The sequence below is a fragment of the Nicotiana tabacum genome, chromosome 12, assembly GCF_000715075.1.
Source record: "Nicotiana tabacum cultivar K326 chromosome 12, ASM71507v2, whole genome shotgun sequence".
In the NCBI taxonomy this organism is placed as follows: domain Eukaryota; kingdom Viridiplantae; phylum Streptophyta; class Magnoliopsida; order Solanales; family Solanaceae; genus Nicotiana; species Nicotiana tabacum.
The window spans coordinates 76270025-76414203 of NC_134091.1; the positions used below are offsets into that span (position 1 = coordinate 76270025).

A 144179-nucleotide genomic window follows, 5' to 3' on the forward strand; every position below is an offset into this window, starting at 1 on the left:
GCTATGGGAGCCTGGAGGACTAGTGAGGACGCGAGGGCTATGTGGACAACGACAATGAACTGTATAAGGGAGGTGGCGAGAGAGGTGTTAGGGGTCTCGAAGGGTTACTCTAGCGGGCACAAAGGTGACTGGTGGTGGAATGATATGGTCCAAGGTAAAGTGGAAGCGAAGAACGCGACGTACCTGAAGTTAGTAGGGAGTACAGGCGAGAAGGAGAGGAGAGTGAACAGGGACAGGTATAAGATAGCTAGGAAGGAGGCGAAGTTGGCAGTCACGGAGGGTAAGACTGCAGCATTTGGTCATCTATACGAGAAAATAGGGAACAAAGGCGGGGATAAGAAGTTATTCCGGCTGGCCAAGACGAGAGAGAGGAAGGCTCGGGATCTGGACCAAGTGAGGTGCATCAAAGACGAAGATGGTAGAGTTTTGATGGGAAAGGCTCAAATCAAGCAGAGATGGAAGACCTACTTTCATAAATTTCTAAATGAAGAGGGAGACAGGGATATTGTGCTAGGTGAATTGGAGCATTTCGAGGATCACCGAGACTTTAGGTATTGTAGGTGCATTAAGGTTGAGGAGGTCGTGAGGGCTATGCGTAAGATGAGTAGGGGCAGAGCAACCGGGCCATACGAAATTCTAGTAAAATTCCGGAGGTATATGGATAGAGCAGGCTTGGAGTGCCTGACTGGGCTATTTAATGTTAAAATGAAGAGGATGCCGAATGAGTGGAGGTGGAGTACGGTGGTACCGTTGTACAAGAACAAAGGTGATATCCAGAGTTGCAACAACTATAGGGGTATCAAGTTACTAAGTCATACTATGAAAGTGAAGGAGAGGGTGGTGGAAGTAAGGGTGAGGAGGACAGTGTCTATATCCGACAATCAGTTCGGGTGCATGCCGGGTCGTTCGACTACGAAAGTGATCCACCTTATTAGGAAGTTGGTGGAACAGCACAAGGATAGGAAGCAGGATCTGCACATGGTGTTTATTGACCTGGAGAAAGCGTATGACAAGGTCCCTAGGGAGGTTCTTTGGAGATGATTGGAGGCCAAAGGTGTGCAGGTTGCTTACACTAGAGCGATTAAGGACATGTATAATGGCGCTAAGACTCGGGTTAGGACTGTGTGAGGCGATTCGGAGCACTTTTTGGTTGTTATGGGATTACACCAAGGATCTGCGCTCAGCCCGTTCTTATTTGCTCTGGTGATAGACGCACTGACACACCATATTCAAGGGGAGGTCCCATGATGTATGTTGTTCGCTGATGATATTATTCTTATTGATGAGATGCGAGGCAGCATTAACGAGAGGCTGGAGGTTTGGAGACAAGCCCTTGAGTCTAAGGGTTTCAAGTTGAGTAAGACTAAGACAGAATACCTGAAGCAGAAGTTCAACGCTGAGTCGAGGGAAGCAGGCTTAGACGTGAGGCTTGGATCACAGGTCATCCCCAAGAGATGCAGTTTCAAGTACCTTGGGTCGGTTATCTAGGGGGATAGGGAGATCGACAAGGATGTCACACACTATATAGGGGTAGGATAAATGAAATAGAGGTTAACATCTGGAGCCCTGTGTGACAAGATAGTACCACCGATACTCAAAAGTAAGTTTTATAGAGTGGTGGTTAGACCGGCTATGTTTTATAGGGTAGAGTGTTGGCCAGTTAAGAACTCACATATCCAGAAGATAAAAGTAGCAGAAATGAGGATATTGAGGTGGATGTGCAGGCACACTAGGATGGATAAGATTAGGAATGAAGATATTCGGGAGAATGTGGGTATGGCTCCTATGGATGACAAGATGCGGAAAGCGAGGCTTAGATGGTTCGAACACGTGCAAAAGAGAAGCCCAAATGCCCCGGTCAGGAGGTGTGAGCAGTTGGCTTTGGCGGGTTCGAGAAGAGGGAGAGGGCAGCCTAAGAAGTATTGGAGAGGGATGATCAGGTAGTACATGGCGTGACTTTAGATTTTTGAGAACATGGCCCTTGATAAGAAGGTGTGGAGATTGAGAATTGGGGTGGTAGGTTAGGAGGTAGCTGAGCATTTTTCTATTTCGTAACGGGTGTGAGGCTAGTCCGATTAGGTATTGTCTTAGGCTGCTAGCGAGTATTATTGTGTTCACACTATCCTTCCGTTTTTCGTAGTACCAGATTATTTTTTCATCTATTTTCTAGTTCTTATGATGTTGCTATTATTCTTATGGTTTCTATTGATGGTACTAATATATTTTTTCTTTTCGTCTTCTTGAGCCGAGTATCTATCGAAAACAGCCTCTCTACTCTTCGGAGTAGGGGTAAGGTCTGCGTACAGACCACCCTCTCCAGACTCCACTTATGGGAATTCACTGGGTGATTGTTGTTGTTATATATATATATATATATATATATATATATATATATATATATATATATATATATATATACTAAGTTCACATCCTTTGCCATAAATAATCAAGTATATCATTGAAAAACAAATGCACCAAAAGGAACGCCAAACCAAACAAAACTAAAAGATTTCAGCATTAAGAAATTACTATTATATAGAAGTGGGAGTGAAATGGGACGAACACGGGTAAAGTGGTAATTATGAATGTTCGTCATGTGCATTTTTTTTATTTCACTCTTCAATATCAGCCATTTCATTCTCCTCATTTTCCTGACACGTGTTGGTCTTTATTTTTTTATCTCCCACTTCCATTTTTTGACTTCAATATCAGCCATCTCGCTGATTTCCTTCTTCTTCAATGCTCTCTTCTTCTTCTTCTTCTTCTCTGGTTTTTCCCTCTTCTTAATTTTGTTGTTCTTTTCATTTTGGTTCTTGAAAAACTATGAGCTTTGTTTCACGATTCTTTTTCTATATGTATTCTTGGTCCGTCTGATGTTACAGATTTCTGAAGTATTTCATGTGAGTAATTTCTTTTACTTTATGAAAAATTGATATTTTAACCTAAGATTTTAAATTCGAGTTTTACGAATTCAATGTGACCAAGCAATTGAAAGACACGTTGGGGTTTTTGGAGTGCAGGAGGAATAAACGGGTGAAGGTTGCAAGGAAGCTGCTTCATAGTGATCTATGGGCGGCTTATATTGATAGGTAATGAATGAATATTTCTTCCTGAGAAAACTAATAGGAACTTTTTATGGGCTCTTTTAATTTTTTATATCAATTATCATGATTTTTGTTAATTGGTAATAAGTGGATTGTAATTACGAGTTTCAGATACATTGGTATTTCATTTATAAGGAAATGGTTTCAGGATGATAACCTCCTAAACATGCTTCATATAACTTTTTTTTGAATGTTAGTTTGGTTTCTACTTTCATCCTGTCTGGTTCGTATCTTGCGTACTTATGAATATTTTTTTTGATTTATCACTGGTTTGCATTTACAGTATCTAAGATTCCATAGATATTGTCAGTTCAATTCTTCTCCCCTTTCTTCTACTGTTCTTAACTTTATTGTTTCTTTGTTCGCATTTCTCCCTCTATTTGGCATAAAGCTTTCTTTAAATGTGTGAGTTTTATTTGGTCAATGTTTAAACATAGATCTACACTGATACTCAGGCCAACTAAATTCTTCAAAAAATTAAAAAGAAAACAAAATATGTAAGATAAACAGGGTAAATTGTCCTTACAGAACTAAAAAGACCTACATTTTTAGTTTTAGTTGTTAATTCCCTCGACTGGCAAACTGCGGCCTCTTCAGTTATAATAACATGAAAGGACATAAGGGTGTTGTTGCTATCTCTAAACTTGTGAAGCACTCTTCAATGTTAGAGGATTTCAGGTGTTCATCTACAATGATTGGATCTGATGAAGATAAGGGTGTTGTATACTCTATTTCTCATTTGAAGTATGCACCAACTTAAAGGAGCTTGATTGGCATGACAAGATGTTTATTGAGGAAGCATAAATTGTGTTGAGCAAAGTCATATCAACTCTATTTTTCAAACTTAACTGAAATCCAGCCGAGTCACCTGAATTTGGGAGGATAAGGACTCCACCTTAATAAATTTGTTTCATCCCTGAAGTTCTAGAAGACATCACCATCAAACCTGCTCTTGCTTTGGCCACCTGTATAACTGCAAAATAATTTCTTACCAAGTTGAACTTTGCAAAGAATGAATTGAAAGATGAGGGTGCTGTCTTAATTGCAAAGGCATTAAAAGATTTAAGATTTCCTCGGATAGGGCAGAAATGAAAAGTTAATTGCTAGACTTTCCAGATTAATGACATTGTGTGTTCCTACTTCCTTTTTCTACCATTTTTGAGCATAAAAAAATTATAGGAACATGTTTGTGATCCTCTTTAGATTACAGTCATATTCTGAAATATAAATTCACTAGAATAGGAGAACCATCTTAACTGATTAAACTTTTGTTAAGAATGTGTTGGTTCCCCAAGTACACGTAAGTATACGTGGCCGTCAAGTAATAAAGTGACTCGAAAGTCGGATGTCGAATCCAGAGAGACTTAGATTAACCGTTAACTAAGCAACCTAAATTAATTTACTGTCCAAGATGATCTAAAGTTTAACTTTTCTATTACAACTACTATTGCAAAATTTAAACACGTAACCCAAGGGAGATATAGATTCCAGGGTTGTGGTCGGTTTATCAATCCTATTGAGTTCGTAATTACACCTGTTAATCCAAATTATCTATGATTGCTAGTTGACCGGATCGTTTATATAAATATTTTGTTCCCACAATACTATCTGTCTATACATAATATATCAACCCTATATTCCTATGGTCTTGAATCTATCATGAATGAATATAATACGGTATTCAACTAAGCAAGACTGTTAGGTATTCCTATCCTAACCACGAAATCTTTCTCCGAGCTACGGGTTTAGAAACAAGCTCTCTCCAATTTTACTCTAATCTAAGCACGGCTTTCCCAAGCATAGCATAGATAGTAAATAGAACTCAACTGCTGGCCAAACAATTAAGAAATTATGCACAGAATTAGAGAAACAACCAAAGATGATAAATCGAATTAACGGCAATATAATTAATAAACTTCAATATTCATGACAACTACAACCCTAGAACGTGAAGTTTATCTCTACATAGACATTGTAGCAAAACAATAAATCATCAAAAAAAAGTAAAGATTACTAAGTTTGATGGAAGAAAGATGGAATTTGATGAATTCTGGCCTCCACGGCGGCTCCGTGCTCTCCCTTTGTCTAAAGTCTGTCCAAAATTGTCCTCTCCCTTAAACAATGGTGTTTAATGACTATTTATATATGTAGGGAAAAAACTTAGACGAAATAAGCAAGTCCAAAACCAAAAAGGAGACAAAATAGGCTTGAGACCCGGACCACGCGTCGCCACGCAAAACGCGCGACGGACCTCGCGTCAAACTGCGCCTAGCGATCTCAAACGCGCGGAATTTCTCTCGCGTCGCCTGTCACTGTTTCATTTTCAATTTTGATGCCAAACTTTTTCCTAACTTTCTCGTTTCTTTTCTTTGCTTTTCAACTCTTAGTTCTCTTCTTTTTTTTTTTATTATCACCCCATCATTATGTCTTCAATCATCAAATCATGACATCATAATATTTCCCATCATCAAATAATCACGAGCCATTCTTGTAGTGCATAAAATACACATAAATTTTTTAGTTCGCTCCCAATTTCATCTTCAAAGTACCTACACATAAAATACATTCAATTAAGCATAAATATAGTATAATTTAGCATTAAAGCACCTAAATGTAACGTAAGTAATGCACTAAAAATATATAATTATAGCCAAACATCACTATCTCACACTTAAACGTTGCTCGTCCTCGAGTCAACCAACAATTCACACTATCCTTGAGCACTTTGTTTTTACACAATTGAGGCACACTACACCAATGACATGGTTTATAACAACAATTAAACTTTAGCATGTGCAATCACATACACTTCCCTTTTCTTATGCCATACTTCACTAATATTCACAACAAAGACAACATGCTCCTAACAGTCCTACCCTCAAAAACCAACTCAATGTCACAATGCACTCATGGCTTGAACACCCAACAATACCATAGAGAGAAGTTTAATAACCTTACCTATCCCTTATGAAACCATGTGCCCTTACAACAAGAACAAGAGAGTAAGTTGAATCCATACATTCAAATCAAATGCTCAAATATATTTTAAGGACTCATATATATCAAAGAAAATCTCTCTCTCTCACAAAAGAAGTCACATGCATGCAATTGACACCATAGGCTTGCCCTTAATGTAAATCTCTACTAATGTAGGTTCACTCAGTCTAAAATCAATTAGGACTTTTTTATGGTTGTAATGTGGGCTAAGGGACGGGAAGAATATATTTAGGAATAGTGGCTAACCCTCCTAGGCACTTTAACACATCACATAATCAACTGTAAGCGCAAATTCTTCAATCGCAATTTTAATTTCACAACTAAAATCATCCCTAACAACGTTACCTCTTTCTTTAAGCACTACTTTAATTCATTCCCACTAGGAAGAACAAAATATCAGTTTATTCATCTAATTTTTTTTTTCTTTCTCTTTTGCAATTTCTACTAGTGGTGTATTCTTTTACAAAACAAGTGCACCTTTCACTGGTTCCACTCAAAAGTCACCCCATACTTAGTCCCTTCTTACTCCTTTTAGCACTCATCTCACAATTAAAGTGTTTTAAGAGGTAAAAGGATCAAAACAATGTCAATTTAGAATAAAAGAGGTTTAGGCTTGTAATGTGGGAGCCAAATAAAAGTCTATAAGCTCAAAATGGTTAACTAGGGATATATTTTATTTGTGATAAGTATTAAACTAAAAAAAAATAAAGATAGCCTAAAATCATTTTTCAAACCGAGTATCACCTAAAATTTCGCTTCGACTCACATACCGGGCAAGTTCTAGACACAATTACAATACATAGACTACACAAAAATCTCACCACACATGGCACATGACTCACTAAGGACGGTTTCATTCCGACTCTCAAACTAATGCAAGTATTCACGGAGCCACGAGATGTTAAGCATTAAGCATAAAGTGAACATAAGTCAAGAAAATAAGACATAGGCGTCACAAAACATGCTATCCATATAACCAAGGCATCATAAGCACTTTTAGCACATAGGGAAGATACTACGCATGCCAAAGCCTAAATATGCTACTATCAACCAAGTCAAGGGCGCCTAGGAATCTCATCTTTCTTCCTCCATTTATTCCTTAATTTCTAATCTGCTCTAAAAAATAAAAAAAAATAAAAGGAAAAAATACTACCCGGTTCAAACTACATCCCATGGAAAAGAATCGAGGCACAAAGAAAAACTACAGGGGATTATTACTACCTAAAGAAAGCTAAAAGACATATTTTTGGATTTTTGTTTAGACTTTAATCCCTCAAGAAAACTGTCTAGGAGATCCATCGTCGGGAAAAGTCCAGTTTTTCTACCTTTTCGATTTTGTTTTTCCACATTTAAAAAAAATAAATTAAGCTACTAAAATACTACACAACTACGAAAACAAAAATACGAAGCTAAAATCAAAATAAGAAGTTAACATTTTCTAACATACTACTACATATTTTGAGGAATTCTCCCACCTCACACTTAAAGGAGTGCAGTGTACCCAATGCACAAATAAAGCAAAACAATAACGAGGGAGGACAAGAAACTCCCTGAAAGGCCAAAGGCTGAAGTAATAGCGGCTCACGGGTACTCAGACTTCCCCCAGACATGGTCCTTTGTGTGGTCACCCCACACTTTGTTCTCACCATCTAGCTCACTTTTGCACTCTTCCAATGGCTTTTCCTCCTATGCTTATAATCCTACAAAACAAAAACAGACACTACAACAATAATAAGATAAAAATAAAAATAAAAAAAAGCAGTAAAACTGGGTTGCCTCCCAACAAGCGCCCGATTTAACGTCGCGGCACGACTTGTAGCACTTTTTGTCTCCACCTTGAACTTATGAATTGTACCCCTAACAAGGCATCTAGTCTGTGGCTATGCTCCTTCGGTGGGGCTACAAAGTAAACCAGGCCAAGCAATAAAATTTTTGCTCTACACCTCTTGACCTTTAGATGAGGAATGTAATTTTTGCTTTTTGACACAACACATTCAAGAACATAGGCACCCCGTTCCTCGTCCATTGGCTCCTCCAAATGCTCAGATGACTCGATTTCCATGTCATCATCCAAACACAATGTTGAAAAATATATGGAATGAGGACCAATACGCCCCAACTCTAGAATTGTATTACTCTTTATATTCTCATATGTACACACATTGGAGTCTTCAAATATAATATTATCTACTTCCTCACATGACTCTAGAACACTCATCTCAGCATTGGCATCCTCAAGAAAAATATGGTCTAATGCTTGGTATTCTCGTTTTAGCTCCTCAATTTGGTCTAGAAGATTTTTTTCAGTTTCACACAACTCATCATTAAATTGTTGGGCGTTGAACGCATCAACCTTTGCACTCAAATCTGCATCCAAGTTGTGCAAAGCCAAGCCAAACTTGTCAAATTTTTGTGCAAGATCAACTCTCTCCTTCGACTAGTCATTCACCAACTTTGTTAGAAGATAACGTCGTTCCTCATATTTCCTTAATCGTGAATATTCGTTCCAATACCAAGCTTTACTCCCATATTCAAATTCAGACCTTCCAGAGTTCAGGTCATGACAAGCCCCAAAAGACGGGCCATAAAAATCTTCCGTCAACCAAGCGTCTTCATCAATAACCTTACCTCCGGATATTTCATCCCCAGATATCATGTTGAGAGAACAATGAACACACTAAGAGAAAGATCAAACTGTTATAAAAATAAAAAAATTTACAAAAAGAAAAAAATAAACAAAACCTATAAATATAAAAGTAAAAGTCTAATCTAGAAAAATAACTAAATAAGAAAATTAAAAACTTGAACAAAAATCAATTAAAAGTTTAACTTAGATAAACAATCAATAACTAAGTCCCCGGCAACGGCGCCAAAAACTTGTTGGTTCCCCAAGTACACGCAAGTATACGTGGCCGTCAAGTAATAAAGTGACTCGAAAGTCGGATGTCAAACCCAGAGAGGCTTAGATTAACCGTTAACTAAGCAATATAAAATCAATTTACTGCCCAAGATGATCTAAAGTTTAACTTTTCTATTACAACTACTATTGCAAAATTTAAACATGTAACCAAGGGAGATATAGATTCCAGGGTTGTGGTCGGTTTATCAATCCTATTGAATTCGTAATTATACCTGTTAATCCAAATTATCTATCATTGCTAATTGACCGGATCGTTTATATAAATAGCATGTTCCCACAATGCTATCCGTCTATCCATAATATATCAACCCTGTATTCCTATGGTCTTGAATCTATCATGAATGAATATAATATAGTATTCAACTAAGCAAGACTCTTAGGTATATTCTTATCCTAACCACGAAATCTTTCCTCGAGCCACGGGTTCAGAAACAAGCTCTCTCCAATTCTACTCTAATCTAAGTACGGATTTCCCAAGCATAGCATAGATAGTAAATAGAACTCAATTGCTGGTCAAACAATTAAGAAATTATGCACAGAATTAGAGAAACAACCAAAGATGATAAATCGAATTAACGGCAATATAATTAATAAACTTCAATATTCATGACAACCACAACCCTAAAACGTAAAGTTTAGCTCCACATAGACATAGTAGCAAAACAACAAATCATCAAGAAAAAGTAAAGATTACTAAGTTTGATGGAAAAAAGATGGAATCTAATGAATTCCGGCCTTCACGGCGTCTCCGTGCTCTCCCTTCGTCTAAAGTCTGTCCAAAATCGGTTTCTCCCTTAAAAAATGGTGTTTAATGACTATTTATATGTGTAGGGAAAAAACTTAGACGAAATAAGCAAGTCCAAAACCAAAAAGGAGACAAAATAGACTTGAGACCCGGACCACGTGTCGCCACGCAAAACGTGCGACGAACCTCGCGTCAAACAGCGCTAGCGATCTCAAACGCGCGGAATTTCTCTCGAGTCGCCTGCTGTTGTTTCGTTTTCAATTTTGCTGCCAAACGTTTGCCTAACTTTCTCGTTTCTTTTAGGCTTTTCAACTCTTAGTTCTCTTTTTTTTTTTTTAATTATCACCCCATCATTATGTCTTCAATCATCAAATCATGACATCATAATATTTTCCATCATCAAATAATCACGAGCCATTCTTGTAGTGCATAAAATACACATAAATTTTTTAGTTCGCTCCCAATTTCATCTCCAAAGTACCTACACATAAAATACACTCAATTAAGCACAAATATATTATAATTTAGTATTAAAGCACCTAAATGTAAGGTAAGTAATGCACTAAAAATATATAATTATAGCCAAACGTCATAATGCAAGATAGAAAACACCTCTAATATCCTTCAGTTGCCTAGAGTTTCAAGCTTCGTAGCATTCTTATTCATAAGTTCTCAGGAATATGTAACACTCAATGCATTATTTGTTTATGCCCTTGAACTCTTTTCTTCTTTCTAATTTTCTTTTGTATTGGAAAGCAGGTGCAACTTGAACAATTTTGTGTCTCTGGGAGTAAAATAAGGGAGCTTGCTATGCCATGATCCACGAGTATGTCAATCATCGTGCTTACATAACTTTTAAAATTACAAAATCTCCTTTTCTCTCTCTTTCGCTATTCTGCTATTTCCTTTATGCTTTGCTACTTCAACAGTTGAATGAGAAGTTCAGGATGTCATCTTTCTTTAGGTGAGTGGTTCAATTCTTCTGGGCTTCTCTGGATCTATATGTTTGAATTTTCTTCTCTTTTTATCTTTATATTTCGTTCATGAATTCTGTTTTTGTTTTCTTCTGAGTTTACTTTATGCTTGCTACAATCTTCTAGCATCTACTGTGTTTGTGAAGTCAGGTAAATTTTCTTCCATGTTTCTTTATTTCTTGCGTTGTGTTCCCACTTCTGGCTTTCACTTTTAGATTTCTATGAACTTTTTGTCTATTTTTTGTTTGATGTTGGTTTCTCTGTTCTTTTAAATAATTTCTTGCAAGATTTTCTACATGCATGTCTGGTATTTTATTTGATTTTTATATGCATGTTTGGAAAGAAATACCTAGGTGCATGTCCTTAATTTCTGATTTTGGTTTTGTTCTGAGTTTAGCTGTATTAATGGGGGTTTTGGTGTAAAAATTTGTTATTTAAACGCGAAGATTGTGTCCTTTATCTACTGGTTATTCACTCTTTTTGAGTTTCTCCACTTTTCTTCTATTTGTATATGGTGTGAGATTTTTGATTGCAAAGTTACTTGTGCAAGCTGCGTTTTTCTAAATAAAAGCTGCTAAGATAAAACTTTCTTTAACTGGGGTAGTGGCGGTTTTTCACGTTACAGCCAACGTCACATTCATCGGTGAGTATTTTGATTCAAAATTCACTTATGTTTGTTTCGTGATACATTGAAGTGCTTGAATTAACCCTATACATTTTATATGTGGATGTTCGTTTTCCTGGTCCTATTCTTTTTGTCATTCTGAAAGAAAACTGTGTTAGAGTTGTTAACCAATTCCTATTGACTTCTGATTTAAAATAGAAGCTTCTGACTTTATAGCTGAATATAGTCTATAGTAGATTTCTTTAACTGGTTTCTATATTCTAAACCATATACATTATACCTTATATATGTCTCCTCAAGTTCCTATATTTTACTCTCCAGTACTTTGCATCAGTATTAAAGTAATTAAGTTACCTAATGCTTCTCTAGATACTGACTTAACATACTACTAAGTATAAAAATGACAACAGAGAACTGAAAGGAAAAAAAGACTAAGCTACCTGTTAAAAGTCCGAAAATTAGCGGAGAAGCAATGTTGGTGAAGGAACATATGCATGTGATGCATCCTTGAAAGGAGTTGTGACTCCCCAAACCTGAAAAGGCGTGACCGGCACCCGATGCCATACTCGGTCCGAGTGTACCACTCTGTAACTGTGAACTCTGGAGGGGTAACCCTCAACTTAGTCCGATGAGACCATATTCTGAATCATCTGAAAATATCGTCTCTCATTTGAAGGGTAAACATACCCAAAAGCTCATATATGTATATATAAATAACTGTGCAGGCTGACGAGGCCGCCATGAACATCTACTGATATACAAATTATACAGGATTCGTCTACAAGCCTCTAAAGATAGCTGAACTGTATCATGGTCGAGACAGGGCCTCGACCTACCCATCAAACCTGTATATATAAAATGGACTCCAAGGTCTAGACCTGGTAACTCCGAGGAAGTGCAGTTTACCAACCGAGCTGATGTTTGACTCTATCTACTATGAAGGTCTATCCAGCTGTCTATCAGGACCTGCAGGCATGAAATGCAGCATCCCCAGCAAAAAGGGACGTCAGTACGAAATAATGTACCGAGTATGTAAGGCAACAGAATAACCGAAAGCTGAAACTGAACTGATAATATAATAACTGAAAGTAACTGGGAGTCAAAGATGATCTAAAGATATGCTTACCTGTTGATACTGACTCAACTCTCTCAATATAGTAAGTAAAAATAGTTGTCCGGCCCTATAAGGCTCGGTACATATAACTGCTCTGCCGTAGTAGGCTCGACGCTCGGCCATACTAGGCTCTGTATTTCGGCCATTCTGGGCTCGCTCATAGGCGCTCGGCCACAGTAGACTCGGTATATAACTTACCATCTGATCAGAGGTTGCCCAATAGGGGCCTGCCCACCGATTATAGCTCGATGGTAGTGAAAATACTGTAATATTACCCAATAGGGGCCTGCCCACCGATTATAGCTCGATGGTGGTAAAAATATTGTAATACTATATATATATATATATATATATATATATATATATATATATATATATATATATATATATATATATATATATAGACCCTCTGCTCTCTTGACTGAATAAAGACAAAACTAAACTGAATATGAAGTCCTGATAAGGGAGAATATGATAACTTATGAGACTAGGATAATGTACATAAATTCAGGAATATGAACTTCTCTTTATGTCTCGTTATCAAACACATGTAGTTACTGGATCATGCCAAAATGAAGGAAAATACTTAGCCTTAACATACCTTATCATAATCTATTTAATAACCACGTTAAACTCATCTCGTTGCACCTTAATCTACAACAACGATAACAATACTATCATCAAGTTATGGAAGGTACAACTATCGCACAACAAACAACAAGCTTATTTTATAATAAAACGGGCAGCATCTCCCCTATAATCTTTACTTCCTCCCAATTCGACATAACACCAACAACAACAAGAACACAATAATAACAACATGTATACATTATTTTCCAACCTTATATACATCACAAAATATCACAAGACAGCCCACACATCCCAATCAGTTTATACACAAAACGTAACCCTAGTAGTGTCAAACAACTCGAAAATGTAACGACGAACGACCAGCCAACCACCCTGCCATTATGTGGTGTTTCTCCACACCTTTTCTCCTCCCAAACTCCATAAAAACAGTAGCAAAAGAGACAACATAATAGCAACACGAAACAGCCCCCAAAACAGTCCCACAAGTTCAGCAACTCAAAACTGATTTTTCAGCTTACTAAAACACATTTCGACTTGTCTTTTATTTCAAATTGAGCAACACAACCAATAATACATAATTAAGCCTCTTATACTATAAACCAGCCATGAATTCAACTTAAAAATAAGTTCACAACCAGCCAACAGTGATGCAACAACAAACAGCATACTACTCTATCGAAACTCGCTAGGTCTAGTCTTTACGATCGAGTTACAACTCGTACAAGCATAGATAATGGAAGGAAAAGCATAAATTTACCTTGGACTGAGTAGAACTCACGAAACCTAGTCCTTATTCATCAAAAACCAGTCCCCCAACGCAGCTACAAGAAGGAGAAAGAGAAACTAGCAAGGTGTACGGGGTTTTCGCCACTAGAATCACATTGTATCACCCGAAATTACCTAGGGTTTGTGTGGGATTTTTGGGGAGGAGTTGCAAGGGTTCAATCTGATTTTGTTGGTCTGAGAAATGAGTGAAAGGAATGAGTTAATAAGTCCTTAAAAGTCCCCTCTTGGCCGACTTTAGGAGTTTTAATTGAGGCCTCTCATTTTGGCAAGTAGGTGATGCACCTACTTGTCACCTACCAGTCTGCGCACTCTCGCAAAAATACGAATATCTCTCTACTACAATATTGTATTAATGAACAGTTTAATCCGTTAGAAACTAGACTCATAGATCTTCAATTAGATAGGTAGATCATCCCGTAATTCCAAGTGCATTGGGATAAACGCTCAGCTACATTTGACCTAATTTTCAGCATATTTATGAATGTAACTTCTAATGATCTTTGCCAACTTTTGTTCCACAACTCGCTTGACTTCAAAACATAATACGCGACTATCATAAGACTAAAATAACTCATAATATAATATCCTTATCATTTTGAGTACCCTAGTGTCACCCCATAAGTACATGTTATAACATTCCCAACTTATCAACTTTCGACGAAACTTATTTTCTTCAATTCGTTTAGCTTCTAAGTCTTCCAACCCTCTTGGTACATGCAGTTCATGATCTTAAATATTTATAACCTCCAAGTTAACATGATTAACTTACTTTATGTACTTTCAAAGATGATCTCATTTCTGAGCTTATATCAATTGACTTACGACGTACTCTCACGTACTGTAATGACCTGACCGGTCGTTTTGAGCTTTAGCGCTTTGTTCGCCGGTTTGAGGCCTTGAGTAGCTTCACATCAGATATTATGACTTGTACGTGTGGTCGGAATTAAATTTTGTGAAGTTCGGAGTTGATTCGGATGGAAGATTCTAAATTCGGAAGCTTTAAGTTGAAAGAGTTGACTATGGTTTGACTTTTGAGTAAACGATCTCGGAATCGGGATTTAAAGGTTCCAATAGGTTCGTATGATAATTTCGGACTTGGGCGTATGTTCGGGTTGAGTATCGGGTCGCTCGGGAGCATTTCGACGCTTATTATGGAAAGTTGGCATTTTGAAGGTTTTAGAATTTTTTAAATTTGGTTTGAGGTGGACTTTGGTGTTATAGATGTCCGTTTGGGGTTCCGAGCCTTGGAATAGGTTCGTATCATGATTTATGACTTGTGCGTAAAGTTTGGCGTCATTTCGGAATGTTTAAGTATGAATTAGGCGCGTTCGTCAAAGTTTGAAAGTTTAAAAGTTTAAAGAAAGATTTTGATCGTCGATTCATAGTTTTGATGTAGTTTGGTGTGATTTGAGGCCTCAAGCAGGTTTGTATCAAGTATTGGGACTTGTTGGTGTGATTGGACGGGGCCTCGGGTGTGTTTCGGAGGGTCTACGAGTCATTTCGCCATGTTGAGCTGCTATTTTCTGAGGTCTGGTGTGCCTTTCTTCGCGTTTGCAAGGAAAGGGTTGCATTCGCGAAGAGGAAAATGGGAGAAAAGAGTCTGTGAATCGCGTTCGCAGAGGCAGATTTGCGTTCGCGAAGAAGAAATTTCTGCTGCACAGGGCTTATGTTGGAAGCTTATATTTTGCAATCTGTAAGGAATTTGGAGATGATACAAAAATGAAAGTTGTAGACCTTGGTGTCTAGTTTTTAGAATGTCAAACCATTTGGAATTTGGAGTTTTGTACAAAAGGTTATGACTATTATACTCGAGGCTGTCTGGAGGAGTTGGGCAGCTTGCTCTTCGCGATCGCGATTGGTTTTCCGCGATCGCGAAGGGCAATTTTGAGCTGAGAAAAGTTGTGCTTTGCGCTCGCAAAGAATTTTTCGCGATCGCAAAGGGTTAATACCTGGGCATAAGCTATATTTCAGAGGTTTGACTCATTGTCACCTCATTCCTTCCATGAGAACCGACTTTGGGGCGATTTTGGAGTGCCATTTTCATCATCAAATTTTAGGTAAGTGATTTCTACACCTTGTGAGTTAAATACATGGTTTATATGTGGGTTAAAATATGAATATTTATGGAAATTGTGGGATTTTAAGAGAAAAACCTAGAATTTAATATTTTTGGATTTTTACCACGAAATTGAACATGGAATTGGAAATAAATCATATATTTGAGTTCGTAGTGTTATGGAATCCGGGCACGTGGGTCTGAGGGTTGACTTTATTGACTTTTTGAGCGGAGTTGAGAATTGTTATGAATTGATTTATTATGAGTATTAGAGTATATTTTTATTGGTTTGCACATTGTTTGACTAGTTTTGGAGCAACGGGCATCGATTTGGGGTGTTAGAGTGGCGTTGAAGCCGGTTATGGAACTTCAGAGCGAGATAAGTCTCATGTCTAACTCTGTGAGGGGGAAACTACCCCTTGGTGATGTATTTGATATGTGCTACTTGTTGCAAGGGCTACGTACGCACGAGGTGACGAGAGTCCGTACGTAGCTAGATTCATGTTATGTCCGGGTAGACTTAGGTTCCCGCCATACTATAACTGTACTATTTGAGCTGCCCATTGCCTATTAAATTCGTTTATTTTACGTTACAACTTGAGACTAGACTTGCGTAGAGTGATAGACTTGCTATTGTAGAGATTTGACGGGTTGCATGATTAGCTGCAGAATAATTATACTCCTCTTACGAATTTCTCCCGTGCTATGCGTTTTCCTCGAAAGGTTTTCCTTAAAATCTATAACTCACATGTTTATTCGTGAGTGGGGTCAAGGACCCGTTAAAGTTTCTTATTCTAATGGGATTGGGCCGTTCGCCTCGGCAGCATAATAGATACATTTATGATTTGTGTCGTTCGACCCTCGGCAGTGCGCACATTATGATGGGATCGGGCCATTCAGCTCCCCAAGATTATGTATCACACTCTCATGGGAGTGGGCCGTTCGCCTCGGCAATATAATAGATGTATTCATGGTTCGTGTCGTTCGACCCTCGGTAGTGCACATATTATGATGGGATCAGGTCGTATGCCTCGGCATTTTTATAAAATACTCTTATGGAATCGTGCGTAAATATTTGACAAAAAGCCAGTGTATCTGTGAGTTTTTCCTGATTTGAACTGTGACGACCTATCTGGTGAGGCCCATTATATATATACTCCGGTTGAGGAGGTAACTGCTAATTGAGAGCTCAAGTTTATTGTTGAGAGGAGGATTGTACCACGTATTATACTTGTTATTCCGTGTATTTACTCTGCCTCACATCTGTTTACTTCTATTGTATTTGTCTTATTGGGCCACTAGTAAGTGTCGATGTCGACCCCTCTTCACTACTTCTCTGGGGTTAGTCTAGATACTTACTGGGTACGCGTTGATTTACGTACTCATGCTACACTTGCTGCACTTATTGTGCAGGTAATATATATTTCTGGTGGTCCTCTGGGCGCAGAGGCACAACATTTGCGGGGACTTTACGGTGAGCTGCATTCCATGTTACGATCCGCAGCATACAGAGTCTCCATCAAAGTTATTTATATTCTCCTGTCTAACTTGTATTCCAGATAGATGTTGTATTTTATTATATTTCCTAGTTAATGCTCATGCACGGGTTTTGGGGGTTCCTACAAGTTGTTTATTATTGTTGTTCGTGTAAATATTATCATTTATCCTGTAAATTCTATTTTATACTATTTAATTAATGAAAATTATGATTTCAAAGTAATAAAATGAGTAAACAAGTCGATCAATCACCGTTGGCTTGCCTGACGGCGGTGTTAGGCGCCATTGCGACCTATAGTAGATTTTGGGTCGTGACAACTTAGTATTAGAGTGTTAGGTTCACTTGCGTCTCACGAGTCATGGGCAAGTCTAGTAGAGTCTTGCGGATCGGTACGGAGATGCCTGTACTTAACTTCGAGAGGCTACAGAGCCATTAGGAGCACTTCCTTTCTTGATTCCTCATCGTGCGATTTGATTCCTTTGAGGCTTATGCTTTTATTTCCTTCCTACTCAATCTTGTGCGACATGAAACGCTTGTTATCAATGGGACATCGAGGAGTTGTAGTGGTACTGCAGACGTGGTACAGGATGTTTTTTTTCCTGCGTATTCGGGCAGGCTATCATCATCGCCTTGTGGAAGGATGTTCTGTCATTCAGCTCAGTATCTGTATTTCCTATGGTTTTGAGGCTATGCACAGATTGCTATGATGTTCATGCATTGTTATCGCACAGTGTTGGTGTTATGGTAGGGTGCTTGTTTATGTGTCGAGGCAGTGAATGACTTGAAAGGAGGATTTCTCATTGCATGATTTAGAGATTCGGTATTTAGTTCCAGCGGAGGAAAGGCAATTGGACTATAGATGTCCAGACTTTGGTTGATGGAGTAATGAGACTTGATATTTTCGAGCACGGTGGAATTCTCATTCGTGATGTGGTGTCATCGTCCTTGTTGAATGCATTAAGGTTCGTCGGTGTTATGGTCTTCTTGATTTGCCTTCGGGGCAGGGTGTTATGAAATGGTGCCTTAGAAGCGGTTGTCAAAGATGGTGGTGTGTAGCGGTTTCAGAACTGAATCGGTGTTTCTAATGTTGATGGCTCGAGAAAGATGATCTGTGACGAGGTTTAGAGTTGGTAGCAATATATTAGTTCGGGTGCTACAAAGATGGATTTCGATTTGAGGTGGTATTGGGGCAGTGAAGGACAAGGAAGGAATGGTGGGAGGTGTCTCACAGTGATTGAATTGCTAGCAGGTCAAGTACACACAACAGAGGTCGAGAAGTTGCTTAAGGAGATGGGTTAACCGAAGTGGGAGTGACAGAGTAGCGTGTAGATTCTGTGGTGGGATAGCCACGTATCTTGAGAAAGTTTAGGGCGATTTGCGGAATCGTGATGGAAGGTGATTTGGTCTACGAATTTTATTTAGGATGGTGGCTAATGTACCGAGGGAGATGGAATATGGCAAAGAGGAGTTTGCTTGAAATGAAGAGGGGTGTGAAGACTTGATTATCGTTTTTGGATGCAACATGACTCCGGGTTTTAAATGTATTGTCAGATTTTCAGTTGATGTCGATGGGGAGTGAAAAGACTTCTACAACTGGTGGACGAGCATAGGCTCAGGAGGGTTTACTCGATTCGTGGTAGTTGTACCCAATGCAGCGCCGTTGGAAGATGTCGGTATGGAATTTCCACAGGTGGGTTATCTCCTGTGAACAGATTGGCGGTTGCGTGAGGTTGATGAACTTTCTACGAAGAATTCTACTTACTACTCGGCAGGAGGTCGAGTACGCGATTATGGCTGATAATTCAGAATGTTCATGAAAAGTTTAATAAGAATCTACAAGATATTTGGCGGGTTGACGGTGCGAGATCATGGTAATTGAGAAGGAGAAATCCTTGCGGGTTCTAGGTTTATATAATTGTAGCTTAAAGCTAAGTGGGGGAGCCCCACCATCTATGAATGGATCACGTGGTTGTCTGCTTGTGCGGTTTTTGGTTATCGGTGTATTGGTGGGTTATTATGACTAAGGAAAGAAAACATCATGGGTAATTCGAGCAAGGGATTTGAGGAAATGTACACTATATTATGCCTTATCGATTCATCTACAGGTTTTGGGAAGACTTAGAGTTTATGCTTCTTGTGGATGTCATGTACAAGGAAAAGAATTCAGTTGGCTGCTTCTTTGAGAGGGTGTTCATGTGCTAGTAGAGCGTTGAAGTTTGGTTATATTCGGAATCAGGTCAGAGTTGTAATACCCCGGAAAATTTTGAAGTACTTAAGTGGTAAGCCCGGTAAATTTTGCAAAGAAAATAATGTTTCATGGAGAAGCCGCGGCTCGGACTTTTTGGGTTGAACAATGCACTGAAAAGTAAAGAAAAATTTTCGGCGGAAAAGTGCATTTATGCGGTCCATTATGCGACCGCAGAATCACTCTGCGGACCGCATAATGGCCGCAAAGTGAGGCAGTTAATTGGGCCAATTGGAAGCAATTATGCGATCGACTATGCGACCGCATAACAGTTATGCGGACCGCATAGTGACCGCATACACGGACAGTTCTTTTGGCTATTTTGTAACCAACTATGCGACCGATATGCGGTCCGCACATCGGTTATGCGATCGCATACCTTGTTCTGGAGCTTCATTTTTGGGTTTTTAAAACTCGACCCTATTTCGTTAAATACACTCTTTGGGTCATTTTTGAGCTATTATCTGACATTTTAGAGTGAGAGAAGGTGCCCTAGAGTGAGAAGGTGTTCTCCAATATTTGTCCTTCAATTCTTGCCCAAGTTTTGGAAGATTAAAAAGGGAAACTCACTAGGTCTTCATCCTAGAGGTAAGGTTCTACACCCTAACCCTCAATTTCGAATTTTGTGTAGAAATGGATAATAAGCAAGATAATTTCTGGGCAAGAGGATTGGTTATTTTACATGCATGTATTATCAAAGGATGTAGGAAGATTGTTGAGCTAAAAATGATAAATGATTAGGTTGCGGGATGATAGAATCCTCCATAAAAAGGGCCTTGAAACCTTAATGCACACCTAGTGTTTGATAAAATGCTCAAATGAGCTAGAACCATAATCATCTTCCTAATTGTGGTTCAATTTGTTATATTTCTAAAATAAATTGAAGTTGCTAAGAATTCCGGAACGTTTTAGAGTTTAAGGAAGCTCAATTGAGGTATGTTGGCTAAACTCCTTGTAAGTTCCGAGATGTTGATTATAAATCGAGTATTCCGATAAGTTTTGTGATGAAGATATATGTTCAATTCGTATTTCAAATGCTCTTATCATATTGCATTATAAATTGAGGATGTGTCCCAAACTATGGATTACGTATCCACATGTTATAATTTCTAGTCGTAATTTATGTGAAAGGTATTATGCCAAGTTGCGTGAGAGATTGCGATTGTGATACACCTCCACCCGCATACATTGGGGTGAGGCGGCATGACCGCTTTGTGTGGGGATTATGGTATAGAGATTGTTATTGTGACACACATCCACCCGCATATATATTGGGGTGAGGCGACATGACCGCTTTGTGTAGGGATCATGATATTGTGGGACTGCACCTCCACCTGCTAACATTGGGGTGAGGCGGTACGACCGCTTTGTGTATGGTTTTGGTATTGTTGTGGCACCACCACCCGCATATATTGGGGTGAGGCGGCATAGCCGCTTTGTGTTGGTATTGGTATCGTTGATGCATTTTCACACGCATACATTGGAGTGAGGCAGCATAGTCGCTTTGTGCAGGGCCGCTTGATTATAGTTGTGGTATTGTACGTAAACCTCCACCTGCATACATCGGGTGAGGCGGCGGGGCCGCTTTGTGTGAAGATGGTTATAGAGGATCTCATCTTAAATCCTATAAATGTTGTTGATAGCTTTTAATAAGCTTGCTATGGTTGAGACGGTTATCTATATTATTCTATTGCCGCACTGGTTCATCATAATTATCTTGTATTTCTAAATTCTTAAATTGGTGTTTAGTTTTCATACTAGTACTATTCGACGGTACTAACGTCCCTTTTGCCGGGGGCGCTGCATCTTTAAATGGATGCAGGTGGTTCCACAGCAGGAGACATTGATCGGTGATAGCAGTACACCTTCTTCCCAGCTGACTTGGTGAGCCCTACTTCATCCCGGGGTCATGTATCTTTTGTTCTTTATGTATTATTATGGTTGAGGTATAGCTGGGGCCTTGTTGCCGGCATTATCATTGTACTCTTCTTTATCTATAGAGGCTCCGTAGACATAGTGTGGGTTGTGTATTGGTACTGGAAAAGACAAACTATGCTATGTTGTGGTTGTATTACTTGTCCATTTGAGACTTTAAAGATGGTGAAACTTATGGTAAGAAATTGGTAATTGCAGACACGACCACTTTATTGTTTAATTAAGGAAAACATATATTCTCTTTATTCATGAATGAGTTTTGGGTAGAAGAAATCTAACAGGCTTGCTCGATCGGGTTCACTCGGTTGAGCGCCGGTCGCGCTCCACGGTTTTGGGGCATGACAAACTTGGTATCAGAGCCTAAGGTTTTAAAGTGTCCTAGGATGTCTCGGAGCCGTGTCTAGTAGAGTCCTTATTATCGGTGTGTTGTCGACCACATTTATAATTAGGATGCTACATGGGCATTTAGGAATAATACCATTCTTTCATGTTCTTGATCATGCGATAAAGCTGGTTGTAAGATTGTTCCTCCTTTAACTCCTGCGTTGCTCTAATTTTCAGTACATGGCACCTAAGAAGAAGGCAAGAACTGGCCAAAGAGCCAATGTCACCCCAGGAGTGACAGTTAATCCTATAATTGATGATGCGGGTGAGCACCCGAGGAGTGAGAATATTCCTCCAGCTACTACACTGCCTGACTCTACTACTACTGATCAGGCCGCACCTGTCCCTACCCCTACAGAAGGTGCAACGGTTCCTCCAACTGATATTCCAGTTCCACCTCCAGCTCCAACTTCCAATTCTGGTGTGTCTGATATTGATATTAGGGGAGACATACAAATGTTGACACAGATAGTGGCTTCTCAGGCCCAGAGATCGAGTGTTGGGCCTACTTCTTCCAGTCATCCAGGGGAATCTACTAGTTCCAGGGTGAACAAGTTTCTTCAGTTAGATCCTCCAGTGTTTACGGGTACTGATCCCGAGGAGGACCCCCAGGACTTCATTGATGAGATGTACAAAACTCTTCGAGTTATGCATGCTACAGAGATGGAGGGAGTAGAGTTGGCCTCCTACCGCCTGAAAGGGGTGGCCTATTCTTGGTTTGAGTTGTGGGAGGAATCCTGTGAGGAGAGAAGCCCTCCGGCAAGTTGGGGTGAGTGCACAGATGCCTTTATGGATCATTTCTTGCCTGCCGAAACTAAGGCAGCTCATGCCGCTGAGTTTGAAAGCCTGAAGCAGGGTAGTATGAATGTGTGGGAGTACCATATGGAGTTTGCGCGCCTGTCCAAGTATGCTATTCACATGTTGCCTACTATGGAGGCTAGAGTGCGCCGGTTTGTACAGGGCCTTAGCCCCTTGGTTATCAATGAGGCCTCTATAGCTTCCTTGAATTCCGATATGAACTATGGTAAGATGGTGGCATTTGTTCAAGCCACAGAGACCCGCAAATTGAAGAACATAATGGAGCGTCAGAGTAGCAGCAAGGCCCGGTCCGCGAGCAACTTTGGTGGTTCTTCCGGTGGTAGTGGTAGTAGGTCGGCATTCAGGGGAGCGTCATCAGGACCATCTGAATCATTCGCCCAGTCTTCGATGGGTGCACAATCATCTGGACACAGTCAGGGCAACAGGGGACCCCACCAGCAGGGTCGGCCCGACAGAAGGTTTCAGCAGCGAAGGCTTCCATGTCCTAAGTGTGGGAGGATACACTTTGGGTCCTGTTCACGGACCTACCAGTATGCTATGGGTGTGGTTTGCTGGGTCACATTCAGAGAGATTGTCACTCGTCCCGCCGAAATATGGGCAGAGGCGCGGCACAGCCAGCTAATTCTGCAGCTACTACATCCACAGCACCTCCAGCTCGAGGCACCCCAGCACCCGCAGGGCGTGGTGCAGCTAGAGGTGGTGCATAAAATTCGGGAGGACCCAGCAGATTTTATGCTATGCGGAGACGTCGGGAATCAGAGGCTTCTCCAGATATTGTCACAGGTATATTGACTGTCCAATCTCATGATGTATATGCTCTTATTGATCCCGGTTCCCCTTTGTCATATGTCACTTCTTATGTTATGGAATTTGGGATAGAACCAGAACAACTTTATGAGCCGTTCTCTGTATCTACTCCGGTTGGTGAGTCTATTTTGGCCGCGCAGGTTTATAGGGATTGTGTTGTCACATTGCGTGGTCGAGACACCGTGGCCGATCTTATTGAATTGAGAATGGTCGATTTTGATGTGATAATGGGGATGGATTGGCTTTATTCTTGTTTTTCCAAGCTTGATTGCCGAACCAGGATTGTTAGGTTCGAATTTCCAAATGAGCCAGTTATTGAGTGGAAGGGTGATGATGTAGTGCCAAAGGGTAGGTTTATTTCCTACCTTAAGGCCACAAAGATGATAAACAAGGGATGTATTTACCATTTGGTCCGGGTTACGGACACCGATGCTGAGGCACCTACACTTGAGTCTGTGCCTGTTGTGAATGAATTTTCAGGAGTCTTTCCGGATGAACTCCCTGGGATCCCACCAGACAGGGAGATTGACTTTGGGATTGATGTGATGCCAGACACACATCCTATATCCATTCCACCCTACAAAATGGCACCGGCAGAATTAAAGGAGCTAAAGGAACAATTGAGAGATTTGTTAGAAAAGGATTTTATCCCGCTGAGTGTGTCGCCTTGGGACGCACCGGTCCTTTTTGTAAGAAAGAAAGATGGGTCACTGAGAATGTGTATTGACTATCGGCAATTTAATAAGGTCACAATCAAGAATAAGTACCCACTGCCAAGGATAGATGACTTGTTTGATCAATTGCAAGGTGCCAGGTACTTCTCCAAGATTAATTTAAGATCCGGGTATCACCAATTGAAGATCAGGGAGTGGGATATTCTGAAAATAGCTTTTAGAACCCGGTATGGGCATTTTGAATTTCTGGTGATGTCTTTTGGGCTAACAAATGCCCCAGCAGCCTTCATGGATCTTATGAATCGCGTTTTCAAGCCATTCCTTGATTCTTTTATGATAGTGTTTATTGACGATATTCTTGTATATTCACGAAATCGAGAGGACCATGTCGGTCACCTCAGGGCAGTGTTGCAGACTCTGTATCAACACTAGTTGTATGTGAAATTTTCGAAATATAAATTTTGGCTCGAGTCTGTCACATTCTTGGGTCATGTTGTCTCTAATGAGGGGATTAAGGTTGATCCTCAGAAAATTACGGTTGTGAAGAATTGGCTGAGGCCTACAACTCCAACAGAGATTCGCAGTTTCTTAGGCTTAGCTGGATATTACAGAAAGTTTGTGGAGGGGTTTTCTACTCTTGCCTCTCCATTGACTAAATTGACATAGAAGGCAATTAAGTTCCAATGGTCAGATGCTTGTGAAAAGAGTTTCCAGGAATTGAAAGCAAGACTGACTACAGCGCCGGTGTTGACTCTACCAGAGGGTATGGATGGATTTGTGGTATATTGTGATGCTTCAAGAATCGGGCTTGGGTATGTATTAATGCAACATGGGAAGGTGATAGCTTATGCTTCTAGGCAACTAAAGAATCATGAAAAGAACTATCCAACACATGATTTAGAACTTGCGGCAGTGGTATTTGCATTAAGAATTTGGCGTCATTATTTATATGGGGTCCATGTTGATATATTCACATACCATAAGAGCCTTCAATATATTTTCAAGCAGAAGGTATTGAATCTGAGACAGAGAAGATGGCTTGAGTTTCTCAAGGACTACGACATCGATATTCTATATCATCCAGGAAAGGCCAATGTTGTGGCTCATGCTCTTAGCCGGAAATCTATGGGTAGTTTGACTCACTTGGAGGCATATCAGAGGCCATTATCCAAGGAAGTTCACCGATTGGCTAGTTTGGGAGTTCATCTTACGGACTCTAGTGAAGGAGGGGTAATTGTGCATAATAGGGCTGAATCATCGCTTGTTGTGGAAGTTAAAGAGAAGCAATACAACGATCCATTGTTGGTGCAATTGAAAGAGGGGATTCATAAACATAAGACCATGGCCTTTTCTCTTGGCATGGATGATGGTACACTAAGGTACCAAGGGCGACTATGTGTTCCAAATGTGGATGGTCTCCGTGAAAGAATTTTGACTGAAGCTCACACTTCTAGGTATTCTGTGCACCCAGGTTCTACAAAAATGTATCATGGTCTTAAGGAAGTCTATTGGTGGAATGATATGAAGAGGAATGTGGCGGACTTTGTAGCAAGATGTCCGAACTGTCAGCAAGCGAAGGCAGAACACCAAAGGCCTGGTGGGTTGGCACAGAACATAGAAATTCTAATGTGGAAATGGGAAATGATTAATATGGACTTTGTGGTAGGATTACCGTGCACTCCGCGCAAGTTTGACTCAATTTGGGTGATTGTGGATCGACTCACGAAATCAGCACACTTTTTGCCGGTTAAGTCTACTGACACAGTGGAGCAGTATGCTCAGTTGTATATCAAAGAAATAGTCAGGTTGCATGGCACCCCAGTTTTCATCATTTCTGATCGGGGGGAACAATTCACTGCTAATATTTGGAAGAAATTTCAGCAAGGTTTGGGTACTCAAGTGAATCTTAGTATAACTTTTCACCCGCTGACTGACGGGCAGGCAGAGCGGACTATTCAGACGCTTGAGGATATGTTGCGCGCTTGTGTTATAGACTTCAAAGGTAGCTGGTATGATCATTTACCACTCATAGAATTTGCATATAACAATAGTTATCATGCTAGCATTCAAATGGCACCGTTCGAGGCTTTATATGGTAGGAGATGTAGATCTCCCATTGGGTAGTTCGAAATTGGGGAAGCAGAGTTGATAGGGCCAGACCTCGTGCATTAGGCTATGGAAAAAGTTAAAATCATTAAGGAGCGGTTGAAGACTGCTCAGAGTCGTTAGAAATCCTATTCGGATGTTCGTCGTAGAGATTTGGAATTCAAAGAAGATGATTGGGTATTTTTGAAAGTTTCCCCCATGAAGGGTGTAATGCGATTTGGTAAGAAAGGGAAATTGAGTCCGAGGTATGTCGGACCGTACAAAATCATTCAGAGGATCGGTGAGGTAGCATACAAGCTTGAGTTACCACCTGAGATATCATTAGTACACCCGGTGTTTTATGTGTCTATGTTAAAGAAAGTAGTTGGAGACCCGACAGTCATTGTTCCGGTTGAGACTATTGAGGTAAATGAAGAATTGACTTATGAAGAGATTCCAGTTTCTATTATTAATCGGCAAGTCCGAAAGTTGAGAAACAAAGAAATTGCATCCGTGAAAGTGCTATGGCTAAACCAACAGGTTGAAGAGGCTACTTGGGAGGCCGAAGAAGAAATGAAGAAAAAGTATCCTTATTTATTTGAATAACCATGTAATTATGAGTTGTGCCTTATGAAAATGCTAAGGGATATTCCTATGAAATATGTATGACTTGTACATTTGGTGTTAAGGGTGTTCCGTTCTGGTAATATAATTTCTTGTGAGGTCACAGTTGGTGTTATTTTGTATTATGTTACGTTGTTGGATTATGTATATGCTGTTAGGATGTGTTTCTGGGGCTCTCTGACAGGTGGATATGCCTAATTACAAGGAAAACTCTGGCGAAACTTTTGGAAATTTAGGGAGAGTCAAATTTGGGGCTGTTAGTTTGTGGTATAAAACAAACTAAGTTGCAAAAGATGCTAATGACGGATTTTTACCCTCATTCGAGGACGAATGATCCTAAGCGTGGGAGAATGTAACACCCCGGAAAATTTCGAAGTACTTAAGTGGTAAGCCCGGTAAATTTTGCAAAGAAAATAATATTTGATGGAGAAGCCGTGGCTCGGACTTTTTGGGTTGAACAATGCACCGGAAAGTAAAGAAACATTTTTGGCAGAAAAGTGCATTTCTGCGGTCCATTATGCGACCGCAGAATCACTCTGCGGACCGCATAATGGCCGCAGAGTGAGGCATTAATTGGGCCAATTGGAAGCAATTATGCGGTCGACTATGCGACCGCATAACAGTTATGCGGACCGCATAGTGACTGCATACACAGACAGTTCTTTTGGCTATTTTGTAACCAACTATGCGACTGATATGCGGTCCGCACATCGGTTATGCGATCGCATACCTTGTTCCGGAACTCCATTTTTAGGTTTTTAAAACCCGACCCTATTTCATTAAATACACTCTTTGGGTCATTTTTGAGCTATTATCTAACATTTTAGAGTGAGAGAGGGTGCCCTAGAGTGAGAAGGTGTTCTCCAATATTTGTCCTTCAATTCTTGCCCAAGTTGTGGAAGATTAAGAAGGGAAACTCACTAGGTCTTCATCCTAGAGGTAAGGTTCTACACCCTAACCCTTAATTTCGAATTTTGTGTAGAAATGGATAATAAGCAAGATAATTTCTGGGCAAGAGGATTGGTTATTTTACATGCATGTGTTATCAAAGGATGTAGGAAGATTGTTGAGCTAAAAATGGTAAACGATTGGGTTGTGGGATGATGGAATCCTCCATAAAAAGGGCCTTAAAACCTTAATGCACACCTAGTGTTTGATAAAATGCTCAAATGAGCTAGAACTATAATCATCTTTCTAATTGTGGTTTAATTTGTTATATTTCTAAAATAGATTGAAGTTGCTAAGAATTTCGGAACGTTTTAGAGTTTAAGGAAGCTCAATTGAGGTATGTTGGTAAACTCTTCTTTAAGAATTAGAATTCTCATTATCCTTGTAAGTTCCGAGATGTTGATAATAAATCGAGTATTCCGATAAGTTTTGTGATGAAGATATATGTTCAATTCGTATTTCAAATGCTCTTATCATATTGCATTATAAATTGAGGATGTGTCCCAAACTATGAATTACGTATCCACATGTTATAATTTCTAGTCGTGATTTATGTGAAAATTATTATGCCAAGTTGTGTAGAGATTGCGATTGTGATACACCTCCACCCGCATACATTGTGGTGAGGCGGCATGACCACTTTGTGTGGGGATTATGGTATAGAGATTATGATTGTGACACACCTCCACCCGCATATATATTGGGGTGAGGCGGCATGACCGCTTTGTGTAGGGATTATGATATTGTGGGACTGCACCTCCACCCGCTTACATTGGGGTGAGGCGGTACGACCGCTTTGTGTATGGTTTTGGTATTGTTGTGGCACCACCACCCGCATACATTGGGGTGAGGCGGCATAGCCGCTTTGTGTTGGTATTGGTATCGTTGATGCATTTCCACCCGCATACATTGGGGTGAGGCGGCATAGCCACTTTGTGTAGGTTCTTGGTACTGTGGTTATACATCCACCCGCATACATTGAGGTGAGACGGCAGGGCCGCTTGATTAGAGTTGTGGTATTGTACGTACACCTCCACCTGCATACATCGGGTAAGGCGGCGGGGCCGCTTTGTGTGAAGATGGTTATAGAGAATCTCATCTTAAATCCTATAAATGTTGTTGATAGCTTTTAATAAGCTTGCTATGGTTGAGACGGTTATCTATATTATTCTATTGCTACACTGGTTCATCATAATTATCTTGTATTACTAAATTCTTAAATTGGTGTTTAGTTTTCATACTAGTACTATTTGACGGTACTAACGTCCCTTTTGCCGGGGGCGCTGCATCTTTAAATGGATGCAGGTGGTTCCACAGCAGGAGACATTGATTAGTGATAGAAGTACACCTTCTTCTCAACTGACTTGGTGAGCCCCACTTCATCCCGGGGTCATGTATCTTTTGTTCTTTATGTATTATGGTTGAGGTATAGCCAGGGCCTTGTTGCCGGCATTATCATTGTACTCTTCTTTATCTATAGAGGCTCCGTAGATATAGTGTGGGTTGTGTATTGGTACTGGAAAAGATAAACTATGCTATGTTGTGGTTGTATTACTTATCCATTTGAGACTTTAAAGATGGTGAAACTTATGGTAAGAAATTGGTAATTGCAGACACAACCACTTTATTGTTTAATTAAGGAAAATATATATTCTCTTTATTCATGAATGAGTTTGGGTAGAAGAAATCTAACAGGCTTGCTCGGTCGGGTTCACTCGGTTGAGCGCCGGTCGTGCTCCACGATTTTGGGGCGTGACAAGAGTGGGTGACTCTCAACAACGGTCCTAGTGGGTTCAACAATTTAAGTGCAGTGCCTAAGGATTTCGGGTCCGTTGTGTGGTTAAGGATCGAGTTTTCACAGTGGATTACAAACGGGACTTGGAATTTTCTATGTTGTCATCGGGTATGCGGTGCAGTATTTGAGGAAAGGAAGAAATAGCTTCGGATTCGCGGAAGGTCTTGCAGAATGGGTGTATCAATTGGAGATGCTATTGTGCGCATAAGGAGAGTATGAGATGGTTCATGAGTATTGAAACGATGTGGTCTCGTGATGCGGGTCACTCGAGATGAGTGTGGATTTGGTTCGTTACATTTTCGAATGGAGCTATTAATATTTCTAAGGCAAGTCGAGAGTAAATTGGAAGAAGTTGGGTCGGTTAGTAATGGCTGAATCAGTATGATTGTGGCAAAGATCAGTTCCTTCAGCGTGTGAAGTTATACATGTGGTTTGTGGTTGTACGCGCGGGCTTGACAACCACCACAACTTGATTGATTTGGGAGGTATTTGATTCAAATGGCCTTGTGGTGTAAATGGATTTCGTATGAGTCATGGCGGTTTAGATCGTGACTTGAGTTTTGTATTTTCTGCGATTTGGGAATTCAGTTGCGTGTTGCATTAGCTCTTCTGAAATGAGCTAAGTGAAAGGTTTCTAGCCAATGAAGTATTTATTCTACAGGTAGTTCAGGGGTTATGATGAATTCATATATTCTCGCGTAGCGGCATGATAGGTGCAGTGAGCGACATGGAAATTTGAAAGTTGAGGATCAAGGTTGCAGTTCGGTGTTGACAAGAATGTCACGAGCTCAGATGAGCAGGGGAGAATTCAGATGTTCAGAGTAAGCTGGCATTTTCTTTAGTGTCACCTGAGAACGTCGTTCTGTGTAAGAGGCTTGTTGTATTGATTTGCGGATTCTTGATTTGCTTTACAGAATTAGAGCGGTTGGTGGTATGGATGTGCAAACTTTGCTACCTGGTGCGAAAGGTCGTGGGAGAGTATCCCACAGGGAAATCTATATAAGTGTGACATGTTAGTCACTTGATTGTAAAAGATTGAAACCAAGCATGGAGATTATGGTACTATCGTTAATGTGAGAGTTTATGCCTGGAAAGCGATCTATTCCTCTGGTTTTCAACTGTAGGAGTTGTTCCGGATTGAGACGGCTTGATTATTCGCGCATGTGTTGAGGTACCATGTAGCTTATGGTGTTATATGAGCAGGATGGCTCTCGAGATGCAGGTCATTTATCGCACCTTAGTTGTGCTTTGGTTTGTGGCGTGTTGCGCTATCCGTCTCCCCAGAGTTGTATTTTTGCACTTGGCGTGCTTGTGGACGATATTCGGTATTCCGTAGGTATAAGAATTATGTCTTGATGGGTATGTCCTTATTTATTGTTATGTGTGGATCGGGTGGCACGCCGCCACGAGTACGTTGTTTGGATCGGGTTGCACGCCGTAACGGTATCATGTTTGGATCGGGTTGCACGCCGCAACGGTATCATGTGTGGATCGGGTTGCACGCCACAACAGTGAGATGTTGAGTACGGTCCCCTATACTTATTTTGTGTATGTGTTTCTCATTCTCTGAGAAAGGTTCATAGCATATCTTCGGCCATTTTATTCGTTACGCGGGCCGGGTAGTTCTTTTTCCAGAGTTCGTTTTTCCTTATGTATCACATTCGAGTTTGTAGGTTGTTGGCGCTTTGGTGGCGTCATATGAGATTCTAGACGGTGTTTGAGGTGGCTTATTGATCAAGCAGCTTGTACTGGGTGAGACGAGATTATTGGACCTGGGATCAGTGCTATCGGAGTTATGTAGGGTATATAAAAGAGCAAATATCGCTATTAAGCTCAGAATGAGGTAATGGTTCTTGTCAGGAGGAGAGACCCCATGATTTATTGTTTTGACAGGTGGTTATGAGTTTCTACACATCTCTTTCGTCGTGGCAGTATTGCAAGAGTTGGAACAGGGCTTACATGTGTTATGAGGCGTATTGCGGGCATCAGATTCGTGAAATTGCGGCTATTGTTGTCGGAGGATGTTATTATGAGCATACGAATTATGCGGTGCATGGTGTGATTTCAGCAAAAGTGCATGATCATATTTTGGTACAATGTGTAGTGATTGATGCGGTGTTCGTATGTTAGAATCGAGTCTCATGGAGAATTCTGGATGTTGGAATTTGGTTCTTAGGCATGTTAGCCAAGGTTATAAGGAGGATCTTCATTCTGGCTCGAGCTAATGTGCTCGCATGGGTTGTGATGGAACGGGTAGGTGCACGAGGTGTTAAACAGTGATTTTGGACAACTCCGGAACAGTTCTTGGCACGTTCGAGGACGGACATATGTTTAAGTGGTGGAGAATGTAACGACCCGACCGGTAGTTTTGAGCTCTAGCGCATCGTTCGGCAGTTTGAGGCCTGGAGTAGCTTCACTTCAGGTATTATGACTTGTACGTGTGATCAGAATTGAATGTCGGAAAGTTCGGAGTTGATTCGGATGAAAAATTCTAAATTCGGAAGCTTTAAGTTGGAAGAGTTGACTAAGGTTTGTCTTTTGAGTAAACGACCTCGGAATCGGGATTTGAAGGTTCCAATAGGTTCGTATGATGATTTTGGATTTGGGCGTATGTTCGGATTGAGTATCGGGTCGCCCGGGAGCATTTCGGTGCTTATTATAGAAAGTTGGCATTTTGAAAGTTTTAGAATTTTCTAAGTTTGGTTTGAGGTGGACTTTGGTGTTATCGATGTCCGTTTGGGGTTCCGAGCCTTGGAATAGGTTCGTATCGTGATATATGACTTGTGCGTAAAGTTTAGCATCGTTTCGGAATGTTTAAGTATGAATCGAACGCGTTCGTCGAAGTTTGAAAGTTTAAAGAAAGATTTTGATCGTCGATTCATAGTTTTGATGTTGTTTGGTGTGATTTGAGGCCTCGAGCAGGTTTGTGTCATGTATTGAGACTTGTTGGTGTGATTGGACGCGGCCTCGGGTGTGTTTCGGAGGGTCTACGGGTCATTTCGCTATGTTGAGTTGTTGTTTTTTGAGGTCTCGTGCGCCCTTGTTCGCGTTCTCAAGGAAAGGGTCGCATTCGCGTAGAGGAAAATGGGAGAAAAGAGTCTGTGAATCGCGTTCGCGGAGGCAGATTCGCGTTCGTGAAGAAGAAATTTCTGCTGCACAAGGCTGATTTTGGAAGCTTATATCTTGTAATTTATAAGGAATTTGGAGATGCTACAAAAATGAAAGTTGTAGCTCTTGGTGTCTAGTTTATAAAAAGTAAAACCATTTGGCATATAGAGTTTTGTAAAAAAAAGAAGTTATGGCCATTATACTAGAGGCTGTCTGGAGGAGTTGTGCAGCTTGCTCTTCGCGATCGCGATTGAGTTCATAGTATTATGAGTAAAGTTTATCTTCAAATAATTTCGGAATCCGGGCACGTGGGCCCGAGGGTTGACTTTATTGACTTTTCGAGCGGAGTTGAGAATTGTTATGAATTGATTTATTATGAGTATTAGAGTATATTTTTATTGGTTTGCACATTGTTTGACTAGTTTTGGAGTGACGAGCATCGGTTTGAGGTGTTAGAGTGGCGTTGGAGCCGGTTATGGAACTTCAGAGCGAGGTAAGTCTCCTGTCTAACTCTGTGAGGGGGAAACTACCCCTAGGTGATGTATTTGATATGAGCCACTTGTTGCGGGGGCTACATATGCACGAGGTGATGAGAGTCCGTACGTAGCTAGATTCATGTTATGACCGGGTAGACTTAGGTTCCGATATCCGCACTCTCGACCTCAAATAACCCGAGTTCGGTCACCAAGGAAGAAACCAAATAGCAATCACAGACACCAGCCCCGACCGAACCAGAAAAGCAGGGGACGGGCGAGGATGACGACTACGGAGTTCCCAGGTCTTCCATAGCCCCTGACGATTCCGATGCCACCATGTCAACGGTCGAGGAGCTGGAGCAAGTCATATTGATCGAGCACCTGCCCGATCGGAAGGCATACCTGGGCACGAGGTTAAGTCCCGAGCTCAGGAAAAAACTCATTGAATTCCTTATAGCTAACATAAATTGTTTCGCTTGGTCCCATCTTGATATGACAGGGATCCCGCCAGAAATAACTACTCACAAGCTGAGCTTGGATCCGAAGTTTCACCCGGTTAAACAGAAAAGGAGGCCTCAGTCCGAAGTCAAGCAAGCATTCATCAAAGACGAGGTATCTAAACTCCTTAAAATAGGTTCCATTCGGGAAGTTAAGTACCCAGACTGGTTAGCAAACGTAGTAGTGGTCCCGAAAAAGGGAAATAAATTAAGAATGTGTGTAGACTATAACGACATAAACAAGGCATGACCTAAGGACTCTTTTCCTCTACCCAACATCGATCGCATGATCGATGCGACGGCCGGCCATGAGATCCTCAGCTTTCTCGATGCATATTCCGGGTACAACCAAATTCGGATGGACCTAGGCGATCAGGAAAAAAGTTCCTTCATCACTAAATACGGCACCTATTGTTATAATGTAATGTTGTTCGGATTAAAGCACGCCGGTGCCACTTACCAAAGCCTAGTAAACCGGATGTTAGAAGAACAAATAGGAAAATCGATAGAGGTTTACATTGAATAAATGTTAGTAAAGTCTATGCGAGCAGAGGACCATTTGGTACATTTACAGGAAACCTTCAACATACTAAAGATATACAATATGAAGCTGAGCCCGGAGAAATGTGCATTCGGGGTCGGATCCGGAAAGTTCCTCAAATTTATGGTGTCCAATCGGGGAATCGAGATCAATCCGGACAAGATCAAGGACATAGAAGACATCACCGTCGTGGACAATGTCAAGGTCGTTCAAAAGCTAACCGGGCGCATAGCCGCCTTGGGCTGGTTCATTTTAAGGTCTTCCGATAAGATCCACTGGTTCTTCTCGTTATTAAAGAGGAAGAAGAATAACTTCTCATGGACCCCGGAGTGCCAACAAGCTTTGGAAAAACTCAAGCGGTACCTTTCGAGCTCACCTTTGCTTCATACTCCGAAGGCAGACGAGCACCGTACCTATACTTAGCGGTATCCGAGATAGCGGTAAGTGGAGTCCTAGTTCGAGAAGAGGAAGGTACGCAATTTCCTATCTATTATGTTAGCTCCCTCTAGGCGAGGCCGAAACTAGGTATCCTCACCTGGAGAAATTTGCGCTCGCTTTGCTAAGTGCCTCCCGGAAGTTAAAGCTGTATTTTAAATGCCATCCCATATGTGTCATAACTAGTTACCCGTTAAGAAACATAACACATAAACTCGAGCTCTTGGTACGATTGGCCAAATGGGCCGTGAAAATTAGCGGGTACGATATCAAATATTGACCCCGAACCGCCATCAAATCCCAAATTTTGGCAGACTTCGTGGCTGACTTCATGCCGGCCTAATACCCAAAGTCGAAAGGGAATTGTTGTTGAACTCGGGGACTTCCTCGGGGATCTGGACCCTCTTTACGGATGGTGCCTCGAACACAAAAGGGTCCAGGCTTGGCATCGTGTTGAAGCCACCCACGGGTAACGTAGTTAGACAATCTATTAGAACTGTGAAATTGACTAACAATGAGGCCAAGTATGAGGCCATGATTGCAGGTCTCGAATTGGCAAAAGCCTGGGGGCCGAAGTGATCGAAGCTAAATGTGACTCCTTCCTTGCAGTGAATTAAGTCAATGAAATGTTAGAAGTAAAAGAGGAACGAATGCGAAGATACCTGGATAAACTACAGGTAACGCTACATCGATTCAAGGAACGGACCCTGCAACATATACCTCGGGATCAAAACAGCGAAGCCGATGCTCTAGCTAACTTGGGGTCGTCCGTTGATTACGATGAATTCAATTCAGGAACGGTCGTACAACTCATGAAATCGGTAGTGGAAGAAGGCCACACCGAGATAAACTCGACAAGCTTAACCTGGGACTGGAGAAACAAGTATATAGATTACCTGAAGACCGGGAAGCTACCCTCGGATCCTAAATAATCAAAGGCTTTGCGCACGAAGGCGGCCAGGTTCATCCTGTCCGAAGATAACACCCTATTCAGAAGAACATTTGATGGCCCACTTGCCATATGTCTGGGGCTGGGAAACACCGAATACGTTTTGAGGGAAGTTTATGAAGGCACATGTGGAAACCACTCAGGGGCCGAATCGTTGGTTCGTAAAATAATCAGAGTCGACTATTACTGGATCGATATGGAGAAAGATGCTAAGGAGTTCGTACGGAAATGCGGCGACTGTTAGAGGCATGCACCGATGATCCACCAGCCCGGGGAGCTGCTGCATTTGGTCTTGTTACCTTGGCCATTCATGAAATGGGAAATGGACATCGCCGGCCCCCTACCATGGGCACCCGGTAAAGCTCAATTTATATTATTTATGACTGACTATTTTTCTAAATGCGTTGAAGCTCAGGCATTTGATAAAGTCAGGGAGAAGGAAGTTATTGATTTTATTTGGGACCACATAATATGTCAGTTCGAAATGCAGGCCGAGATCGTATGTGACAACGGAAAGCAGTTCATCGGCAGTAAGGTGAGCAAATTTTTCGAGGATCATAAGATCAAAAGGATCCTATAGACACCCTATCACCCTAGCGGGAACGGGCAAGCAGAGTCTACAAACAAGACCATACTCCAAAACCTTAAGAAGAAACTGACTGATGCCAAAGGAAAATGGAAGGAAATTTTGCCCAAAGTCCTGTAGGCATACCGTACGACCTCAAAATCTAGTACCAGGGCCACCCTATTCTCGTTGTCTACGGCGCCGAAGTGCTAATATCGATTGATGTAGGAGAACCGAGTTTCAGGTTCCGATATGCTACTGAAGAGTCAAACGGTGAGGCCATGAGCACGAGCCTGGAACTATTGGACGAGAGGCATGAAGCCTCCCTCGTCCGATTGGTCGTCCAAAAATAATGGATCGAAAGGTACTAAAATCGGAGAGCCAACCTCCGACACTTCAATATCGGGGACTTGGTGTTAAGAAAGGTGACACTAAACACTCAGAACCCCAACGAAGGGAAGCTGGGACCGAATTGGGAAGGTCCATATCGAATTATCGAGATTACCGATAAAGGTTCATACAAACTCGAAGCAGGGAACGATGAACATTTACCAAATAACTGGAACGTAACCCACTTAAAACGATACTAATGCTGAGGTACAACCCTATTCATTCTTTTCTTTACATATATTGCGAATTGGACTAAAACTTGCAGGAAACAGCCAAAGAATGATGCAGTTGTTAGGCCTGAAAGTATGCGTTGCACTCTTTCTCCCTTGAACCGGTTTTATCCCAAATGGGTTATCCGGTAAGGTTTTTAATGAGGCAACAGTGGATCATGCTAACTTAGAATCAAAGAACGATTATGAATCGGAATCGATGGTCGCATCAACAGTATCCGAACCCTCTCGACGATCGACCTCGAATACTGGGGGCTATTACCCTCGGGTAATAATTCTAGCAAGGAAGGAAACTTTGTGCTTGAACAGTCTGGGCTCGGTGGATAGGATTTATTGTAAGGGCCAAACGGTCAAAGTGAACTGTGCCCGCGTAGACCACCCAGGCCATAACACGAAGCTTGTACATACAATCTTGTATATTGCGCACAAGAATGAAAGAAAGTTTCTACCTTGCAGACACATATTTTGCCCCTTAAGACTATTATATTTTTCTTTAAGGATATCGAGCCCAAGGGTCGCCTCTATCCGGATCCAAGAGATCACCCCCACTCGGGGACTGTCGTCCAAGACAAGTTCTGACGGCTTGGGTATCGAAGCCCAAAGTTACAAAGCCTATTAGGCAGTTCCTGAGCTCAAAAGGCTACGGCCACCCTAGAAACGGCTCGGAGACATACGAAGCCCGTAATCGAAACATAAAGGCCTTCAAAAATTCCAAACCAGTTCAAAGGCTACCCTCGGCAAAACTATAATCTAAAAACATCTAAACAAGCACTTTGGGGAAAGTTTCCGTTCATACCGAGCCCCCCACAAGATTCAAAAAAAATTACATCGAGAACGAGTCTTGTTCGAACCTCCGAACAAGACCTTATTTCTACGTTTTATTCCATGCCAAGGCATTTGAAAACTTTGCATTCATAAAGGGGAAGCCAAAAGAAACGAACTCAAAAATCGCCAAACGGAAAAAAGCCTTATATACATTGCAATAAAAGTCTTTTACAAAGTCCAACGATAACGGCCTCAACAAAATGAACAAAATACAAAAACAAAGAAAAATCCCTAAGGCACCTAAGCCTGATCTTCACCAGAACCCGCCTCGTCACCGGAGCCGTCGGGGTCTTCTCCATCCTCGGGTTCGTCGGAGCCCTCAGAGCCTTCTTCACCCTCGGGGTCAGCCAGCTTCTTGGCCTTGGCCTCGAGCCTTTTTGCATCTTCGATCTCGACCGACAGGTCGAAACCCCGAGTAGGGAAATCCTCGAGAGCCTCCCTTCGGGACAACCACTTCACGTACTCGACAGTAACTTTCAGGTAGTCCTGGGCTGCCTCAGCATCAGCCCAGTACTGGGCCACCATCTCTGCAGCATCGGCCCTTGTTATTTCCGATGCACACTTTGTTGTTTCGAGCTCCTTGCCGAGCGCATCCCGTTCAGCAATGGCCGAGCCCAGTTGAGACTGTAGGTCTTCGATTCGTTGAGCCCGTGCTTTGGCCTTCTCTCTCGCCACTCGGAGTAGGACCTCCACTGATGCCAGCTGCTCCCGGGCAGTCTCTTTCTCCGAAGCCAATCGGTCCATTTTTCCTTTCCACCCTTCAGCCATGGCTTGACCTCATCCATCTCGGCTAGGAGTTAGTCGATCCTGTCAACCTTCTGTTGGACCTGTGGGGTTTGGCCGTTAGTCGCCATGTCTAACTCATCATCACTAACTTTAAAAATATTTACCTGTTCCACCAGGTCGGCATGCTCCTTCTGAACCGCATCCAACTCAGCCCGAAGACTCTTGGCTTCTTCTTCAGATTGCTCGCTGAGAAGCTTATACATGTCCCTCTTTTCAGCAAGCTCCTTGACCTCAGCCTCGAGCTGGTTAACCTCAGCCCGGTATCGGAGGAAACTTTCATGATGAAGTACCGAGGCCTACAAAAATATAAAGGAAAAAAGAAAAGGCATGAGAGATATCAAAAACTAAATCCGAAGATGAAAGAGTGTAATGCCGCCTTACCCGGTTCAGTGCCTGTTGTGCTTCGTTAAACAAGCACGGCATATCCACCTCGTTCATTTTTACCTGTTCTTCTTCAGTTACCAGGCACCAGAGGTAGCTTGCTATTCCAACGGGGGCGGAAAGAACCCGAGCATCCTCCGGGACGATGATGATTATTGACCTCTTTTGGCCGGGATCCATGCTCGGGGCGGGGAACCGGTTGATTAATTTTGGGCTCAAGTTCAGCCCGCCGACCTCCAAAGATGGTTCTTTCCTCGGCACCTCCAAATCACCAAACCCGAAGAAGTATTCCAGGGCGGTTGAGTCTACACCTTCAAAAAAGGAACGGAGGGGATCATACACACCATGAGCCCCTTCGTTGGACCGCTCCTTTGTCGTTCGAGCCTCTTTGAGCATAGACTCGGTATAAGAAGAAAACCCTGAAATGTCTGTTACAACGAGTGTCTTCTTCGGGGCATGGCCGGCATCCCGGGAAGTCTCGGCTCCGGTCTCCTCATCGACTTCCCTAATCTGAGGGAGATCAGTCTCATGAATCTCTCGTTCAGCAACCACCCACCCTTCGGGGGAGATCTTTCTACGGGCCACGAGAATATCATCTTCCTCGGGCTCATCCCTGAGCCGATAAAGCAAGTCTGAGTCAGGTGCTCGAGAGCCAGAACTCTCCTTTGTCTTGCGGGCCAATCTTCTCCTTGGTTTCTTCTTCTCTAAGCTCGGGGAACTCGGAGCCTTTCTTTTTTTCTTCTCTCCTGCAGCAGCCCGGGGCTGTCCCGGGGTGGAGGGATCAACGGACAAGTCCTCATCCCCTACTGAAGGCCTAAGCTCTATGGTCTTAGACAAGCCTGCGAAAAGAACAGAAAGGAAACGAGAATGTGATGCTAAAAGGGGAGCCTAATGTTACTTATTCGGAAAAGAGGTCTTACCGTGAGAACGAGCCTCCCAACGGCCCTTCGAGAGCTCGCGCCATGAGCGCTCAAAATAAGGCATCTGCGAGCAAATGCCCTCGATCCACTCCTTAAGCCGAGGAATGGCGTTTGGGACTCGAGCAAGGGCTGCACCACAGCAAATACCGATGAGAAAAAAGGAGATAAAACATAAAATCGACATTTAAAAGAAGGTTATGCTTACGTGATACATTCCACTTCTCGGGGAATGGCCTGAACTCGGTAGGGATCAAGTCTGCGGTCCTCACCTGGATAAAGCGTCCCTGTCAGCCCCGATCCTGGTCCTTGTCGATGCTTGAAAATGGGGCTTTGCTGGCCTGATGTACGATCTTTATCAGTCCCCCCCCCCCCGGAAGATTCGGGGACTGTACATGCGGAGTAGATGGTCGATGGTGAACAAGCAAGAGTCGATTTTGTTCACAAAGAATCGGAGGAGGATTATGATCCTCCACAGTGATGGGTGGATCTGACCGAGGCATACTTCATACCTCCTACAGAAGTCCAGAATAACCGGGTCCACCGGGCCCAGTGTGAAGGGGTAAGTGTAAACACTAAGATACCCCTCCACACGGGTAGTAATGTTGACATCGGGCCCGGGGATTACTATGTCCTTATCCGCGAACCGTAATCCTTACGAACCGCAGGAAGGACGACCTCGGTGATGGAGCAAATGTACCTAGATACCGCTTCGCATCGGCCTTGCACCGATGAGGGTTTTTCGACCTTAAAGTCGTCCGCGATCGAACACCGCCCGGGGACGAACATTTTCAAGGGAGGCTTGGCTGCCGGTTCATCGGTAGCCACGCCCGGAGCGGACCTCTCAAGGTCAACCACATCAGAAGTCGTCTCGTCTACTTTGATGGTCGGCCGTGAAGAAGAAGTAACAACTTTTTGGGGAACAGTCATAGAAGTCTTCGCCATTGTTATCTAGAAAAATGTTAGGAGAAGTGAGAAGGAAGATTGGGAGATGAAGGATAAAAGCTTGCCGAGAAAATCAAATGTGCTGGTTTGGGTAAAAGATAAATGAAAACTTGTGATTTGCTGAAAACTCTTGAAGAATGAAGGTAAAATGTTGGGGTATGAAAAAAGGCGGTAATATCCTGAAGGTAGAAGCTTGGTCAAAAGTAAAACATGAATGAAGGAGGGGGGGTATTTATAGAGGTTTCGTGCCTTTTCGTGTCCAGGGACGGTCTGCCGATGGCCAACACGCATTTGAGGTCATTAGAAGAGACGTTTCAGATTCTTTGTCATTTTTGTCACGGCGTATTGAAGAAGGAATCGAGGTGCTCGTACCATTTTTCGTTGTTTCCATAAACTCACTCTTCGAGAAACGAGGGGACTATCTATATACGGGTGAAACCGAGTCCGTGGGACGCCTCGATTTCCGATAAAGTGAACAGAGCAAGAAACGTAAAGGCAAGGGACCGAAATCGAGGCAAGAAGCCCTTTGGTCCGGGATCCGGGCACCCTCGGAAGTATCAGGGCCATGACCCCCAGGTCCGGTTCGAACCCCAAAAGCCTCGGAGAGCATTACCAGACAATCGAGCACGACCAACAAAAGGTCGTGATATCCGCGACCGGCCGGATATCACGGCGTGAATCTCGGCACATATCGGCAGAGAACCGGTGATTAGTTAAATGAAAATTTTTTACCTTTTATGGAATTCTACTTAGGGTAAAACTTCCCTACTATATAAAGGGAGTGTGATTATTCATTAAGAATATTATAACACGCATATCAAGGCAATATACTCTTATTTTCTCTGTCATTCAAAGTTCTTATTCTTGTTTATTATTGCTTCGTTATTGTGAGTCCGGGATCGAGGGCAGTCATCTCATTAAGGCTCTTACTAAGTCCGGGATCACCTCTCTTGATCGGTTTGATAATTTATCATGTCCTTTATCTGTTTAATCTAACGCAATTTATCGTTTGTATTGAATTAATCCACGTATTCTTAAAACCCCTTACAAATATAATTGTTATCCGTTTTTTAGGGTAAACAATGATTTCCTGCAATTTTGTAGCTTACATGGCTTAATGATTTCTTGCAAAACTCTGTTCACAGTATAATCTTACCATGTTGGGCCCGTGCATAGTACGGGCATTCCTTGCTAGTACAAGATAAAAACAAAGCAAAACCAAACCATGTTAGGAGAATTATTTTTGGTTGGTAAATAAAAATTAAAGACGTAATTGAGATGCATCAAAAGATAGCAAGAAGAGAAGTTTTACTCATGCTTATAGCCAACTACAAATTACTATACATATATGACAAAAGATATGTAAATCAAATACTAGGTTTATTTATGTATATGTGGCTTTAGATGATTTGAAAATGTCTACGGCAAATAGGCACGGTATATAACCATTTATATGGGAAGGGGGTATTACTTCATTCGTATAAGGATTCCAAGCAAATTTGAATTAGGATGAGGTTTTTGATGTGACAATTTACCCAAGAGGCGATTCTCGTTTCAAAATATATTTTAATTTTTAGAAGATATAAAAGTTGGTTAATATTTCGGGGTCGTACAATATTTAGTCTAAAATATTCGTACTTTTATAATAATTTATTATTATATTATCTATATTTATATTAAAAGCACGAAAGCCCTTAGCGAAATGTCGTTCGCCTTTTTTTACCTTTTAAACGTAGATTTTAAATTAGACAAAATTATAATTTAATTATTTTCTTAATATTTAGCACTTTAAAATCAACTAAAAAATTTTATTATTAGAGTTTTCCTTATTTGAACAGTGTAAAAGCTTTTAATATTTATGAATTTAAAATAGAGTAAATTTCTTATTTATAAAAATTCTTTCCTTAGAAATATCCTATGTAGTTACCTAACTTTGACTTTGTTAAATTTCCTTACCTAAATAAATAAACGAAATTTTGGTCTAAGGGTAAAAGAATCTTTCGGTTACAATTTGTTTCCAACATGAATGACGTGAGGTTGGCACTATTTAAGAAGGAAAAAAATTGTATTAATATCCTTTTCAAAATAAAAGAGAGTTAGTCTATCGTGGGTCTCATTAGTAGAAGCCGAGCAAAATTAAGTCTTCTTTTCGAATTCATTGAGGTTGTTTTGTATTTGTTGATGATTGAATGAATGCTCTTGGTTACACTAAAAAAGTTAATTTGTCCTGAAGTTTGCACTATAAATTGAAGAACTTCAGACTAATTTGTAAGTTTGTACTATAAAGTAAGGAGAAACTGAAGTTTGCCCTTGCACTATGAACTGAAGTTCCTGAAGTTTGCACTACAAATTGAAGAATTTCAGACTAATTTGTCTAAAGTTTACACTATAAAGTGAGGGGAAACTGAAATTTGCCCTTGCACTATGAACTGAAGTTCCTGAAGTTTGCACAACAAATTGAAGAACTTCAGACTAATTTGTCTGAAGTTTGCACTATGAAGTGAGGGAAAACTGAATTTTGCCCTTTGCACTATGAACTGAAGTTCCTGAAGTTTGCACTACAAATTGAAGAACTTCAGACTAATTTGTCTGAAGTTTGCACTATGAAGTGAGGGAAAACTGAATTTTACCCTTTGCACTATGAACTGAAGTTCCTGAAGTTTGCACTACAAATTGAAATACTTCAGACTAATTTGTCTGAAGTTTGCACTATGAAGTGAGGGGAAACTGAAGTTTTCCCTTGCACTATGAACTGAAGTTTGCGTGATTACCTTTGCAAGTCAGGCCAAACTTCTGGCAAAAATATCTGAAGTTTTGCTTTGATAAGGCTACACTTCAGGCAAAAAATTTTGAAGTTCAAACTTCAGACATAAATTTTTACTACTTCAGGCCCGTATGCCTAAAGTTACCGAAAAGTAGGTACGCTTGCAATTTTTTTTGCAAAGCGGGTATATGTTAAAATGTGACCCAAAAACTAGATATAGATGCAAATCCCCCAACATTGTGAAAGTAAAACCTAACTAAATGGAGAGGGTGGCAAAAGTGGCCCAAAGCCATTCAACTCGCCCAACCCGCTCAGATTTTAATGGGTTGGCCATGAGCTACTTTAATGATGGGTTAAGTTTGGGCACAACCCAACTTAACCTATTTATTTTTAGTAGTGGTGTGTATGGATTTTCCTAGAAAATGAGTGATTTTATCACTTATTTTCCATGTTTGGTTGGTGAGTGAAACGTTTTTCAAAAAATATTTTTTAGTATTTAGTTAGAGTCGAAAATATGTTTTTAGAAAATATGTTTTTATGCTACTCTCCTCAACCCCCTCCACCCAAATCCCCATGTTTCCTAGCCTCCCCCCCCTCCCCCCCCCCCCACCCCACCCACAAAAAAATTACTAAATCATCGCAAATTTCTGTACATGATTAGACCTTATAAACAAAGATTTTGTACATGATTAGAATATAAGATGCCCTATCTATACAAGTAACTCAAAAGTGGAGCTCTATACCGCTCCATCTGCAAGAATTTCTTTTCTGACACGAAATAAATCGGGGCTTTAATATGGTATCCAAAGTAAAGCTCCTTGGCAACTGGGAGAATAATTCAAATATCTCTCAAATAGAGACCCTTCAAAACTGCATCAATTATCCTCTAGCAAAGGATATCATACCAGGCAACTGAATAACACCAATGAAGTACACGGTAGGAAGGTAGGTAATTTGCAGCAATAATGTATTCAGGGACGGAACATTCTCATAACCTTAGAGACTTGAAGCCGACAGAACGGACACCTGGAAACTGCAGACGAGCATCTACGACAAAGCACATGACCACAAGGGACTAAAGTAACGTCAACTTCAGTGTTGAGACAGATCCGGCACAACCATGCTGCTTTAGCTGTGTCAGCTTCTTTCGTAGCCATGTCAAACTTTTCCTGCAAATTCACAAGGTTCACCAAGTTCATATTCTAAATTTTGACTGTCTACCCGACACACAACAATATTTGTAAACTTTGAGAGGCCGATTCATGATAATATGGTAGTCATTCATAGGGACCAAGAAAATGACATTATGTTTCTAGAAAAGCAACCACTAAAAAAGAGGTGGGGGTATTAGCATTATATTTGTTATGAAAATAATTATATTATGGATGTTCATTTATTACTCCGCTATAGATAATCTTCCTGAAGAAGATTATCCATTTAGTACTCTGTTGAAGTTTATCTACAAGCAGCTGATGCAGGCAGGTTGCCAGCAGCTCAATGAAATGATTTGCAGCAGCTTCTTATTAAAGAGGCAGGTTGCAAACAGCTCATGCAGACAGCTTACAAGCAGCTAAAGAAAAGCCTTACAACTGCTTCCTGAAAAGCCTCGCAGCTGCTTCCTTTCTTCTATAAATAGAGCAGTTTTCAGTTCATTGTGTACATAAGTTTGAAGTTTGAATAATATATCAGTTTCTCTCTATACTTGTCTTTACTTTACAGTTTTTATTTTATAACACGTTATCAGCACGAGACTCTGCCATCTCGAGAAAATACTTTGAAAGTATCAGAGGTACGAACTTTCTTTTTCTAAATAATGTCAAATCTTTCTAAACTTGAGTTTGTAACCCTAGATATATCGGGCAAAAGCTACATGTCTTGGGTGCTTGATGCTGAAATTCATCTTGATGCGATGGGTCTAGCAAACACCATCAAAGATAAAAATCAGGCATCAAACCAAGACCGTGCCAAAGCAATGATATTCCTACGTCATCACCTTGATGAGGGCCTGAAAATGGAATATCTTACTGTTAAAGATCCAGTCATACTGTGTAATAATTTGAAAGATAGATATGACCACCTGAAGATGGTCGTTCTTCCACAGGCACGTTATGATTGGACTCATCTAAGTCTACAAGATTTTAAATCTATCAGTGAGTATAATTCTGCTATGTTCAGAATTATTTCCCAATTGAAACTATGTGATGATAATATTACTGATCATGATATGTTGGAGAAAACTTTCACCACTTTTCATGCCTCGAATATGCTCTTGCAGCAGCAATATCGAGAGATGGGATTTAAAAAGTATTCTAAACTTATATCACATTTTCTTGTAGCCGAGCCACATAATGGGCTATTAATGAAAAACCATGAAGCCGACCTACTGGTTCTTGTCCATTCCCTGAAGTGAATGGGACGAACTTCCACCAAGCTAAGCGTGGAAGAGGACGTGGCCCCAGTCGTGGTCATGGCCGTGGTCGGGGAGGAAACTCTAATCGTGGTAATAACAATGCACCAAAGAACCCTCCTCACCACCAGCAGTGAAAAAAGAAGGAACAAAAGCATGAAGCGGTGCAAGAAGCAAAGCCAGAAAATGCATGCTATAGATGTGGAGGAAAAGGAAGGAACAAAAGCATGACGCGGTGCAAGAAGCAAAGCCAGAAAATGCATGCTATAGATGTGGAGGAAAAGGGCACTGGTCACGTATATGTCGTACGCCAAAGCACCTGGTTGAGCTGTATCAAGCCTCCCCGAAGAAGACAGAGAAAAATGTTGAAGCAAATTTTATTTCTGAAGATAATTTAGACTTCATGCATTTGGATGTAGCTGATTATTTTGCACTCCCAGAAGGAGAAACAAGTCATGTGATCGGTAGTGAATCTGTAGAAATGTAAATATTTTAATTTTTGTTGTTTGTAGTAGATAGTATGGTTATGTAATTGTTGTACATAAATAAAAGTTATGCTTTGATAATAATGTTTACTATCATATTTATTTTGTTTATGTCATTTTGAAGAATATGGATAATCCTCAAATTATGTTTGGATCAAAAACCAATCATGAAGATATTTGTGTAATTGATAGTGGAACAACTCATGCCATATTCAAAGATCAGAAATACTTTTCTTATTTGCATAAGGAAAAAGAAAATGTTTCTACAATTTCTGGTAATATAAGTTTGATTGAAGGCTCCGGAAGAACTATTGTATTTCTGTCTAAGGGAACAAAACTTATTATAGACAATGCATTATTCTCCTCCAAGTCCCGAAGAAACTTGTTGAGTTTTATAGATATCCGCCGAAATGGGTATCATGTTGAGACAATAGATGAAATGAACGTGGAATATCTTTGTATTACAAAGAATATTTCTGGCCAGAAATGCATTGTAGAAAAGTTACCAACTTTATCTTCTGGCTTATACTATTCAAAGATTAGTACAGTTGAAGCACACTCTATCGTAAACCAGAAGTTTACTGATTCAAATACTTTTGTGCTTTGGCATGGCCGTTTGGGCCATCCTGGATCAATAATGATGAGACGAATTACTGAAAATTCGAGTGGTCATCCATTAAAGAACCTGAAGATTCTTACAAATGATGAATTTTCTTGTGATGCTTGTTATCAAGGCAAAATGATCACTAGACCATCACCAATGAAGGTTGGCATTGAGTCCCCTACCTTTTTAGAACGTATACATGGGGATATATATGGACCTATTCACCCACCAAGTGGGCTGTTTAGATATTTTATGGTCCTAATAGATGCATCTTCAAGATGGTCTCATGTTTGCCTACTATCATCTCGCAACCTGGCGTTTGCAAAGTTATTAGCCCAAATAATTCGATTAAGGGCACAATTTCCAGATTATCCTATAAAGGCTATTCGCCTTGATAATGCTGGAGAATTCTCATCTCAAGCTTTTGATAATTCCTGTCTATCAGTTGGAATAAAAGTTGAACATCCTGTAGCTTATGTTCATACTCAAAATGGCCTTGAAGAGTCATTTAATAAACGGCTGCAATTGATAGCAAGACCGCTACTTATGAAAATAAAATTGCCCACTACTGTTTGGGGTCATGCTATCTTGCACGCAGCATCACTTATCCGTCTCAGACCAACACATTATAATAAATATTCTCCGTCACAATTAGTTTTTGGTCATGAACCAAATATTGCCCATCTACAAATTTTTGGATGTGCTGTATATGTGCCAGTAGCACCACCACAGCGCAGTAAGATGGGCTCCCAAAGAAGGTTAGGAATATATATTGGGTTTGAATCACCCTCTATTATTCGCTATCTTGAACCATTGACGGGAGATTTATTTACTGCTCGATTTGCAGATTGTCGATTTGATGAAACAAATTTCCCACAATTAGGGGGAGAGAAAAAGGAAATCAAAAGAGAAATTGTGTGGAAAGTTTCATCATTATCTCATTTTGATCCACGTACCCCTATATGTAATCAGGAGGTCCAGAAGATCATCCATTTACAAAATATAGCAAATCAAATGCCAGACGCGTTTACTGATTTGAAAAGGATAACTAAGTCACATATCCCTGCAGAGAATGTGCCTATACGAATTGATGTCCCAGCAGGACCATCTACTAGCATAAGAACTAGTGAACCTAAAGCACGCCTGAAGCGTGGTAGGCCTTTGGGTTCTAAGGATCGAAATCCTAGAAAAAGAAAATCGACAAATGATCAAAATGATATTATGAAGGGATCTCCTGAATAGACCCAAGATCTGATTAGTTCTGAGATTCCTGAAGAAATCAATGAACCCGAGACTCAAGTGAGTGAGGAACTTTTAATAAGTTCTACTGGTGATGGGATTAATTTAAATCGATCTGAAATAGTGGTGGATAATATTTTTGCATATAATGTTGCACTTAACATTATGCAAGATAGTGAGGATTGTGAACCCCGATCTGTCGAAGAATGTCAACAAAGATCTAATTGACCAAAATGGCAAGGGGCAATTCAATCAGAATTGAACGCACTTGCTAAAAGAGAGGTCTTTGGACCAGTAGTCCAAACACCTGCTGGTGTAAAACCAGTTGGTCATAAATGGGTTTTTGTGCGAAAAAGGAATGACCAAAATGAAGTTGAAAGATACAAGGCTCGCCTTGTCGCACAAGGATTCTCACAACGACCTGGAGTCGATTATGAAGAAACATATTCACCAGTTATGGATGCCATAACATTTCGATATCTCATCAGTTTAGCTTTACGTGAAAGACTTGAAATACATATGATGGATGTGGTTACAGCTTATCTGTACGGGTCACTTGATAATGAGATTTACATGAAAATCCCTGAAGTATTTAAAATGCCTGAAGCATATTCGAAATCTCGGGAAATGTATTCAATCAGATTACAAAGATCTTTGTACGGTTTAAAGCAATCTGGGCGCATGTGGTATAATCGCCTTAGTGAATATTTACTGAAAGAGGGTTACATAAATGATGTTATTTGTCCATGTATTTTCATAAAGAAAATGACATCAGAATTTGTTATACTTGCTGTTTATGTTGATGACATAAATCTTGTTGGAACTCCAGAAGAGCTCCAAAAGACAATTGAATATCTTAAGAAAGAATTTGAGATGAAAGATCTTGGAAAAACAAAACTTTATCTTGGATTGTAAATTGAACATTTAACAAACGGGATCTTTATGCATCAATCTGCCTATACAGAAAGGGTCTTAAAATGCTTTTACATGGACAAAGCGCACTCATTGAGTACACCAATAGTTGTTCGATCACTTGAAGTGAATAAGGACCCGTTCCGACCTCCAGAAGAGGATGAGGAACTCCTTGGTCCTGAAACACCCTATCTCAGTGCAATTGGTGCACTTATGTATCTTGCTAATGCTACAAGGCCTGACATAGCATTTTCTGTTAATTTACTAGCAAGATATAGCTCTTCTCCTACTCGGAGACATTGGAATGGGATTAAGCATATTTTGCGATATTTAAAGGGAACTCTTGATATGGGTTTGTTTTATGCTAACAAAGGTAGTGCAGATCTTGTTGGTTATGCAGATGCAGGTTATTTATCTGATCCCCATAAAGCTCGATCTCAAACCGGGTACGTGTTTACATGTGGAGGTACTGTCATATCATGGCGCTGCACAAAGCAGTCAATTGTTGCTACTTCTTCAAATCACGCTGAGATAATAGCTATTCATGAAGCAAGTAGGGAATGCGTATGGTTGAGATCAGTGATTCATTTTATTCAAGAAAAATGTGATTTGGAGTGTAATAAAAGATCCACAATTTTATACGAAGACAATGCTGCATGCATAGCCCAATTGAAGGGAGGATTTATAAAAGGAGATAGAACGAAGCACATTTCACCAAAATTATTCTACACACATGATCTTCAGAAAAATGGTGACATTGATGTGCAACAAATCCGTTCAAGTGAGAATCCGGCAGATTTGTTCACAAGTCTTTGCCAACTTCAACTTTTGAAAAGATGGTATACAAGATTGGAATGCAGAGACTCAAATATTTGAAACAAGATTTTCATCAGGGGGAGTGAAATACGTACTGTACTCTTTTTTCCCTACTAAAGTTTCTTCCCATGGGATAGATTTTTAATGAGGCAGCTAGAAATGCGTATTACTAAATATGTGTACTCTTTTTCCTTCACTAGGTTTTTTCCCACAGGGTTTTTCCTAGTAAGGTTTTAACGAGGCACAATACCTTTTAATGAACATCCAAGGGGGAGTGTTATGAAAATAATTATATTGTGGATGTTCATTTATTACTCCGCTATAGATAATCTTCCTGAAGAAAATTATCTATTTAGTACTCTGTTAAAGTTTATCTACAAGCAGCTGATGCAGGCAGGTTGCAAGCAGCTCAATGAAATGATTTGCAGCAGCTTCTTATTAAAGAGGCAGGTTGCAAGCAGCTCATGCAGACAGCTTACAAGCAGCTAAAGAAAAGCCTTGTAGCTGCTTCCTGAAAAGCCTCGCAGCTGCTTCCTTTCTTCTATAAATAGAGGAGTTTTCAGTTCATTGTGTACATAAGTTTGAAGTTTGAATAATATATCAGTTTCTCTCTATACTTGTCTTTACTTTACAGTTTTTATTTTATAACAATATTGACATAGTTCATTTCTACTTCACTGTTGAATTGTCTTTAGCATCCCATGAGTTCATAAGGCAATTAGCAGCAGATTTTAGCAGAGAAACTTGATAAACTTTTAATCAAATACTGTTTCGTGGAACCTCAATTGCAACCAACAAATTTGTATGAAAAATTCTCATAAAAAAGGAGAAGAAACTCGATACTCATTCCAAACAGTGTGTTGGATTAAAGAAAGGAGAAGAAAGAAAAGAAGCCTGTGTAGGAGAAAAGAACAGAGAGGAGAGGGAATGATAAAGAGCATTAGGTTTTTTCAGTCGCTTGCTATAGAAAAAACAAAGTACACAGTTAATTTAAAACCCTTCATATATATCTATTTTTGTCGGGCATGGTCAATGTTGGCAGCTAAAAGTTACTTCCCATTCTGTTTCTAGCCAAAAGATAAAAATAAATATAAAATAGAATCAAAGACAGAAAGGCTGAGCTTTTCAATGCTAAAGCTGAATATCCATTCATGGCAGTTGTGAACTCATAAGGACCGAACATATGCTGGAAAAATTGAAGTCACCACTCAAATTTAACTTATTTGTGATAATCAAGTTGTGCTCCATATCGTTTCAAATTTAGTATTCCATGAGGACTAACAACATAGAAATTTATTGTCACTTTGACAGAAAAGTCACTCTCAGAAGTTACTGTCACGAGATCTGTAAAGTTCAATGATCAGCTTGCAGACATATTTACCAAATATCTCGCACGTTCTCAAGTTAGTTATGTACGTAGGAAGTTCAGCACATACGATGTGTATGCACAGCCTTGAGGAAGAGTGTTAGATAGGTTAGTGTAGCACTGTACATATTAGTGTCCCACATTGGACAAGTGTAAAGCACTCATTGGAAAACATATATATATATAATTAGATAGAAGCATGAGGTGTAAAAGCCACGCATTCCTATAAATTCTCTCGACTACTATTTCTCACGCTAATTATCCTTTCATAAAGAAAGATGATAAAAATACTTCAAACTATTTTTACAAAGTAATATCTGAAAATTTCATGCAGGACAAAAACCTTAATATTCCCAAAAAATAGCCTCTCAACTGTATGGGTATTAATGATACAAGACAAAATCAGCCCATACATGGGGAGAAAAGTTATTCGTGAAGTCATTCTATCAGCACCCTTGATGCAGTATATTCACGCTATAGTGCTTTGATCAAAGTTGCCTCCTATGCTCTTTGTTTCGTTGTCAGATAAGGGAATAGTTCAGTATTGTCCCTTAATTGGTGACAGGCAATGTTACTTGATTCTTTGCTTTGCATTTTCTTTTGGACCACAAAGTAGAATCCTAAATTCCTTAAGTTAGGGTTTGAAAGATCTTTGTTTGCTGTAAACGAAGGTTTAACTCTCCTCATCACTAAAATTCAGCATTTTCCTTTTAACTTTTTTTTGGGTGATAAGCAGGTATCTATTTCGAATTTGTAGACTCTTGAGGTTGAGGAAAATATGCAAGCTAAGGACACGTGTGCATCAATGCACCAAGAAGAATTGGGGGAGGGGCAGCATGATCGTGTAAGTAGTAGGAAAAAATGCTGTGAGAACCAGAAATGGCAGATGTGCACTAAACAAGGAGAGATACATCAAATTATACATAGTTCACATTAGATACCTGCTCGAGCAAGAGTGCTGCTTGGGACTCCTTGAATTGCTCTTGCAATGTGATTGTTGTTTCTAGTAATGATTGCTTCTCCACATCCATACTGATTCCTGCTGCGGAAAGCATCTCCTGAACTGCCTGGACCAATTCTGCAGCAGACACTCGCCCATGCTGGAGTGCTTGAAGCTGCTGCCGCTGGTTCCCCTATGAGAAGCATCACTTAACTCTATAAGTAACAAAATTTCAGATCAATTTCGCAAAAAATATAGACCTTGAGCAAACTATTTGTTAGAATCCCAGTCGGTTAACTGTATGGACTATTTTCTCCTTATATGGCCTTTTTTTTTTTAAATTATTCTCCTTATATGGCTTTTGGACAATTTTCAGCACTTGAGCTAACTTATAGGTGAATTAGGTCTCATTTTTTCTCAACATGGCATCAAGGCACATGTTATGCTACTCCACGCTTCAGATGTCCACCCCTGGGCATATGAGGGTTGTTATAATCCTACACCAATTAAGCGCATGGGCCGTGTCAAAGACATAATTAAGTAAATAAAAGTGTGTTCTCTCTGACAACTTAATCTTTTAGATGAGATAGTCACACACTTCAACATGGTATCAGAGCAAGCAGAGGTCCTGGGTTGGAGTCTCACCGCCACTCAATATCAAAAAGAATTTCCACATGCTTAGCTCATCAAAAAGAATCACGTTTGCACGTGAGGGGGCGTGTTGAAGACATAATTAAGTAAATAAAAGTGTGTTCTCTCTAACAACTTAAGCTTTTAGATGAGATGGTCACACTTCAATAGGCCGTAATCTCCTTTTTATCGTTTTGGACGATCCTCACCACTTGAGCAAGCTTTTAGGGTAAGTTAGATCTAGGATCCACATTTCTTAACAATATTAAAAAATAAAAAAAAGAAAAGTGGTAAAAACACCAACCATTGAAGCTTTACTTGTTCTATTGGAAAATGAGAAAGAATTCCTCTAAAAAGCACAACGGATTTTAAAGGACGCATAATTCGACATATTTTGAGTCTTATTTTTCTAAAAGCAACAAAGATACCTATTGACGCTGAACTGTGGATCAAGGAGCTCTGTCAGAAGGATCCCTAAAAGACATATTCACACACCATGCTAAAGAAGTGGTTTTTACTAGGGTTCATATTACCCGTTGGTTTGCTCGAGTTGTTCATATTTATGAATTCCAACACTGTAAAGGGAAACAACGAAAAAAAGAAGACCAGCTGCCCTGGAATAACATCCAAGCAAGCTCTTTATTTTATCTTACTCTAAGAGGCTTACATATACTGCTAAGTTATTTGGTCTCCATGACCCAGGAAGGTGAAATTTCTTCACTTGGATCAAATCTAGGAATCAACCATAGATGTTAGCCATTGCTCATTCATCGAAAGATAACAGCCATGCAGTTGGATTTTTTTCGTGATTTTTTAGCGCTAACCGGACAGCACCTAGACTGTTGTAAATCACACTCTTCAATGCTCGAAGGGGATAGGACGGAAGAAAGTAAGGCCCAGAAGAACAGACTTGGAATGTAATCCTACAGGCAGTTATAAGAAAATGAAAGCGGAGGCATATGATGGAATAAAGAAACAGTTTGATCATTTTTGGCCGTCGCACATTTTCCATATATTTCTGGAGTACACAAAAGATAACTACATGTATAGATGGTTGGTTGGAGGTTGTGATAACAATGGTGGTCTTTAAAAACCAATTACAATTGCATTTCATTAAATATTACTGCAGTGAATCTGGAATTGCCAAAACACAATAGAATTATTAGGAAAGAAAGTTACTAGAATTTTCCAAACTCTACTACTATAAGCAAAAGACAGAATTGAGCTCATGTTTTTGCTCAAATCACTAAAAAATGAACTGCTGCTATAAAATATAAACCATTGGATTCTAAATCAGAAATTTAGCAAGGGTATGTACCTCAGAAGGTCTTGATTTAACTCTTCCAGCAACACCTTCACTCCTGGTACTATCCATTGTAACAGAATCCTCCAAGAAATCAGCTGAGTAATCCTCACCAGAGACTGTGACACTTTTGAACGAGAAGACATGAGAAGACAGAAGCTCAACCAAGCCCAGTGATGTTTCTACCTTGAATCTGTAGAGTGCTTGGCCTGCTGACGGTCTCACATTCTCTATAACCTTACCATACCTCAACTTTTCTCCATTCTGCTGCCGCCAAGCTACTATTTCTCCAGCATAAAAAGGTCTTAATGGGTGAAATTGAACTTGTAAAGCATCTTGGGGTAATAGTTCCCTGCCAAGAAGACCATCTTTTTCACTTTTGCTTCCATTAGCTTGCATCTGAGAACAAAGTTTCAAGATATCGACAAGGGCAGTCTCAGAGCCCTCAGGACAGAGGAATAGAGAGCCCATTGGTAATGAGATGGGGAAGTCCAAAACCCTGCTTACAGCAATTGCTATTACATCAGCAATAGAGACATAGTCTGGTGGTTCGGCAATCAGCACAGAAGTTTTACACTGTTCAACAAAGTAAAGGGCCCGGTTACGTGATGTATCCTTCCACTCCGGGAACAACGATTCCTGTCTAACTTGAGTTATATCCAAAGATTTTGGAAGGAGCACAAAGCGTGTATATAGACATTGAACAAATTTCAATTTCTCCGCAACCAATTTCAATGAACTTCTCATGAGCTCAAAGGTAGCCTGATCAATGCTAGGAATGTTGCTTGCCGTGCTACTGACCACAGTCCACATTGCAGCTTGAAAGGATCTGCTCAACAACTTGTGCCTTATAGCCTCTACTGGAACTGATCCAATACATTCCAAAGTTTGCAAAGGTTCTTCACAATATATTTCCTGGAAATAGCCCATTAACATCATATAAGAGACATTAATCATGCGGGAATACAGGAAGAACTTGTTAGTGTAGATTTAATCATTCAAGGAAGAAATGGGGGTGAAAAAATTCAAGTACATATAGCAAACATGAATTCTTCAGTGCACGAACATGACCAGAATCTTATGTAGAGTAGAAATTTATATAAGTAACCAGATACTTTTGGGTACCTCTATAACCACATCCGAAAGCTTTTTGATTCCAAAGGCAATGCATAACTTTCCAGGGAGATCTTGGTGGACAAACCTCAGCTTGGAAATATCAATATACTTGATGTAGCTAGAACCATAAGAATCTATGTATACACATGACCTAGCATGTACAAGTCTGCAATCATTATCAGGGACAACTGCTTCAGAACACCAAGTGCTCATGTCAGAAGTGTTTGCTTGATCACAGATGAAATGCACAATTTCCATCACAGCACGGAATTCATTTGGATTTAAACGCTGATATCCACATGCTTTTTGAAGATTCAAAAGCAGGGTCTTTGCGGAAGATATAGAAAGATTGTCCTGGAGGCCCAAGTCTTTAAGGATATTCACATAAGGCAGGTAGAGTGAAGGGAGTTCAAAAGCAAATGGGGAAAGATTAATTGTCAGACGTGTGAAAAGGCAGCTTGCTGTCACCAAACGTGTACCATTTGCGGCAGGCATGAAGGCCACTAGACGCAATGCCTCCTTGTCTGGCAAGGAAAAGAAAAGATGCAGAACAAAATTTCATCAGCTGACAAACAGAACCAGAAATGCGCACAACACAGCTTATCTACTTCAAATCAATATAAAGCAAATGAAGTCAGTCTTTCAGGAGAAAAAGAAAGCAAAAATTCCAAACTGAAATGGTCAGCTATCCTTACTACTCATGCCACCAGCACTTTTACAATGGGAAAGCGAACCATGCCGCCTAAGCCAACTCCACCACTCCTATGGTTCATGTGATAGTTTTAATGACGAATATATTACTCATAAACATGGTTCAAACTTGTCTAGTAATGCACTGATTGACATCAATATTCATTGCTGCCATATCAAATTGCCAATATGTTTCCAGGTGTGCCTTTTTTTAATTGACATGTTTACGACACATTTGGGGAAAAGTTTCACTTTGAGAATGCAAAAGGCAATGACATTTAGCACATTATGCTAAGTGAAGAAACCACAGAATTACCTAATCATAAGATCCTTGACTCCTTCCCCAGACACTCTCTACACAGCCAATACTAATTAATACTTTCAAAGTTACTTGAAATAAGCACCTTGAGGTGAGACAACGCATGCACCTCAATGCACCAGGGGCCTTGATTGTCCCAAAACACTTGTTGGTCATAATGGGAAGCAGATCACCATAAAGCACTTTGAAAAAAGGTTGATTCATTTTACATCTTACGCATATGTCCATCAAATTGATTTGAACTATATAAGATTCTGAAAGTTAGTAGAAGAAGAAGATAATGGAAGAAGCAGCCCATGAAACAAGAGAGGCAAAACACGACATGGTTCTGCACCATATGGCTATATCCATAAGAGTCTCAAAATATGCTTTAATTTGGGATAGGAGGCAACTCACTTTCTTCTTTGCTCTATTTGGTTAAATGATTTTTTGATTCTCATAACGAGCTTGTGAATTCAAATCTGTTACTTATAGTACGTCATTTCTGCCTTTCTAAATTATAGTATGGCTCTAAATACATTCAATTGGGAAATAATTTATACACATTTAGCGTATTTTGTTGTCCAATAAATTGAGTAAACTTTATGCCGAGAATTAAAACACAATAATTAAGTATTACCATCCCCACTTGCTAGTGCTGGACTCGAATCCAACTACCATTACATGAGTACCAGACATGAACATGACAATAAACACGTGGTTCATGTGCTACGCACAGAATTCGTATTATATTCCAGATTATTCTGTCGTCCACGCTTCAACAAACTAGGAAATTCAATAAAACCAAAGTAAGATCAATTTATTTCAAGTCCAATTTATTACTCTGTATAACCAGATTGCATCTGCTAAACAGTACAGTCAAATGAGCCAATGCTTTCTCTGCTTCTTGAACATAGTAACTAGAAATGAGCAATCAGTACACATGTTCCAGTCATTAATTTCTGGAGACTTATATGTTGATTTAAGCTCGCTGTGCACATACGTACTGCGGAGCACCTTTTATTCCTCATTATGATAGCAAGATATTGATCTACTTCCATGACAGCTTAATGACAACTTTTACAACCCACTGAAAAACTTCAAAAATGCAACTTGATGCTTGGATCATCACCAAACGCCAAATTAATCATACTACGCAATGAAACAATGTAGCAGTGATTGAGCCAATAAAAGCAGAGGAATTGCTAATCACACAAACGAGTTCCCAAGCCTCCAGCCATACTTTTCCAATAAGTTAGTGATAAACAATTGTAAAGCAGGGATGGTATAATGATTAGAAAGGAATCAACACATAAGTCACCAATGCAATCATTGCTACAAAGTTTGACAATACAACTAAATGTGATATAAGGGTTTAACCCAACATATAAAGTACCTTCATAGTTGGAATTGTAAGTCAGCGTTCTAAATAAAGGGAATAAAATCAGCAGGGAAGAGGATTGCTTTATCAACTTGCTATACCAATGAAATGGTTTGAAGTAAATTGCTTCATCACCTTTTTGTTTATACTTGTTAGATAGTTATGTAATTAATATATAATTAGTCCTAGTCCCACATGGAATAGGAATAGAATATGTATTGTGTATAGTTATAAATAGGGCTCATTGTATTATAATTAATTTACATGGTATCAGAACATGAGTGAGACACATCTGGGAAAGAAAACCCAGCCAAACAGTCGCCGTGCTTCAATTTCCGGCGACATTAAAGCACTTTGGTAAAAGATCGATGCTCAATTATGTAGCATCTTGTGGCGATCTCTTGATCCCAAGCTGATGCCTTTGTTTCGTCCATTCCATACATGTTATTTAGTTTGGGAAAAGGCTCGCACTTTATGCACTAATGACATATCTCGTTTCTATGATGTGATATCGCGAATGACAAACTTGAAGAAATAGTAATCGGATATGTCTACTTACTTGAGACTGTTGATTGACTTAATTATTAGGAAAGATTTGATTCTGATTGAGAAAGATTTGATTTTGATTGAGATTTGATTTTATTCTGATTGATTGTAATTGATTGTAAATTGATTGTAATTTATTTTTCTTCCTAAAATAGTCATAGGACTTGGTGTATAAATACCTTTGCAAGGATGTAAGAAATACACTGAAATACAAGAAGCCTTTTCTTCTTCTCAAAATCTATATGGTATCAGCTATTGCTGCCTTTTTTAGGTGAATTATCTCCCTCGTAGCACTAGGGCTCCGTTTTTATCAAAGAGGTCGAGTTTTCTCTCTCTTGGTAGCTGTCCACAACACAAACCTTTTCTGGTTCCGTCGAGACAGATTTGGTTTCCGGCGAGGTAGATTATTTTTGAGCAACTTTCTTCAGATTTCCTTCTGATTGGGCAAAAAATATGGAGACATTCAAGGAGACGGTTTCTGGAGAAATCTTGTCTTCGGATGAAATTCAGCTTCTTTGTCGCCTCCTAGCCAAACTTGACTCCGCTAATGTTGCCACATCCAATTATGTGTAATCAGTTACTGCCTTTGCCGCTCACCTTAATTCTTGGATTATTGATTCTGGTGCAAATAGACACATGACAGACTCTTTTAAAGGCATTCAAAACTATTCTCCGTGTCTCAAAGGAAATAATGTTAAAATAATCAATGGCTCTTTAACACATATCTGGAACAGGTTCTATCGTTTGTACTCCTAATATTAAACTATCATTTGTGCTCCATGTCCCTGAGTTTCCTGTCAATCTTTTATCTGTTAGTGCCATCACCAAAGCTCTAAACTATAAAATCGAGTTTTTTCCCGATCATTATTTTTTTCAGGATCTTCAAACAGGGAAAAGGATTAGCAGTGGTAGATCGCATGATGGCTTATATATATTAGATGGAATTCAAAACTCTGGTCACGCCTTTTTTAGGAAAGTAAGGATGTCAACCAAGAAATAATACAGCGCATAAACGATTAGGACACCCATCATTCTTTATTTTGAAGAGGTATATCCCAATTTGTTTTCAAGGACTCAATTTGAATCTTTGTTCTGTGATGCTTGTGAATATGCCAAGCATACTAGAAACTCTTATCATGTGAGTGATAATAGAAGCACAACTCCGTTTATGACTATTCATTCTGATGTATGGGGTCCTACACAAACTGTTTCTTTGTCTAGTAGTCGATGATTTGTTACTTTCATTGATTGCTGCACTAGGATGACTTGGGTATATTCGTTAAAAGCCAAAAGTGAAGTTTTATCTTGTTTTCAGTCATTTCATAAGATGATTTGTACTCAGTTTGATGCCAAAACAAAAATCTTGAAAACTGACAATGGCAGCGAAGACATGGATAAAAGATTTGGTGCTTATTTGGAGTCCAATGAGATAGTACATCAGATTAGTTGTCCTTACACTAGTGCACAAAATGGGGTCGCTGAAAGAAAAAAATGGCATTTGTTAGAAGTAGCATGATCTCTTATGTTCACTATGCATCTACCAAAACCTCATCGGGGGAATGCTATTCTAGCGGCTGCCTATCTTACCAACAGAATGCCACTTAAACCCCTCAATTTTCAAAGTTCTCTGGAAGCTTTAAAGGGTAAGAATGAATATATTGTTCCTCCAAAGGTGGTTGGGTGTATGGGAAACTTGATCCTAGAGCTATAAAGTGTGTTTTCATTGGGCATTCTCCGACACAGAAAGGTTACAAATGTTATCATCCTCCCTCCAGGAGATCTTTTGTTAGCATGAATGTTACTTTTCGAGAATCTGAGCCCTATTTTAGTATTACCTCATCACCTCTCAGGGGGAGAGCAGTAAGGAGGAAGATGTGATTCTACCCAGTTCCATTACTGGACCTCTTGATGACATTGTCACTAGGGGAAAGTGAAATTGGAGAAAGAATTCAGAGGGAGACTATTGGGCGTTTGGATAGGCCTGATCTGAAAACTTACTCAAGGAAAAATAGAGCAGAAAAAGTCATCATGCAATCTACCGAAGCTGAACTTCTTCTACTAGTAAGTTATCTACATTTCTTAATGAGTTAGATGAATCTATTGCTCACAGAAAAAGGAGTCAGATCTTGCACCACCAAACACCATTTATCTAATTTTATCTCCTATAATCTTTGTCTCCCTCCTATAGAGCATTTGCCTTGTTATTTCTTATGTGTCTGGAGGGTAGTTTTTGCAGATCCTAAATGGAAGCACGCTATGATTGAAGAAATGAAGGCCTTGTCAAAAAATGAGATTTGGAAACTTGTCACTTCACCATCAAACAAGAAGTTGGTTGGCTGCAAATGGGTTTTCACTGTGAAGCACAAAGCTGATGGTTCGATTGAAAGATTCAAAGCAAGATTGGTGGCTAAGGGATTCACTCAGACTTATGGAGTGGATTATCAAGAGACATTTACCCCTGTTGCTAAAATGAACACTATTAGAATTCTTTTGTTTTGTGCAGCTAATCTTGATTGGGATCTTGATGTGAAGAATGTATTTCTTCATGGAAACTTAGAAGAAGAGGTGTATATGGAGATTCCTTCTGGATTTGATAATGCACAAAGTCAAGGAAAGGTATGCAGATTGAAGAAAGCCTTGTACGGACTGAAGCAATCCCCCGCTTGGTTTGACAGATTCTGTAAAGCAATGATATCCTTTGGTTACCAACAAAGCAATGCTGATCACACCCTCTTCATAAGATATCATACAGATAAACTAACTCTTCTCATAATTTATGCTGATGACATAGTAATGACAGGAGATGACAAAGAGGAGATGGTCCGATTGAAGAAGTTGTTGGCACATGAATTTGAGATCAAGGATCTAGGAAAATTGCAGTACTTCTTGGGAATTGAAGTTGCTAGATCAAAAAGAGGAATCTTTATTTCTCAGAGGAAGTATATTCTGGATCTCTTAAAAGAAACTGGTATGACAGGTTGCTGACCCGCAGAATCACCCGTTGAAAGCAATCACAAGTTACAAAGCGGAGTTGGGGAGTCAGTTGATAAGGAGAGATATCAGAGGTTGGTTGGAAGACTCATTTATCTCTCTCACACTAGAGCAGACATAGCCTATTCAGTTAGCCTGGTGAGTCAGTTCATGCATGATCCCCGAGATCCTCATATGCAAGCTGTCTTTCACATTTTGCCGTATCTGAAGTCTGCTCCCGGGAAAGGTCTACTTTTCTCAAACATGACCACCTCCAAATAGAAACCTTTACAGACGCGGATTGGGCTGGATCTCTGTATGACATAAGATCTACATCTGGTTACTACACGCTCGTAGGAGGAAACTTGGTTAATTGGAGAAGCAACAAGCAAAGTATAGTTATTAGATCAAGTGCAGAGGCAGAATATAAAGCTATGGCCCAGGGTGTTTGCAAATTGCTTTGGCTACAAAAGCTACAAGAGGAATTGAGACTGTCTGAAAAAGGAAAACTTTCCTTGTACTGTGACAATAAGGCTGCCATCAGTATAGCACATAATCCAGTACAACATGACCGAACAAAGTATGTGAAAATTGATCAACACTTCATCAAAGAAAAAATTACAACTGGTGTCATGAGTTTGTTTCATGTGCCATCGAAAAAACAGTTAGCTGATGTGTTTACCAAGGTCTCAACAAACGGACTTTTCATACACTAATTTGCAAGTTGGGCATGTGCGACATCTTTGCACTAACTTGAGGGAGAGTGTTGATTAACTTAATTATTAGGAAAGATTTTATTCTGATTGAGAAATATTTGATTTTGATTGAGATTTGATCTTATTTTGATTGATTGTAATTTATTTTTCTTCCTAAAATAGTCATAGGACTTAGTGTTTACCTTTGTTTAGGGATGTAAGAAATATACAGAAATACAAGAAGCCTTTTCTTCTTCTCAAAAATCTACAGGGACAAGTACAGGCAGTCATGGAGGAATTTGAGAAGTTGATGCTAGTTTCTGCTAGTATTGAAAAGCAACAAGAGCAACGACAGAAGATGTTTCTACTTCTTACACTCGCTGGACTTCCTAATGACTTTGATTCAGTATGTGATCAGATTTTGGCTAGTCTAACTGTCCCTACAGTTGATGAATTATTCTCTCAATTACCTCGCCTTGCTGCAGCACCCGGTCACCCAGTGATGAGATCACAGACAGTTGACTCCTCTGTTCTCGCATCCCAGACAGTAGAAAATTTGGCATCTCAAACTACGGAGAATAGACGAGGAGGAGGTCGTTTTGGAAGAGATCTCGACCAAAGTGTTCTTATTGTATTAAACTTGGACACACTCGTAAAGTGTGATATTCTTTATATGATCGACCACCCAGAAATGCTTATGTTGCTCAGACCGAGACCATAGGTAACCAGAGATTTTCTTTATCTGAAGGCTATATGAGTTCCTTCAATATCGAGCAAGTAAGCAGACATCTTTACAAGTAGCCTCGGTTGCTCATACTAATACTTTTGTTGCTGGTAATTCTTTTGCTTGTGTTTCCCAGTCTAGTACTCTTGGACCGTGGGCCATGGACTCAAGCGCTTCTAATCATACCTCTGGTAATAAATCACTTTTATCGAATATTATATACTCACAGTCTCTTCCCACTATTACTTTAGCCAATAGGTTCAAACTAAAGAAAAAGGAGTTGGACAAGCTAATCCCCTATCTTTATGTCCCTAGCTGTTCTTTTAGTCGTGCATCTGTTAGTCGTTTGACTAGTGCCCTCCATTGCAATATGTATGATTCTTTTATTACGTAGAACTGCAGTACGGGACAGACGATTGACACAGGGCGTGAATCACAATGCCTTTACTGCCTTAATTCACTCAATCTCTCCACAGCATATCCAATTACAGATCCTCCAAACCTAATTCACAAACTTTTAGGATATTCGAGTTTATCAAATATTCAGAAGATGGTGCCTAGTTTGTCTAGTTTGTCTACATTAGATTGTGAGTTGTGTCAGCTTGGGGAACATACCCGAACCACCTTTCCGCTTGCAGAGTTTGTTTTCTCTTTAGTTCATTCTGATATATGGGGTCCTAGTAGAGTTAGTTCAACCTTAGGATTTCGTTATTTGTTAGTTTCATTGATAATTATTCAAGATATGCTTGGCTTTTCTTAATGAAAGATCGTTCTGAGTTGTTTTTTGTACTCCAGAGTTTTTGTGCTGAAATAAAAAATCAATTTGGTGTTTCTATTCACACTCTTCACAGTGATAATGCCTTAGAGTATTTATCCTCTCTATTTCAACAGTTTATGACTTCTCAAGGAACTAGTCATCAGACACCTTGTCCTTATACCACTCAGCAGAATGGGGTTGCCGAGAGAAAGAATAAGCATCTCGTTGAGACTGCTCGCACACTTCTCATAGAGTCTCATGTTCCGTTGCGTTTTTGGGGCGATACAGTTCTCACAGCTTGTTATTTGATTAATCGAATACCTTCATCTCCCATCTAGAACCAGATTTTGCATTCAGTATTGGTTCCCCAGTCACCCTTATACTCTCCTCCCTCGTGTTTTTGGGAGCACATGTTTCGTTCATAACTTAGCCCCTGGAAAAAATAAGTTAGCTCCTCGTCCTCTCAAGTGTGTCTTCCTTCGTTATTCTCGTGTTCAAAAGGGATATCGTTGCTACTCACCTGATTTTCGTAGGTACCTTATGTGAGCTGATGTCACACTTTTTGAGTCTAGACCTTACTTTACCTCTTCTGACCATCTTGATATATCTGAGGTCTTACTATACCGACTTTTGAGGAAATTACTATAGCTCCACCTACACTCCCAGCCACAGAAGTCCTACACATACCAACCATTGAGGAATCTAGTGTTGCTCCTCCTAGATCCGAGCCATAGGAACACCACTCTTGAATTATCGTTGTCGTCCGCGCCCAGCATCAAGCCCGGTTGATTCACGTCCTGCACTTGACCCTGCTCCTACTGCGGACTTGTCTCATCCTAGTCCACCGATTGCACTTCGGAAAGTATATTGTCCACACTTGATCCTAATCCCCATTATGTCGGTTTAAGTTATCATCGTCTGTCATCACCCCATTATGCGTTTGTATCATCTTTGTCCTCTATTTCTATCCCTAAGTCTACAGGTAAGCATTGTCTCATCCAGGATGGCAACATGCTAGATATCTGCTTTACATACGAGTGGTACTTGGGAGCTTGTTTCTCTTCCTTCAGGTAAATCTACTATTTACAACGGAAGCTCAGGTATTGTGATCTTACAATGGAAGTACACCTTAGACATTCTTGAGGAGACAGGAATAACAAGTTATAGACCTGCTAACACTCCTATGGATCCAAATTCTAAACTTTTGTCGGGACACAGGGAGTCGCTTAGTGATCCTGCAACATATATGCGGTTGGTTCGTAAATTAAATTACCTCACAATGACTAGACCTGACACTTCCTTTCATGTGAGCGTTGTGAGTCAGTTTATGGATTCTCCCAGTGATAGTCATTGGGATGCAGTTGTCCGTATTCTTCGATATACAAAATCAGCTCCGGGCAAAGGATTATTGTTTGAGGATCAAGACCATGAGCAGATCGCTGGATACGCAGATGCTGATTGGGCAGGATCACCTTCTGATAGACGTTCTACGTCTGGATATTGTGTTTTAGTAGGAGGTAATTTGATATCTTGGAAGAGCAAGAAACAGAATGTGGTTGCTCGGTCTAGTGCAGAAGCAGAATATCGAGCAATGACTATGGCAACATATGAGCTAGTTTGGATCAAACAATTGCTCAAGGAGTTGATATTTGATGAAATCAGCAAAATGGAACTTGTGTGTGATAATCAAGTTGCCCTTCATATTGCATCAAATCCGGTGTTCCATGAGAGAACTAAACATATTGAGATTGACTTTCACTTTGTTAGATAAAAGATACACTCATAAGATATTGCTACAAAGTTTGTGAAGTCGAATGATCAGCTTGCAGATATTTTCATCAAGTCCCTCACTGATCCTCGTATTAGTTACACATGTAACAAGCTCGGTACATATAATTTGTATGCACCGTCTTGAGGGGGAATGTTAGATAGTTATGTAATTAATATGTAATTAGTCCTAGTCCTACATGAAATAGGAATAGGATATGTATTGTGTATAGTTATAAATAGGGCTCATAGTATTATAATTAATTGATAAATGATATATTCTTTCATGTGCTAATTCTCACAATACTAGTTTGTTGCTAGAAGTCCCTAGAGTTGAAACCAAAGGACTTTGAACAGAAGTTGACTGACCTGATTTCTCCCAACAAAAACATGTGATAACCTGAATAGAGATAAGTAAAAAGCATGTACCTGCAGAAGAGAGAGAACTCCAGACTCTGTCCAGGTACTTTAATACATCAAAGGAAGCTTCATCAATTGTCTTTAGGCCTGTAGTAGCTGGCCAATGAGCAAGCGTGTCTTCACCATTATTTCTTCCAATAACCTACAGTAACGGTTTTTCTACCTAGTTAAATGACTTAATAATGTGGAACCATTGAATATAACTAAAACTGAAATAACCACCATACCTGGAGGTGCCTCAAAACTGTAGGATAGGCTGGAGGACTTCTCAAATTGAGAGCCCCCCAAGAGTATTCTGGTGGGACAATACTCTGCCTAGAAAGCATGGGAGCACAACTCCAAGCAAGTTGCCAGTCCTTTAATATAATAGCTTCAGAGTATGAGCACAGCACTCGCTTTCCGCTTCTCTTACCGCCCATATTTGGGAAGCCTTTCTCAGCAGGAACACATGCAATCTTCCCAAAAATATTGCAAAAGTGGTTACTATAAAGGACAGCGAAGTTTGATATTATAGCTTTCACAAGGCTTTCAGCCAACAACCAGATTTCAAATGATACTCCATCCTGTGGGCTGAATAAATCTTTCTCAAGATCATCAGTAATCCCTGCAGGTGGCATGAAGTCTCTTCCAAGTGACTCAACTCTCTTGGCACATTCAAGGATAACATCAGATTCAGCTGAAGTGCGAAGACCCACCTTCTTCAAAATACGTAGCCATCCTTCAGAAATAAACCTTTCTCCAGGAAATTTTATTCTCATGCCTGAGAACACTGATGCTAATAAAGCATCACTGGGATCAAACAGATCGTTTGGTTTAAAGAGTTCTGCAGATATTTCATCAGCGCTTCTAACAAATTTGGTCTCCTTAAGTACTTCAATAATTGATGAGTCTTCTTGTAGGTCCTGCCAATTTGAGTATAGGTATATTAAAATATCTTCCTGTACAGACTGAGGCTTTCCATGGAATCCAGGCAATCCAAATTTGACAAAAATCTGTTGATCATGCAACTCCGGGACCCCAAGGGCTCGAAAAAGAGGTTTCACATTAGAATTAGTGGAGACAGATAGACAGCGTTCATCAAATGGCTTAAGAAAGGTATTAGAAGGAATCATACAAAGGTCATGACTCTGCAATCTCGTATATGTTCCCACAACTGTCTTGTATATAGGCAAATCACGCAGTACTTCAAGCTCTTCCCTTCCATAGCCAGAGCTATTGGCAGAAAAATCAGAAGCAAATAGGGCAAAAAGCTCATCACGTTCGGAATCTGGAAAGGAAGTGAGTTCCGGAAAGTAGCCAGCATTTTTAGCTGCGACAAGCTTGGATGCTATAACTTGACCTAACGAGTGCTCCTCGCTGGGTAAACATTTGCAAGGACCAGCACAATCCAAGAAAGAGGTATCAAACATGGGTATATTGCACTGGTTCAGCAGCGACATCAACCAAGGGTATTTTCTCTCTGCAACTTTAAATGATAAGCTGTAGGATTGAATCTCTTCAGATTCCAAAGATAATCCAAACAGATCAGCTTCTCTGCTTCCCCTATCATCAATGGGTAGAATAAAAACAAGTTTTCGCTCCTTCACACGGCATAGGACTGGACGACCAAGAAAAGCAGGAATAAGAGGCCAATCAGCAAAAAGTGCCAGGTCACCTGAACAGTTATCGACCATCTTCCAGAAAAGTCTAATCCAATTGGGAGAAGGACCACATTCACTTGCAGAAGTAGCATTGTTCTCCCATGAGAACCAGGGTGCCATATTTGAGTCCACCACATGATTTACCCAGTTTTCATGGAAGAGAAACCTCATATGATTTGCCAGCAAAATAAGGGAGAAATTTTGCAGCTTTAATAATGACTGAATCGTGCTGTTAGAGAAAATGTTCACCAATATTGATCTCTCCAGTATTTTAGGATGAATAAATTTAGCAGCAAAGGAAATCATTAGTGATTGTTGGTCTTTGTTTCCAACCCAAAGTTCAGTAGCACCCAACCTAGCAAGATGATTTGTTCCTGTTGGACAGGGTAACCCTCTGAGTTCACCAGCTACAGCTAGTAGCTTCTGATCAATTCTATTTCTGATACTATCTCCGATGGTTCCCGAAATAATATTCCTTTGAGATAAAGCACCTCCTCCACGACCAATATCTTCAACAACAACCCGGCCTAGATCAAATAAGGCCTTCCCTAAACTTGTCATCATCTCAATGGCGTCTCCTCCTGAACTGCTTGAAGGTTGCAGAGTGTTGTGACTTCTAAGAGAACTGGAGCTTGATTCGGAGAAAGAATTAGTCTGACCTTCAGTAATTTCCTTAACAGAACCTAAGTTGCTAATGTCTCTGGATGAATCAGGCCCACTTGGTTCACAGGTCTCTAGAAGCTGGATAATATCTGATAAGCAGTACTCAAGTACATCTACATAAGTCTCAACTGATCCGAGAACAATAGATGTTGAAGAAGCCCGAAGAAGGGCTCGGACCATTTTAGGTTTGATTTCCCTGACAGTAACCCCTAAGGCTTGTATTTCACTCACCAACTCCCATGGTACAGAGAAAACTGGATAATGTTCTTTCACGAACGCACAAACTGTAGCTGGAAGCAAGCAACCCTCCACTCCACTTCCAGGCTGAGAAAGAAACATACCCTCCTCAGCCTTCACTAGATTTCCTGAATACAACTTCCAAACAGGAAGATCGATAAGACGAGCATAGAACGGCTGAATAACTTGCTGAGTTATACATTCCCAATCTGATTTGCAAACCTTCACTGACGTGGAATCATTTCCAATTTGCTCTTGTTCAATCGGCAAATTTCTAGTTGACCTGGGCCAAAATGAATAGATCTGATCACCATAAGCGTTCAGAGTCAAACTGACAGCTCTGGCCAGACTAGGCTCCAGAAGAGATGTTGATGGTTCCCTCCTCAACTTTTGCATTTCCAATACCAGCTTCAAATAAGAATCACAAACACAACACATTAGTTCTCGATTCCAAGCTTCAATCAATTGATTTCCAGCATCAAACCGCGACCCTGCCAAATCCTCCATTTCTTGGTCCTTGAAAAGAAAGCGTCCCTGATTATGACATACTAGGAAATATCCAAGTATAGTGACTGGTATGTTTATAGCACTTGACAGTGGAAGTGGGGACATGATAGAGCTTGAAGAACAAGTATTGCTAGGCTGGCCATTTTGCGATATCAGTGCTGCGACACCACCAACAGGTGTAAGGTCGTATGCCATGTACCGCCTGCAAAACTGCTAGTAAGCGACCTGATGCCCCAAAAATGACAGATTGATGGAGAACATGCTAATAAGGGAATTGTTACAGTAAAATATCAAAGGATATTATATGGTTTGGGGGGTGGAGGGAGAATGGGTGGATTCAAGCGTGAATTACAAGCCTAAAAAAGTGCATTGTATTCTTTTTTCCACGAGGCATTCAAATTTCTAAGGATAATCAAACAGTCCTCAACTGTTCTACACAATAGGCCATCTGTTCACGCAGACATACTAGAATGATTTTCAATTACACATATTTTAAGAAAAAAGCTAGGATTAGATCTGTCTATGAGCTTACTTGATTAGCTGAACAACTACGATATTCTTCAAGGAGATGAATAACCATCTGTCTAGTATTAAAAATCAGCTAAAAGGATGCCACGCCTACCGGAAATGATATCGGAGGATTGTACTTTTACGTAGTTCTAACTGGATATTATATTTGAAAATGAAAGCTGTTAGATAGTTTATGTATATATTAGTATAGTTGGTCCTACATTGGAATAGGAATAGCATGGATTTGTAGAGTGTAGATAAATACGCTCCTTGTATTATAGTAAATGAAGCATATCAATAATATATATTTTCCCGTACTATTTCTCATTATTTCTCACATGGTATCAGAGATTTTAGGGAGAAGATTATCGATGCGCATCATTCCAGCGACATTCGGGAAGAAAGAACTCACTGCCGAGCAATTTTCCAGCGATTATACCACTGTTCGAGGATTCGCTGTTTCCTAGGGGTGCTGCGCATACACCAGTACCACAAATAGGATCGGAATCTTTGTGCGACCAAAACCCAATAAAAATCGTTGTCATCGGACCTCCCACGCGACCGCACACAGCGACCAGAAGGAGTTATTTTCTAGCGAGATCCAGTCATGCGCCAGCGCATGAAGACTCACTCCGACAGATTCCAGCGAGTAGTTTTCTTCTACGGTAATCGCCTATTCATTCCGAGCACCCATCCAGATTCCACTATTCCGATGATTTTTTCTAGATTGCAGCGAACTTTTTCAGATTCTGACAACTATTTTAAGAATTTTTCAAATTCAGACTTGTCTTTCAGGTTCTTAGGGTCGTCCAGCCAGTTCAAAATCAATCATCCAACTTTCTTTATATATTATGACCATCAAACTAGGGTTCCAGTTAATTTTTCCAGCGAATTCTCATCTTCAGCGCTTGAAGAATATTTTCTGGCAATATACAGAGTGTTTCCGGTGTTTTTTCACCTTTTGCAGCATTTATCTAGAGTTGTACCAGTATTGTTCACCCATTGTTTGTTTTCGGCAAGTTTTCCGGTGAAGTTGGTATAATTACCTGAGGTTATTTGAATTTTGACTGCAACAAATGGCAACGAATATTTTGAATCATTGGATGGTTTCTCTACCAAATTATATTGAGTTCCTTCAGTATAAAACACGTAAACAGATATCTTCCGTTGATTGATTGAGAGCAACTTGTTTGGTCTTGCGGTGCACTCATTCCCGTTACGAGGATGAAATGACGCCCCAGCTTGACTCGAGACCAAGACTCCTTACAACTCGTACCAATAGCGACACTGAGCAGCCGGAGATTGATTGAAAAGGCAGGCCCAGCTTAATTGTAGGAGTAATATTAATTGATTAGAAATTTCCTATCTTAATTGTAGGAGTAGATTGATTCTAAAATATTTTCTTTTATTATAATTGATTGTAATTGATGTGTAATTGATTGTCTTTCCTTATTTTGTCTGAGGACTCATTATATAAGTACCCATTCTCATGGGAGGTAAAAATCATCAAGAAATACAAAGAAGCCTTTTCTTCTTCTTGAAATCTTCATGGTATCAGAACCATTGCTGCCTTTTGAGGTGAATTTTCTTCCTCTGCAGCACTAGGGTTCCATATATATATCAAGTAGTCGAGTTTTTCCTCCCTCCTTCCTCGTCACTGCCATAACAGTGATTGTTCGCAAAACCTACAAACTGCTAGATTTTTTCGGCCACTTTCTAAAGCAATTTTTTCATTGGAGTTTGTCCAGTTATTCCAAGCTTGGTTGGAAGACTCATTTATCTCTCTCACACTAGACCAAACATAGCCTATTCAATTAGCCTCTTCAGCCAGTTCATGCATGATCTCAGAGATCCTCTTATGCTGTCTTTCACATTTTATGGTATCTGAAGTCTGCTCCAGGAAAATGTCTATTTTTCTCCAAACATTGTCACCTCTAAATAGAAGTCTTTAAAGACGCGGATTGGGCTGGGTCTCGAGATAACAGAAAATTTACATCCGGTTACTGTACACTCATAGGAAGAAACCTGTTACTTGGAGAAGCAAAACGCTAAGTGTAGTTGCTAGATCAAGTGCGGAGGCAGAATATAGAGTTATGGCTCAGGTGTCTATGAACTTTTGGGGTTACAAAAGCTAAAAGAGGAATTGAGATTGTTCGAAAACAGGAAACTTTCTTTGTATTGTGATAATAAGGCCGCAATTAGTATAACTCATAATCCATTCCAGCATGACTGAACAAAGCACGTTGAGATTGATCGACACTTCATCAAAGAAAAAGTTACGCGTGGCATCTTAAGTTTGTTCCATGTGTCATCAGAAAAGTAGCTAGTTGTTTGTTTACCAGTTTATCCAAACTTTAGAAAATGGTATCCGAATTGTCACACTTGTCCACTCTAGAGTGTGAGTCATGTCAGCTCGATAAGCATACTCGCTTCCATTTCCCTCGACGTCCTGATAATCAAGCAGAGTCACCTTTCACTTTAGTCAACTCCGATGTTTGGGGTCCTAGTCGGGTCACTTCTACCTTGGGATTCCACTACTTTGTCAGTTTCATTAATGATTATTCCAAGTGCACTTGGATGTTCTTGATGAAAAATCAATCTGAGTTGTTTTCTATTTTTCAGAACTTCCACGCTGAAATCCAAAATCAATTTGGGGTTTGGGTTTTCTATCTGCACAGTTCATAGTGATAATGCCCCAGGGTATTGTCTTTCCTATTTTAGTAGTTTATGAACTCTCATGGGATCATTCATCAAGCATCTTGTCCATACATATCTCAACAAAATAAGGTGGCTGAAAGAAAGAATAGACATCTCATTGAGACTTCTTGTACTTTTCTCGTACAATCTCATATTCCATTGCGTTATTAGGAGGGATGCAGTTCTTGTATCCCCGCTCACCTTTGTTCTCTTCCACCTCGTATCTTTGGGAGCACGTGTTTTATTCATAACCTTACTCCAAGAAAAGATAAGTTAGCTCCTCGTGCTCCTAAGTTTGTATTTCTAGGTTACTCGAGAATGCAAAAGGGATATCGATGCTATTCATCTAACCTCCAACAGTGCCTTATGTCTGCTAACCTCCAACAGTGCCTTATGTCTGCTGATGTTACCTTCTTTGAAACCTAACCATACTTAACAGATCCAGGTAATCACTTAGATATTTCTGAGGTGTTACCAGTACCATCTTTTGGAGATTCAATCATTATCTCCCCTTCATCTTTCTCCACAGCTCCAGCTCCACCACCTACAGCTTCAGTTCCATCACTTATAGCTCCAATTCCAGCTCCACCACCTACAGCTCTAGTCCTATCACTTATAGCTCTATTTCCATCAATTACAGGTCTAGTTCAACCTTCTACAACTCCACCACTCCTGACTTATCATCACCGTCAGCGTCCAACACCAGGTCCAGATGATCACGTCCTTTATCCTTCACCTAATGCGGACTTGTCTCCTTCTAGTTTATTTATCGCACTTCGAAAAGGTATTAGATCCACTCTTAATCCAATCCCATTTATATTAGTTTGAGTTATCATCGTTTATCATCACTTCGTTATGCCTTTGTGTCATATGTGTCCTCTATTTCTATCCATAAGTCCAAAAGGTTAAGCGTTATCTCATCATAGATGGCGACAGGCTATGATCGAAGAGATATCTGCTTTACATGCTAGTGGTACATGGGAGCTCGTTTCTTTACCTCCAGGTAAATCTATTATTGGTTGTTAGTGGGTGTATACAATCAAAGCTGGTCCAAATGGTCAAATTGATTGCCTTAAAGCCCGCCTTGTTGCCAAATGTTATACTTAGATATTTGGGTTTGATTATAGTGATATTTTCTTTCACATGGCTAAAATAACATATGTCTGCCTTTTTATATCCATGGTTGTTGTTCGCTATTGGCCTCTTTTTTAGTTGGACATTAAGCATGTTTTTTTCCACGGTGACCTTGAGGATGAAGTTTATATAGATCAACCGCCTGGTTTTATTGCTCAGGGGAAGTCTACTGGCATTGTATGTCAGTTGCGCCAGTCACTCTATGGTCTAAAACAATCTCCTCGAGCATGGTTTGGTAAGTTTAGCACAGTTGTTCAGGAGTTTGGCATGAATGATAGTGAAGCTAATCATTTTGTGATTTATCCGTATTCTGCTCAAAATTTGTGTATTTATTTGGTGGTTTATGTTGACGAAATAGTTATTACCAGAAATAATCAGGATGGTATCACTAGTTCGAAGCATCTCCTTCAACACTTCCAAACTAAGGATCTGGACAGATAGAAGTATTTTCTAGGTATTGAGGTCACTTAGTCTAGCTCAGGTATTGTTATTTCAGAGCGGAAGTATGCCTTAGACATTCTTGAGGAGACAGAAATGACGGATCATAGACCCATTGACACTCTTATGGATCTGAATGTTAAACTTCTGTAAGGACGGGGGAGGCTCTTAGCGATCCTACAAGATATAGGCGGCGACTCGTTGGTAAGTTGAATTAACTCACCGTGACTAGACCTGACATTTTCTTTCCTGTGAGCGTTGTAAGTCAGTTTATGAATTTTCCCTGTGATAATCATTGGGATGCAGTTGTCCAAATTCTTCGATAATAAAATCAATCCCAGACAAAGGACTATTGTTCGAGGATCGAGGTCATGAGCAGATCGTGTGATACACGGATGCTGATTTCGCAGGATCACTTTTTTATAGACGGTCTATGCCCGGATATTACTGGGTGAACTCTCCGGGAGTCGTTGCGGCTTTGGGTATTGTAGGCGGATTAGAGTGGAGGAGGTTGAGAGGGCTGTGTAAGATGAGCAGGGACAAAGCGACCAGGCCGGATAAAATTCCGGTGGAGTTTTGGAAGAGTGCGGGTAAGGTGGGCTTGGAGTGGCTCACTAGGCTATTTAATGTCATTTTTAGAACAAAGAAGATGCCCGAGGAGTGGAGGTGGAGCACGATGGTTCCTTTACACAAGAACAAGGGTGATATCCAAAATTGCAATAACTATCGGCGTATCAAGCTGCTTAGCCATACTATGAAAGTCTGGGAGAGGGTGGTGGAGCTAAGGGTGAGGAGGAGTATGTCTATTTCCGAGAATCAATTCGGGTTTATGTCGGGGCGCTCGACTACAGAGGTCATTCACCTTGTTAGGAGTTTGATGGAGCAGTATAGGGAGAGGAAGATGGACGTGCATATGGTGTTCATCGACTTAGAAAAGGCGTACGATAAAGTCCCGAGGGAGGTTTTGTAGAGATGTTTGGAGGCTAGAGGTGTACATGTTGCCTACATTAGGGTGATTAAGGACATGTATGATGGAGCAAAAACCCGAGTGAGGAATGGTGGGAGGGGACTCGGACCATTTTCCGGTCATGATGGGGTTGCACCAGGGGTCGACACTCAGCCTTTTTTTGTTTGCCCTGGCGATGGACGTTCTGACGCACCACATCTAAGGGGAGGTGTCGTGGTGCATATTATTTGCAGATGATATTGTATTGATTGATGAGACGCGAGGCGGTGTGAACGCGAGGTTAGAGGCATGGAGGCAGACCCTGGAGTCTAAAGGTTTCAAGCTGAGCAAGACCAAGACAGAATACTTGAAGTGTAAGTTCAGTGGTGAGACTCAGAGAGGGGAATGGGAGATGAGGCTAGACTCGCAAGTCATCCCTACGAGAGGAAGTTTTAAATACCTTGGGTCTATTAATCAGGGGGATGGGGATAGGGGTGTTCAAAACCGAACCGAAACTGAAAACCGAAAACCGAACCGTAAAAGTGGCTTGATGGCTTATTGGTAACGGGTTATCGATTTAACGAATGGGGAACGGATTAAAATTTTATTATTAACGGCTTATCGGTTTGGGGGCGGATTATTCAATTTTCTTATCGGATAAACCGTTATATATATATATATATATAATAAAAAAAATTATCCATATGTGTATTAAATAATAAAAATCCCTTCGGCATTTGCACTTACCCGGTACTAGACCAGTAATCAGTATTACACTTACTCTATTAGAATATAGAAACCCTAACATCTAAAATTCCTAATTTCCCTCAGATCTCATAAGCAACAACAACCCACTGCCCAGCCCTCTCGAGTCTCGCCTCTCCCTCTCGCGGTCTCGCGTCGCTTCTCATAATCTCAACACAATTCTCAGAACCAGATCTCAGAACCCCAGTTACGGGCTTACGGCCATAGCCAGAGCAGCAGATGGTAAATTTCTTTCTTCTCCTTTTCGAATCTTTACTTGATGGTCGAATCTTTAATTCTGCTATTGATAAAATAGACCAAATCTATGTCAAAAATGTGGGGAAAGGCACTGTTAAGTTCTGCTGAATATGTCTTCTTACAGTGTTTTTGACAAGGCAAAGGCACTGTTAAGTGTCTTACATAATTGTCTTTTTCTTAAGATTCTAACATAATCGTGGGATAGCATTTCTGACACTGGTGTTCTTGGTTCATCTATAAGTCCTTCTAGTTAATCTTGGTTTCTGTAAATTCGATTTAGCAATAATGAAAGATACTCTGCTGGTCATTAGCATATTGTTGACTTAAGGCAAAATACCAATAGCCTCAGAGAGTTTCTTCTTTATTATTTCCTCCACTAGTTGCATAATTATAATGAGGAATTCTTTACTGCACTGTAATCATTAGTCCTTCTAGCAGCAGGAAATGGAAATATGTAGGTCTAGGTTTGGTGTCTTGGAAGAGCAAAAAATAGAATGTGGTTGCTCGCTCTAGTGCAGAAGCAGAATATCGAGCAATGGCTATAGCAACATGTGAGCTAGTTTGGACAAAACAGTTACTCAAGGAATTGAAATTTGGTGAAATCAATCAGATGGAACTGGTGTGTGATAATCAAGCAAATCATGTGTTAGATTGTCACTATGTCAGAGAAAATATACTCTCCGGAGATATTGTTAATAAGTTTGTGAAATTCAAATGATCAGAATGCAGATATTTTCACCAAGTCTCTTACTGGTCCTCGTATTAGTTACATTTGTAACAAGCTCGGCACATACATATGAGATGGCTTAAAGGGGGTTGTTAGATAGTTTATGTATATATTAGTACGCTGAGTCCCACATTGGAATAGGAATAGTATGGATTTGTAGAGTGTACATATAAATAGGCTCCTTGTATTATAGTAAATGAAGCATATCAATAATATATATTTTCCCGTACTATTTCTCACAAAGCCCAAAAATAATAATAAAAAGAAACTACTGTTAGAGACAGACAATCACACAGTTAAACACATTACATTCTAGTTTGTCCAAACCTCCCTCATTGCCAGTCCCAAACAATGTCTTATTCCCTTAAAGCCCTACCATATTGGATTTTTTATATATAAGTCTAATTCCCTTCAAGCCATACCCTATTGTATTTTTTATAAATACACTTCTGATGCTAACTTATACCTTTTTACTTTTTCCAAAAAAACAGTACTACTTTCTATGACCACCAGGTGTGTCAAAAGAGGACCATTCACCTTGGGGTGTAGGGAAAATAAAATTGCTCACTGTACATAGTTCAATTCATCTAGCAATATACCTGTCAAGTGCCATGTTTCTTGTTTGTCCTGAACCCAGACTAAGCACAACAAGCCAACGGTCAACTACTTTAGTTCCTTGTTTCCAAAAATTCACATCTATGACTTGTAGCTTGATTGCAGAATTTGAGCTACTGAATAGACTAGATAGCTGGAACTTTTTCCACTTCTTCTCCGAGAAAGGGTTTCGACTAACTGAATACAACGGATCAATGTCAACAGAATAATCCAAGGATGGTTGAGGGCTTCCTTGCTCCCATATTGACAATGAAACCTGAAAAATATTGTTTCATGAAAAGAACAATGTTATGGAGATCAGATCAACAAAGAAATATGCAACAGCAATTCCAAATTGACAATGAAATCTGAAAATGTTGTTTCACATACTGAACAAAGTTATGGAGATGAGATCAACAAAGGATATGTGAAAATTAATTCAAAATATTAAGCAAAAGCTTGTGCGAAATAAATCAAAGGATAATTAGCCATCCTTAAGGATAAGTAGAATTAAAACGTATCCACTCAATTTTAGCCAGCCTAAAAAGAATGAAGTTTATGGGAGATTGGCCAGGACCATGGAGTTTAAATGTAAACAATTAAGAGATCTAGGCTCAATTTTTCAGGAGAATGACACAATAGACGAAGATCTATCATGTGGAATTGAATAAGAAAGCTGAAATAGAGGAGTGCTACTGTAGCAGTATGCAATAGGGCCCTACCTAGCAAGATGAAAGGAAAGATATACAGGAAAATGGTGAGACCAGCAAATTTTTAATGGGAATGAAAATTGGGTCTTTAAGGCTCAGCATATCCACAAGATGAATGTTGTAAAAATGCGGATTTAGATGGATGCGAACTCATACAAGATAACACAAGATTAGAAATGATAGAAGGTTGCCCGAGACAATATTATCATGCCTATGTAGACCTCCAAATACATTAGTCTGTAGTTGTAATACCATGAAAACTTATTGTGTTAACAAAGATAAATCTAAGACCACATGACGAAGTTTTCTCAAAAGACCTACAGCTTTTAGATTCCATGTGGATTTTGACGAAGGACATAGCACAATGGAAGCAATATCCATATAGACAATGCCTAACAAGTTGAAATTAAGGTTTAGTTGTCATTTAAATACTTACATTGGGCAGTGTTTGACATGAGTTTTTTTAGTTTAGTTAGAGATTCTATGTCAGTATATGGTTAAATGCGAAATTTAGAAAATCCCTAGTTTTGCGTAACCTTTAATTTGTCCTAAAAACAAGTTAATTTGTTCAGGAAATAAATGGTCCCAAATGGACAGAATAGGTATGAGAATTCACATAAACCCAACTAGTTTGAAATTGAGGCATAATTATAGTAGTTGTTTTTGGAGAATTGGTTTTAAAATGCACAAACATTTATTTACAGTTATTTACTTTTAGCCATGATAAATAACTCATCACGCAAGATGATCTATAACTGGGTACTTCATAAAAAAATCTATATTTGGGTAACCCCTCTACCTTAACAGGTAAAAGATAATAAACTAAGGTACCACTTAAAAAAGTTATAGGTATTAACACATCCAACTTGAAAATAGAGAAGCATTACCTGCAAAACTGACTTCAAAAACAAGATCGTTGCAGAAGCATTATTTAAGAATTTATCAAGTATCATTGAAATCTTCTTCAGGCCAAATTCAACTCCATCTTTCATGAACTCTGGTGAAAAAGGCATGCGTATGACAGTAGAATTGGACAATGACCATGGTACATTTTGATCAATCAACAAGGGACTGAATTGATCACGGAATCGCTCTGTCAAATTTGTCCCTGCACCAAGCCAAGAAAATAATCCTGTTCATCAATGCCTAACAATGTTGGATGTAATACTTGAAACCCTCAGAAAGTCTTATAGAGCACATGTTAAACAGAGATGAGCTTGGTTGATCGAGCTGAACCATAAGTTCTGGACAGTGAAAGGAAATACGAAAACACAATTTCTGAATATTTAGCTAGGAACACATCAGCAGCTATACCCCGTTTGGACAATATTTGGTTGAAATTAAAACAACTGAGCATTTGAACTTGAAGTTGGAAAAAAGTATTTGGAAGCTAGTTTGTGTTTTGGATATGAATTTCGCTTGGAGAAAAAGTTGGAGTAGACTGTTAATCATTTCACTTGAAATACTCCTCAAACAAGTTTATCAACTTCAAATTCTCTATTTCAAGTTGAAGTTGAAAAGATGGACAAAATAATAAAATAACATTGATTCAATATTTGCATATAATATTTGGTTTGAAGTTCCAAAAAAGGTCTGTGTAGATGGGATTTGGAGACATCTCCCAACACAATTCACTTTATTGATTCCAGGGTAATGAACACGTTTTAGATCAGTTATGATTTTTGTTCTCTGGTCTGACCTCATAACATGTTGATACCAATCCCAAACGTGATTTTACCCATTGCATTAATTTATTATTCTTTAGTTACATGTAATCAATTTTACCATCCATATTAACACACATAAAGCCCACGGAGAAGGGTGTGGAGCCTCGCTTTACATGCTGCTCCCCCTGCCAGTGTGTTGGCGTCGATGAAGGTTTAAAGCCTCTTTCCTTCAACACCGAAAAGCTAGTAATTTTATGTGTCTTCTTGAGCGAGTGAAGTGCTTCACGGATGTGGAGCACGAACGCATAAAACTTTTTGCTTTTCCTTTCCCTCCCTCGCTTACAGTTACTTCCAATTCCAACCAATTTCTAGTTAATGCACCAATAAGAACCCGACAATCCCCCGTATGGAGCCACCGTCGTTTCGTCTGGCATGTACTCTCTAGTCACCACTCCTCCGAGTACGACAAAGTGAAAGGAGACAAGACTCACCTCTGGTAGGGTGAAGAAGCTTCAGCTTCGGTAGATTGCATGATGGCTTCTTCTGTTCTATTTCGAGTTGTAAGGAGTCTTGGTCTCGAGTCAAGCTGGGAAAGAGACGGATTTCGAATTAGAGTAAGGGCACGCTAAGACATTCCTTTTCGTGCTTTCGATCTGCTTACTTTGCTCCCGAGTAAAATCAGGCCTATCCAAACGCCCAATAGTCCCCCTCTAGTTCTTTCTCCAATTTCACTTTCCATTGTGACAATATCATCAAGAGGGCCAACAATAGAATTAGGTGAAATCACTTCTTCCTCCTTATTGCTCTCCCCCTAAAGAGGTGATGAGGTAATACTGAAATATGGCTTAGATTCTCGAAAGGTAACATCCATGCTAACAAAAGATCTCCTAGAGGGAGGATGATAACATTTGTATCCTTTCTGTGTCGGAGAATACCCAATGATAACACACTTTATAGCTCTAGGATCAAGTTTTCCATAATTCCTAGTGTGGACAAAGCAAACACACCCAAACACCTTTGGAGGAACAGTATATTCATTCTTACCCTTTAAAGCTTCTAAAGGACTTTGAAAATTGAGGGTTTTAAGTAGCATTTTGTTGATAAGATAGGCAGCCACTAGAATAGCATCACCCTAGTAAGGTTTTGGTAGATGCGTGGTGATCATAAGAGATCTTGCTACTTCTAACAAATGCCTATTTTTTCTTTCAACGACCCTATTTTCTGCACCTCAAACCAGTAAAATCGCCCATTGAAAGTAATCACAAGTTACAAACAGGAGTTGGATAGCCAGTTGATAAGGAGATATCAAAGGTTGGTTGGAAGACTCATTTATCTCTCCCACACTAGAGCAGACATAGCCTATTCAGTCAGCTTGGTGAGTAAGTTCATGCATGATCCCCGAGATCCTCATATGCAAGTTGTCTTTCACATTTTGCGGTATCTGAAGTCTCCTTCTAGGCAAAGGTCTGGTTTTCTCCTAACATGGTCACCTTCAGGAAGAAGCCTATACATATGCGGATTAGGCTGGATCTTTAGATGATAAAAGATCTACATCCGGTTACTGTACACTCGTAGGAGGGAATTTGGTCACTTGAAAAAGCAAGAAGTAAAGTGTAGTTGCTAGATCTAGTGAGGAAGCAGAATATAGAGCTATGGCTCAGGGTGTCTGTGAACTTCTTTAGTTACTAAAATTACTAGAGGAATTGAGACTGTCTCAAGAGCAGAAATTTTTCTTATATTGTGACAACAAGGCTGCCATCAGCATAGCTCATAATCCGGTCCAGCATGACCGAACAAAGCATGTTGAAATTGATCGACACTTCATCAAAGAAAAAGTTACGAGTGGTGGCTTGAGCTTGTTTCATGTGTCATCAGAAAAGCAGCTAGCTGATATGTTTACCAAGGGTCTCAACAAACGGACTTTTCATACACTAGTTTGCAAGTTGGCCATGTGTGACATCTTTGCACCAACTTGGGGGGAGTGTTGATTGGCTTACTTATTAGGAAAGATTTAATTCTGAGTGAGATTTGATATTATTCTGACTGATTGTAATTGATTGTAATTTATTTCCCTTCCTAAAATAGTCATAGGACCTAGTGTATAAATATCTTTGCTTAGGGATGTAAGAAATATACAGAACTACAAGAAGCTTTTTCTTCTTCTCAAAATCTACACTTTTATTTGTTAGTGCCATCACCAAAGCTCTAAACTGTAAAATCGAGTTCTTCCCTGATCATTGTATTTTTCAAGATCTTCAAATGGGGAAAAGGATTGGCTATGGTAGATTGCGTGATGATTTGTATATATTAGATAGAAATCAAAACTCTGGTCAAGCCTCTTTTGGGAAAAGTAAGGATGTCAAGCAAGAAATAATATAGCGGCGTAGACGGTTAGGACGTCCATCATTCTTTATTCTGAAGAAGTTATATCTCGATTTGTTTTCAATGACTCAATTTGAATCTTTATTCTGTGATATGTGTGAATATGCCAAGCACACTAGAAACTCTTATCCTGTGAGTGATAATATAAGCACAACTCCGTTTATAACTATTCATTCTGATGTATGGTGTCCTACCAAAACTTTTTCTTCGTCTGGTAGTCGATGGTTTGTTACTTTCATTGATTGATGCACTAGGATGACTTGAGTATATTTGTTAAAAGCCAAAAGTGAAGTTTTCTCTTGTTTTCAATCATTTCATAAAATGATCTGTACTCATTGGATGCCAAAATAAAAATTTTGAGAACTGACAATGTGGATAAAAGATTTGGTGCTTATTTGGAGTCCAATAGAATAGTCCATCAGACTAGTTGTCCTTACACTAGCGCACAAAATGGGGTTGCTAAAAGAAAAAAAAGGCATTTGTTAGAAGTGGCAAGATCTCTTATGTTCACCATGCACCTACCAAAACCTTACTGGGGGAGTGCTATTTAGTGGCTGCCTATCTTATCAACAAAATGCCACTTAAAACCCTCAATTTTCAAAGTCCTCTAGAAGCTTTAAAGGGTAGGAATAAATATATAATATTCCTCCAAAGGTGTTTGGGTGTGTTTGCTTTGTCCACACTAGGAATTCTGGAAACTTAATCCTAGAGCTATAAAGTTGTTTTCATTGGGTATTCTCCGATACAGAAAGGTTACAAATGTTATCATCCTCCCTCTAGGAGATCTTTTGTTAGCATGGATGGTACCTTTCGAGAATCTGAGCCCTATTTCAGTATTATCTCATCACGTCTTCAGGGGGAGAGCAGTAAGGAGGAAGAGATGATTCTACCTAGTTCCATTGCTGGACCTCTTGATATCATTGTCACAAGGGAAAGTAAAATTGGAGAAAGAATTAAGAAGGCGACTATTGGACGTTTGGATAGACCTGATTTGAAAGCTTACTCAAAGAGAAATAGAGCAGAAGAAGCCATCATGCAATCTAGCGAAGCTGAACCTTCTTCTATTGGAGAGTTATCTACATTTCCTAATGAGTTAGATGTGCCTATTGCTCATAGAAAAGGAGTCAGATCTTGCACCACCAAACACCCTTTATCTAATTTTTTCTCCTATAATTCATTCTCTCCCTCTTATAGAGCCTTTGCCTTGTCTATTTCTTCTATATCTATTCCCCAAAATTGGAGGGAAGCTTTTGCAGATTCTAAATGGAAGTAAGTTATGATTGAAGAAATGAAGGCCTTGTCAAAAAATGAGACTTGGGAACTTGTCACGTGACCACCAGACAAGAAGTTGGTTGGCTGCAAATGGGTCTTCACTGTGAAGCACGAAGCTGATAGCTCGATTGAAAGATTCAAAGCAAGATTGGTGGCTAAGAGATTTACTCAGACTTATGGAGTGGATTAGAAAGAGACATTTGCTCTTGTGTCTAAGATGAACACTATTAGAATTCTTTTCTCTTGTGCAGCTAATTTTGATTGGGACTTGCAACAGTTTAATGTGAAGAATGCATTTCTTCACAGAGACTTAGAAGAAGAGGTGTATATGGTAATTCCTCCTGGATTTGATACTGCACAAAGTCAAGGAAAGGTATGCAGATTAAAGAAAGCCTTGTAAGGACTAAAGCAATCCCCTAGAGCTTGGTTTGACAGATTCTACAAAACAATGATCTCCTTCGGTTACCAACAAAGCAATGTTGATCACACCCTCTTCATAAGACATCAAACGGGTAAACTCAATCTTCTCATAGTTTATGTTGATGACATAGTAATGATAGGTAATGACAAAGAGGAGATGGCCCGATTGAAGAAGTTGTTAGCACATGAATTTGAGATCAAGGATCTAGAAAAGTTGCAGTACTTCTTGGGAATTGAGGTTGCTAGATCAAAAAGAGGAATCTTTATTTCTCAAATGAAGTATATTCTGGATCTCTTGAAGAAAACGAGTATGACATGTTGCATACCCGCAGAATCTCCCATTGAAAACAATCACAATTACAAAGCAGAGTTGGAGAGTCAGTTGATAAGGAGAGATATCAGAGGTTGGTTGGAAGACTCATTTGGTTGGAAGACTCATTTATCTCTCCCACACTAGACCAGACATACCCTATTCAATTAGCCTGGTGAGTCAGTTTATGCATGATCCCCGCATCCTCATATGCAAGTTGTCTTTCACATTTTGCGGTATCTGAAGTCTGCTCCAAGGAAAGGTCTACTTTTCTCCAAACATATGATCACCTCCAAATAGAAGCTTTTACAAATGCGGATTGGGCTGGATCTCTGGATGACAGAAGATCTACATCCGGTTACTGTACGCTCGTAGGAGGAAACTTGGTTACTTGGAGAAGCAAGAAGCAAAATGTAGTAGCTAGATAAGTGCGGAGGCAGAATATAGAGTTATGGCCCAGGGTGTTTGCTAACTGCTTTGGCTACAAAAGCTACTAGACGAATTGAGACTATCTGAAAAATGAAAACTTTCCTTGTACTGTGACAATAAAGCTTCCATCAGTATAGCTCATAATCAAATCCAGCATGACCGAACAAAGTATGTGGAAATTGATCGTCATCAAAAAAAAAAATTACAACTGATGTCTTGAGTTTGTTTCATGTGCCATCCAAAAACAGCTAGTTGATGTGTTTACCAAAGGTCTCAACAAGCAAACTTTCCACACATTGAATTGCAAGTTGGGCAAGTGCGACATATTTGCACCAACTTAAGGAGGAGTGTTAATTAACATGATTTCAGGAGATTTGATTATATTTAGGAGATTGTTGATTAGCATAATTTTAGGAGATTTGATTATACTTAGGAGATTTGATTTTATTTGATTCGATTTGATAGCTGGATTGATTGTATAGATTTATTTTATTTCCTTAATTAGTATTAGGAGCTTTGTATAAAGTCTCTTGCTCATGGGAAGTAAACACACACAAAAGTACAAGAAGCTTCTCAAATTCTACAATGTGTGCAAAATGCAATTTAGAACTAACTTTTGTATGAGATCATAACAAACCATGGAATGGGAAAAACGCACAACTAGTTGCCTAATATAACAAGTAATTTGCAGTGGCAGGTCATGTCATCGTCATACTAAACTTATCTTAATGTTACATATTTACATATTAATATACTACAATGAAATTTTCTGTTTCTACGTGGTAACTTCGAATACAAATTTTGATTAATAATCATATAGAAAATCATTTTAGATTGCTAAAATTAGCATTTCCAAATCGGTACTGCATTGTATCTGTGACAACCAAATCTGTTTACATCTCTCTAGCATAATTAGCATGAGGCACAGGAGTATATAAGTATGATTAAACACTTAAGCAACAACAATGCAGTATGTACCTCTTAGAGAGAACATTTTTGCAGCTGGTGCGCGATGTGAAGGCATTGCAAGAGCTAAACCTCGAGGATCAAACATGTACAAGAATCCATCTGAAACAACTGACACAAAATCACTTATCGAAAAACAACTAATCAACCCCAGCCCATAATTCATGGTATCACCACGCAGACTCCAAGGTGGAAGAAATTGCAGTCCAGCTACTTCATCTCTACTTAAGTTTGCCCCTTCAAGGATGACAACTAGTGCAGGCCCTTGAAAGTCACCTGCAAAATAAGAGGCTTCTGAATGAAGACGAGCTTCTACAGTGCCTAAAATCCAGACTACGTACTATCAGGAAACACAGATCATAGGAGGGGAGGTGGCACAAAAGTTATTCCTCAATCCTCAGAAAATCTCTAGAGGCAACTGTACATATTACAAAGTGCTTTAGTCGTCCTTTAAGATGTGGGTTATTAGTTATGTTCTTACTTTGTGTAGGTAATTATTTGTTTTTGGGATAAAATTGTTTTACTTTTAAGCAGTCGCATTATGGAGAAAACTTAGGAATCCTAGTTTGTCTAGGATAATAGGTATCAAAGTATTTCCCTTACCTAAAAATGGAGATGGATACAACTTACCATTCATTCATCTCAGTGTGTAAGAAGTAGACTACTGACTACCTGGAGGCCACAGAATGAGGGACCAAGATGACATTAAAAGCTGTTTTTTTAGAATACAGTAGAAGTGATGGTACAGTTTTTTTTTGAGAATGGTAACAAGTTTATGATGTACTCTAGTAGTCCTGAAACGCCGGTTTTTAGGATTTGGGCTATTTGTTAGGTTCTTATTTAGTTCAGATCAATTTTTCATTATATGAAATGTAGTTGTTTTTCAGTTATTTTACTGTATTTCTTTCTTTTTTTAAGCGGCCTTTTTGATGGAAAACAGTTAGGAATCCTAGTTTGTTTGAGGATAATAGGTCCAAGAAAATTTTTCTCCTTATAAATGATTCGAGAAACAACTTTTTAGTCATTCATCCTCTTATCTTGGATTGGCACTTCTGAGATTTACAATGGAACTTGGGTTTGCTTTGCTTTGTAGCAGTCTTCTATAGGCTTTTCATTTGTTTCCCTCAGATATACTAAGACTTGTATATGAACTGAATGCATTAAAAAAAATACCGCGCTTCCTCCTGCATCACCACATTAATGTAGGAAAGAATAATTAGAAAAAGCAATTAGAATAACTATGTCAAGGGAGCACAGCTCAACTGTAAAGCAGAGTACAGGAAAAAATTAGAACATTTAAGCTTGTAAAATATTTAAAATGCAAATTAGGTTAACATTCAAGCTCAACTCTGGATTTCTGCCAACATTATATTAATTAGATTGAAAAGAAGCCTCATTGATGAAAAACAGAAGTAAAAGCAAGTTAATGGAATGCAGGCACAAAACCTCCCCAGTAAAGAAGAGTAAAAGAAGACAGAAGAAATAGCAATTGAAAGATGCTATGCTTATAGCGCATGCTAATTGCATAAAAATGTCACCATGAAAATCCCAACACATCCATTTCTTTAAGACCAAAAACCTAAAAAGTCACCTCATTATTCATATTTTTGATCGTTAACCTCGCTATTCATATTATTGTGTACTGAGATGCATAAACCACCTACCTCTAAATGAGAAGGTATACCTTAAGTTATCCGATAAAAATATTAATCTTTAAAACTTCAGAGCAGAAAATAAGCAAGACCATACAGCAACTGAAGGTGCTTTCAAGCTCGATAACACGCAAAAGTCACATGTTTCTGCCCTTAAAAATGTCGGAGAAATAACCAATAAGTAGGTTTAGAACTATGTACCTAGATTATGCTGCAGAAGGGACTGACACCGATGTTCCCTTCTGTCAAAAATCAGATGAAGCTTTTTTGCTTTGCAGCAATCTGCCAACTCAAGTAGGTCATACAAAAGAAAATCAGTCTTTCCATACAACTCTAGAAGTTCACATATTTTTGTGTAATCCATGCACGGTAAGTCTTTTGTCATTTCTTCACTGACTAATGACACACTTCGAAGCGATTGAATACCCAATCTGTCAGCAAGATTCTGGCTGAGAGACGGATGAACTAGACGTTTTCCACCAACAGTGCTGCTCTCCATCCAAGGAGCATCGTTATAAACAAGATTCCCAGCACTCATAAGAGCTCCAGACGAATCAGGAAGTAATAAAGGAGTACTGGAAGCCTCAAACATTAAGCTATCCATGTTGCAATCTGTAATTGCTTCTAGCACATGATTGACAAAAATCAGCTGATCAGCAGTAAGGGGGAACCCTTTCACATCATTTTGCAACCTTTGTAAAACATTGAAGTAATCAAAAACATCAAAGCTGAGTCTAACACCTAACTCCAGAAGCAAATCTCTGAAATCCGTTAACTCAGATGGTACAACATACAAGTAGGGGCTGTATTTCACAGGTGAATCAAAAGCAAGTACATCAGGAGAAACAAAATCATCTCCTATCCAAACCCACCGAGCACCATCTAAGGTAGACTTGAGAACCTTGAAGTCGTCAGTACCAATAGATTCTTGCAACTGTGAATAAATTAAGAGCACCTGCTTCTGCAAAACTGAATCAAAATTATGTGCTGCATCTGAGTCATCATTTACTTCCACATAGAATTTAGATAGTCCAAGCAATTGTTCAGACAGAATCTTTATACTTGGGCTATCCATCCAACCAAGTTTACGTTGCAGATGCTCTGAACATTCACCATCCAGGATATGCATCTTAGATGAAACCATCCACATCTGCGACTTGGGCCGAACATTACTTGGCATCGCAATTTTTCCTCCTGAGGCTAACCACGGCAATCCTCTAATAGGCGGATCTATAAGTACAGGACACCAACTTATGGATCTCAATGCTGACCAAAATTCTTCTCCAGACATATCATCGATCCAGTTGCTGAGAAATGAAATAAATCCTGAGAGGTCCTCCAAGAGGTTGTCAGTAACATCAACAGCTCCTTCATTGCAAACACTAAGACATAACCCCTGAGAAGATTCATGACCAACACTGGGTTCCCCTTCCTGTGATGAGAGCTTTGCTGCAACTGAGTCCAACAAGTAACGCAACCTGCTACCATACTTCACTGCGTCTAACTCTTCGGAATTATGTAACAATGACACAGATGTGGCACAATCTAGCAAACCAGTAAAGCTTAAAGACTGCCGAAGCCCAAGGTTAACCAAAATCTCAAGACACTCAGGAGTAGAGAACTTTTCAGATGGAAAAAAGGCACCTCCATACAACAACATTTTCAGTTCTGGTATACGAGGATCATAAAGCCTACAGAAACATTACAAATTCCACAATCATATACTCCCTCCTTTCCACTTTGTTTGGCACTATTTCCTTATTAGTCCATTTAAAAAGATAATGAGAAGCATTTCTAGTCACACAAATGCTATGCCATGTTTAAAACCACAAGTTTTAAAAGTTTTATAGCCACACAAATATTATCAGATATTTAAGACTACAAGTTTCAAAAGTCCTCCTTTCTTTCTTAAATTTTGTGCCAAGTCAAACTACGACAAATAAAATGAAACGGAAGGAGTATGTAAGAACATACCCCCCGTGTTAAACACACACATATATATATATACACACATGAGAATGTATTGTATGTAGATCACATAGATACACCATACTTAATGGTGTACGTTAAAACTTCTAAGCAAAGGTAGAATAGCAGAAAGAGTTTGAGCATTTGATGGATTTTATAATCCGACAGCACGGGTACCAAGTTGCTAACTCATCAAAATATTCTTTCCAAATAAATTGCAGTGAAGACTCCCTGCTAGTAACAGATTTTATGTGTTAGATTTACTCGACTACACTAAAATATCAGTTACAGTGAGTATGTTGATTATGTAACACAATTTTCAGTCCAGCCACTTTTTTAGGAAAAGATTCAGCATGATGATTTTTGGTGTTGATATTTAAATGAAAAACTGCTGTAGCAAAACCAAAAACGACCAAGAATGTACCACTAATTTTATATTAAGTATACCTTTAATACTACAATAGATTGTCACTTCTCATAAGAAGATGACTCCTCGTCCAATTTTTATTTTTTATTTTTTTTTTTGTGAAACATGATCTACAACCTACCCCTAGGAAATAATGCTGCTTTTACATAGTATTACTTTCTGCATCATTTTCTGACTATTCTCAGAGAAAACAAACCAATGATTTTACCTTTTATATTGTTTTACAATTGATAGCATTATACTTGTGCCTAACAACTTCTAAGGAGACCTAATTTGACTGAGAGAAACAAGAAACTATTTGAGATCATCAAGGATTAAGTCACTCACGCACGACCATAAGAAAGTTGAGTGGATGGATAAATACACACACCTGATAGGCTCTCTCCAGGAACCATCACGAGTTAAAACAAAAGTCGCTTTGGAGATTGCTTCTTTGAAGGAGTTGTCCTCTTCCATCAAATATCTGATATCTTGTAAAATGGCTGAGAGTAATCCATCTTGAGAAACAAACTCAGGCATGTGAGTGATTACATAATGTTTGAAGAAGTCCGCCTTTGTAGGTTCTGCAACTTCTAAGTATTTATTCAAGATAATCCTTTCCTTATCTGATTCAATTCTCAAGAAATCATCATTCAATAGATCTTCATGTACACCATTTGGTTTTAACCATTTAGTTAACCTACTCAAAGATACCATTTTTCTGCTCTTGAAAGACTCAAACATAGGAATCTCTTTGATGATAACCATATGAGTGCCATTCATTGAATCTTCACAGAACCACTTCAACTGGAGAATGTAGCTCCTAAGTTCATGCATTTCTCCCTCCAATGCATTAGTAAAGAGCCCCTCGATCTTTTCTATTTTCACAGCTGCAGCCAATATTGCATTTAATATACCACTTGCAGTCGGAGGCTGGACATAACATATTAACTGAGGATGGTCTATTGGGAGGTCACGCCTCAATATCAGGCATCCAACGCGCAGCAAAAGTGATGACATATTCTCACTCCAGCCACCATCTTTGATCACATTGGAATTTTCCACTAGCTGCAGGAGACGATTGTTTAGAACAGGCAAAATAGGCCACTTCGAAAACAAAGAGAGATCATCACAACAAGACTTGAGATAGCTCCACAGCAGTCTCATCCAATCCAAATCAGGATGTCCTTGACAACAAGGGACCCAATTCACCTGTTTCGCCAGCTGCCAGTCTGCTGGGAGTAATTGCACGAAAAGCCTCTCAAGCAAAGGGCAAGTCAAGAAAGTAATGTTAAAATCTTCACTTTGGGCTACTTCACTTAACTTGTCATAGAGAAAAGCAGAGATCCCAGAGTCTACAAGTTGGTGGGGAAGAGAATCCTTAAGAAGACCATATCCATCGCCGTCAGCAATATAAATTTGATCACTCTCCCCCCTCTTCTGAAATTTTGTGAACAAACCATTGGAAAGAGGTATCAGGGGTAAGCCAAAGAAAGTGCTAGATTGAACTGGAGTTCTTAGGTCAAGCAAGCAGTATTCTAAGGTTAACATCACAGCATTTCTATCTCTAAATTCACGATTCCTCCTAATTAAAAGAGTGCGGAGTAGTTGAGGTGTAAGAAAATGCAGTCCGGGGCATATCTCCTTAAATTTTTCCACAAGAGCCTCGGGAATGGTCGCCACAGGCAAACCAGCATCTGATAATGCATCCACAAGTTCCCTTGCCTTGTCAAAAGTGAAATCTGGAAAAATTGCTTGCTTCGTTGAGATCCATTGTCCACCTCTGGCTTTTGTATACAACACTCTAAGACCAGAACCAGAGATGAAATTATAGAGTTGCCGCACCACTGACACCCATGGTTCATATCCCATCTTGGTTGGCCAAAAGGAAAAGAATGAATCACATGGGCCAATTTCTGAAGCAACTTTCTCAAGCATATAACCATAAGCCGGAGCAACGACATCTTCAAGTAGGTACATATTCCACTCAGAGCGCTTCTTCCCACCCCCAGCCATGTCATTGCCAAACCATATATCTCTTCGGTTGGATGATAACTCAAAATATGCATTGACATGCACAGGAAGCCCAGTAATGACTGGCAGTGGCAAAAAACAGAAGGCACGACCCTCAAAATTCTCTATAGCACCAGTTGATGCCACTGGGAAGTCTAGCAATTTAGGAGTAATGAGATCAGATTCATCAAAATCACCATCCAAATCTCTTTCAGTTTTCTTTGTGTGTAAACAAGTAGCAACACATGCCCAAGGAATAGTGTTATGGTACTTATCAAGGTTGGCATGACTATTCTTACCTCGAATAAAGCCTAAGCACTCACTAGTTAACCACAAATGTGCACGACCATCAGAAGTGCTCTTCTCGGACACCACAATCTTATGACACTTCCATGGCAAGTCTATATTCACAGACTTACATAATTGGCTGAGGAACTGAGCTTTATTAATTTTGTCATGCCGCTTCCCATACATAAGACTGAAAACCTGATGATTTGGATCACTTTCATCCTCAGAATCACCTACATCTTGCTTGTCAACACAATGTAGCAGTTGCATTTCACTATTAGCACCTTCTTTCACAAAAATCGATATACTTTTCACGTTCCGCAGGAAAAGCAATGTCTCAGAGACAACCTCCGAAAAGGAATGAAATAGTGCTAGGACATCATCAGCTGTGTACCCTTCTTTCTTTATTTGGCTTCTAGAAGCAACACTTGCACTCCGAAGAGGAAAACGGAAGAGGGTTCCAGGGAAAGAATGTTGCAGATCACACCCGAAATGCAGAAATGGAGAAAATTGGTCAGGAAATTGTTCTAATATTCTTCTGCCCGCAAATTTGATCCGCAGGCCAGGATGTGAAGGAGATATCCCGGGTAAATTGCAGGCATGTGGGTCAAACATGACAATATTTTCTCCCGAAACAAAAGTTGGTATATCTGTGAAGTGATAAACACAATTAAAGCCCAGCCCGAATCTTCCAATGGCAAATGGTTTCTCTAGTTTAGTTTCTTGACCTATACGAGAGATTGCATACAAATCTTGGGGAGTAAAAACAGAGTCATTGAAACAGTACAAAGCAGGTCCCTGCCAATCCGCCATTTCAGGAGAGAGAACGGATGAAGTCCCATATTGAGTTTTATCCAATAAAAAAGTCACCTTTGAAGCATTAGCATCCTCGGCATTTTGTACCAGCTCAAACAGAGTCCCAGGTCCATCTGCATACATTTCAAGTATATGTTTAAGCCTGGTTGTTAATGCTTCATGCTGCCCAAATGCTTCAGCAGCACCAGACAAGCTCAGGTTCATGGAATCAGCACTTTCTGCAAGCAATATCATTCGAAGAGAGCGTACTCCTAGTTTCTCAGCAACATCATTAGAAATGTTTCCATGCACAAATCTATGGACAGTTTGACTTGCATTAAAAGCCATTGTAGATGAACTACCAAACGAGGAACTAGGATCTTCTGAATCAAGCAACCAGGGAGCGTCATTGTATACCAAATCTGTAGCAGAAAGTAATCTACATGACACATCAGGCAGGTAGATCTTAACTGGATCTTCGGAAAACTGAACTTCAGAAAGATGTTGTGCAATTAATATAGCAGCCCTGATTTCCTGAGTATGCAAGGGAACGGAACCTTTCCTTACCGCCATTCGACTTAATATATTAGCATAATCATTAGGACACAAGAACTCTCGGATGCCCAGCTCCAGGAATAGTTCTTTGAAAACTGCCAAATCCACAGGTATAACACGCATATAAGGAGCCAAATGAAGAGGGCCATTGAGGACAACCTCATCAGAGGTCGCAAATCCATCTCCAACCCAAATCCACCGACTTCCCTCTAAAACAGCCTTGACAATGTCAATTTCATCTGAAGCAAGCATGCTCATCAATATAGAATATATCCTTGGCATTGCTAAGGCCAATTCCTTCCTTAGCACTGGATCAGTAACAACCTCACTATTTTTCCCAAGCTCAAGAAGCTGTGCAGCAATTACACTTCCTCCAGGTGGAGAAGACCAACCTAGTTGACTAGATAAAGCTGAAGAAGAGCATTCTCCATCCAGCATGCGCATGCTTGCAGAGACAAGCCACAAGTCAGAGTATAATCTCACAAGTTTAGGAGGAGCAACCATGGACGAGACAGCAGGCCATGGTAAAGACCGATACGGAGAAGAAACAAGAACCGGGCACCAGCATATCAACCGAAGATCACTCCAGAACTTTTCTAAGTCAGATTTAACATAACGAGGTTTAAAAGCGTTTGTGGCTCTTGAGAACATTCTATTAATGCTTCCTTGATCATCCTTGGTTGGATCAGATAGCCACTTCAATGCATTCACTTCCAAATATGAAAGAAGCACTTTACCTCTAGAATGAGCAATTTGTGGATCGGTATGCATCAATTTTTCCACCCTTCGAGCACTTTGTATCACTGTCTCATTGGACACGGTTGTCCTGAGACCCAAACCTTGTAAAATGTCTAGAATACCAGATTCCTGGAAAGCACCATAAGGAAAACTATCACAATCTTCTAATAAAGCATATAATTCCTCATTTCTTGGATCATACAACACCGAAGGACTTCTCATGGAGCCATTAGACGTAGGGATAAAGTCCAAGTTCCTCAGATTTTCTTTAAAATGTGCATCCTCAACACAAAGATGAGGCAGCTCTCTCAAAATGATAACCATGATGTTGTCACGAACATCAGGATCCAGCAAATTGACCCTATCTAAGACGTGCTTCTTGTAGAAGTCTGCCTTCCTCATACGTTCAATACCGAGATATCTATTTAGCACCTGTTCTTCGGTATTTGAAGAACTACTAATGAACTCAGCAGAAAGGAGAGATGCAGAACACTCCAGGGGCGGCAAGTATTTTTGAGGGTTTACTAAATCAGAGAACTGAAAACTTTCAGAGCACTCTCCACCATAAACTCGATAAACAGGCAACCTCTTGCAATTGTGTAAGTCGGAAACATCCATACAATTGCAAATATACCACCTTGGATCCAGAAGAAATCCACGAAGCTCATCTCTGTCTTCCACTTCCAGATGTTGAAGAGATTCTTGTGTTCTCTCACTTGAAGAGACAACATCAAAGATAGACTTCAGAACACCGCCACCATCAGCATCACAGACATAACCAGATAAGTCTGGATACTGAATATCATGACTGTGATCTAGTATCTTGCATCCTATCTTAATCAGAACATGTTGCATTTTATCAGACAAGCTTTCTGCATTCAGCAATTTTAAGTTCCTAGATGGTCTATACAAATGCCCCGAAGCTGATGGTAAGATAGGCCAATCACCAAAGAGACTTAACTCTGCACATCGATCTCTAAGATAACGCCAGAAGAGCACAAACCATGACAAAGTTGGATGGTTAGAACAAGACCCAGGGTCCCACAGAACTTTAGTTTTATACTTCCATTCAGCAGGGAAAATTTTGGGTAATAATTGAAGGAGATCAGTAACACTAAAAAAACTAAGGTTTGCACCAGATGCCTTTGCAACAGCCATCAGTCTGTCCAACAAATTGCAAGGGATTCTCCTGTCGATTACTCTACCAGAAAGGTTATTAAGAAGTGTGTATTCCAAATCGTTGCATATAAAATAAGAGATTCCCTTTGTCGGTTCAGACAATAAACCAAAGTCCCCATTTGCTAAAGGAAGTAAAGGCAAACCAAATGCATGTATGCCAACATCTGTATCAAGGAGGTCCTCAAGGCAATACTCTAACAGCATAAGCCTGTTAGATCTGTCAATCTCAATTGCAGATTTTCTTTCCCTAAGATAATGGCGTACTGAATCCGGTGTAACTACTTTCCATTTAATAGAAGTAACACAAGTCACAAACATATTAAACAATCTATTTGGCAAACGAACAACAGGCATGCCTAGCTGGACGAGTGCCTGCTCAAGCTCTTTGCTTCTTGACAACTCGCTATCATGAAGAAAAGCTTCTCTTGCTGAAACCCAGTTTCCACCGTTGACGTTTGAATATAAAACAGGGTACTCAATGATGTTCCGGTAGATGTGCTCAACTAAAACATTCCATGGCTCTTCAAATGAACCAGTGGGCCATAAGGAATAGTAAGTCTCAGTAGGACCAAGCATCTGTTGCACGCCCAGTAGTAATTGAGCATAACTAGGAGCTACAACATCTTCTAAGAGAAGCCTGTTCCAAAGAGAACGAATTCTTCCAGATCTGTCCATATCAGCTCCATACCAAATGCCTCGACGATTCGAGGAAACCTCAAAGAATCCATTAATATGTGCACTTAATCCAGTTTTGACAGGTAAAGGCAAGAAACAGAAAGCCCGGCCTTGCTTAAGAACATCATCCTACAAAATGAAAAATAAACGACGACAGAGAGCTTAGATGAGTAGGCACTTAAACTAACAAATAGAGAGGCCCTGAGCCAGTGAGCATAAACCTTGCAATCAAATAATTCTCAATGGAGGGAATCGAAAGGAAGCACAGAAGTCTACAGTCTCCCTAAATTCTAAAGCCAACGCTTGAATTTCAAGTAATACATGTTACAGTAAACTAATACTCAACAAGTATACCGGAGTCCTAAAATACGGTTATATAAAATAAGCCAACAGGTCAAATAAAAGCACAGCTAACTCCTAATATACTTAAATCTATAAGTTGGTTTATCAACGTGATTCCCATCCTCAATCGATTAGATGGAATAACTTCTCGTTCTACCTTAGAAGCAGACAAGACAATACATCTTGAACACCAACTAGGACTAAAGGCGCACCAACAAGCACTGATTCCTAGTACTATAGTAGCACCAACAGTTTAGGTTACAAGCTCAATGTTAAGCACACAGAGGCAATCAGTAGGATCAAGAACCCGCAGGATACCAGAACATGAGCAATATATGACACTTTAATTATAGAAAGAAAAACAGTACATTCGGGAAATCATCGTTCATTTCCGTTCTTTTCATTTTTTTTTGTTTATTAGCCAGCAGGGGAGAGGAATAGGAGAGATATTTCCAGAGAGGAGGTTATCGTCACTCGGAATTTTGAGGATAGACTACCTATTGTATTGTCCAACCAGAAGATTAACAAAGGTCTGGTCGGAGGACTGGCAGAGGTAAAAAGACATTTTACTAAGTACTTTCTCTACTTCATTTTAAATGACATAGTTAATTTTTAACTTTATCCCAAACTGTTTCGTGCCTCTACTTCATTATAAATGGCACACTGCCCTTTTAATGTGACGCAAATTGTTCTATGAACTTCACAAAATAAGATAAATAAAAGGATGCACACCAAAGGTGGAATACAAGTACTACAATCCCATCCAACACCCAAGGGTATGGCCTAATGATCAATGAAGTAGGTTGAGAACTATGAGGTCTCGGATCCAATTCTAGCAAACACAAAAACTCTAGATGATTTCTTCCCGTCTGTCCAAGCCTTGGTGGACAGAGTCAGCCGGTACATGAGCTGGTGGTAGGTAGCAAGTATTTATGGAATTAGCAAAGGTCCGTATAAGCTGGCCCAGACACCATGGTTATCAAAAAAAGAAAAAAGAGCACTACAATCTCATCCTTGATCATCTCGTTATAATTCAATGATATCCTCCTTATCTGCGAAGCTTGACTTCACCTGTTTACTTGATTGATTGAGTTGTAACCCATCAAATAACTGGATGCAGAAGCTACATTACCTTAGATGAATTATCTGATATGCAAGCAGCAACCGATGCCCAAGGCAGAAGGTGAATATCAAAGTCTTTTGAAGCTTTCGCCGCAAAAGCACCTATTCTGCTCGATGGTGAAGACAATCTTTGTACTATATAAAACGTATCAGTTCTCTTCTGAGGATGACTGGCATTAACTGCCTCACTCAAGAACTCCAATGAGAAGGTATCCACGGAGGAGTCATTTGAATCAGGCAATTTCGATAGTCTCAGAAGTGCCTGACGATGCCAAATGGTATCACCGCTGACTGTGTTCACAGAGCAGGAATATGTCTTCTGTGGCTCGGCCATACCAACATCCCATTCATACATCTCTATTGATAAAACATTTTTAAGAAAAAGTAGTGAGAAAACTCCTTCCTCGTAAAGTTGTACTAACATTGAAGAGATGTCATCTTCCAAGTAGCCTTGCTTGGAGAGCTTACTACTAGCAGCCTGATCTGCGCTCCTCAAAGGGAAACGGAATAAAGTTCCATGGAAAGGACTTTTCATGTCACAACCAAAAGCACAATATGGAAAAAACTGATCTTTGTACAGTGAGATGGCTGAAGAACTAACATACTCAATTCGTTTTCCAGGATTTGATGCTGAGACATTTGGAAGGTAAACACCCTGGGGATCAAATAGTACAACATACTTTCCACTTACAAAGGAAGGCAAATCAGTTAAATGGTACACCGAGTTGAAGCCAACCCTGGAAGAAAACACACCAATTCAAAGAGATAAGTTGATTGCATTTGTGAGAAACTTAAACAAGATTGAGGAAGAAAAGGGTACAATTTCCCCTCAACCTCTTTGCTGTTTCCTTTTTAAGGAAAAGGTGTAAAAAAAATTTGTGTTTTAAATTTACAACAAGTTTCCATTCTGAATTAATATGATAGCAATTTAGATAAAAGAACGGGAAAAACTCTTCTTCAGAATTAATAACACCTATAGCAGGAATCCTCAATTATAAAAAAAGTAGCATTGTTTGGTTTCAAAATGTTCTTTTGAAGAAAAATAAACACTTCTATAATATAGCAGTTGATATGTTCGCACCTTCTACAGAGAATTACAACTTACAACTCCTTTATTGGGACATAACTACTACTTAAAATTTCATGTTGCAGCCACTTTCTGACCAAAGTTCCTAATAATTTTAGAGTAGCTGTTTTCCACTTTCTAACTTGTTTCCATGTAATCTCAGGAAATTCAAACACAGACAACAACAACAACAACCCAGTAAAATCCCACTAATGGGGTCTGAGGAGGGTAGTGTGTACGGACCTTACCCCTACCCGAGTAGAGAGGCTGTTTCCGAAAGACCCTCGGCTCAAAAAAATAAAAAGACAAAATGATAAAAAGGAGACAATATTAGTATCACAACAACAATCATAGGATAGTTACGAATTCAAACACAGACAAAATCACAAATTTACGAAATCAGCCTAGTACCAGCTCAAACTCCAAAACTGGTAATGTTTGTCAAGTTCTCATAAATATCTAAGTAGAATTTTGACATTTCAACATCAAAAATACTTCAGATAACACCTTCCCACCATAATTTAACCATCAGCCAAAGTAGCATTTATCCAAGTATACACATTAGGGCACCGAACTTACAAGGATTTATGTTATATAATGAACTTTTTACACAGTCGGTGTAATTTAACATGTTATAAAAGGTAACATATCATTTATTTTAAGTTACCAATCAATGTTAGTATTAAATATAGCTACCTGCAATTATCTTTTAAGAAACCTGATTATGCGCAATATATTTTTAAAACCATCAGTGTATATTTGAAATGAGGAAATTACCCAAAGCGACCGGTTTTCCAAGCCTGGCCATGCTTGCCGCTGCCCCCAATCCTAGAAATACTAACAAAATCCTCTTCAGAGAAAACGGCGTCGTTGTAAGCCAAAAGCGCAGGGCCTTGCCACTGTCCGAGCTTGTCAGAGAGCAATGACTCAGTCCCGTGATTCCGGCGGTCAAGGCAGAGGCAAACTTTGGTAGCTCCGGCATCGTCGGCGTTCTGAATGAGCTCCTTAAGCACCGTAGTGCCCTCCGGATAATTCAACAGAACCTCTCGGATTCTCCGAGTTAGATCTACTTTCTGGCCGAAATCTTCAAGGAAGATTGACTCCGGCGACGGAGAGTCCATATTATTAGGGATCAAGTCGGCGGTAAGAGAAACTTCTGAGTCAAGTCATTACAAAAATTTGATTTGATGTATGAACCAACAACGACCTACTTGAAGAAGAGGAATATCTGCGGAAAGAGTAAAATGAGGCGCCAAGCCTAACGAGAAATAGCCGATTGTTTCTGATATTTGTCAGCATAGTAGAGATCTGACGTTGAATTTCCTTTTTTTTTTTTTGGTTGAATATTTTTTTGGGGGGAGGGGGTGCTAGAGGAAATATAACTTTTTAAATAAAAGATTGAAATTCAAAATTTGTCAAAATTACCAAATGTTAAATAATCTAATATCTACGTAACGACATGATGGGTCATTTTGACTTCTAACCTTTTCCACGATCAACATTCTTGGCAAACGACATATAATCATATTTTGACGATTCTGGCAAGTTCGTATAATAATTTTGGACTTGTACGTATGTTTAGTTTGGGTTCCGGGTGACCCGAAGCCGTTTCGGCGGCTTATAGTTGAAAGTTGAAAAGTTTGAACTTATGAACTTCAAAATTTTGTTTTGATGTTTGATTCTTAGCTTTAATGTTATTTTTAGTGTTTTGAGCCTTCGAGAAAGTTCATGTTAGATATATAGAATTGTTGGGATGATTGGATGGGGTCTCGGGGGGCTCGGTTGAGTTTCGGGATGGTTTCATGACAACTCTGGTAAGTTGTTCATTGCTCATGCTACTGTGATCGCATTTGCGATAACAGGTTCGCAAATGCAAGGTCGCATTTGCGAATGTCGCCTCATATTTGCAAGATGGGAGGAGCTCAGGCTCGTGTTTTGCGATGCTATGATTTGCAATTGTGATACCGCAATTGCAAAGACAAAGTCGTATTTTTGACTGTGTATGCTCACGGGTGCAATCGCATTTGCAATTAATTGGTTGCATTTGCGAAGATTTCTTTCACATTTCCGACATTTGCAGCTGGAATAAAGAAGGGCTTCGGGATCGATTTGTTCTTTTCCACTTTTGAGACCTATACTTTATAAGGAGACGATTTTGGAGAGAATTTTCTTCTCAACTTCAAATGTTAGTATTTCTAACTTAGTTTTAATTAATTTCCATGATTTTTCATAGATTTTTACCCTTAAATCTAGGATTTCAAAGAATAGAAAATGGGGTTTTGGGTAGAAACTTAAGAGAGCTCATTTTGGGGATTTGGACCTCGATTTGAGGTCGAATTTTGATACAAATCACATACTTGGACTCGTAGGGCTATGCGTAATCTGAATTTGGTCTTGATTTTGGATTTCGACCATCTGAGCCTGGGTTGACTTTTTGTTGACTTTCTAAATTAGGTAAAGATTAAACCTTTTTATATAAGAAAGATTCTTAAGGCTTATTTTGACTTATTTAAGTATTATTTGGCTAGATTTGAGTTGTTTGGAGGCTTGTTTTAAAGGAAAAGCGGTTTGGAGCTTTTGACTAGTCGGGTGAGGTGTGTGTCTTGCCAAGCTTTGGTTTGAGAAAACTTTTCCTAATAGGTATTATTTGCTACATACGGGGGTGACATATATGTGTGATGACGAGTGTATGTGCATGTGTGTAACGACCCGATAGGTTATTTTGAGTGCTTTCTGTTCTGTATTTTTTTGAATAGCTTAATTTGATGATTTATGATTTGCATACGTGGTCCATTTTGATTTTCGGAAAGTTTAGATGTGTTTTTACAAAAGAAAATTCGATTTTTGAGTTAAAAGTTATTGGTTGACCACGGCCAATATTCTTGGTAAACGACCTCAAATTTGTATTTTGAAGATTTTGATAGGTTCGTATGATAATTTTGGACTTGTACGCATGTTTGGTTGGGGTCCCAGGCGACCCGAAGCCATTTCAGCGGTTTATTGTGGAAAGTTGAAAATTGAACTTATGAACACTAGAAATCTTTGAGTTTTGACTCTTGATTCTTGGTTGTAGATTTTATTTTGATATTTTGAGCTTACGAGCGAGTTCGTATGAGGTTTATATACTTGTTTGAATGTTTGGGATGGGCTCGAGAGGCTCGGGTAGTTTCAGATTAGTTTCGAATGATTTTGCTAGGCTTAGAATTGCTGGTGCTGCAGTCATCACATTTGCCATGTTCTTCTTGCAAATATGAGGCTCGTATTTGCCAACGTCACCGCGAATTTGCGGATAGGGGATAGGAAGCCCAGCTTCGCAATTGCAAGGAGGTTGTCGCATTTACAACTTCTGAATCTCTGAGGCCACTTCACATTTGCGACCATGTGGCTCGGAATTGCGGGCTGTGCAATTGCAAGCGACATCTGCAGCTGGTAAAATAGGTAATTTCAGGATTAGCTCATTTTATTGAATTTTTGATACCTAGACTTCACCTAGAGGCGATTTTGAAGAGAAATTTCTTTCCAACCTCAAGGGTTAGTAACTTTAACTTACCTTTTTTCTATTAATTCTGTTACACCCCATATTTTTGTACACAAAAGTACGTCGTAAGTCGGTTGATGTAAGCTCATAAGGAATGAAATCACTCTATAAGGATAAGGAAGGTTTATGTCTTAAGTAAGTTAAGTTAAATGAGACTTGGAAAAAAACAAATGAGTTAATGGATACATAAAATATGGTTGCTTGCTTACCGGGATACTAATTTGAGCTACTTGCTTATCCGTCCTACTAGCTTGAGCTACTTAACACATGTCATGACTATTAAATGAGGGTAAGATACGTGTCTAAGTGAATAAGGGCAACATGTGACACCTATTTATTAACCAAGCAGGTGTGTCACCTACTTGCTAAAAGGGAAGGCCCAAATTAGTCCACATAAATGGACATGTGTAGGTTAGCCAAGAGGGCCCTTTTAGGGGCTGAATCAAGTCACATATCCTCATAATATCCAAGTAGTAGAAATATAAAGAGAGCCACGAAATTCTCTCCCAAATTGACCTACTCCAAACTCTCAAGAAGTTGTTGATAATCTTCTTCTTCTTTCAATTCAAGTTAAAGGGTAATCTCCAATCTTGAAGGATCTGATGTGAAGCAAGTTAATGGCCATCAAGGGCAATATACTATCATTGTTTCATCCTTACAAGATCTTATATAGGTAAGAAAATCTTCCCTCCTTCATATATTTGAGTTTATCTAAGTTCTAGCTAGGATGTTTAGCGAAGGACTTGTGAAGTAAGGGCTGGAAATTGAGTTGAAGTTGTTGTGGTGTTACGGACTGTTTGGAGTAGTTTCATATTATTATATGGCTGTCACATAAGAGTATTGTCTTGGACATGTTGTGTTTAATCTTATTGGTGCCTTAACTAAGTTGTGGGAGTAAGAATTGATGAAGTAATAATCTGAAAATCAGTTTTCAGTAGTTGTAATTTGTTGACTGTTAGGAGTTCATTTTTATGTCGTGTTGTGGCTTAAAAATAAGTATGTATAACCTGAGTATATTGTGGTTGCTATTATTGAAGTGTATTCAAGTTCTAGCTAAGTTATAGGGATGGAAAAACGCAAAGTAGCACTTGGTTGTTGTATGAGATTGTGTGGACTGTTTTGGTGATGTATTGCGATGGATATAAGGTTGGATATTGATGTAATATGTTTGTTGATATTTTGGACATATTGGTCTTGTTTGTGGATTTGAGGAAAGTGAAAAGAATAAGGGGAGGTGCTATCCAAAATTTCGAAGACGAGCTAGTCGCTCATTTGTGTTGAGTTCTAGCTTCCGTAAACTTAACAATGGTCCCTTATTGTTTGTTGTAGATTGAAGTACTAACGGGCTGAACCGACGTCGTATGGTTAGCTAAATGACAAAGGTATGTTAAGGCTATCCCTCCTTTACTTTTGGCATGATCCATATGATACAAACGAAACGAGCAAACGCACAACTTTCATAAATGGCTCTATTCATAAAAGTACTAGGAGTGCCTATGTTCTTGATTCCCTATGTGTCCTATTATTATATCATCTATTCACGGGTCTTAGAAAAATACGTAAGTTGATAAAGTTTATCCAAGAGATCTTATTGACTTACTTTATTATGCATTGGATTCATTTATATATGTACATTGAACCATGACCAAATGGAATTATATATGCGTATATTATATGTATATGGGATATGGGGAAAGGTTATGGCGTTATATATGCACCACCACCTGATCAACTGGTATATATTGATAATTTCGCCCACAGAGGCCGAGATGATATGATGGGATGCCCTCAGAGGTTTGATGATGTTATGTACTCATATACCTATGCATGGTATGGCATTTACATGCATATACGTGATATTATAAAATGTGTCACGATTCACAGAGATATTCATACTTACATGTTGAGTTCTTTACACCATATTTTTTTCATGCCTTACATACTCGGTACTTTATTTGTACTGATGTCCCTTTTGCCTGGGGATGCTGCGTTTCATGCCCGCAGGTCTCGATAGATAGGTTGACAGTCCTCCTAGTAGGCTATTAGCTCAGCGGAAAGTGTTGGTGCACTCCACTTGCACCAGAGTTACCTATTTGGTCAGTATGATTTGGACATGTATTGATTAGTATGGCGGGGTTCTGTCCCCACCTTTATGATATTTATGTACTCTTAGAGGCTTGTAGACATATGACATGTATATGGATACTTGTATGGCTTTATCAACCTATGTTTTGAGTGTACAAATGATCATATCGGCCTTATAGGCCCGAATGTCACGTGCACAAATTTCTATATCATGTTGGGTCGTCCTATATCTAGTATTCACTTATGTTTTATTCTAGTTATCTCATGATGGCCCTTCTGGTCCATTTAACTATGATAGTGTGATAAGAAAGATATGTTACGTTAGTACTCGGTTGAGTAAGGCACCATGTGTCCGTCGCGGCCCTCCGATTTAGGTCGTGACAAATTCCCATTACCTTCCATAGATTATCATCCATAAATCTAGATTTTCATAGAGTAGAAATAGGGTTCTTGGGTAGAAACTTAAGATTTGATATTTTAGAGATTTAGATCTCGATTTGAGGTTGAATCTTGAAATAAATAACATATTTGGATGTAACGACCCGATCGATCGTTTTGAGCATTGGCATTCTGTTCGGTGGTTTGGAGTCTTGAGTAGCTTCATAGGATATATTACGACTTGCGTGCATGGTTGGTTTTGATTTTCGGGAAGTTCGGAGTGATTCGGAACAGTAATTCTCTATTTGGAAACTTTAAGTTAAAGGGTTGACCAAGATTTGACTTTTGAGTAAACGACCTCGGATTCGTATTTGGATGGTCCCAATAGGTTCGTATGGTGATTTTGGACTTGGGTGTATGTCCAGATTCACATTTGGATATTCACAGAAGGTTTGGTTCTATTTGAGGAAAGTTAAAAATTTGAAAGGTTTGGAAGGTTCATAGGTTTGATCGGGATTTGACTTCGATATTATCAGGTTTGGATTATTATTTTGGGAGTTGAAATAGACTCGTTATGTCATTTAAAACTTGTGTGCATAGTTTGATTTCATTCCGAGTAGATTTGGTAGGATTCAGGCACATTCAGCGTAGTTTGAAGGTTTGAAAGTTAAGAGAGTGATCTTGGTCTTCGATGCTTGGTTTTGATGTTATCTTTGTTGTTTTGAGCTTTTGGATAAGTTCGGATAATGTATTTGGACTTGTTCGTATGTTTGGACGGGGTCCCAAGAGCCCCGGGTGTGATTCGGGGTGGTTTCAGACCATTTCAGATAATTTTTATGTTGTTGGTTTCTGGTACATCTGATGTGTTTCATGATTGCGGGTGAAGCTTCACGATCACGTAAAAGGTTGTTGGCTGGTGGCGATTTGTGCACCGCGTTCGTGGTGACTGTTCGTGTAAGGTGGTTGAGCTGGTTATCACGTTGACATTTGTTGCTTCGTGATCGCGGAGTATTGCTGGAGGCAGGTCGGCTCGTGGCTTCCGCGCTAGATGTCGCATTCACGCTTCTGTGGCCCATTGGCTTCCGCGATCGTGGGGTCCAGACGCGATTGTGTAGAGTATTTTCTTGAGCAGCGTTACTTTGTTCTTCGCGATGTGTATAACTGGGCAGTGCATATAAGTTGTCATTTTCTAACTTTGAGCTTATTTTATCATATTTTTAGATTGGGAGCTCGGATTGAGGCAATTTTCACCACTTGAATTGGGGTAAGAGTTCTTGACTCGAATTTAATTATTTTTTATGATTCCATCCTTGATTTTGGCATTTGATTGGTCAATCTAAGAGAGGAAAATTAAGGTTTTTGGCAAAACTTATCTAAAGTAAAAAATTGAGATTTGAACATCGATTCGGAGTCGGATTTGGATGAAACTTGTATGGTTGGACTCATATTCGAATAGATTATTGGAATTTATGAGTTTTGTCTGATTTCGGGGTGCGGGCCTGGGTTGAATTTGAGTATTTGATTAAAGATTTGACCTTTTATCGTTTGGGTTTGATTCCTATGGCATTATGTGATATTTTTGGATAGATTCGAGCCGTTTGGAGGTCGATTCGGGCGGAAAGGCATTTTTAGAGTATTGATTTGGCTTGTTTAAGGTAAGTGTCTTCCCTAGCTTTGGTTGAGGGAATTTTTCTTACTATTTAATATTGTTTGCTACATGCGGGGGTGATGTATATATGAGGTGACGAGCATATATACATGTGCCATGTGTATTCATGCTCGGGGTAGATTCTAGCTTACTCTATGCTTTATTTGATTGTATGTTCTACTTGATTCTATCTATTATTCCATTAGTTGACTACGTGAGCAAAATAAACCATGCTAGAGGAATGTTGAGACTATTGGTACCTAATTTTGAACTTGTTGAGCAAAATTTGAGACTTATGCTATACTTGCCTCAGAGGTAGATGTACGTATGTTATGGACACACATCTAGTTGTTCTTGTGTTGTGCTTTGATTGGAATGTGTACACTCTGTGATACATATGTGATCCTTTGTATGACTACTTGAATTTGGTTGATATAATTGATTTAGACGTAGTCATATCTTACCCATATTTTTATTGTTATCATGTCCTTGTGCGCTTTATTGATGAGTTATGAGGATATGCCCCTTGATGATAAATTGTTATCTTGCATTGTTGTGATAATTGCGGCACATGTGGGCATGCCGTATGGGTTGATTTTTGTTGTGGAGTATAAAGGTGGCATTTCGCTGTTGATGTTGTGTAAATAAGGGTGTCATTTCACTGGCTAAATAAGGGTGGCGATATGCGCAGGTGGCAAAATAAGGGAGGCATTTCATTATTATGTACATGCGGTGAAATAAGGATGGCGAAATGCGCATGCGGTGAAATAAGGGAGGCATTCCATTATTATGTGCATGCGGCGAAATAAGGGTGGCATTGTGGGGCATGCTATGTGTTGTCCTGGGGCAATTTTTATTGATTATATTTGTGTGGTGGTACGAGAGTGGTATTCTTGTTTGTGCTTACGACTTCTTTACGCCTGTGTTATTATTTGATGATTTGATTGTCAAAATGGGTTACCTACGTGGAGTTGATATCTCATCTTTTGTTGAGTTGATGGTGGCATATCAGATTGACATGATAAGAAAGTTGTTATCGAGCATTGCTATAGCTGATTCTTGAAAGGTTCTCTTGAACATGTTATTTGGCATTTGATACGAAATCGAATCATGTTGGGCTCATATTTACAGTCATGTATGAGTGTTGAGCACATAAATTATGTGGTACTTATCTCTTTGTGAGCGGGGGTTAGTGCAAGTTGTATTTGTTGAACATGTTTAATTGGAAGAGTTTGTTTATTACCTTATCCCACTTGTGCACCTTTACTGCTGGTATTCATTATTTTGTGATTGTCTTTTTGGAATATTTTGCACAGGTTCTGCAAAGTGAGTGTCTTTTGACTTAAAAATATCGTCACTACTTTTCTGAGGTTAGTCAAAATACTTACTGAGTACATAGGGTCGGTTGTACTCATACTACACTTCTGCACCTTGTGTGCAGATTCTGAAGCTGAGTAGCTGCGAAGACGGAGCTTTACATTTGGAGACGTACCAGCTTACCGGATTCATGATACCTTTTGTTCATGGTAACTTAGGATTTCATTTCTGTTGATGTAACTTTCAAACAGATATTGTATTTATTTCTCACATCAGCTTTGTAAATCTAAATCATAATGGCTCATGACTTGTACTACCAGTCCTTGGAGTAGTTGTAATAAATTCTTTTGCAGTCTTATTTATAAAATTGATGATTTCTCATTTTAGTAGTAACTTACACAGTTTGGCTTACCTAGCAGGTTAGGTTAGATGCCATCACGACATTGATGGGATTTTGGGTCATGACAAGTTGGTATCAGAGTCTAGGTTCATAGATTCTACGAGTCATGAATAAGTGTCTAGTATTGATGATCGGCATGATGACGTCCATACCTATCTTCGAGAGGCTATAGGGTATCTAGGAAACTTCCCTTCTTTCTTTCCTTATTGTGCGACCTTGTTTCAGCTTGGAGCATGTATCTTCGATTTCTACCTAATCAATCGTATGTGACATTTCTCACTCGGTATCAGCTACGCATCGGCAGTTTGTGATGCTGCGGATGGACTATGAGAGGCTATGGATGCTTTATTATCGTCTCGATGTATTTTCTAGACTGAGAATACAGATGTGTTGGTATATCTTTTAGTTGTCCATGTATGGGATGAAGCGAATTCTTGTATCTGGTTAATGAGTACGAACTTAGGATGATTGACTGCATAGTGGTCGTGACTGTAATAGTGCCATAGAGAGGTGTCTGTCGGGGGCTAAGCAGGTGGGTTATCTCATGCGAGTAGATTTGAGGTTGTGTGATTCGTATGCGGCTTCTATTTAGTGGAATGCATATACTACCATTTTGGAGGGCTTGAAGAAGTTTGTGCGACTGTCACAAGGATGGGTATGCACTTGACAGAGTCTTTGGAGTGTTTCACGACTAGTATTACATAATTTTATGAAGTATTCCGGTGATTAACAGTACGGGATCAGGGCAGCTATGAAGGAAGGGTACTATAAATTATAGACGATGTGTTCTATGGCTTCGAGCCAAGTGAGGGAGTTTGATATCGACGATCGGATTGCATAGTTACATGTTATATCAGTTTTTGGACTAAGGGACGCTTGTGGATTAACTACGACTTGTAAAGGATGACTTCGAGGATGATATGAGCAAGGGATCGGTTGGATGTATGATGTAGTACACCTGATTGGTACATGGGGGTCTTGGGATGGTTCAGGTTTGATACTCTTTGGATGTAGTGTGCAAGGAAAAGGAATCGCTTGATTGCTTCTTTTGGATATTCATCTGCTGGTGGAGCGTGGGTTGTTCGGTGCGGATTGGCTGTGCATTAGATATTGGAAATCAAGGTGAGTGACTCTCGAGAAAGTTCTAATGGGTTCAAGATTTATATGTGGTGTTTAGGGATTTTCTTATTTGCGTATGGATAGGACTTGGGGCTTGCATTGGATGCTGCCAAGACTTGCGGTATTTCTATATCATTATTGATTCTACTTTGCGGTACTAGAAAGGTGAAAGAAACTGCTTCAGATTTGAAAAGGGTCTCTTCAGAGTCAGCATTTCGATTTGAGTTACTTTAGGGTTTGGCAGTCTGCGTGACTAGGTTGATTTAGATAGACCCAGTCCTGATGGTTTGGCTAGGTGCCAGCGGGTTTTGAAGAATTCATGCCGGTTTTGACCACAGCTTGAGGTTGATGTTTTCTACGGGTATAAGAGGTTGTTGCATGTGGTGATGTCCTTCTGGATTGAGTTAAATAGAAGGTTCTTGGTTGGTGAGGTATTTATCCTGCTTGTGATTCAGAGTTGACTATGAGATTTTTGTATTTTCACAAGGTAGCATGATAGTTGCGGTGCGTTGTGTGGAATTGGGAGTTGCAAGTTCAAGGTTGCGGTTTTATTTGAAGGGAAGGTCATGAGTTCTAAAAGGCATGGACGCTTTTAGATGTTTAATAGGATGTTGGCACTATTTAGTATTGCCTGAGAAAGGTGTGCATTTTAGGAGAGGCATTGTGTTTTTACTAGCGGATGCTTGACTAGTATTACGGCAATCGCCTAGTGTTTGGCTACTGAGGTTCAGGTTTTGCTATGTGGTGCAGGAGATTTATATGGGTATTTTTCTATGAGATGATTGTGTATGAGTGATGTGTCAGTTATTAAGTGGTGGAGTTGGGATCAGATATGGAGATTCATGTATTCTTGAGGTTTAGAGACTGGATATTCTTAGAGGTAGACTATTCCTTGGTTGTGGACTGTGAAGATATGTTAAGAGTTAGACAGCTGATGGTATGTGTTATGGAGAGGTTACCATGGACTTTTGGGAGGTTATTTACATGTTTTGGGATGATCGAAATTGGTTTGGGGGCTATTTGTAGGCCTAATAAGAATGTATATTCTACATCAGATCGAGCTTGCTTACTCTTGCACAACATTTACAGCGGGTATGTCATCGGGCAAAATGGATTTTATTCCTGCCCTGGATTGTTTCGTATGTTGCTCTCTTATGCTAAGATGAGTTGTGAGACTGCTTGTCTATTCACACATATGATGTGGTCCTGTTTAGGCTAGGTGACGAGATTTGGAGCGAGATGGCTCTTGGGATGTTGGGTTCCTTATTGCACCTTAGTCATGTTTTTCCTATCGGTGGTATATTGTGTTATCCGTTTCTCTATGATTGTTGTCATGCATTTCCCGTATTTGTTGTTGATACATGCGTGGTTCATGATTGGGAGCATTATGGTTCGATGAGAATTACATGTGGATCCGTATGTTTGGACCGGGCTACGTGCCGCAACGAGGTTATGTTAGGATGAGATTCTTTGTGGTCATTTCATATGTTTTGCTTCTCCCTTGTGGGATGGACTCATAGTATGGTGTTGTTGGGGTTGTACCTATTGGACTTGTCGGATAGTTCTCTCATTTGGTTCTCTTTCCATCTTCAATTATATTTGAGTGTTGCTTATTGGGTACGGATTTTGTCGTATGTAGCTCTAGGTGGCATTGGGTGTGGCATGTCGGTCGAGCTGCTTGTTATGGATAAGATGAGATCATTGGACCTAGAATTAGTGCAATCAGACTTGGATAAGGTATGTTTGGATAAGACTATCATTAATTAGCTTAGAGTTTGGCAATGGTTCATGTTAGGCTAGAGAACTCCATGATTTGTTGATTGGGTGAGTGGTTATGAGTTTTTACATGTTTCTTACATCATTAGCGGTGTCGTGAAGGTTTGGAACAAGGTTTTATTTGATATGAGGTTTGTTACGGATACCGGGTTTAGTAATGAGCAACTTTTGTAGTAAGAAGATATTACTATAAGTGCATGGGTTATGTGGTATATTGTGTGATTATATCGTGGAATATGGTTACGGATTGATGCAACTTTGTTAGACTTATACAATGTACAGATGTGAGAACCGGATCTTATAAGAAATTCCAGATGTTAGAGATTGGGTTCTAAGATTTATGGACTAAGGTTGAAGAAAGAATCTTCCGTTAGGTTGTGTTGACAATCCTATATGGATTGAGGTGATGTGGTATCACTCATGGATATATGTATGGTGAGATTATACAGTGATTTGATGGCTTTGGAACGACGCTTGGCACGTCCGACGACGAACATATATTTAAGTGAAAGAGAATGTAATGACCCGACCGGTCATTTTGAGCGTTGGAATTCTGTTCGATGGTTTGGATTCTTGAGTAGCTTCATAGAATGTATTACGACTTGCATGTATGGTTGGTTTTGATTTTTCGGAAGCTCGGGAGTGATTCAGAAGAGTATTCTCTATTTAGAAGCTTTAAGTTGAAGGGTTGACCAAGGTTTGACTTTTGAGTAAACAACCTCGAATTCGTGTTTGGATGATCCTAATAGGTTCGTATGAAGATTTTGAACTTAGGCGTATGTCCGGATTCACATTTGGATGTTCCTATAAGGTTTTGGCTCTATTAGGCGAAAGTTGGAAATTTAAGTGTATGGAAGGTTCATAGGTTTGATCTGGAGTTGACTTCGATGTTATCGGGTTCAAATTATTGTTTCAGGAGTTGAAATAAGTTCGTTATGTCATTTGGAACTTGTTTGCAATGTTTGGTTTCATTCTGAGTTGATTTGGTAGGATTCAGACATGTTTGGTGGAGTTTGAAGGTTTAAAAGTTAAGAGAATGATCTTTGTCTTTGATGCTTTGTTTTGACGTTATTTATGTTGTTTCGAGCTTTCGGATAAGTTTGGATAATATATTTAGATAGGGTCCCGAGAGCCTCGGGTGTGATTCGAGATGGTTTCAGATCATTTAAGATGATTTTTGTGTTGCTGGTTTCTGGTGCATATGATATGTTTCACGATCGCGAGTGAAGCTTCGCGATCGCATAGAAGGTTTTTTACAGCTGGCGATTTGTGCATCACATTCGTGCTGATGGTTCGCGTTCGCGTAAGGCGGTGGAGATAGCTATCACGTTCGCGTTCGTTGCTTCATGATCGCGGAGTTTGTTGGAGGCAGGTCGGCTCATGGCTTCCGCGTCCGTGTTAGGTGCTCGCATTCACGCTTCTGTGGCTCGTTGGCTTCCGCGATCATGGGGTCGGATGCGATCATATAGAGTATTTTCCTTAGCAGCGTTACTTTGTTCTTCGCAATCGCGAAGGCTATTCCGTGATTGCGATGTGTATAACTGGGCAGTGCATATAAGTTGTCATTTTCGGACTTTGAGATTATTTTTTCATATTTTGAGATTGTAAGCTCATATTGAGGAGATTTTCACCACTTGAATTGTGGTAAGTGTTCTTGATCAGATTTGATTATTTTTCATGATTCCATCCTTGATTTTGGCATTTGATTGGTGAATCTAAGAGAGGAAAATTGGGATTTTTTGGCAAAACATTTTTAAAGTGAAAATTTGAGATTTGAACATCGATTCAGAGTCAGATTTGGATGAAACTTATATGGCTAGACTTGTATTCAAATGGGTTGTCGGAATTGTGAGTTTTATTGGGTTCCGGGGTGCGGGCCTGGGTTGACTTTGAGTATTTGATTAAAGATTCAACCTTTATCATTTGAGTTTGATTCCTATGGCATTATGTGATGTTCTTGAGTTATTTTTGGCTAGATTCGAGCTGTTCGGAGGTTGATTCGCACGGGAAGGCGTTCTTAGAGTATTGGTTTGGCTTGTTTGAGGTAAGTGTCTTGCCCAACTTTGGTTGAGAGAATTTTTCCTACTATTTGATATTGTTTACTACATGCGGGGGTGATGTATATATGAGGTGACGAGTGTATATACATGTGCCATAGGTATTCATACTCGGGGTTGATTCTAACTTACTCTATGCTTTATTTGATTGTGTGTTCTACTTGATTTTATGCATTGTTCCATTAATTGACTACGTGAGCACATTAAACCATTCTAGAGGAATGTTGAGACTAGTGGTACCTCATTTTGAACATTTTGAGCAAATCTTGAGACTTATGCTATACTTGCCTCGGAGGTAGATGCACATATGCTACGGACACACATGCGTACTTGTTCTTGCGTTATGCTTTGATTGGGACGTGTACACTGTGATACATATATTATCCTTTATATGACTACTTGAACTTAGTTCCTATAATTGATTTAGTCGTAGTCATGTCTTATCCATGCGTTTTTATTGTTATCATGTCCTTGTGCACTTTATTGATGAGTTATGAGGATATGCCTCTTGATGATAAATTGTTATCTTGCATTATTGTGATAAGTGTGGCACATGTGGACATGTTGCGCGGGTTGGTTGTTGATGTGTGGAGTATAAGGGTGGCTTATGCGCATGAAATAACATAAAGGAGGCATTTCATTGTAATGTGCATGCAGTGAAATAAGAGTGGCTTATGGGCATGCGGCAACATAACGGAGGCATTTCACTGGCGAAATAAGAGTGGCGATATGCACATGTGGCAAAATAAGGGAGGCATTTCATTGTTATGTACATGCGACAAAATAAGGGTGGCGAAATGCGCACGGCAAAATAAGGGAGGCATTCCACTGTTATGTGCATGCGGCGAAATAAATGTGGCATTGTCGGGATTTTATGTGTTGGCTTGGGGTGATTCTTATTGATTATGTTTGTGTGGTGGTACGAGAGTGGCATTCTTGTTTGTGCCCATGACTTTTTTATATTTGTCACACATTTTTACATGGTTTGTTGCGTTGTTTCTAACCTGCTAATGTATGCCTCTGTTATTATTTGATGATTTGGTTGTCAGAATGGGTTTACCTATGCGGAGTTGATATCTTATCTTTTGTTGAGTTGATGGTATCATATCAGATTGATATGATAAGAAAGTTGCCGTCGAGCATTGTTATAGTTGATTCTTGAAAGGTTCTATTGAACATGTTATTTGGCATTTGGTACGGAATCAAATCATGTTGGGCACGAATTTACAGTCATGTATGAGTATTGAGCATAGAAATTATGTGGTACATATCTCTTTGTGAGCGGGGGTTGGTGCAAGTTTTATTTGTTGAACATGTCTAATTGGCAGAGTTTGTTTATTACCTTATCCCAGTTTTGCACCTTTACTGTTGGTATTATTTATTCTGTGATTGTCTTTCTGGAATATTTTCTCTATATTATACATGTTATTGAGCTGCATAGGTTCTGCAAAGTGAGTATTTTTTTTTACTTGAAAACCTCATCACTACTTCTCTATGTCGCCCCCGTTTTCTCGTAAAAGCGGGTTTCGACGAGTGACAACTCTTTTAAATGGGTATTAAAAGAGGAGAGTCATCACCTAACGATTTTAAGGTGCGTTAAGGCACCTATTTGCGAATAATTCTGTTTGAACTAGTCCATGTTATCAAAGATCAGGTAAGGGCTCAAATTACCTCGAAGAGAAGGTGTTAGGCACTATTCGAGGTCCACAACTGTGGGTTCTGCCGAAATTACACTACGTGGGATTATTGGATTATAATTGTCCTATGTAATAAAGTAAGTGAAGGAAGACAGAGAATTAAGGGTTCAATTACGATATAAGACAAATATGAAGAAGATTTTTCGAAAAAAAAGGAATTAAACTATATTAGTAAATGATTAGTACAAGTCTTTAGAAGTTACAAAATACAACCTAATTGCTCTAGGTTTAAAAAACAAAGGCGTGAATAACAAATATATAAAAAAGGGGGGGATCCTAAGTTATTTAGCCTAAAGGATCACCCCGTGCAACATAAATAATACTTCGTAACTCCCTTAGGGCAGGGATTGTTCATATTATTCAGCGGACATAGACTATCATCTCCTGGTACCCAGTTGCCATGTTAAAGTTGTTTACCTAAAGCGCTCTAGTTTGATTCTAGACCATGTCTTATGCGTGCACTACCCGTCCCATGCATATGGTCCAGGAGGCTTTGGACCTACTACTTGGGTTGTTCTAGACTTTACTTAAGGTGCTCAAAATGATAAAAACTAGGTGCACATCTAAAACAGGTAGGACTTCACATAAAGACAATAAATGGCTCAAGTTCGCCTAGACACATAAGCAACAAAAGAACGTGGGCAAATTTCATATTATGCATTAGGCAGCTTCAGAATCAGGGTATATTAGAGTCATTAAGTCCTAAGGCATGGCTTCTATGTGATCCCAATTTAAAACATCTTACAGGCAGTGCTGCTGTTCAGACTATCGAATTTATAGATTACAAGTATTATAAACCTATGGACATGATCTCTAAGTGATTTGCGCAATGAGGTAGAGAAGACATTTCAGAATTACTCGTGTTTGATCCTATTGACATGCTTTCTAGGTGAGTAACGATATCTTATACGTAGGTTCTTTAATAATTGGTATTTGAGCACAATTTTATCATGCTTATTCCTATAGGCATGCTATCTAATAGCGCATAGAAGTAGACATGGGAACAAGTAAAGCATTTACTCAAACATATTCTAATAATGTGCAGGCATTAGATATGTTGAGTAAGTTAAGTGTTGAGTTCCTATATGCATGATTTCTATTAATGTATAGAAATAAAGCATGTCGAACAAAGTAGCAAAAAGCATGTAGACCCTATAGGCATGCTCTCTACCCATTCATACGAAAATTAAAGTATACCCGTTCCCCTATTCCACTAATTCCCTAACTGTTTTGTTTGCAAATTATTACAGGCCCAAAATAATGAATATAAGTACAAATATTACGTACTGAACGACTGCAAACCCAAATGAAAATAACCCAGTACTGCCTGGACCTTCAACAGGCTCACTTTCACATGAATAGCAGACCCAGATCCAAACGCATCTCAAACAGAAGAGTGTGTCCATTGCACAGCCCAGGGCCACACATGAACTCATACTAGTCCTAACAATTACAGATTAACCACTTAACCGTATAAGTTAACGAACCACACATGGCAATCAATTAAACAGCTCTGAAGCACTACCTCATAGGGACAAGATTGTCACGCCCTAAAACCGAGGAGCGCGACCGACGCTCAACCGAGTGAACCCGACTGAGCAATCCTGTTAGATTTCATTCTACCCAAATTCATCCGTGAATAAAGAGGAGATGTACTCCGTTAATCAAATAATTTCATTAACTGCTTCCATTTCATTCCCATTAACAGCATCATTCAATATTTCCAAAATAGTATGAGTTTATAGATTTAATGAAAAACATGTTGCCAAATACCAACAGTTCTAATCCAATTCCCAACATCAAATACCACCCACAACTTGTCTACGGAGCCTCTAAGTATAACTGAAGAGTAATATGGAAATGCCGGCAACAAGGCACCGGCTATACCTCAACCACAAAGTACATGAGAAACAAAAGATACATGACCTTGAAATGAAGTGGGGCTCACCAAATCAGCTGAAAGGAGTGTACTGCTATCTCTGATCAATGCCACCTACTGTAGAACCATCTGTATCCATTAAAGATGCAGCGCTCCCGGTAAAAGGGACGTTAGTAATGTCGAATAGCACTAGTATGTACAGCTAGAAATCCTCTTTCAAAATAAAATGCCCATATGATTTATACATGGAATACATAATATAATGTAATTGAAACAACCTGTACAAACAAGGACAACAAAAGGGGCACCTATTGTCTGCATTAATAATGTGTCTCATTAGACCGTCCTTAGTGTTCACATATCATATTATACACTTATGCGTTTCATAGACCGTCCATAGTGTTTATTCATACCGTACATCTATACCTCTTATACACAATGCACCTATGCGTTTCATAGACCATCCACAGGATTTTATATCATAATGGATTACATACCACAATGTACCTATGCGTTCATAGACCGTCCACAGGATTTCATATCACAATGGATTTCACAACACAATGTACCTATGCGTTCATAGACCGTCCACATGATTTCATATCACACTACATTTCATAACATAATGTACATATGCGTTCATAGACCGTCCACAAGATTTCATATCATAATGTACCTATGCGTTCATAGACCGTCCACAGGATTTCATAACACAATGTACCTATGCGTTCATAGACCATCCACAGGATTTCATAACACAATGTACCTATGCGTTTCATAGACCGTCTACAGGATTTCATAACACAATGTACTTCATAACACAATGTACCTATGCGTTTCATAGACCGTCCGCAGGATTTCATAACACAATATACTTATGCATTTCATAGACCGTCCATAGGGTTTCATAACATAATATACCTATGCGTTTCATAGACCGTCCATAGGGTTTCATAACACAATATACCTATGCGTTTCATAGACCGTCTATAGGGTTTCATAACATATTGGAAACAAAAGTACAAATACATACATCTCATAACCTTTCACCACATATCACCTAATCCGTACTTTCAACTACTTACAATATTATTATTTTATTGGCTCTCTTGGCCATACATATGATTCTTTATTCATGGCGCAATGGCCGTATTTCATATTCCACACTTTCATTTCTTCCCTTTCATAGATCATCATCATAATTATCAACAAGTAGAATATTCCGGAAATCACAACTTTAAATTCATTAGTAATGAAGGTTTTAAACACAATTGATTTCTTTCCAATAAATGGAGTAAAATGATTGGCAATCGAAGTACAAGTTAAAATCATACACAATTTCCACTCACGAATATGTAAGAATGCAAAACACATTGGAAATTACTTACAAAGCATAGCATTAGCTAAAACAACCACATATGGGCATCACTTGAGTTCATAAACCTTTAGTCGATTATATTGTCGAAGTCAATTTTGGAATAGTTGAGTCAAAGCTCATTTCATAATCTTTCTCACATTATTTCATTTCATTGGCACCATTGGTCATAAGTATAACTTTCACCATTGGCACGTTGGCCATACTTTATATTCCCAATTTACTGATTTCACTTCCAACCATCTTTATAGGTTATCAACAATAAGACATTCTCAATCAAGGCTTTAGGTACACATATGAGCAATTAAGAGTCTTAAGAATATTGAGATTTTCTCACACAATTTGGCATACTAGCTTTCATTTGAAATACGATTCAAGCCACCACATTTTAATACGCAACCCATACTTTGAAACTCACAGAAACATTATGGAATTCAATTCCAAGAGAGAAAGTTTAGCCAACATACCTCAATTGAGCTTTCCTTAAATTACTACAACGTTCCAAGAAATTCTAGCAATCCCAATCTATTTGAGACATAACAAAATTGAACCATAATTAGGAAGATATTCATGGTCTCAGCTCATTTGAGCATTTTATCAAATACTAAGTGTGGATTAAGGTTCAAGGTCCTTTTATGGAGGATTCCATCATCCCAGAACCCAATCTTTACCATTTTTAGCTCAACAATCTTTCTATACCCTTTGATAACACATGCATGTAAAATAAACAACCCTCTTGCCCAGAAATTATCTTGCTTATTACCCATTTCTAGAAAAAATTCGAAATTAAGGGTTAGGGTGTAGAATCTTACCTCTAGGATGAAGACCTAGTGAGTTTCCCTCCTTAATCTTCCAAAACTTGAGCAAGAATTGAAGAATCAATTATTGAGGAACACCTTCTCATTCTAGGACACTCTCTCTCACTCTAAAATATCAGATTATACCTCAAAAATGACCTAAAGAGTGTATTTAACGAAATAGGGTTGGGTTTTAAAAACTCAAAAATGGAGCTCTGGAACAAGGTATGCGATCGCATAACCGATATGCGGACTGCATATCGGTCTCATAATTGGTTACAAAATGGCCAAAAGAACTGTCTATGTATGCGGTCACTATGCGGTCCGTATAACTGTTCTGCGGTCGCATAGTGCACCGCATAACGGTTATGCGGTCGCATAGTCAACCGCATAATGGCATCCAACTGACCCAATTAACTGCGTCACTCTGCGGTCATTATGCGATCCGCAAAGTGATTCTGCGGTCGCATAATGGACCGCAGAAATGCACTTTTCCACAAAAAAAAATTTCCTTTACTTTCTCGCGCATTGTTCAACCCAAAAGGTCCGAGCCGTGGCTCTCAAGCTCGCCACGAAAAATTTCTACAATCCTCAAACACGCAATCCTAGTCCGACACCATGAAACATTATTTTCTTAGCAAATTTTACCAGGCTTTACACTTAAGTTCTTCAAAATTTTCCGGGGTGTTACAAAGATTACATGACATTTAGCAGGATTCACATAAAGCATATTGGCACTTGCATTTTAGAAGCTAGGGCGATAGGATTGGTCAAACAAGGGCTTGAACATGAAACTAGGAGAACCATTAGGGCTTAGTTTCAACATAGTAAGTTTGACATGGAAAACTAACAACATAGGTTCACAACAAGTGAAAGAGTATAGCATGCGCAACATTAGGAGAGTTGAGGAGGCATGTCACTTAGGTTAACAGGGTAAACACACATACATGCTTAGTTTTCCAGAACAACAAGTTTAGAGTAAAGCATGAACTAGAATTAGTCTAAAAGGGACTCTAGATCTAGGAGGTCTTAATCATGGAAGTCAGATAGAGTCATAGTTAGGGGAATAACAATTTTCTCATGATATCCTAATGAACATAACAAACAGGCTAGTAGGCATGATCTACGACAGTCAATAAACAACCTAACATGCTGAGTATAACACAAAGATTCCAAGGTCTAAAGAATTCATGGTAGGCAAACATATCCACTTAAGGTTAAAAGAAACATGTAGACCCTAGGGCTTATGTCAGTTAACTATGCATGATAGAAGAAGCTAAGTATATTAAAATTCAATTAGAAGTTTTAGGCAATACTAAATAGTGCAGGATTGAACAAACATAGCATCAGAGAGTAACATGTACGGCTAAAACACTGAGACAGTAATTGGCACATAAGGCTCATGTAAGCATAAAGCAGGGAAAACAGTAGAACATACATGAAGGATTCATCAAAAAATTCACTCAATCAAGTTCTAGGCAGGAGATAATCCCTTTAAGAATACAAGAATCCAAGGCAGGGCATGGGAAAGGGCTCATGAAGAGCAATAGGTGATCAAAATAGCAGAGCAGGCTCAAGGTAATCAGAAATCATTCAAATTGCACACATATAACAGGCATGTAGCGAGGCTCAGAATTCATACAATTTTAGATACTAGCAAAGCACAAGGGTATAAGATAATCTAAGGCAAACATGAATACGAATAGAGGCAAACAATAACATATTGATTCACAAAGACCTAAATGACATGAACATAAGCAAAAGAGAATAGAATTGCAAGAGTCTCATTACTTACCAGCTTGCAGAATTAACAAGCTAATAAGGTAGAAATTAAGTGCCAGCAGCTTGCTTATCAGTAACAAGGAGAGAACAAAAGAAACCCCAAAATATTCAGTGTGTTAGAGTTCCTAAGGGTCTCAGATGAACCTCGGGCAGTGCTAATACCGAGAGAGGTCTAATGGTCGGATTCCGGTGGCCCTGGCTCTCAGCCGGCCAAGAGTATAATCTTAGAATAGTTTAGAGTGAGTGAGATTGAGAAAGCAGTAGCAATAGCAGTAGTTAAGTCTTAGAGGGAAACGAGGAAGGGGATTTATACAGAGATCGATTAGAACAAACAAATATGGGAAACAATCAATTAAACATAAATAAGGCAAGAAAATATCTCATGCAAATCAGAATCGGTAGATGAGATGGAAAATCTCAAACCCTAGTTGGGTTCAATCGTCTGAAAATCGAACCAAAGGCACAAATCGTTCCTTGTTGAGCGTATATGGACGGAATACCGTCCAAAACCAAAGATTCGAGTCATCCCAATCCGATCTTGGAAGTGGTACTTGCCAAAGTTAGGCAAGTACTTAAGTAATACCATAAACGGACGACCAGTAATAGGAGAATTCTAATTAGGTAAGTAGATCGTAGATTGATTCCATTTCTAGGTCGGAATCAAAGAGAAATTAGGCGGCGGCTGCTAGGGTTTGCGGAAGAGAGGAGAAGGTTCAAGAGAGTATAGAGGCGGATGAAAGGGGAAATGACCTCTAGGGTTAGGGTGAGGGGTTATAAGGAGAAGGGACATGTTTATTATGGGTCGTTGATCATTTAAGATCAACGGTCTAAGTCGAAGGGGAGCGGGGCGGGTTAACTGGAACGGGTCGCGAGCGGATTTAATAAAGGGGTCATTTGGTTTGGGATAAAAGACTGGGTCAAGGGTTTTTTGGGCGTTTGGGCGGTTGAAATTATCCGAAAAGTAGCTCAAAATTGGGCTGGAATTTTGAATGCACCAAATTCATTAAAATATAATTTATAAAAATGATTAGTAAAATATTTTTTTTATTTATGTAGTAAAATAATTAAAAATAATAGCTTAACATAAAAAAATATATTTTAGCACAAATAATATAATAAAAGTAATTATGTGCAGAATAGAGACTATTATTGTAAATAGTATAGATAAAATAGGAAAAATGCAAATATAATTATTCAAAAAGAGATAAAATATTATAAAATGCATAAGGGTATAGAATGATAAATTGGATGATTAAATCACCTTAAAAATATTTTAAAGGGATAATTAACAAATATTTAGACAAATTATATGCGAAAAAATCAATTTTAAAGCTTTAAAAATTATAGAAAATGCTTATATAACTCTTGTAAATTGGGTAATAATGCAAAATGATATTTTGAAAATATATGGTATATCTTATAAAATATGAGGACAAAATTGGGTATCAACACTCTAATGTTAGTCAAGATACTTACTGAGTTCAGGGGGTCGGGTTTACTCATACTACATTTCTGCACCTTGCGTGCATATTCTGGAGCTGAGTAGCTACAAAGACGGAGCTTTACATTGGAGACGTACCAGCGTACCTGATTCATGCTACCCTTTGTTCATGGTAGCTTAGGATTTCATTTCTGTTTATGCAACTTTCAAACATATATTGTATTTATTTCTCACATCAGTTTTGTAAATCTAAATCATAGTGGCTCACGACTTGTACTACCAGTCCTTGGGGTAGTTGTATTATATTCTTTTTAAGTCTTATTTATAATATTGATGATTTCTCATTGTAGTAGTAACTTATACAGTTTGGCTTACCTAGTGGGTTGAGTTCGGTGCCATCACGATATTGGTGGAATTTTGGGTCGTGACATTGGACTCTGGGATGAATGGGTAATCGAGATTTGGTCTTGATTTCATATTTCGACCAAGTGGTCCCGAGTTGACGTTTCCAAATATGGTAAAGATCGAATCTTTTTATACTAGGGTAGTTTCTAATGTGTGTTTTGACTTATTTGAGTATTAGTTGGCTAGATTATCGAGTGGTTTGGATGCTTGTGCTAAAGGAAAGGCAATATTAGAGTGTTGATTTGTTCCGAACAGAGGTAAGTGTCTTGATTAACCTTGATTTAACAAAATTAAGATGTAATTGGCTCTATTTTCTATGTGTTATATGTGCTGAGGCGACATATATGGAAGGTGACGAGTGTATATGGTTTGCTATGGGTTAAGCATGCAGGTAGACCTAGCGTTATTTATGTCATGTATTTTATGTATTATGTCTTCCATGCTCTAAATCATTTGTGAATTTCTTTGATTACTTTTGCTCATGTTAATAGCTATGATGAGCTTGTTGTGATATTGAACATTAAGGTTGTTGAAATATTGATTTGGCTATTGGTGCAAAGGTGATGGTTATTTTTTATATGGCGTGGTATGTTTAATCACTCTTCTTGGTGTTGTTGTGCTTCCTATTTTGCTTGGTATTGTTTATATGTTTATGCTTGGTGAGGAAGAGTGAATTATGCGAAGGGTGTTTCCGTGCTTGTGAGGAAGAATGATTATGCACGAAGGGTGTTTTTGTGCTTCTTTACATTATTACTGTTGCACAAAGGGTGTCTTCACGCTTGTGAGAAAGAGTGAATATACACGAAAGGTGTTTCCATGCTTGTGAGGATGAATAAAAGTATGAAGGGTGATGCCGTGCCATTTGGTTGATATTTCTTATTCCTTACTTTTACTATGCAGATTGAGGACTCGGCTATGTTGTTTTATGGATGCCTTGTCATTTTCTTGTAGTTGAGTTATTGAAAGACTTGTTTTGTGTTATTTGTGAAAGTATATTCATTACTTTCCTTAGTTGCTTCTTTCATTGTTCCCCATACTATTTCTTCTTGCTATATCACTTGTTATCCATTTTGCTATCTTACTTGCTATTTTCTCTTGTTATCTTAATTGCTATATTTTCTGTTATTTTTTTGTTATTTAACTGCACAAGTTTGTATAGCAGGTGTCTTGTCTTAGCCTCGTTACTACCTCGTTGGGGTTATACTCGACACTTACGGAGTATATTGGATCGATTGTACTCATACTATACTTTTGTACTTCTTGGTACAGATTTTGGCATCACACCTAGTGATACTTAGAGAGCGGACTAGCTGGTAATTTGAGGAGACTCGAGGTAGTGCTGCACTCTCATTTGGAGGCCTTAAAGGCACCTTTCTTTTAGTTTTCCTACTGAGTTTTTGCTTTAAACAATGTATTTGTTATTTCAGATGATTTATTTTGTAATCCTGCAGAAGCTCATGTACTCGGTGACACCAATTCTGGGAGGTTTCTAGACGGATATTTGGCATAGACTCGTTATGTATGGTTGAGTTTTACTCCCTATTATGATATTATGTTGTTTTATGCCTAGTTTTGTTCCTTAATTTATGTTAAATATTGGCTTGTCTAGCAAGTGGTGTTAGGTGTCATCACGACCCTGTAGTTGAAATTTTGGGTCGTGACAGTGTGCCATGGTTATTCATGCTTGGGTTGAATTCTAGGTTTCTATATGCCTTGTTGGACTTTGTGATCTTTTTGACTTATGTTTCATTTGATTCTATGACTATATGAGTACAATATCCATGCTGGAAATCATGTTTCAATATATGACATCTTAAATGAGTATGATGGGCTATTCTTGAAGTTGTTGATATACTTGATTTGATCGTAGTTATTCTTTATATTACAAACACATGTCTATGCCTGTTATGTTTTTTTGCTATTTGAGCCTTTTTATTCATGTTAAAGATCACATGTAGATTTCATTGTGATATTTGGACAGGGCGGATCTTGAAATGTTGGCTTACCTATTTATACAATAGCTATGATTATTTCTCACAGATTGTATTATGCTTACTCATCCCTCTTGATTGTATTTATGCATACTATCTTGCTTGGTACAGATATACATATGCTTTGTGAGGATGAGTGAAATTGCACGAAGGGTGTTTCCGTGCAGTGAGGATGAGTGACTTATGCACGAAAGATGTTTCCATGTAATTTAATATGATATATGCACAAAGGGTATTTTCATGCAGTTTGATATAATATTGGCACGAAGGGTGTTTCCGTGCAACTAAGGGTAAGCGTTCATAGAATGAAGGGGTTTCCGTGCAAGCGAGGACGAGAAATATGGATTATATTATGTTTATCCTTCCCTTACATTGCACATATATGCTTTATACCTTGTTTGCTATTGTTATATTTAAGACTTCTTGTAACGACCCGACCGGTCGTTTTGAGAATTCAAGACACGTTCGACGGAATAAGGCCCTGAGTAGCTTCGTATTATGTGTATTGACTTGCGTGCGTGGTTGAATTCAGTTACCGAATGATTCAGAGTGATTTGGGATACTTGGTCCCTAAAACAGAAGCTTAAGTCTTAGGATTTTGACCGTAGTCGGAACTATGTGAAGATGACTCCGGAATGGAGTTTCGTCAGTTCCGTTAGCTCCATTGGATGATTTTGGACTTAGGGGCGTGTCCGGATTGTGGTTTGGAGGTCCGTAGCTCATTTAGGCTTGAAATGGCGAAAGTCGATTGTTTTGGAGATTTTGACCGGAAGTGGACTATTTTGATATCGGGGTCGGAATGCGATTCTGAGATTTGGAACAGCTCCGTTATGTTATTTGGGACTTGCCTGCAAAATTTGACGTCATTCCGGGTTGGTTTGATAGGTTTCGGCACGAGTTTACGAAGTTGGAAGTTTTGGAATTTCATAAGTTCGATTCATGGTGCGATTCATAGTTTTGACGTTGTTTGATGTGATTTGAGACCTCGAGTGAGTCCGTGTTAGGTTGTGGAACTTGTTTGTGTGTTTAGACGGGGTCCCGGGGGCCTCGAGTGTGTTCTGGATGGGTTATGAGTCATTTTCCCCTATTTTTGAACTGGTGGTTCTGGTGTCTGTTGTCCTTCTTCGCGATCGCGAAGCTCCTTTCGTGTTCGCGAAGTGTCTCTGCTGACCGCCTCAATTTCCTTCTTCGTGTTCGCGTGATTCCATTCGCGATCGCGAAGGTCTGCTTTTCCCTTCTTCGCGTTCGCACCCGTGCCTTTGCGTTCGTATAGCTCAGTTCCTAGGCCATCAATTTCCTTATTCGCGATCGCGTAGCACTAATTCGGGCAGTAATTATTTTCTTCTCCGCATTCGCGAGCTTGTCTACGCGTTCGCGAAGTACAACTGGGCAGCTTCCATTTTTCTTCTTCGCGAATGTGGGACTTTCTCCGCTTTCGCGATGCTTTCAGACCTGGGCAGAATATACGTTTTCCAAATCGAGGGTTAGGCTATTTTCATCATATTTTGACTTGTAGAGCTCGGTTTTGAGCGATTCTTTGTGGGCTTTTCAAGCAAATCGATTGGGTGAGTGTTCTTCACCTAGAATTTATTATATTCCATGATTTTATCTTTATTTTTATCATTTAATTTGTGTTTTGAGTTGAGAAAAATGGAGGTTTTTGAAGAAAATTTCAAAATGAAAAATCATGTTTTGAGGGATGAATTGGTATCGGAATTTGATAGTTTTAATATGATTGAACTCGTATTGGAACGGGTATTCGGGTTTTGTAAAATTTGTCTAGTTCTGAGGTACGGGCCCGGGGGTCGACTTTTGGACCAATTTTTAGATTTTGATAACGATTGAGGCTTTATGGTCCGGAATAATTCCTTATGAGTTTTATTTGTGCTTTGAAGTTATTTTGGTTAGATCTGAGCCGTCCGGAGGTCTTTTCGCCCGAGAAGTTCATTTTTTGAGTATCGGTCTGTCTTCTTTGAGGTAAGTATCTTGCCTAACCTTGTGTAGGGGATTTCCCCTTAGGATTTGAGTCTTCTATGTTGATTGTAGTCCATGTACGCGAGGTGACGAGTGCGTGCTCAGACTTATTTGTGGAAAGTTGGCCTTTTAGGGTCTTAGGTCCCTATATTCATTGAGTATGAAGTTGTTCTTAATATGATTAAGTTCCTATTTACTAATTTCACCTCTACATGCTTTAATTTGAATTAATTGCTTCAGGATTCACTCTTATTGACTATTTGACTCTTATTTGGCTTAATTGAAGATTTTACCTCTTCTATTGTCATGCTATCTTTTCATAACTGCTTATCTTTATTTGGAATTATTATTATCTCATCCTATAATTGTTCAGTCTTAATTGAGGTTATGATTATCCTTAGGCTGTTTATCCTTAATTGAATTGTTGAATATCCTTCGTAATTTCTCAACCTTAAAAGAAGTTTAGATATCCTATGTCTTAATCGACTTGCTTTATTTGAAATTATTTGACTCGTGTTAGCTTCCATGTTGTTGAAATGTATATTGTGGAATCATTGCTACATATTAGTTTTCCCTTGCTGAGCTGTTCTCTTTACGCCTAGCCTTCTTTACTGTGGTTATTCCTTGTGAATTGGTTCTACCGTTCCTTGTGATTTAAAGTTCTTGAGTTGATTTACTTGTCGTACTTTGTATTATCGCCATTGTTGTTGTTGTACTTGTTGTGGTGATGCATGAGGTTTCTGCCGTGCGGCTGTTATTATTGTGATGCACGAGGTTTCTGCCGTGCGATTGTGGTTATTGTGATGCACGAGATTTCTGCCATGCGGTTGTTGTCATGGGGTTGCACGAGGTTTCTGCCGTGCTTTTGTTACTATTGATGTTTGCACATGCAACGTGTGTGTGTGTGTATATATATATATATATATATATATATATATATATATATATATATATATATATATATATATATATATATATATATATTTGTGTGTTGCGCTTGTGGCGAGACAAGGTGGGAACCTTGTTATGCACGTGTGGCGAGACAAGGCGGACACTTACTTTATTATTGCACATGTGGCGAGACAAGGTGGGCTGTGTCAGGGATTATTTTGTGATGATTTGTGATGGCCTGGGGGCATTCTTGTTGTTGATATTTGTGTAGTGGTACACTTACCTGTGTGAACTTTATCTTGTGAAAGTTGTGAGAAAAATATTCTACGTGTTGTCCGTTCTTTTTTCTTATGCTTATTTGCTGGTATGGACTATGTTAGGATACTTGCACAAGCATACACGTAGTTAAACACTCTTATCGGATAAGAGGTGTTCTTGATATTGTTGAAGCATAGATGCTCACCTTTGTTTACTTGCCTTCTATGTGAGAATGGCTCTATTGGCACGTGAGTCGTCAGTGCGGTTATGAGGTGTTATGAGGGCACATGATGCCAAGTGTTAGGGTTCAGGTATTGAGACCCGTGAATTGTGATTTGTCCGAGGTTCGGTACCTCGTGGAGTTTGTTGACTAAAACCTGATGTAAAAGCGGTTGTAGTTACTGAGTTATTACTTGTCCTTGTTGTATTTGTGATTCCGGATTTAGGATGTGTTCCATTCACTTTTATGTGTCATTTTTATGGTATTCCGCTGATACTTGTTGTTTCCTTTATTATTGCCATTACTGTATTGTGAGCCATATTGCATAGTCTTTATGTAGATATCATAGTTTACCGAAGGTAACTTTTAGAACCGGTTATGAAATTTTGAAGGCCTTATTTTTTGTTACGGGTCTCGGACTGTCACGCCCCAAACTCAGGGAGCGCGACCGGCGCTCAACCGAGAGAACCCGGCCGAGCAAGCCTATTAGACTTACTTCTACCCAAACTCATCCATGAATAAAGAGGAGATGTACTCCATTAATCAATCACTGAAAAGATTTTATTAACAACTTTCTTTTCATTCCCATTAGTAGCTTCATTCATTATTTCCAAAACATTACGAGTTTATAGGATTAATGAAAAATATAATTTTCAAATACCAACATTTCTAGTTCAATTCCCAACATCAACCATAACCCACAACCTGTCTACGGAGCCTCTAAATACAATAGAAGAGTAATATGGAAATGCCGGCAACAAGGCCCCGGCTATACCTCAAAACACTGTACATGAGAAACAAAAGATACATGACCCCGAAATGAAGTGGGGCTCACCAAATCAGCTGAAAAGAGTGTACTGCTATCACTGATCAATGCCGCCTGCTGAAGAACCAACTGCATCCATTAAAGATACAATGCCCCCGGCAAAAGGGACGTTAGTACTGTCGAATAGCACTAGTATGTATAGCTAAAAATCCTCTTTCAAAATAGAATGCCCATATAAGAAAAGGCAACACATAGGAACAGCAAGTCATAATCAACAATATCCAAACGTCCAGTTAAAACATAATAATTTTCAAAATACAAACTTCATATATAATTTTGGTTGGGAGATCATTAGCACCGATATACCACCGTCTTTGTTAGCACGGAGTCCGATCACGCCCGATCGGCTAGGCCATCTCCCTACGAACAATGTGGTTTGACATGTGATGCGAAAGAAAGTTGTTACCAAGAGTAGTACCACCATATGCGCAATATGGCGTCTGATCTCCACCCGATCAGCTAGGACGCCTTCCCACATACGCCGTGCGGGTTGACTTTTCTAATCTACAAACGTTCGAGTTTCATCCCAATTAAGGGGAATAATATCACAATCCACCCCTACACCGGCACGTGTAGTTTCAGGTGTGGGCCTTATGACCCACCCTTCCTCGGTATTGCTAATGATGCTCCCAAAAATAGTTTTGATTTGATTTGCAAATTGAAATATCATAAATAAAATTGTACTCACCTCAACATCTTTCACATTGTATGAATTCTCATTAGTATTTCCATTCATTCACAACGACAATATTTCCTTGGCTCATTAGGCCATTCACAAGATTCTTTATTACTGGCACAATGGCCGTATTTCATATTCCACACTTTCACCTCTTTCAATTTCAAAGATCACCATCAAGTATCAACATATAGGATATTTTAAAAATCATATACTTCAAATCCATTTGAAATGGAAACTTCAAACACAAATGGTTTCTTCCCAAAGAATGAAGCATAGCAACCAATAATAGAAACACACATGAAAAATCATAAACAGTCAATACACCATTTACTCTTGCAGTACTCTCCCCCAGAAATGACAATGTACAATTTCAACACATGAGTATATAGAACTCGAATCACACTGAATATATTTATAAATCAAAGCATTAGTTAAAGCAACCACTAATGGGCATGAATTTAGTACAAAAGCTTTTAGACAATTCTATCTTTCATTGAAACACGACTCAAAGCCATAACCTTTTAATACGTAACCCACAGCTTGAAACTTACAGAAACATTATGGAATTCAATTCCAAGAGAGAAAGTTTAGCCAACATACCTCAATTGCGCTTCTTTAGACTCTACAATTTTTCGGAACCCTTAGCAACCTCAATCTATTTTAGCAATATACAAATTGGACCCAAAATTAGGAAAATGTTCATGGTTCTAGTTCACTTCATATTTCCCCCACACTTTTTATCACATGCATGCAAGATAAGCAACCCTCACACCCATGGACCATCTTATTAATACCCCATTATAGCTATGTTTGAAATTAAGAGATGGGGTGATGAAGTCTTACCTTTTTGGATGAAGAATTTGGTACTTTACTTGAATATTTCCAAGCTTTGAGTGATGGTTGAAGATTAATTGGTGGAAATTAGGCCCTCCTTCTAGAACCCTCTCTCTCTCACACTAGAAATATGAGAAATGAGCTTCAAAATGGGCTAAATGGGTATTTTAACGGAATGGGGGTCGGATTTTAAATTAAGAAAAATGGTGCCCCGATACATGTCTGCGGTCGCATATGCGACCGCATAATGGTTATGCGGTCCGCAAAGTGACCGCAGAAATGGCCCTCAACGTCCTGAACTTACGGCCCAGGTATGCGACCAGTATGCGGTCCGCATACTCGTTCTGTGGTCGCATAATTGCACCGCAGAACTCCCTCCGCAAAAACTCAAGAGGGATTATGCGATCGATATGCGGTCCGTATATCGATTATGCGATCGCATAATTGACTGCAAAACTGACCTCAAGTTGGCCAAACTTACTGCTTCACTCTGCGGCCATTATGTGGTCCGCAGAGTGATTATGCGGCCGCATAATGGGCCGCAGAAATACGTTCTTCTGCGAAACATTTTTCTCTCAGTCCATAGGGTACTGTTCAATCCAAAAAGTCCGAACGGGTCTATAATGCAGGGATCTATCTTGGCACCACGAAACCCTGAGTTTTTGGTTTAAATTTTTACGGGTCCTTACACTACTCCACCGAGGTTAGTCTTGATACTTACTGGGCACCGCTGTGGTGTGCTCATTTTACACTTCTGCACATTTTTGTGCAGATCCAGGTATTTGTCGTTAGCAGCCATGCGGGTAGTTGCTGTGGAGACTCAAGGTAAACCTGTTACTGCGTTCGCAGGCTTCAGAGTCACCTTCAAGTTTTCATTTTGCAATGTTTATTGTTATTTCTAGACAGTTGTATTTGGAAGTTTCTAGCAAACACTCTGTAGAGCTTATTACTTGTACTACCGGTTTTGGGAATTTTAAATTTTATAAAATTTCTATTTCAAATTGTTAGATGTTATTTAAATAATGTTGTTGTTTCAATTAATATCAGGCTTACCTAGTCCCTAAGACTAGGTGCCATCACGATACCCAACGGAGGGGAAATTGGATCGTGACATTTCTACATTGTTTGTTGTTTTTACATCTATGCCTTTTACCTTGTTTGTTATTGTTACATCTATGCCCTTTACCTTATTTGCTATTGTTATATATGCCTTCTATCTTGTTGTTTATTATTGCCACATCTATGCATTCTTTTTTGTTGTTACTGTTACTTACATGCCATTTACCTTCCTTGTTATTGATACATATATGCTTGGTGAGGATGAAAGTTCATGGCAAGAAGGGAGTTTCCATGCAAGTGAGGATGAGAGTGCACGAAGGGTGTTTCGTGCATGTGAGGATGAGAGTGAATGGAACGATAAGTGTTTTCGAGTGGTTTTGATATGATTGTTGATAAGAGTTTCTAGTCATGCATCGACATTTTGATTCATGTGGACACATTCGTATAAATTTTAATTGGAAGTTGATATGATATTGAACTTTGTACTTGTATAGACACTCCACACCCCATGTCAAAGTATTCGGTAAATGCTACTTGGTGTATATTCATTTGTGTGTGGATTCATGCACTTGTATACACTTGATCGGTTATCTAGAAAAGTATGTTGTTAGCTCCTTCCATTAATGTATACCTTATTGTTGATACTGTTATTTTTCTTCGACTTGTTGTCTGGTTACTTTTCCTATCATTTTCTATGTTTATAAACTACATAGATATATTAAGTGAGTGTCTTTTGTCTAAACCTCACCACTACTTTATCGAGGTTAGTCAAGATACTTACTGAGTACATGGGGTTGATTGTATTTATATTACACTTTTGCACCTTGCGTGCAGATTTTGGAGTTATGCGGTTGTGGAGGTCGAGGTTGAACATTGAAGACTTCAGCATTCCATCCATTAGCTTCCATCTTGCTCATGACACTTAAGAATTGTAACTCTATTTATGTATTTTCAAACAAATGATGTATACTTCTTGCCAACGTCGTAAAAATTCCAAATCTTAGTTGCTCATGACTTGTACTACTGCATCTTGGGGTAGATGTACTTAAATTTGTACTCTTATTTACGTATTTATTGATGATATTCTATTTTGATAATATTTTATATTAACTGACTTATCTAGCGGGTTTAGGTTAGGTACCATTATGACTTGGTGGGAGTTTTGGTCGTGACAAGTTGGTATTAAAGCCCGAGGTTCATAGGTCCTATGGGTCATGAGCATGTCTAGTAGATTCTTGTGGATCGGCATGGAGACGTCTATGTTTATCTTTGAGAGGCTATAAGGCATTTAGAAAACTTCACTTTCTTTCTTTCCTTATCGTGCGGCTTTTTTCAGCTTGATGTCTAAACTTCATTTTCTTTCTATCCGTTCTTATGCGTTGAAAAGAATATGTTAATTGTTAGGCAATGGTGGTTGGTAATGATGTCATGGAAGAGTTGCGAGATGGATGCATGATAAGTGCTATGAGTCTAAGGACCACGATTAGAGAGTTTGATATAGCGTGAAGGGTTTGTTTGAGATGCTACTGTCACAACCCAAAATCCACCTAGTCGTGATGGTACCTAACCCAACCCGCTAGGTAAGCCAAACAACAGTCAACGCAACTCTAATAAAAAATAACAAGAAATCAATAAGTGAAATAACTGAATTTTCATACAATAACCCAAGAATTGGTAGTACAAGTCATGAGACACTAAGACTTAGATTTACAAAGATGGTATGAAAATAAATACATCATCTGTTTCGAATGTACATAACCAAAATTCGAATCTAAAACTACCAAGGACAAGTAGTAGATATATCCGAAAAATAGGTACATCTTCATTGTCAGCTTCCGTCATCCACATCATCTCAACTCCAGGATCTGCACGCAAGGTGCAGGAGTGTAGTAAGAGTACAACCGACTCCATGTACTCAACAAGTATCATAACTAACCTTGACGAGGTAATAATGGCAAGAATTATAAATGATACTTGCTAATCACCTGTACAATTCATAAATCTAACAAGTGTAGAATAATAATATGATCAAGTCATCAGTCAAAGATAAAATCATCTTGGTGCACACAATAACTTATTGTACTCTGCTCTGTCAACAATCCAGCATATAAAGAAGATATGCAAATAAATCAGGTAATCAACCAAGAAAATTGCAAGTAAAGATGAAATGAAATAACCAAATCAAACAATCCATTGCGACGTGCAACCCGATCTAAACAGAAATCATCTTACGGCTTTAAGGCCCACATCAAAATTTCAATAACCAAACCAAACCACTGATCATCTTTCCCAAATCCCACATCAACCAGAAACTCGTCGGTTTCTCACAATCCGTGTGTACGGCATCAAGAAGACACATGAGATAGTGACTCTAGGGGGATGAATCCATATCCGCACGCATCACGGATAACTCACATGCTACCATAATCCGCTCGACGTGGTCACATACTCAATATCACAATCCGCCCGGCGTTATCACAGGCGCAATATCACAATCCGTCCAGTGTGGTCACATGCTCAACATTACAATCTGCCTGTCATGGTCACATGCTTAATATCACTATCTGACTGGTGTGGCCACATGCTCAATATCGTAATACGGCATGGTCACATGCTCAATATCACAATTCGCCCAATGTGGTCACATGCTCAATATCACAATCCGCCCCACGTTGTCACATGCTACCAGTCCAATCCATATCACACAGAAAGTAGATATTCAAGAATACTTGTACACGATCAATGAACATCAAATTTCATACTCCTGGACTAGCATAAGTGACATGCTATGGTTTAGGCATGTTCAAAGTATCATATCATAGCTCAAATCAGGTAATTACATCACGAAATTAGCAACTACCAGGTTCAATAAGGAGATTAACCTCTATGTAGGTCAAACACGTCTCAAATAGCTCACAACAGGGGTACAAATATAAGAACCATCACAACATGAAGCTTAACAATCAATCCAAGGCATATCATAGCCTAAACACAACCCAGAGCATGAAAAATACCCCGGTGCACGCACATGGGCTCAACCCTACACATGTGCGCCACCCATTGCAAGTAACTATCACAAATAACTCAGACAACTAGTACCTCAACCAAGTTTAGGTAAGATACTTACCTTAAGCAAGCCAAGTCGATACTCTAGAAGCGCCATCCCATATGAATCGACCTCCGAACGGCTCAAAACTAGCCAAAAACAACTAAAAACATCAAATAATACCATAGGAATCAAACACAGATGATAAAGACCGAATCTGTAATCAAATACTCATAGTCAACTAAAAGGTCAACTCTGGGCCGCACCCCGGAACCCAACAAAACTCACAAATTCTGACAACACATTCGAATATGAGTCAAAATATATAATTATTTTCCAAATCCAACCTTAATTTCATGTTCAAAACCCCAAAATTCATTCTCTTAAGTTCAAGTCAAAACTCCCCAATTCTTCTCTTCAAATCCTTGATTTAGGTGTAATATTCCATGTAAAAACAAAATATATAATCAAAACAAAGATAAAATTACTTACCCTCAGGATTTGGGTGTTTAACTCCTGTAAAATCGCCTTACTTGTGCTCCAACAACTCAAAAAGGGAAGAAAACGAACTTAAAATCTCAAAATTGGACATTAAATACCACAACGAGGCCTCCTTCTTTGCAATCGTGGTCACCAACCTCGTGATCGCGGTCAAGAAATGTCACGACCCAAATCAATGGGCCATGACGAGTGCCCGAGTCCTACCTGTCGAGCACCCCTAAGCATGCATCTAAGATATAAATATGAATTAAGGGTAGGTCATGATAACACCTGTCAATAAACTGTTGAATCCCGTGAATGACATACGTGAGAAAAACATGTCCAAATGACATATATACATATACATGCGGAATACGGTAGGGCGAGCCGACAAGGCTTCTTTAGACAACTATATATCCAAAACTAGAAGCCGACAAGGCCACATACTATCCAACTATAGATGACTGTCTACAGACCTCTGATAGAGTGTACAACTGTATGAAGGATGGGACTGGGCCCCGTCGTACCCATATCTACATACAAAAATAGCGTACCAAAACTAATAACAGCTCCAGATCAAGTAGAGCACACCAACTCTCGCTGATCAAGGATCCTAAAAAGGGGGACCGTCAACCTGCCTACCTGCACTTGCGGGTATGAAATGAAGGCCCCGAGAAATAGGGGCATCGGTACGAATAATGTACCGAGTATGTAAGGCATGAAAATCAGTACATAAAAGACATAAAAGAAACTCGGAGTAAAGGAATCCGCCTGTAAGTCTAAATAACTTTGTGAATCCTGAAATATTTATAAAGTCATGCATGTGCATATAAATGTCGTATCATGCGTACGTATATGTGTACATAACATCATCAAGCCTCTAAGGGCATCCCATCATATCATTTCGGCCTCTGTGGACAAAATCATCAACGTATACTAACTGATCGGATGGTGGTGCGTATATAACGCCGTAACCTTTTCCCATATCCCATATATATATAATATACGCGTATATAACTCCATCTGGTCATGGGTCAATGTACATGTATAAATGAATGAAATGCATAAGAAGTAAGTTAATAAGATTTCTCGAAATGTCATAAGATCAATATGCTTCCGGATAAATTTTATCAACCACATATTTTTCTGAGACCCATGAACAAAAGATATAATAATAAGACACATGAGAATTCAAGAACATAGGCACCCCTAGTGCTTCTATGAATAGAGACATTTATAAAAGTTGTGCATTTGCTCGTTTCGTTTGTATCATATAGATCATGCCAAAAGGAAAGAAGGGATATCCTTAACATACCTTACTTGACGAATTTATCAAACACTTTTACTTGAGCTTGCCAAGAACAACTTTTGCTCCTTCTAAATCTTTGAACAAGAACTAAGCATTTCTTATGATCATGGCATACTTCATGTTGTTGAACATATGGAGTATCATGTGTGTACGTTTTTGGCTATGTTCTAAAGTAAGAGAATCCCCAACAATAGAAGGAAAGATTTCAACATCTTTTCTATATCTCAAATTGCCAAAGAAGAATAACATGAAGGCTTAAGGGATATGCCTTGCACTTTCACGTGTAAACAAGGCACATCAAGTGCTATGACTCATCTATGCACATTGGTGCCACCCTTGGCCAACTTAATGCCATGTGGCAGCCTATTAAAAATCCTTATCCACTTAATCCTATTTAATACCATAATTATTTCCTTATTTTCCCACATTATTCCCACAATTAATCAATTATTCACATAATTAATTCTAGCACACAATTTACGTAAATACTAATACACTTCATAGACCTTACTATCATGGTCATGTGGTACCTTGTATGGCACTAGTCCATAAATATGGGGTATTATAGCTTGGATCGTATTTTATCCCAAATTGACAAACTTCAACGAATACTCATTCTTTGATTTGCTTACCCTATAATCTTCACGGTACTGACTTATCACTTGTTACAAATAACATAAATACTTATAACCTCAAAAATAATCTCATTCCCGAGCTTACGTCGATTAACTTACGACGAAACTTTAACGTACGAAATGCGGGATATAACATCCTTCCTCCCTTAGAAACATTCATCCTCGAATGTTTAACTCCCCAGGATCTATATAAATGTTTGGCAGAGTCGCCTTTATAACAGTACTACTACAACCCTTCCTGTAGAAAACTCAATAATTCAATGCTACATAGGGCCACAATCATCAATAACGACAATAGCCTCACACGACCAATGATAATAACTAACACAAGAATCCATACACGAACCTTAAGGCTGTGATGTCTCAGTCGGATCCTCCTCTGGAAGAGGAAACAAGTGAGGATACATAGACTTCATGTCTTTTTCGGCTTCCCAAGTTATTTCTTCCACATTATTGTTTCACCGAAGCTATGTCTTTAGTCCTCAATCTCCGAACCTGTTTATCTAGTATAGCAATGGGAGTTTCCTTGTATGATAACTGCTCTATGACCTGAACATCATCAACTGGCATGATTCTAGAAGGATCTCCAATACATTTCTGGAGCATAGACACATGAAAGACTAGATGTACAGACTCCAAGTCAAAAGGCAAGTCTAACTCATATGCTACCTGACCTACCTTGCGTATGATCTTATATGGTCCAATGTACCGAGGGCTAAGTTTTCCTTTCTTACCAAACCTCATAACGCCTTTCATCGGTGATACCTTTAGGAATACCCAGTTGTCAACCTGAAACTCCAAGTCTCGTCGTCGACTATCTGCATAAGACTTATGACGGCTTTGAGCTGCTAATAGCCTTTCCTGTATACGCTTAATCTTCTCGATTGCCTATTGTATCAGCTCTGGTCCTACTAACTTAGTTTCCCCAACATCGAACCATCCGATAGGCGACCTACACTTCTGTCTGTAAAGAGCTTCGTATGGAGCAATTTGAATGATGTAATGATAGCTATTATTATACGTGAACTTAATAAGTGGCGGATGATCATCCCAGCTACCCTTGAAGTCTATCACACAAGCCCGCAACATATCCTCAAGTATCTGAATAGTACGCTCAACCTGTCCGTCTGTTTGGGGATGAAATACTGTACTAAGACTTACCTGAGTTCCCAATCATTTTTGGAAGGACCTCCATAAATTGGTTGTAAACTGAGCTCCTCTATCCGAGATAATAGATATAGGGACACCATGAAGTCGTACTATCTCCTTAATGTAAAGCCTTACGTAATCCTCTACGGAATATGTAGTCCTAACAGGCAGAAAATGGGTTGATTTTGTAAGTCTATCAACAATCACCCATATAGAATCGAACTTACGCAGGGTATGAGGTAAGCCTATGATAAAATCTATATTAATTACTTCCCATTTCCAAGTCGGAATCTCTAAAGCCTAATCTACCAAGTTTTTGATGCTCAATCTTAACCTGCTGGCATTTAGGGCACTGAGTAACAAACTCCGCTATATCCTTTTTCATTAGGTCCTACCAATATATTTCTCTGATATCATGATACATCTTTGTTGCTCCCGATGGACAGAATAACGAGAATAATGAGTCTCTCCCATAACCTACCGGTGTAGCCCTGTAATATTAGGGACACATAATCATCCTCAATATCTAAGGACTCTGTCTCCTGTAATCTTAAATGGCGTCTTCTCCTTCTGAGGGGTTGTATCCGTGTAATGAGCTAACACAGGTTCCTCGTACTGTCGTTCCTTCATTTCAGTTACTAAAGAGGATGTTGCCGTGTCCTGAATAGTAACTCCGATATCACCTGAGTCCAGTAATCGAACTCCAAGACTAGCTAGCTGATAAATCTCATGGGCTATCCCCCTCTTCTCTGGCTGTAAATATGATAGGCTACCCATAGATCTACGGCTGAGGGCATCGGCTACTTCATTCGCCTTCCCTGGATGGTATAAAATTTTAACGTCATACTCTTTCAGTAGCTCCAAGCATCTCCTTTGACGTAAGTTCAATTCCTTTTGCTTGAAGATATACTGAAGGATCTTATGATCCGTATAGATGTGAACATGAATGCCATACAAGTAGTGCCTCCACATCTTTAGTGCATGAATCACCGCAGCTAACTCTAAATCGTGGGTGGGGTAATTCTTCTCGTGCTTTCTTAGTTGTCTAGAAGCATAAGATACAACCTTACCATGCTGCATCAGTACACAACCCAATCCAACGCCCGAAGCATCATAATAGATAAACATAACCATTGGTTCCCTCTGGGAGTGTTAGAACCGGTAATGAAGTTAGTCTGTCCATTAATGCCTAGAAACTCCTTTCGCAAGCATTGGTCCACTACAACTTAGCTCCCTTCTGAGTCAACTTTGTCAATGGTGCTAAAAGAGAAGAAAATCCCTTTACAAATCTCCTGTAACCAAACTGAGAAAGCTATAAACCTCTATCGGTGTCGTAGGTTTAGGCCAAGTCTTTACCGCCTCAATCTTTTGTGTATCAACCCAGATACCTTCACCTAAAATAATATGCCCAAGGAAAGCTACAGAATTCAACCAGAATTCACATTTAGAGAATTTTGCATACAACTTCCCTTTTTGTAGAACTCTAAGCACAGTACACAAATGATCTGCATCCTCAGTCTCTGAACGAGAATACACCAATATATCATCAACAAATACAATCACGAACATATTTAGAAAGGGTCTGAACACACGGTTCATCATATCCATGAATACTGCTGGAGCATTGGTCAAACCGAATGACATTACACGAAACTCAAAGTGTCCGTATCTAGTCCTAAATGCTGTCTTCGGAATATCTTTCTCCTTAACCCTTACCTGATGGTACCCGGACCTAAAGTCTATCTTCGAGAAATACTTGGCACCTTGCAACTGATCAAATAAATCATTAATCCTTGGGAGCGGGTACTTATTCTTGATCGTCACCTTATTCAACTGTCTATAATCAATACACATCTGCAAGGAACCATCTTTCTTCCTCACAAATAACACAGGTGCTCCCCACGGTGATGTACTAGCTCTGATAAAGCCTTTTTCAAGCAAGTCCCTTAGTTGTTCCTTCAACTGTCTCAGCTCTGCAGGTTCCATTCTATAGGGAAGAATGGATATTGGCTGAGTATCTGGTAATATGTCAATAGAAAACTCAATTTCTCGCTTTGGTGGAAGACCAAAAAGCTCATCGAGAAAAACATCGGGAAACTCATTAACCACAGAGATAGATTGAATGGTTGGTGACTCTACTTTCACATCCCATACCCGAACTAAGTGATAAATATAGCCCTTTCTAATCATCTTCCCTGCCTTGAGATAGGAAATAAACCTACCTCTCGGCGATGCCGTATTACCTTTCCACTCCAAAACAGGCTCCCCTGGAAATTGGAATCGAACCATCTTTGATCTACAATCAACGTTGGCATAACAAGAAGCCAACCAATCCATACCCAGTATAACATCAAATACTACCATATCTAACTCAATTAGGTCGGCTACTGCAAATCGACTGTGAACTACTACTGTTCAATCTCTATATACTCGCGTAGCTATCACTGGATCCCCAACAGGTGTGGACACCTCAAAAGGTTTAACCAACTCAGGTTCTATTCCAAACTTACTAGCAACCAACAGAGTAACATATGATAAGGTGAAACCTGGGTCAATCAATGCATATACATCATGAGGAGACTAAAAATATACCTGTAACAACATCAGGTGACGACTCCTAATTATGTCGACCTGCTAATGCATAAATGCGGTTCTGAGGATCGCTCGAGCTAGATGCCCCACCTCTGCCTCTACCATGACCGATTGGTGCTTGTGAACCTTGCCCAGGGGGGCATACTGATGATGACGAACCAGCTACAGAGCCCGCTGGCTAAACTATGCTTGCACAACCTCTTATCGGACAATCTCTCATAATATGGCCTGGATAACCACAAGTATAACAAACACCCAACCCCTTACAACACTGCCCGGCATGCTGCTTACCACACTGAGCACATCATGGCAAGGGCGGCCTCATCTGACTTGACTCACCCCTATACTGAGAACTTGAGGCCCTGGAATTCTAACTAGGCCCTGAATTTGTAGAACGATCAAATCTCCTACCGGCAAACTGAGGGGGTGCGCTTGTCGATGGCTGGGCTGGATACCTCGGGTATTGTTATCTCTGACCACCTCGAAACTCACCAGAAGGACCCGCAGATCTCGCTCTCTTACTCTGGCCCCTATCATACACACGATTGGCCCTCTACTTCTGCTTATGATCCTCTACACCCTGAGCGTATGCCTGAATATGAGAAATATCCATGCATGGCTGAAGTAAGACCGACATATATTTGTTAAGCAGGTGCGGCTCCAACCCCATCACGAACCGGTGAACCTGATCCTCCATTTTAGCTACAATAGTGGGAGCATACCTAGCCAAACAATCAAACTGAAGGCTGTATTCTCGAACACTCATATTACCCTGCCGAAGGGTCAAAAACCTATCAACTCTAGCCCATCTAAGCTCTGGTGGCAGATAATGGCGAAGAAAACCCTCCGTAAACTCATGCCATACCACTAGAGGGGCATCCTCACCTCTGGACAACTCCCAAGACTCGTACCAATTTACTGCAACATCCTGAAGTTTATAGGAAGCTAGCTCAACTGACTCAGTCGCAGTGGCCTTCATTACCCTCAAAGTCCTCTGCATCCTATCGATAAATACCTGAGGGTTCTCGTTTGGATCTGCTCCAGTGAATACCGGAGGGTCCAAATTAATGAAATCATGAACCCTCGCACTGATGGCCCTATCTGCATGACCAATACCTACTTCCTAACGCTGAGATTGTGCGGCTACTAATCGAGTCAATAGCTGAATAGCATCTCTCATATCCTGCCCCAGTGCATCTGACTGAGGAGATGAGCGTGCAGGGGAAGGCGCTGGAGCTGGTGCCCCTTGGAGCTCCTCTGGAGAGGGCGGGGTATGTGAAGTTTGAGATGGAATCTCACTATGAGACTCTCCTCGAGCCCTGCTCGTGGCGCTCGACTAGTAGTCTCATCAGCCACAAACTTTCCCTTTTAGGTAGCTGTAGCCTTCTTAGGCATCGCTGAAAACATAACATATCGTTAGGGAAATGAATCCTTATATCGCACGACCTAAGATAAGAAAGGAGGATAGCATCCTCTTTGTCCTGTAGCCTCCTATTTTTAAATATGGTGCACAACACACTCATAAACAAGACTCTACTAGATATGGTCTGTAGACAACCCTAGGACATAACTTCTCTAATACCATTTTTATCACGACCCAAACCGATAGGCCATGACTAGTGCCGAGTCCTACCCGTCGAACACCCCTAAGCATGCGTCTAAGATATAAACATGAATTAAGGGCAGGTCATGAATAACACCTGTCAATAAATTACTGAATCATGTGAATAACATACGTGAGGAAAACATGTCCAAAAGACATATATACATATACATGCGGAATACGGTAGGGCGAGCCGACAAGGCTGCTATAGACAACTATATATCCAAAACTAGAAGCCGACAAGGCCACATACTATCCAACTATACATGACTATCTACAAACCTCTGATAGAGTGTACAACTGTATGAAGGACGGGACTGGGCCCCGTTGTACCCATATCTACATACAAAACTAGCGTACCAAAACTAATAACAACTCCGAATCAAGTGGAGCACACCAACTCTTGCTGATCAAGAATCCTAAAAAGGGGGACCGTTAGCCTGTCTACCTGCACCTGCGGGCATGAAACGCAGGCCCTAGGAAATAAGGGCGTTAGTACGAATAATGTACCGAGTATGTAAGGCATGAAAACCAGTACATAAAAGACATAAAAGAAACATGGAGTAAAGGAATCCACCTGTAAGTCTAAATAACTTTGTGAATCATAAAATATTTATAAAGTCATGCCTGTGCGTATAAATGTGGTATCATGCGTAGGTATATGTGTACATAACATCATCAAGCCTCTGAGGGCATCGCATCATATCATCTCAGCCTCTGTGGGGGAAATCATCAACGTATACCAACTGATCAGATGGTGGAGCGTATATAACGCCGTAACCTTTTCCTATATCCCATATACATATAATATACACGTATATAACGCCGTCTGATCATGGGTCAATGTACATGTATAAATGAATGAAATGCATAAGAAGTAAGTCAATAAGATTTCTCGGAATGTCATAAGATCAATATGCTTCCGGATAAATTTTATCAACCACATATTTTTCTAAGACCCATGAACAAAAGATATAATAATAAGACACATGGGAATTCAAGAACATAGGCACCCCTAGTGCTTCTATGAATAGAGACATTTATGAAAGTTGTGCGTTTGCTCGTTTCGTTTGTATCATATGGATCATTCCAAAAGGAAAGAAAGGATCTCCTTAACATACCTTACTTGACGAATTTATCAAACACTTTTACTTGAGCTTGCCAAGAACAACTTTTGCTCCTTCTAAATCTTTGAACAAGAACTAAGCACTTCTTATGATCATGGCATACTTCATGTTGTTGAACATATGGAGTATCATGTGTGTACATTTTTGGCTATGTTCTAAAGTAAGAGAATCTCCAACAATAGAAGGAAAGAGATTTCAACATCCTTTCTATATCTCAAATTGCCAAAGAAGAATAACATGAAGGCTTAAGGGATATATCTTGCACTTTCACGTGTAAACAAGGCACATCAAGTGCTATGACTCATCTATGCACATTGGTGCCACCCTTGGCCAACTTAATGCCATGTAGCAGCCCATTAAAAATTCTTATCCACTTAATCCTATTTAGTACCATAATTATTTCCTTATTTTCCCATATTATTCCCATAATTAATCAATTATTCACATAATTAATTCTAGCGCACAATTTACTTGAATACTAATACATTTCATATACCTTACTATCATGGTTATGTGGTACCTTGTATGGCACTAGTCCATAAATATGGAGTATTACAGCTTGGACAGTATTTTATCCCAAATTGACAAACTTCAACGAATACTCATTCTTTGATTTGTTTACCCTCTAATCTTCACGGCACTCACTTATCACTTGTTACAAATAACATAAATACTTATAACCTCAAAAATAATCTCATTCCCGAGCTTATGTCGATTAACTTATGACAAAACTTTAACGTACGAAATGCGAGATGTAACAAGAACCTCCGCGATCGCGATGAATAAATTCGAACAAACTTGGTCAACTCTTCCAGGTAGCCTATAGTATAATGGCCATAACATTCTGTACAAAACTCAAAATGACAAACAGACTAATTTTCTGAAAATTAAACACAAAGGGCTACAACTTTTATTTGTCGATCATCTCCAAGTTCCTTATAGATTGCAAGATATAAGCTCCGGAAATCAGCTCAGTGACATGAGAAATTTCTTTTGCGCGAATGCGGATAAGGCCACCGTGATCGTGATTCACTAGATCCAAACAACAATTTACTCTTCGTGAATGCATCCTAGAGGTCCACAATCGCGATTCACACCCCTTGTAGCCAAAAACCAGCTATTGAAAAGGGCCTAAAAATGGTCTGAAACCATCCTGAAACTCACCTGATCCCCTCGGGACCCCGTCCAAACATTCCAACAAGTCCAAATACATTACCCAAACTTATCCAAAAGCTCTAAATATCATAAAAAAACATCAAAATCAAGAATCAAAGATCAAGATCGGAGTATGTAAAAAATCCTAATGCTCTCTACATAGGCGATTTATTTAAACAGTAAATTGACGGACAACTATGGTCATCGATCCCTCGTCCGGTGGTGAAAAACCATCAAACCAGTCCCAATAATATCGTATCAGCAATGCACACAAACCCCAGGTAGGCACCCATATCCAATTCTTCCCCATCTGCTGCAGAAATCAACAATGGTGGAATTGTCATCTCACCAAACAATTGCCAGGAGAGAGCCAAAATCCACTTCAACGTCCCTGGGTCAAATAGACTGATTCAAGGCCTTGAAGATGTCTCAACACATCAATTACAATCAACCCCCAAAGATTCAGACAACATCACCACAGGAATTCCCGTCTACGGCCAGATGAGCAACGCATCAACTAGATGTTGGCCACGCATGCGAATACAAATGTCCAAATTGTTCAAATCCAACATAAATCAACTACAATTGATCTGGATATTGATCCCAAACCCTCAAACAACAATTACATTGAACAATTCATCATAACAATACAGAACACTATGTATGCAAACTCCACTATGCCTTATGTTCGACGAAATGTCAAGGTCAATTTTGATGCCAATTTTAATGAACAAATGAATAGTTGTGCTTTACAAAATAATGTTGAGATTAGTCGTCATGAGAAATTGCGAGAACAATCAACAAAAGAAAGTGCTGAAAAGTTGTCACCCTCAGCAGCGAATATGTTGCAGGCCCATATTCCTACTGAGAGCAATGAGCTTCAAGCTGCAGTCAATCAATGTGACCTGTCTCTCTCCAACGTTGACAATGAAAACAACAATCCCCTAAGCTATCCAAAAAATATGCCTTCAAGAAGTCCGAATGATAAGGAAGATACAATACCAGT

At 39.4% G+C, this 144179-nt stretch overlaps 2 protein-coding genes and 1 long non-coding RNA gene across 13 annotated transcripts in view; 2 read left to right on the top strand and 1 right to left on the bottom strand.

The window, feature by feature from the left end:
- The first annotated feature begins 2648 nt into the window (after window positions 1-2648).
- LOC107781990 (uncharacterized) lies at window positions 2649-21804 on the top strand. Of its 8 annotated transcripts, XR_012697372.1 has the most exons (6): window positions 2651-2900; window positions 3021-3089; window positions 10526-10592; window positions 10696-10730; window positions 17326-17386; window positions 21478-21804. It is a non-coding gene; the product is annotated as an uncharacterized LOC107781990 (long non-coding RNA). The 8 variants fall into 8 exon arrangements; XR_012697371.1 differs by having other exon boundaries at window positions 2649-2900; window positions 10526-10730; XR_012697376.1 differs by lacking the exons at window positions 17326-17386; window positions 21478-21804 and adding an exon at window positions 12091-12820 and having other exon boundaries at window positions 2654-2900.
- A 22371-nt stretch (window positions 21805-44175) lies between these two features.
- Window positions 44176-98908, bottom strand: LOC107798600 (uncharacterized). Of its 2 annotated transcripts, XM_075226628.1 has the most exons (13): window positions 98429-98908; window positions 96596-97322; window positions 89270-95250; window positions 86706-88195; window positions 84865-85128; window positions 78294-78514; window positions 76702-76973; window positions 65829-68850; window positions 65611-65743; window positions 55363-55877; window positions 54253-55152; window positions 52306-52497; window positions 44176-44704 (listed from the first exon to the last, which is right to left on the bottom strand). In XM_075226628.1, exons 1-13 carry the CDS (start codon window positions 98770-98772, stop codon window positions 44507-44509), a joined length of 14259 nt encoding a protein of 4752 aa, XP_075082729.1. In that variant the 5' UTR covers window positions 98773-98908; the 3' UTR covers window positions 44176-44506. The 2 variants fall into 2 exon arrangements, with proteins under 2 accessions (XP_075082729.1, XP_016477101.2); XM_016621615.2 differs by lacking the exons at window positions 44176-44704; window positions 52306-52497; window positions 54253-55152; window positions 55363-55877 and adding an exon at window positions 58742-58887.
- Window positions 98909-143556: 44648 nt separating this feature from the next.
- Window positions 143557-144179, top strand: part of LOC107798602 (uncharacterized) — a 3945-nt gene continuing 3322 nt past the window's right edge. For all 3 annotated transcript variants that reach the window (XM_016621617.2, XM_016621618.2, XM_016621620.2), the window contains exon 1: window positions 143557-144179. This exon is cut by the window's right edge and continues 525 nt beyond it. In XM_016621617.2, coding sequence (XP_016477103.2) covers window positions 143695-144179 — 485 coding nt within the window. In that variant the 5' untranslated portion in view covers window positions 143557-143694.

Coding starts and splice junctions, on each gene's coding strand:
- LOC107798600 (XM_075226628.1), bottom strand. CDS start 98,772: ATGGACTCTCCGTCGCCGGAGTCAATCTTCCTTGAAGATTTCGGCCAG. Junction 78,515..84,864: donor AAAAATGTTCTCTCTAAGAG/GTACATACTGCA, acceptor GGCTTGGTGCAG/GGACAAATTTGACAGAGCGA. Junction 44,705..52,305: donor CAGCACTCTTGCTCGAGCAG/GTATCTAATGTG, acceptor GTGAATTTGCAG/GAAAAGTTTGACATGGCTAC.